At 33.0% G+C, this 117,040-nt stretch overlaps 8 protein-coding genes and 1 long non-coding RNA gene across 11 annotated transcripts in view; 5 read left to right on the top strand and 4 right to left on the bottom strand.

Annotated features, from left to right (window-relative positions):
• LOC144853140 (uncharacterized) overlaps window positions 1-197 on the top strand; it is a 10,700-nt gene extending 10,503 nt beyond the window's left edge. Inside the window, exon 12 of the mRNA XM_078711105.1 lies at window positions 1-197. This exon is cut by the window's left edge and continues 658 nt beyond it. The gene's annotated coding sequence lies outside the window, so the exon portion shown is untranslated.
• Window positions 198-15,868: 15,671 nt separating this feature from the next.
• Window positions 15,869-20,492, top strand: LOC144849351 (uncharacterized). The gene is made up of 6 exons (XM_078706357.1): window positions 15,869-15,969; window positions 17,142-17,528; window positions 18,178-18,285; window positions 18,662-18,769; window positions 19,086-19,199; window positions 19,828-20,492. Exons 1-6 carry the CDS (start codon window positions 15,873-15,875, stop codon window positions 20,193-20,195), a joined length of 1,182 nt encoding a protein of 393 aa, XP_078562483.1. The 5' UTR covers window positions 15,869-15,872; the 3' UTR covers window positions 20,196-20,492.
• A 13,010-nt stretch (window positions 20,493-33,502) lies between these two features.
• Window positions 33,503-33,989, bottom strand: LOC144853092 (uncharacterized). Its single transcript, XM_078711102.1, has 2 exons — window positions 33,856-33,989; window positions 33,503-33,762 (listed from the first exon to the last, which is right to left on the bottom strand). Exons 1-2 carry the CDS (start codon window positions 33,977-33,979, stop codon window positions 33,503-33,505), a joined length of 384 nt encoding a protein of 127 aa, XP_078567228.1. The 5' UTR covers window positions 33,980-33,989.
• Window positions 33,990-43,516: 9,527 nt separating this feature from the next.
• On the top strand, window positions 43,517-50,949 carry LOC144845608 (uncharacterized). 3 transcript variants are annotated; one of them, XM_078703056.1, is made up of 7 exons: window positions 43,517-43,643; window positions 44,953-45,226; window positions 46,512-46,698; window positions 47,133-47,239; window positions 48,345-48,492; window positions 49,138-49,199; window positions 49,346-50,949. In XM_078703056.1, exons 2-7 carry the CDS (start codon window positions 45,205-45,207, stop codon window positions 50,713-50,715), a joined length of 1,896 nt encoding a protein of 631 aa, XP_078559182.1. In that variant the 5' UTR covers window positions 43,517-43,643; window positions 44,953-45,204; the 3' UTR covers window positions 50,716-50,949. The 3 variants fall into 3 exon arrangements, with proteins under 3 accessions (XP_078559182.1, XP_078559167.1, XP_078559175.1); XM_078703041.1 differs by having other exon boundaries at window positions 47,127-47,239; XM_078703049.1 differs by lacking the exon at window positions 43,517-43,643 and having other exon boundaries at window positions 44,903-45,226; window positions 47,127-47,239.
• Window positions 50,950-59,175: 8,226 nt separating this feature from the next.
• LOC144852960 (uncharacterized) lies at window positions 59,176-79,919 on the bottom strand. The gene is made up of 13 exons (XM_078711018.1): window positions 79,770-79,919; window positions 77,575-77,651; window positions 73,974-74,806; window positions 69,743-70,053; window positions 68,813-68,951; window positions 68,130-68,284; window positions 65,104-65,178; window positions 64,734-64,848; window positions 63,697-64,381; window positions 61,576-61,765; window positions 60,277-60,478; window positions 59,688-59,899; window positions 59,176-59,409 (listed from the first exon to the last, which is right to left on the bottom strand). Exons 1-13 carry the CDS (start codon window positions 79,917-79,919, stop codon window positions 59,176-59,178), a joined length of 3,378 nt encoding a protein of 1,125 aa, XP_078567144.1.
• A 12,503-nt stretch (window positions 79,920-92,422) lies between these two features.
• LOC144845922 (uncharacterized) lies at window positions 92,423-95,897 on the top strand. The gene is made up of 3 exons (XM_078703442.1): window positions 92,423-92,828; window positions 94,784-94,940; window positions 95,104-95,897. Exons 1-3 carry the CDS (start codon window positions 92,675-92,677, stop codon window positions 95,432-95,434), a joined length of 642 nt encoding a protein of 213 aa, XP_078559568.1. The 5' UTR covers window positions 92,423-92,674; the 3' UTR covers window positions 95,435-95,897.
• A 609-nt stretch (window positions 95,898-96,506) lies between these two features.
• LOC144845930 (uncharacterized) lies at window positions 96,507-100,805 on the top strand. Its single transcript, XM_078703454.1, has 3 exons — window positions 96,507-96,914; window positions 99,930-100,086; window positions 100,250-100,805. The coding sequence occupies exons 1-3, from the start codon at window positions 96,761-96,763 to the stop codon at window positions 100,578-100,580; spliced, it is 642 nt and encodes a 213-aa protein (XP_078559580.1). The 5' UTR covers window positions 96,507-96,760; the 3' UTR covers window positions 100,581-100,805.
• A 2,923-nt stretch (window positions 100,806-103,728) lies between these two features.
• Window positions 103,729-107,199, bottom strand: LOC144845273 (uncharacterized). Its single transcript, XM_078702468.1, has 3 exons — window positions 106,792-107,199; window positions 104,680-104,836; window positions 103,729-104,516 (listed from the first exon to the last, which is right to left on the bottom strand). Exons 1-3 carry the CDS (start codon window positions 106,943-106,945, stop codon window positions 104,186-104,188), a joined length of 642 nt encoding a protein of 213 aa, XP_078558594.1. The 5' UTR covers window positions 106,946-107,199; the 3' UTR covers window positions 103,729-104,185.
• Window positions 107,200-108,146: 947 nt separating this feature from the next.
• LOC144845959 (uncharacterized) lies at window positions 108,147-110,954 on the bottom strand. Its single transcript, XR_013612611.1, has 3 exons — window positions 110,940-110,954; window positions 108,799-108,955; window positions 108,147-108,634 (listed from the first exon to the last, which is right to left on the bottom strand). It is a non-coding gene; the product is annotated as an uncharacterized LOC144845959 (long non-coding RNA).
• Between the last annotated feature and the right edge of the window lie 6,086 nt (window positions 110,955-117,040).

Here is a 117,040-nt window from a genome sequence, read left to right as displayed (position 1 = left end):
AGAGCCGCGCAGCTTAACTTACGCGCGGTTTTATTAAAAAAAAAATTTTAAACGAACCAACATTTCTAAATAAAAGTTGACACTAGTCTGTTTTGTATTAAGCGTTTACGCACGATTGAAAATAATGCTAAAATAAATTTAGAGCATGTGTTAGGTTTTTTTTTTGCGACGCGCGAGCAGCACTCGATACCGTATAATTTTACCATTTTCACCTGATTTTTGTTCTTCACTCCCTACGTATAATATTTTATATTTTTAGTTTTTAAGCAAATCGTTTGGTCACCATTGAGGGATAATTTTTTTTTCATGTAAAATTTTGCCTATCGGATATTGTGTCGTCACATAAACATTGTGTTTTATTCCTCGCTCTTTGTTCAAACATCATTTCTTTCACTTATGCTACTTCCCATGACATTTTCCAGAACAAAGTAGGCCTAAAACACCGTGACAATTAATTCCACAGTATCTGATAAATGTCCGACCATTTGCACTACATAGGTTTAAGGTATTTAACCGTTCTTTATTATCTTATCACGCGACGAGAATACCCTGCCAATAAATAAAAGTAGGACAATTATTTCCACTGGGGACGTGACAGATTGTATATGAACCTACGTAACTGGATAGTTTTGCTTGGCTTACTTCCAATGAGAATGTCTTCAACTTGTATACCTTTAAAGTGGAGCTCCACCCAGAAAATTGCTATTTTTCATACATTTCAACTATTCTTTAAAAATATCATCCCTTATAATTCATATTTTTTGAAAATTTTTTCAATGAGTATGATTTTCTTGAAAATCACGCCTTTTTGGGTTTTGGGGGGATACCTTGTAATTTCCTATTCTTTTACATGCAAAAGGGGGGTATATTTGAATATTCCTAAAAAATTAATTTCTTCACTAAAAAAAAAAAGTAAAATGTTTTTATATGTAATTTTTCCAGATCTTTTTATTTCTGGTATTGTTATTGCGTATACATTGCGCAATTTCGCGTAAATAGACACTTTCCCCCGTTGGGTCCAATTGGGTTTTTTACTTAGCTAGGGAGTATGATCACGTGACATTTCTCACGACATTTTTCACACTGCAGCTGGCGATCTGTTATTGTCGCGATGTAATATTTTTGACGGGCGAAAAGTATATTAAAACATTCTGGATGTGACCCTATCATGTTTCACAGTGTAATAAGTGTTTTTAAGATTATTACTAAAATGTCAAATTTAACGAGATTTGAGAAAGACGTGGCTATATATTCAATAATGCTAGGCCTAGGCCTACTAGAGTCTAGGTATGTAACGATGTTGCTTGGCCTCTAGCTGGCTGCCTGATAGCCTACAGCAGTGAAGTTTGTTCTGGCACCCAATCTCGGCCTACCCATGGGCCATGATAGGGTGCCTGAATAGTTGCTTTTCAGTCAGACATAAGCTTCCACATCCGTTACTATTCTTTACTATTCTGAGCAATACCAGTCTTGTTTTGTAGAGAATTTTGTGTTTCACAATTCTTAATGTGCGAGAAAACCCAGGAACGATAAATGGGACGAAACGACCAAGCATTTTCGACTCCATGACTACAGTCCTACCTAGACATGAATTCAAGCCTAGCTAGCTAGGCTGAGCAGACGATTTAGCTAGGCCTAGCTTAAAATTAATAAGCAATTTGATTAAGATTATTATGCTGTTGTTGTACAGTGCAAATCATGATGTTACATGTAAATTATGCTGACATTTTTATCGGAAATATTACTTGGGCCTAAACAAATCGTATTAATTGTGTGTATAAACAGGGAGTTGTAAAAATTATTTTACAACTCCCTGGTATAAAATTGATTCGCCATTTTCCAACACATAATTTACCAAAGGGGAGACATTTCACCAACGCGTTCACCTGCGACTAAAACGCGTCAGTCGCTAAGTGTAACGCGTTTTGCGACGTATTGTAAACTAATAACCCCTAAGTTACTGAAAAAGTGTAATGTAGTAAAAAACACTATTTTCTGACCGATTTTTTAGAAATTAGTTTTTGGAAAATATTGCCATATCTTCCCTGTTTTTTGTATGTAATCACTTTCAATTAAACATACTTAAACATAATATAAGCTGAGAAAGTCTGAGTGTAGCTCCACTTTAAATCTTAAAGTAATTTGATGTTACAGGTTTTCGCGCCGTGCCTTTGGGCAGTTATATTCAAGAGGACGAAAGAATTAGGAAACTGTATCACGCAAAAGTTTATAGTACTACGGCTGAAAAAATGGGTATTTGGAAACTCGAACTGGGCATGCGCAAACCCCAAAGCATGGGAGGAGAGTGTCTATGTGATATATGCAGACAGTAGTCTGTAAGACATGTTCAATCAGCAATGTTTTCGTTTTGGCTGTCAGTATCATTTTCAAAACAATCCTATAACAATATTTTTGGCGAATGGTGTGTATAGATGAACATTTTTTGGATTAGTGAGTACGTTTGTCGGCGGTTGGGAAATTAAAATGTTTGGGCATGTGGGTCACTAAGGCCTTAGGGAGTAACGCCTCTACCCCGGAATATATACAGTACTGTGGTTTATTTTAGGACTTTTTCATTTCAGACTATATGTACGTTACCCAAAATATTTACTCTTAATTGTTAAACAAAAATAATTAATAATAAATCATTATTCCTTAAAGTATTAAATAGAATATCAATAAAAAAGCATCATTGATGAAGAACAATAATTAAAAGTTTTACGTCAATAATTCGATCGGCGTTTTTTGTAAGAAATATTTCTTGTTATTTACTGGAATTAAATGTGTTACGTTTTAGTAAAATCCATTACATGTCTGTGAATATATGATGGGTAAATAAGCCCATCTATGGGTAAATAGGCCCATCTATGGGTAAATAGGGCCACCTATGGGTAAATAGGCCCATCTATTGGTAAATAAGCCCATCTATGAGTAAATAAGCTCATCTATGGGTAAATATATGGCCACCTATGGGTAAATAGGCCCATCTATGGGTAAATAGGGCCACCTATGGGTAAATAGGCCCATCTATGGGTAAATAAGCACATCTATGGGTAAATAAGCCCATCTATGGGTAAATAGGGCCACCTATGGTTTAATAGTACATGTCGGCAGGGTTGATAGCTGTAACTTAGGCAGGAAGCTTTTTTTTTTAATTCTCTGGCTTGTACAGCAAATTAATAGGCTGGCGGTTATCACACAAATTTACGGGGCAACCCCTATGCATTAACTGTCACGTTTATACGTTCCGTTGAAACAGGTTGATAGAGGTGTGTGTCTGCCCTAGGCAAGTATTCATTCACTTTTCAATGCCTAGGCGCTCAGCGTTCAAATGATTATTTTGACAGATTAATATTAATATTTCTCAGCGACTGGTAACTCGGGAGTCACTCGTTACTCGGCAAGGTTCGCGTGCAAGGAAGATTCGGCCGGGTCGACATTCTGCTACTTCCTCTTTAATAGTTTTAGGATGCTGGAATGTTCGGACTTTGAACATCCTGTCTGATAGAAACTCTAGTTTACCTAGAAAGTCTGTCGTTGTTGACCATGAACTCTCTCGTCTTGGAATTAATGTTGCAGGGGAAACGGCTTACGGAAAACGGCAAACTACACTTTCTACTGGTGTGGTTATTCTGATACCACGAGACCTAAGCACGGAGTTGGTTTTACTGTTCATAATCAGCTACTTTCTTGCATTCAGCAACCACCCCGTATCATGACTATACGTATGTGTCTGAAAAATGGTTACATCACCATAATATCTGCTTATGCTCCAACATTAATAGACAATGCTGAATCAAACGTGGAACCATTCTCAAAACTCCATCTGGTGACAACTAGCACTCATTGGCGATTTCAACTCTAGAATTGGCTCTTATTATAACTCTTGGTGTAATGTGATTGGACATCATTGGGTTGGTAGAATGAATGAGAACGGGCAACGTCTTCTTGAATTATGTGCTGACCTCAGCCTTTGCGTTGCCGACAACCAATTTTGAAGGTCCTTTTTGTACCCAAACAACCTGGATGCATCCTCGTTCTCGCTGCTGGCATCAACTCGACCATGTTATTGTGAGACGTCATAAGCTATGTAAGGTAATCTATAGCCGTAGCTTAAAGTCTGCTGACTGCAACTCTGACCATGCTCTTGTGAGATGTAAACTTACGATTTCCTCAAAGACACTTCAGCAACAACAAATCTCCTGGACCTGACGGTATTCCACCAGAGGTGGTTAAAATTTGTTGGCATTCAAGGTGTATTCCACAGGACAGGACTCCAATATTATACACTCTACAAAAACAAGGGCAGCCGTCACGATTGCAATAATTATAGGGGCATCTCCTTGCTTAACATAGCCGGTAAGATCCTTGCACGTACTTGTGCCTAGTAGTCCAAGAGCATTAGGGTTTGACCCGGAAATTTCTGGTAACAAGCTAATTTTTTCAGGAAAGGTCGAGAACTATGATTGGAACATCATACTAAAAGTCCTGAAAAATCCTCCTTGTGCTCTCCGAGAAATCCAAGATGGCGTCCAAAATGGCTGCCATTTTAAATTGGTCTATAACTTTGTAACCGCTTGTCGTAGAGTATCGATTTTGGTGTCAAATAGTTCACAATATATACATTCCTATTTGCTCTAACAGAAAATTTTGTCAAAAAATGGCCGCTACTACAGTTTCTGGCAGTTTGACCTTTGACCTGCTCTTATCATATCTCGGTAATGGCTTGTCATAGAGAATTAAGATTAGGCCCAAATTGTTCAGAACATGCATATTTTTATTTGGTTTAATGAAATATTTTATCCCAAAATGACCAGAAGTGAGGTTATTGACCTCTTATTGACCTATTCATATCTCTTTACCGTATCTCAAGAAATATTTGTCGTAGAGCATTACTTTTGGTGTCATATTGTTTGGAACATATACATTTCTATTTAGTCTAATACAACAGTTTGCCCTCAAATGCTCGAAAGTAAGTTAATTTATTGAAAACTTTAAAAATCAAAGAGCTACATAGGCAGAGGATATGAATACTGTAGAAAAAATCTAAATCTAAAAGTTTTATCTCTGCCTTAAAACATGTTTTGGGCATAGCACATCATCAGGTAAAGTTACAAAAAGAAAATATAAAGTCAATAACTTACAAAGAATAACTGTCATTGGCTAATCAAAGTTGGTTAAGTAAACAAAAAAATGGGTTATTCTGCAACATTTTATTGGGTAGTTGAAGAGTGTTTTGTTATTTTCAACAATAACCTTGAGGGTAAATTTTACTGTAATAAGGGTATGAACTATACAAGAAAAAACCAAAATAATTATTTATTTAACTTCGATAGAACAAAGGGACACGTTAATTGAAATTCTCATACTAGTTATGGTTGAAAAGTTATTGCTACAAAATGTCACCTATATGTAGATGTCATGAATACATTTTAAATGCGTTATTCGTCTGTAACTCGCATTACAGTACATACGCGAATTAGTGCTTTTGTTGAAATCATGTCGTTATTTTTATTATTTATTATAGAAATTATGATAATTATTTTTTTTCAGAAAAGTAGAAATTTTATGTAATTTAGGAAATGTATAGACTACTGTGAGTATGAGAATGAAATGTTCAGGTCATATACATTTCGCATGGAAATGCTCAATTGGCAGGGAAAACTATGTACATGGCATATATTATACTCCGGATTGTCAAAAACTTAATGTTAAAGACCATTTTATTTGTAGAAATAATGCATTTTGAAACATAAAACCAGGTCATTCCTTGTTTTAAAAGAGAATGCACTATTGAACGTTCTCTAACGTCATAACGTCATAACTTTTGGGCAAACATGCAACAACACCCATGCAGATGAACATGATGATAATGATGTGAAAGAAGCAACAAACACCAAAAAGTTGAAGATGCAACATCAGATGATGAATGACTGTAACAGAATGCTGCTGATCAATGTTGAAGTGATTTAAAGACCCTTATTTTGCATATTTTCAATATTTAATAAATCATATATAGGGCATATGGCGATACTTTTTCATCTTTAAACAGTTAATGTAACTGGGGGACTAGCTCAAATGGTAGAGCTCTCACTTAGCATGTGAGAGGTACCGGGATCATTGCCCGGGTATTCCAATCTATTTTTCATAGATTTCAGCAAGGACCAAATCAAATCTGAATCTGGAAAAGAAAGTCTATGCATGCCAAGTAAAGAGCGTTTGACGTGAAATACCTAGGGTATATTCTCTTTTTATCATAAATAAGCCATACAACAAACATTTAAATCAAGGAATGTTTCAAAATGCATTATTTTTACAAAGTCAACAAGGCCATATACATGGCTGCAGTCGCGTGCGTAAATTTGAGTTAATGTTTACTGACCGACCAACTTAAATTGCTGAAAATGTTTAAAAAAGTTCACATTTTTAAAAACATTTCCTCCAAGTATTAAATAATATATCCAGTGTCAAAATAACGAAAAAATATGAATATGGGTTAGTGTTTACCAACTGACCGAATAACCGAAATTGCTGAAAATGTAAAAAAATTTGTAAAAACATTTATATTTGCCTCCAAGTATTAATATCCAGTGTCAAAATAACAAAAAAATATGAATGTGAGTTAGTGTTTACCGACTGACCAACCAACTGAAATTGCTGAAAGGTAAAAAAATGTTGAAAAATGTTTAAAAACATTTATATTTGTAGTATTAATATCCAGTGTCAAAATAACGAAAAAATATGAATATGAGTACAGTTAGTGTTTACCGACCGACATAGTGAGCAATAGAGTCGCGTTTGCACGCAACTCAAAATTGCATATAAATGGTCGGATGTGCTGTGTACATAGGTATTTGCCAATTGTCTTTTGTTTACTTAACCAACTTTGATTAGCCACTGACAGTTATTCTTTGTAATTTATTGACTTTATATTTTCTTTTTGTAACAATTCACTTTACCTGATGATGTGCTATGCCCAAAACATGTTTTAAGACCTGAGTTAAAACTTTGATTTAGATTTTTTCTACAGTATTCATATCCTCTGCCTATGTAGCTCTTTGATTTTTTAAGTTTTCAATAAATTAACTTACTTCCGAGCATTTGAGGGCAAACTGTTGTATTAGACTAAATAGAAATGTATATGTTCCAAACAATATGACACCAAAAGTAATGCTCTACGACAAATATTTCTTGAGATACGGTAAAGAGATATGAATAGGTCAATAAGAGGTCAATAACCTCACTTCCGGTCATTTTGGGATAAAATATTTCATTAAACCAAATAAAAATATGCATGTTCTGAACAATTTGGGCCTAATCTTAATTCTCTATGACAAGCCATTACCGAGATATGATAAGACCAGGTCAAAGGTCAAACTGCCAGAAACTGTAGTAGCGGCCATTTTTTGACAAAATTTTCTGTTAGAGCAAATAGGAATGTATATATTGTGAACTATTTGACACCAAAATCGATACTCTACGACAAGCGGTTACAAAGTTATAGACCAATTTAAAATGGCAGCCATTTTGGACGCCATCTTGGATTTCTCGGAGAGCACAAGGAGGATTTTTCAGGACTTTTAGTATGATGTTCCAATCATAGTTCTCGACCTTTCCTGAAAAAATTAGCTTGTTACCAGAAATTTCCGGGTCTGCCTATACTTATGAACTAATGCTCTTGGACTATAGGCTTCTAGTTGGTTTCCGACCATCCCATTCGCATTGTTTTCTTCCTATTAGGTTAAGGCAGAAATTATAAAAGGCCTGAATCCATACATGAATATTCATGATGTGACGGAAAACCCTGGAAATAGTTTCACGCGGTAACCGATCTCTCGTCGCGCTGCTGCTACGGTAGCTGCTGCAAAAACAATCACCAACCATACACGTATAGAATTAAACATTGAGTGTAAATGAAATTGATTAAGAATTTGACACTAAAGCAACGCGACAACGTCATGCTAGGCCTATAGCTAGTGTACGATGTTCGTACGCTACCTCTCTTTACCAGCTAGGCCTACAAACTAGCTAGCCCAACTAAGCTAAGCCTAGAAACGTCTACGAGAGAACTTTCGACGCGATCTACTTATCTTAGGTAGTGCATTGTTTTTTCGCTTTTTAATATAATTAACCTTAATAGAACGTAAATTTAAGACCAGAAATTACCAGAAATATTTTTAAAGTTATATATATGCATTATTAATTGCAGGTCTAGTTTCTTTTAACAACAACATCGTGAAAAAAAGTACAGTAGTCAGTAGGTAGGTTAGTTGGTCTGGACTCTTCTCTATTTTAAAACATCTGAGCTGTCCCGATATTTTACTCTCATTATTGATTGGGTTTCACCAAGATATGAAAGCCACGGTTCAATTCAATGGCACCAGATCTGAGGCAATTTATATCATATGTTGCTGAATGTGAAAGTTTTCGTAGTATTCGTCACCAGCAGAAAGGGTTTATAAACCTAATTGCAGATGTTTATAAATTACTGTATAAAAATATTTCAACAAATAAATGAACCCAACAGAACTCATTTGAGAAGTACTTAGCTTAGGTAAATAATATTTTTTGTACTAAATCCAATAGCAAATTACTGAAAAAAAGACAATGCTGTGGGTATCAGTGGCTGGATATCAATGGAGGTACAAAAAATGAAGCGAAAAGCTAAATTAAAACGATAAAGTAAAACAGCCAGAAAAGTTAGCAGAGCTTTCGAGCAACACTAACCCTTCATCAGTACAAGTGAGCGTTCTTGGACAATATAGAATAATAAGCAGACAGGCGCTGCCCGAGTGAACTGGAATAAAAGAAATAAAGCAAAGGAGGCTAGTGAATAGAGGGTGGAGAGAGTAAGAGTAGAAAACAAAGAAGATAGCTTGGTAGATATAAACAATTTTGGAATAGAACTTTATGCAGATGTCCTAACCATTAGACCACTGGGGCTTTCAATATATAAATCAATTGTGTTGCGTAGCACTGTGTAAATTGTATATATATCATACAAATCTCATGTCAAATTATAGAAACAGTGATCAAATTCGGAACATGATCTCATAATCGCGTCGAGCATTGGCGAAAGTTCCGTATTTTTTAGTTGTATGAAAAAATGTCTCTGGCGGGATTCGAACCTGCGACCTCTCGCTTACAGGGCGAGTATCATACCACTAGACCACATAGCCAAATATGGTATTAGCACAGATTTTCACCCACCAGATACATTCTCTCATACAGCAAACGTCCTCACAATCAGTGGAGGCCTAACTAGTCCGAATAATTTCCAACTTTAATACGCAACTGTTTAAAAAATAATATTGTGTATATGTAAATCAATTGTGTTGCATAGCACTGTGTAAATTGTATATAAATCATACTGATATAAGCTTTTAACAAAAATGTTATCTAATATGGTAGGCCTAAACAGCTAATTAAACTATTTTCTATACTATCAACATACAGGTCAGCCATTTAGCCATTAATCTTTTAGATTTATATAACTGTACATCATAACTTTCTCGGAGGGCAGACACCAACCTTTCTGGAGGCGGATGGTTCAAGTCAATGAGAAATATTTAAGTTAGTCAGTATAGTCTACTCATCGCTTTAGGCCCACCATGAATGGGTCTGAGGTGAGGATATAAACATTTTAAGAATATAACCTCGTTGCCTAAAAATCGCGTAAACAATTTCAGCCATATGTACCATGGGGTGTGGTTAACAATATGGACGTTCAGCTTTCTGTAAACCTTAGTCTGACCATGAAGAGTTTCTTGAAAGCGTGAAACAATATACAAATAATTAATGTTTATGAATGAATGAATTGGATGGTGAGAATATTTCATGAGTTGAAAAATTGACTGTTCTATTTAATGAGGCGGAGCCGAACAAACGAAATATTCTCTCCATTCAACGTTGTTTTATACTTTTATTCAAGTTATTCATCGTAAATCATTGACGAATGCTAGGCCAACAACGTCGCGTGGCAAAAAATATCAAAATGTTTACAGAAAGCTAAACGTGCATTGGAGCCCTGTTACAACCACTAATGTAGAAAACGCCAGCTAATGTCGGAACAACCGTTAATGTAGAAACAGTCAACAGCTTATGTAGTAACGAAAATTGCCTCCCAGCTTATATAGTTACTATCGCCAGCTAATGTAGAAAATGTTATATATTTTACAAAAATGTCTAATTCATGTGCAAGCATCGATCTTTACTTAGCTATCAGTCTTTCCACCTCTCGTAAGCAACCTTTCTAAAACGACCACACATCGTAATAAGCTACCATCTCTGTTAAGGGACCGCTTCTCATAATCGATCACCTCTCGTAAGGGATCACCTCCTCTCATAAGGGATCGCTTCTCATAATCGACCACCTCTCTTAACGACCACACCTCTCGTAAATGACCACCTCTTTTAAGGGACCACGACCTCTTTCTCTCTATTAAAGGACCGCTTCTCATAATCGACTATCGTCCGTCACAACGACCTCTGGTAAGTGACCACCTCTATTGAACGTCCACCGTCTCTTTTAAGGGATCATTTATCATAATCGACCACCTCTCGGAAGTGGTCAATGATGAGAAGTGGTCCCTTAACAGTGGTCGTTTAATAGAGGTGGTCACTTTCGAGAGGTCATTGTGATTGGAGATGGTCGATTATGAGATGCAGTCCCTTAATAGAGGTGGTGGTCCTTTAAAAGAGGTCGTCACTTACGAGAGGTGGGGTCGTTAAGAGAGGTGGTCCTTTAAAAGAGTCGTCACTGACGATTATGAGAAGCGGTCCTTTAATAGAGAGAAAGAGGTCGTGGTCCCTTAAAAGAGGTGTGGTCCTTAAGAGAGGTGGCCGCTTACGAGAGGTGGTCGATTATGAGAAGTGGTCCCTTATGAGAGGAGGTGATCCCTTACGAGAGGTGGTCGATTATGAGAAGCGGTCCCGTAACAAAGATGGTTGCTTACGATGTGTGGTCGTTTTAGAAAGTTGGTTGCTTACGAGAGGTGGAACTAAGTAAAGATCGATGCATTTGCACATGAATGAGACATTTTTGTAAAATATATAACATGTTCTACATTAGCTGGCGGTAGTAACTACATAAGCTGGGAGGCATTTTTCGTTACTACATAAGCTGTTGACTGTTTCTACATTAGCTGGTGTTGATTTTTATTTACTACATAAGCTGTTGGTGTTTCTACATAAGCTGGAGGTTTTACTACATAAGCGGTGGGTTGTTCTACATTAACGGTTGTAACAAGCCCGTTCATATCACCATTAGATACCACTTTTCCAGGAAATAGGGCTAATTCCAAATGACACGTGATGTCTATTTGACAAATCAAATTGCAAATTAATACAATCAGGTGTGTTATAAAACACCATACCATGCCTTTGCAAAAGAGTTCATAAAGCTGAAAAAAAGAAGCTTTGCTTGAATGAAGAAGTCTGTGGCTTACAAAAAATACAATGACTTGTATGGCCACTAATCTTTCTTACACCGGAAGGTGAAAACCTTCTGTAAATTATTCTAATGATGTTTATGTTTTGTTTACTTTTTCAACTATTATTACATACAAATATTTTGTTTAGTATATAAGTGGTTTATTAACGACGTGTTTTTGTAAAATTCAGATCAGGATGTTTACAATGGTTGATATTCAATTTTGATTTATGTGTTCTGCTGCCTTAGTGTGATTTCTAGAAAAGGGTTGTAGGATGCGCAGATGGTGGTAAGATGGTTGCGTCATTTCCAACATATTCAGTACAACAAAAATATTGTTGGCAATCGTTTGGTATTATTTATTAACTTTGGATTCAAAATATAATTGGTTAATTTTTAAAGTAAACATTTTATGGCGTCAATTTGTCCAAACTGGCGTAAAATATGTTGCAACTGGAGAAATCTCTGTATCAAACAATTCAGTCAGTTGTTACGCTTACTTGCGACTTAATACAGTTGTATTGTATTTGTATTATTATTGTCAAGGCTGTTAAGTGTAGTTCCAATTTGAATATTAAAAAAAGATGTCCTTTATATTTCAAAAAATTACAACTATTACTCTAATATTTGCATTAGTTTTTATAAACCGTATGCGTAGTAAATAGGAATAAAGTCAACGTCTTTGTGTGTATGTGACATCAACTTTATACTTTTGGCTACAGGTTATTGTATAATATATTTTGAATATCTTCCAATTTTTTTAAGCAACGCTGGTTATTGAACTAAAGAAAGACATCTGGTCCAAAGCTAACGTCATTCAGCATTTTAAGATACAAATTGGGGCATTGAATCCAATTGACAGGAGAGCAATGAAACAATTGAACCATCAATCTAGGGTATTGAAGTTAATGAAGCAAATTATTCAACGGTTGTCAAGGCGTGTCCGTTCAATTGGCTGATGGCATGGGTCAAGTATTACACAGTCTGCTAACTCCAATACACGTCACCTTGGCAATACGTTGCATTGCATTTACATCGATTTCAAATTGAGATTCAGTATTACTACACCCAAACGATAAAGGAACTGAGGCCAGTCACCAATACTTTATTTAGGCATAGGCCTATACGAGATTTATTTATTTAAAATCTCAAAAATAAAATTAAAGAGAACCCAAAATCTCTTTAATAATAGTGGTTTCCCGCGCGTAAATTGGCGTTGGCCGAAGTGCTAAAGCATTGGTCCTTGCCCCGGAAAGATTCCATTTAATAAAGGTGTCACAAATGAGGGGTTCTATTGTAGGACTATACAAATAACTTTTATTTCATACGCATCCAACAGCTAGTGATTCGGTAATTACAGGATGGATAAACTATTTTTAAATAGTTTATCCATCCTGTAATTGGAAATTAATACCAAAAAAAAACATACTTTATGGTGCTTATAAACTCTCATTTGAAGCTTGTGAGTGAAGTTGAAAGAGTCGTGAGTTACAACCCTGTCACTAGGTCAGTATATTGAACCCCGAACCTTAGGATTGGAAGGCAAGCACGTTAACCACCAAGCTACAGCTCCACTACAATTTCATTAAAGCAACATTTATTTGTTTGAAATTATAAAATAATATACTTGTGAATGTAACTTTCATCCCTTCAGTGTTTTAGACTAATATTATTACTACTCTATGAAAGAAAGAAACTTTTAAAGATGCACATATGGACCGGACGTCATTTTAGAGTGATTCAATTTTGAATACTCTATGTATTATTTCCGTATTGTTTTGTTGTTACTTTGTTATTGTTATCGTAAAATCATCGACGTAATTTTGAATCGCACTGTTTAGTTATCAATAGTAAGTGTATATGAATGAAAATATTTGTATTTGTTAACACCTTTGCATAGGCCTATGCAACGACACATTTAGACTTGATAATTATGGTTGGTAAAGGATTTTAAAAAAAATTACTGAAACTTTTTTTCATCAGTAGAAATGAAAAGTCTCACTAAACGAATAAAGATTAAAATGAAATAGTGATATACATATTCCATTCAGACATGTACTGAATGTCTAATCTTAATAAGTAGGCTGGGTTAAAACGGTCTTTTTCATACACTTTCTGACTTATGATTCGGGTTAACTGAACACCACATAGGGTCTCGATTTAATTCATTAATATATGGAATGCGCTCAAAACTAGTACAGTGTAATAGTTAATATAGTGTAGGTTATACTAACTACTGATTTGGGATTCTTTAATACGTGAGTCCTATTCCAACATAAATCTGCTAAAAGTTATAAAACGCCGTCGATAAGATGTCATAGTTAAGTGAACATGCTCTTTCTATTCAATATAATATATTTTCGGATAAGTAGGTGTGTTTCCTTGATTTCATGTTGAATCTAATTATTGTTTATATTATATTATTTTATATTTGATCGATTTTTTAGTAATAGATAATACATTATTTTCTGCTAATGATAAACATACACACAAAATAATAAATTCAGTTGTGTTTACCAGGGGAAAAACAATGATTATACATAACGGTCCATGACTTTTTACTTTTTTTACTTTATTTTTTAAAAATTGTTTATCCTTTCTGTTAAACCCTTTTTAACTGGTGGTCACGACTTAAAGTTGTCCGCAACTTATTTTGACCTCCATCTGCACATTTGTGATGTTTGTATGTTTATTGTAATTTTTAAGTTATGTGTCTATCTTATTCGTAATTTGTAATTTTTTAAAAATTTTAAAATGTGTGGAAAAACCAATAAAACAAACAAACAAACAAACTGTATTTATTTCATTGAATAATGTTTTATATAATATATACAGTAAATAATTATTATAGGAGTTCAAATACCCTTTATTTAAATTATCAGGAAAACAGAAAATCAGTCCTAATTTTCAGAACAACTAAGTGGTGATACCATTAACTGATATAAATATTATATTGCATTTGTAAATATATAAATTATTAATTTGAAATACGGTAGGCTACCTGTTATATTAAGCCATACATCTAGAAAATTATTACGACACCACGTGGTATCGTAAACGATGTAGGAGCTGGTTTCTACGAATTTGTGGGCCAACTAAATCCACCGTATAAAACAACTATCGACACTGTGGATTAATATTTATGAGTTAGAAAATTGAGGTACACAGTCAGTTCACGTTAAAATCTTCATAGCTTCCGACCTATTTATCAAATATAATATGTTCATAATCATATCCAGAATGATTACATCAAAGTAAAGTAGATATATTTTCTAGAAGAAATTTGCAGTGCTGTGCTACTAACATTAAGCCTATGAATGTAACGAACGTTCCAAAACCATCACCAAGCAGCCACTATGGCTTATGTAATAGATATTTCCTTCCATAGAAAAGGAGAGGAGAATTTAAAACGAAGTTAGGGTGAATTTTGTTTCAAAAGAAACTCTCCCTATAATTAGAAAGGGAAGTATTATTGCACTAATTGTGCTGTAAATTGTTTGATCATTTTGTATTAACAGATAATAAGAAATATTGAGCTTAAAAACTGAATTAATTAATCAATCTTAATTCTAGAAATTGTCCAGAAACATTTGCTTATATTACGGTACATCAGATAAAGAGTTCATCCGGTTCTCGTTACTGTAGCTGGATTTCTCAAGTATCATTATTTACTATTATTAATTACACTAAAATAATACATACTTTTACAACAGTAGGCTACTTTAACAGTATTAAACTATTACATTATACTACCTAATATTAGGATCTAACATAATATTTTTAATAATGCCGATGGACTTTTTGAAAAGAAGATTAAATAGATATATTGTATTGAATCGAATTAAAAATTTAATTACTAAACGGCCAAGGGATCGTGTAACTATTCATTAAAAGCTGAATTAATTAATCAATCTTAATTCTAGAAATTGTCCAGAAATATTTGCTTATATTACGGTACATCAGATAAAGAGTTCATCCGGTTCTCGGTACTGTAGCTGGATTTCTCAAGTATCATTATTTACTATTATTAATTACACTAAAATAATACATACTTTTACAACAGTAGGCTACTTTAACAGTATTAAACTATTACATTATACTACCTAATATTAGGATCTAACATAATATTTTTAATAATGCCGATGGACTTTTTGAAAAGAAGATTAAATAGATATATTGTATTGAATCGAATTAAAAATTTAATTACTAAACGTCCAAGGGATCGTGTAACTATTCATTGTTTTTTTAAACCACTGCACAGGGTGTAATTTAGAGGTATAAACTGTAATGTAATAGTATTGCTGTAGTATTCCTCGATGCGCCCTCTAAAAACGGTTTAAACCAATCAAATAACCAGACGGATCTACTACGAACTTTTATAACAATAATAAACTTGTCTTCACAAAGAACTTCGTTCACTTACAGTAACCAGTCTACTAGGATGAAGACAATCATGTTGAATACTAGATGTTTAAAGCAATCTGCAATATTCATGTTAATTCACTTATATTTCTTTATCAGCTTCGTATCTTCTAAAGGTAGGCATAATTATGTATTAATATTATTTTGTCAAAACATGTTTTATTTTTGCATTTTCAATAGTCAATTTTAATAGCTGTAAAATTATGTATAACTAAGTTATAGAATTATTTGCTCGTATTGTCTTAGGTACAATACCATGACATAGTATTTATTAGACATTACAACCATCATACATTCGTTGAAATTAGTAAGTTTGTATTGATAATTAGATAATTAATTAAGATAATGATACTATATAGACACACAAACATAATCAATTAATTAATTAATTATAACAATGACATTGCTATTGATAGTCTCAAATACTAACAAATCATGATTGTTTTTTATGAAACGTTTTCTGAAGGAAAAAAAGAGCTAGTGCATGTTACTAATAATTGTATACACAGATATATTAACTGTCAATTGACGATACATTATTGATTCATTTCAAAAGAAAATTTAAATGATTGTAATAAGCGGATGTCATTGTCACATGTATTCATTCATGCTACTAAGCAGCTTGCAGACAATTTACGATACAAATACTCGAATTTCATGTACTCTTGGCATGCGACATTAAATGTTCGGTCCCAGGTGCACTTCAACAAGTGAACACAATTTATAGACTTTCCACACAATAAAAGAATTAGTAATCGTAAGCGATATTTCTTACTATCCTGGGACAAAGTGGTTTACCCTTGACGGTCTGTCTACCTTACAGATATTGGAATGCTGACATTGAGGTCAATATTAGTCGAATATTTAGCCCTGACTGGTTCTCAATAAAATAAATTGATTAATATAAATACACCACATATAAAATAAAGTAAAGTAAATAACTATTTAAAATTATTATTTTTAAATTGTAATAATATAGGCCTAATTATTTCCTCCAAAATATATATAAATGAAGAAAAACTACATACAAACTGAGGAACATGTTCCTGTTACCTAAAAGGGTTTGACTGCACCTTTACTAGAAACTATGTTTGACCTATTGTATGCAATAAGAACACAAAACACCATACATAGATGATTCACGAATAAGAACACCATTTTAAAACTGTTTTATGATGCATTATTGTGACAATCACTACTAGTGTCAGTCGAAATAAAAATTGTGTATTTAATTTATTTCCACCAAATTTTACTTCATTTATTTACACCAGTCTGTGTGGATTTTCAGGTACTAAGTATCTCAATCAAATAGGAAATCGTCATGTGTATTACCAAACTAAATCATCATTACTTATCAATTCACAAGAGGACACATTCTACGCATCTGGTATCAACACTAAAGTAACTATCATTGTGCCTAGTGGACATCAGGTGCGTCTACTAATTGAAAAATTGGTACTGGAATCTGGTTCTGGAAGTCAATGCAACGATTTTGTTGAAATATTCGATGGAGCAGACGTCAACACGAAGACTTTGACGGAAGTCTCAGGATTATGTGGTAACAAACAAGGAATACTTTACACGTCAACTCGAAACATAATCACATTTTTCTTTAGTACTGATGCTAATGTTCAGAATAAAGGTTTTGTAATTCTAGCAACATCAATTTCTACAGGTAATAATACTACTGATTTCTCTTAACTTAAATCCAAACAAGTTTATTTTCTTTTTCTAGTGATCCCTATCTATTCTTTTGATAATTATGATTTTTTTAATATCGTAGTCTTTGGAATGTACAGAATCTAAAATAAATTAACCAGTTATTTATTTTTAGTTATTTATTATTACCAGTATTCAAACATTTTCCACCTTTTAAAATGGATATTCCGATTTATCAGCTCAGGTCTTAGATTGTAGAGGCGTATATTGTGTTCAATTTGTATTTTATACATGAAATAATGTTCTATTGATGATAAATTCAGATTTGACATACATTATGTGGGCGCAACATCAATCAGATATATTGCACATTGTAAAACGATGATACATTGATCTTTAACTTAACCTGCTAAACTACCTACCATATTCGTTTATTTTGATTGCAATGAGAGCAGTCAGTGAACCGTGCTCCGTTTGACATGTAACAACAGACATTGAACATAAATTAGATATTGATGGTGAAAAGCCCTAGCTATATCTTCACATTAATGTTATTTTCCCATATGTTTCTGTTCACTGTTATACAATCAAGATTGTTTTTAATTGTTAATGTCTTATATATATATATCGGTTTTCAACGAAAGACAAACATTTATATTCCTCAGATGAATGCAGTACACAAGAAGAGTTTCAATGTGGCAATGGGGTATGTGTCAATAGATTATTGATCATGGATGGACATGATAACTGTGCCGACAACTCTGACGAAATATGTAAGTTGGTATTGATTCTTGAATAATTCACTGATTTTCTAACCTTGAATGCCTCCTATAAATATACGGTAGTGTTACGATTACATCAGAAAAAAATATGTGTTGACATTAATTAATAATAAGAAACATTTTTATAGATTTGTACTATTCATTCGTTCGTTCGTTCATTCATTCAATCTTTACTGACTGACTTTATTAATTTTTGGCCTTTAATTCATATTTATGACAAACTACATGAATTTTGCAAAATTGAGCAATTCAGAATTATAATGCTAAACGGTTTAGTTACATCATTATTTTAAGGTACCTTCCATCACGAAGCTATAAGAATCTGTTTTAATAAATTACAAAATGTCTCTTTTCTATTGTACTTTAGTTGCTACAGTGGGTCATTTATTGTGCGAAAATGGTCAAACTGTTCCAGATCCCAATATATGTGATGGAAATGATGATTGTGGAGATTATTCTGACGAAACATCATGTGGTATGTGATTAATGTCAGTAATTAATAGCCTTCCTGACTATGAGACTCTAGAGTAACACTTTAATGTTCATGTAGTTCTACCTTGAAATTATGAAATTTTTTCTGTTTTATAGGCCTATTTTTATGGTTACAACATTATAATGGTGTTATTCAATTTACAAAATCTATGAAAACATTAACGAGATCACGTGAACATGAAACTATACTTTGTCATGTTATCAACCACATTACGTCCTACATAATATCGTCTTAATGCAAAAATATGTACATGCCGTTGGTCTAGATGGATAAATGAATTAACTTTATTTTACAATAGATTGTGTAGATTTACAATATGAGTGTCAAGAAGGTACATGCAAGACTGATGAAGTGAACTTGTGTTTAGGTGTTCCACAATCATTTAGTGATTTTGATAATGAATCGTATTCAGGTAAGAACATTTATTTAACACATCATACACGTAAAATGGTATTGCATCATAAACACCATAATCCTGGTAAGAAAGAATGTAATGAAAATGATTATAATTTAATTATTATAATAATAAAATGTACCTGTGAAATCCAAGGTTATTATATACTACTTAATCAATCATAATTAATCGTAAAATGGCCAATTACATATTGACCAATCATAAATTAATCTAAAAACGTATAATTTCAGAGATACATTTATCTAAAATAGAGAAAACTCTTGTGAAATCTGGGAAGTTTTTTAAAAATCAATGATTCAGGATCTTCGCTTTATTTTTAAATACCATCTTCATTAAATTGATTTACTCTAGTCACCATTAATATGTCTACACAGTTTCACAAAGTATTCCGATCCATAGTATGTGCCTTCTATGGTATATAAATCAATTATTTCTTTTTAAATTTTGGCGAATTCCATTCAACAAAATTAACATTTCTTTAAAAATTACCGATCTCTAAGTACAAAATAAAAGGAAGTAATCGATTTTCGTACTTGCTAACCTAAGCTCGTTACCGATGGTTGTTCACTTCAATGTATCATCTGTACTAATGCTAATATATACGTAATTTTAATATTACCTGCAGATTTTCCGTACGTCTATGGTGGAATTGCTCTAATTGTATTTTTAATGATAAGCTGCCCACTGTCATTTTTTATGAAACGAAGGAAAGCGAAATCGGATGATGAAATAACAGGTCCAAGGAGAGTGGTTGCCTCTGTGCGTTGCTCATTCTCTGGATGTCTACCTCAGCGACGAGATCAACAACATCCTCCCAACTACTTCGATATCATTAATGCTGAAGAGACACCACCGTCATATGATTCTGCAATGTCTTCAGGTGTCTATATACCTCCACCATCGTACGAAGCAATTGTAGGTCTTTGTCATCACATTTGCCGCGATAATAACATAGAAATGTTAAATCTTAATACACGATTTACCTACATTTAGATTTAAAATAAGTTAAGTTATAAAGTGATTAGATAATTCTATAATGTTAACATTTTGACTCTAATAGTTTCCAGAAATTATTCTATTGATTATATTCATCTTAATACTATCACTATAAAGTGTCACTGGTATTCTTGGTAACAATTTTCTTCGAACTGTATAATCCTTGTTTGGTACTCAATGTATATTTTTTAGCGACTTTGGGTTCATGTTTTCGTTCGTCTTTCTTAATATTTCTTTTGGAAATAATTTTTTTTACTGATGTACTATCACCGTGACTACTTGAGCTATAGCAATCAGATGGTATACTATAACAATTATATCGATAATAACAAAAATTCGGCATATTTTACTGCAAAATTGCATGTATTATACATAAAAAACATTGTAATATTATTACAATATACATATCATTGGAAACATATTACAAATAGTATACGTTGTTCTCAGAAAAGCTTAAATAAACTTAGCAATAATTGATTTACATACTTACTATTGTACCCTTAAATATATAAATACTTTTAATTTGATACGACATTTGAATAATTTATGTTAGAATGTTAATGTATAAAATGTATATTTATTTGTAAGTACTTTGTAATATAATTAGATTTTCATACTGTTATAAAATAGATTTATATATTAATTTAACGTTATACATGTTCAATGCAACATATTTGACATGACCTATAGAAACAACATTAATGAATATAACATTTACTTAATGTGTTTCTAAAACTAGGTTGAATGTAAAATGCTTTTAACAATGCAAAGCCATCATTATTGGTAACTTTGGTTTTGCTAGCATAAAGAGAATTGTATATTTTAATAAAACGGAATATTCATTAAAACCGTATGTCAAAACATTTTATTTTGTGTTCACATTACGTTGTTTGTGGAAAACTCCAATCCTGATGATAAACAATGGAACTAAAAGGACTATAACTTTTTTGAAAACTGCTTCTTGACTTCGAATGAAAGTTTCTTGACTATTTTGACGACGAGTTTAGTTCAGGTTTACTGCGTGACTAAAGTTCTCCATGAATTATTAGTAGTCCTAGACCAAAGACAGATTTAGTTTAAATTTAGTCCAGGAATAAATGAGTTCTTTTTCTTAAACTTCATGGTTGAAAGAGTTCACTTTTCTCGACGGAGTTCTGATTACTAATCTGATCCAAATGTTAGATATAGTCCACAAAGTCAGTCATTTCTCTAGGATTAATCCGGTAGCACGACCTTAAGGGGGACAAATTGCCATCCAACTGTTATAGTAAGAATGTTCCGTATACGAAAGAAATCAGGATATGATGGCGTTTTTTAGGTGTAAGGGGTCAAAGTTTAAAATTGAAGTTATGTATTATATATTATTGTTGAAACGGCAAATAGCGTTGTAAATAAACTATTGAACTTACGGTACTTTCTGTATTTATAAAATGTGTTTACAAAAGAATATAGATAAACGCAAACATGATGTAAATTTGATTTGGAAGTTATTCTCGCTTGAAGCCAAAGAGGAGGTGTACTCACTTTTCTGTAATTTAATTCAGTACTGTATATTAATATTAGTAGATACAAACAAGAAATAAGAAAAATAAAAAATTGTTCGAAACTATCGTTGTTTTAAGCAGTTATGTGCGATGTCGTTTAGAAATTCTTTTGTGCCAAACTCTATCGTTTTCAACCCTTTTAAAGATTTGTTATGTTTATTGTTTTATACTTTGATATTGTTTTTGTCATTTTTAGTCCGTTTATATATTTATTTATTTATTTAAAACATATTTATACAGGATAAAAACATATCAGGTATAGATGTATCACCTGTTTTACATATGGTCCTGTTTATAGAAAATAAAAGGTTAAAACATACATATAGAATTCTTTAAAACATGTAAAAACAGAAAAATAACAAATTAAGTCAAAAATATATGTACTTTTATGGTAAAAGGAGTGAAAATATAAAAAGAATAAAACAAATTTGTAAAAGACCTAAGCACAGATAGGCATATAGTGTCTAAAACAGAGGCAATAAAATGTTTTAAAAATACAATTTCTAAAATGATTCCCAAATACAATAATTATCAATAAATGTCTCTTGCGTAGTGTATGTACCGTCTGTAACCCTTGTTTGTCTCTGTCTATGAACATTGATCCAACTTTTTTTTATAACAACTTTTTTCCTGGTGGAACCTGTCTTAAAGCTCTTTGAGCTTATTTGAGTTTCTCCAGATACAAGGCAGTAACTATTAATTTGATTCATATTTTGTCAACATACTTTGAATTTTGCTTTGTGTAAATAAAATGAATGAATGAATGAATGAATAAAACTGTTTGCAAAATGTTAAAATAGTAAGGATTTTTTACAATTTGTTACAAGACCATATTAAGAGTATCGGATTGCCTAGTATTATATCCATGTCTGTCGAACACCATTTCTATATCATTAGCCTACATAGTCTTGAAGGTGCAGTGCCATTAAAACATTTGAACATTAAACATGATATCGCATAATTTCTTCTTCTTTGATGTTTTATAATTAAAATTGTTTGTAACAATGCGTGCAGCTCTTTTTGGTAATTTTTGTATTTTCATTTGATTCTCTATGCTACAATTACCCCAAACTGAGATACCATAGTCCATACATGGTTGTATTGTGGCTAGGTACCGTATAATTTTATCAATACATTTTTATTTAAATTGTATGAAAGCCTAGATATTTTAATTTTGCACTGACAGCTTTTGTTACCGTTGTAATATGGTGCTTCCAGGATAGATTGTCATCAATTAATTTATTCTTTGTGTACCATATTTGAATTTCATCAACTGTCCCGATTTGTAGGTTATAGTTAATATTATCAATGGGTTTTTCCGAAACATATATAACAACATCATCAGCATATATACAGCAAGAAAAGTTTGTTACAGATTGTGATATGTCGTTAATGAAGATCAAAAAGAGAACTGGGCCGAGACCACTTCCTTGTGGTATTCCGATTTCAATGTTTCTTTTTTCTGATATCTTATTATCATATTTAACTACTTGTTTTCTTTCACTGAAGTAATTTTCAAGTTTTCAGTATCGAAGCATTTGGAGATATCTAAAAAACATGTTCCGATCATTTCGTGCTCATTTAAAGATTCAATCCATTCACCCTATGCAAGCAAGTAATTGTTTCTAAATGCGTATTGGTCTATATTTATTAAGTTGAATTTGTTTGAATAATCTGTTAATTGATTTTATATGAGTCTTTCCAGAATTCTGGAAACATGATAAACTACCGAAATTGGTCTATAGTTACTTAAAATATTTTTGTCACCTTTTCCTTTATATATAGGGGTGGTTTTTGCAATTTTCCAATCCTCTGGAATCTCTCCTTTCATTAACGACATATTATATATACATAATGCATAGGATATTTCTGAAGATTGTATTAATTTCTGTAAATGAAAATTTGTATCTACATTCTGGATTATGCCAACTTGAATTTGAATTAAGGTTTTCTAATGAATCCGAGATTTTCTTACCAATGTTTGTAAAATAATCATTAAATGTATTGCATTCTAGATTTGGATTAGTAGTATTTTGTAATTTTGTTTAATTTGTATCATTTTTATGTTTGTGTTGAATAGTAGCAAAATAATCTATCTTTGATTTTCTTATTTCACTTGTGACGTTATTTTTGTCTATATTCATTTAAGAGTTCTTTTGTTTTGTTCTTATCCGACAATTTCTTTATGTGATATATGTTTCTTTTAATTGGATTTGCTGACAACCGACATTTCTTAGTTGTACGAAGACAAATATAGTTTCTTGTATCAATAATATATTTTAACCTAAATACAGGCCTATATTCAATTGAAAAAAATTGTTATTATCCAGTACTAATATCTACGATGTCTGTCAACTTTATTTTAATATAATTATAACATATTTCAAACATTTCAGATTCCAAAATTTATATTTATTTGATTTGCTTAGAATCCTCTTTATTTTAGATTAAATTCTGCAATAAATAAATGGTTTAGAAAAAGATACTTCCATGAGACAGCCATAATACTGCATTCTGATTGGCTAGCGCCTACATAATGGTACAGGCTTGTCCATACTTCTTTTGCCTTGGTTTTATTGTCAAAAAGCGGACATACTTCCTAATTATGATATTAATATCTCGCTTAATATAAGGTTTCTGGCAATGATTTTTAGTTTAAATGTGCAGAATGATCTCCTGAATCATGTACAAGCCATAACTCATTTTTGAAAAAAAATTCAATACTTTCCTTTGCCTTGGTGAGGCAGAATATATTACTAGGTATTCCCTGCCATGTGAGTATCTAATAATTAGACAATTCAAATAAAATAAAACGTCAATTATATTATTGCCAAAAGCATAACAAAGCAGATTAGATCAGATAGGTTATTGCCTCAAAATGAATATTGCATATAAACATTTAATAAAACACCAAAATATTCGTCAATAAATTGTTTATAATACATATACATTGATTGGGCAAGTTTGAACTTTTACTCCTTATATCTCGAAAATGTTTCCTATTCTGAACGATTCCAGATTCGTAATCTAAAGTTGGGTGGTAATTGATTTTAGTGATACCCCTCCCCCTCTTGTCATTGCCCCTTCATTGCGTTCGTCTTAACTTAAATCATCATTAATTCATCTATACAATTATAAAAAAGGTTGAACTATATATTGTTAGACAATATTGCAGATTAATTAAGGTATAGTATTAATTTTGTTTTAATGGTATAAATTGTGGTGCTCGATGTGTATAGACAAAGACAGTGGAATTTGCCTAACTTAGATGGCCCACGTTTCATCAGAATGCAGCTGTTTGAATTGTCTGGAAATATGGTAACGTTCAACGTTTAAATTATTGTAGTACCTATTTTAGGTGTGTTCAACTGTCCCACTTCTTCCATATTAATAGTTCTGTGGGACGTCTGTGGGATAAAATTTATTTATGTAGCATTGGGTTAGGTTGAACAATTAGGTACACTATACCTAATCATCCTCTCCAAGCTCTCCAAGCGTGATTTGTATACCCAATCCGCATTTAGAATTCAGATTGATGTTTTATTGATTCAAAGAGCGCCACCACTGTGCGATAAATTATTATAATAAATCATAATAACAAAGCTATTCTTTAAATTATTAATAGTAGTGGTGTACATTTTAATAGCTTAAACGTAACTCAGGTTCATATATTAAATGTTATACACATAATATAATTGTATAATTGAAACAAATCAAAACATTTGAGGCCCTGTTGATATATTAACTTATTTAAAAGTAGGTCTACTGCGTTAGAAAAAAAAACAAAGAAAGACATAATAAATCAACAAACAATGTGAATTAACTTCTTTAAACAATTTAGATGAATTAGGAAACAAGATCTTTCTATACTCTTCAGTCAAAGACTGGTCTCCCTGAGATGTTTAATGAGTGTAAAACCTGAATCAAAAGAAAAGAAACAATCAAGCAACATTATCATTAACATTTTGAGCGGTTGAAATCACCATAATCCTAAATTTTATCTATATTTTAAGTTACCAGTGGTAATGTCAAAATAGCGTTTGCTAATAATCGATTATATAATAGGCCTAGTTTTATAACTGGGAGTGCAGACATTTTATTGCATGTGAATAATGTGTTTGACGTATTTTACACCTGTCTGCTACCACAAGGGTAGATCAGTGAATTAGAATTGACCCAGAATTTGTAAATGGAACTTATAGTGTAAGTCAAGGCTAGCAAATTTCGTCTGGAATAATCCAATTTGATACGGGTGATGGTAAACTATATATACTGATATTAATTTATGCAAATTGCTGCAAATCATTTTAAAATATTTAAAAACATATTGTAGGTGTAATATACATAAAACACGAAGTTATACGATTTTGAAGTTCAAACCCCAGAATATATGCTGATAAAACATTCACTGTACACAACTGATGAAGATTAAACATTTCCGGACAAAAAGTTGTTTGGTACTTTTACAAATTTAACGAGTAAAACGTGGTGACAGAAACGACCCTAGATATGGCAGAAATCGACTCACGTACTTCTGTCCTCTTGTGAATAAGCAATAATGCTTGACATGCATACGACATTTTTGGTTTTACCGTTATTAAAACTTTTTTTGTAACCTCATAATGGCCAAGGAGATGAATTATGTACACGAATATATAAATATGTATATTATATGTGTATATATGAATAAATCGTAACAAATAAATGTTGAATTCTGTTATTGTTTATGTTGCCTATCTGGATATTGAAATATTTCTTCAAAAAACAGACTAAACATGTTGGCACATTTAAGCCTACATACAGGTCAAATTAGAAATTGAAATGACGGGTACCTATCTCTTATATCTTAACAACAGTGAAAACTCATGAAGTAGATTTTGCTATGCACACATTACGTCACTTACATAATAGTCATAAATACAATTATTAGATTTAGAATTAAATTTAGATTAAATGTTCAATTAATATATCATTTTTATACATGTTTGAAAATCCGTTAAATAATGAATGAAATAAGACAAGAGTAAGTGCCACAAAATAATAATATTAAAATATACAAAACATAATAATAATATAAAAAATATATTGATTGATTTATTTTTTTGGAATCTTTATAATAATAGGCCTATGAAATATAGGATCTTGGTAACGCAAATACAATTTTATTTAATACTCACTATGTTTAGTTAATATTAGAGTATTCATTTATTATGTTATGACAATTCGGAATTAAATCTTAAATCTACAGAATGAATATTCTCCCTCTTAAATTAATCCTTAAAACTAAAATTAAAACTACAAGAATCACGAACAACAAAAATATTTCATATTATGCTTCCCATATATTTAACTTATTTTTAGTCTATGTACGCACTACGATGTGACAGAAAAGTGGGGAATCTGATTGAGCAATACATTAAGATACGGTGTCAGACAAAAATAATGATAAATTAATATATCATGTATTAAAATATGTCATTATTTAAATAACATTTAATAATTATTCTTTTCATATTCTTCTAATAAAATAAAATATGGTTGATTGTAATAACAATAAATGCATTCACTATAAGCAAAATCCCAAATAGCAAAAATGCACAGGTAGATAACTGGGTTTGAGTGCCTTATTATGACGTAGAATTAATTGGCCTAGGAACATGACCTTATTTAAAAAATCAACATAGAACTTAGTATTTTATTATATTACCTTATTAGTCTTATAATTAATTAATATAAAATGTTTTTTTTTAATACTTATGTTACATTAATACATTTTTTAAATTCATTCTTTCATGTCGACAAATGCAGTTGAGTTACTCTTTCGTGATTTTCTTATATAATTGGCCAAGAACGTCACGAAAGAAGAGTAAAACTGATATATCTAATATTATAGTGATATAATTAAAAAGAAACTTTCTACACAACAAAGATTACATAAATAATATATACTACTAAAGGTGTGAAAATTAAAATTATATTAATTATCTACACACGAGAAGATCTAAAACAATTAAATAATTATTGTTAATTATATCAACACTTTGCTTTATGCAATTGAGAGGTTGTTTCATGACGGGGTCGGCGTGTAAATGCTTACTGGCGGTGTAAAAGAGATATTACACGTCATCACTGATCATTGAGCCATATACATACCTGAATAAAAGTTTAAGAAAGATTCCTTCAAGTATTTGCTATAGTAACCACTCTGAGGGCGATATTACGATTAATCTAGGACATTTACACGGGTTGGTATTTTGCAGTGTAAATACACGCAACCCGCGTCATTCCCAGGTTAGTGAATCAGTGTGGGTAGTTACAAATTTTAAGAGCTTGTTTGATATTTTTTCTTTGTTTTTTTGTCTTCCTCTATCTATTAGTGTGATAATAACAATTAGCTTATGTTCAAGTGGGTACGGGAAAGTTGAAATCTAGATATTGATTTGTTTGGGTGGACGGTCCGGTATGCGATATTTCTTTTCGTACATAAGTTGGGGATCCAAATATTTATACTAGTAGCTCTAAAAAATGTAATTATTATTATGATGATTTTAATGAAGTATTTTTAATTTAACGTAATGGAAGATCTTATAATGAAGGTGATTGATAGCATTAACATCAGTAAAAGCACCGGACCTGATGGTATTTCGGCCCGCTTTTTAAGAGATGCATGTGGAATTATTGCCTTTTCCCATGACCAGTATTAATAATTTATCTATTAAATCAGAAACGTTTCCGCAAACATGAAAACTGCAAGAGTTAAACCTATTTATAAAAGAAAAGTAAACTAGAAACCTGTAACTACAGGCCAGTAAGCATGTTATCAGTAGCTTCCAAATTTAGAGAGTGCATTCTAAATTAAATAACTTTTTAGTAAGAAACAAACTTTTATACCAGTATCAATCTGGGTTTACAAACTGTTGCCTTAACATTTAACAGACTACATTAAGAGACAGGCAGATATGGGAAAGATAACGTTAAAGTACATTACTCTTCGACATTCAAAGGCTGGTGTTAATTTTATATTTACTAAAAGCTGTTTTTGGTGTTTCTACATTAGCTGGAGGTTTTACTACATTAGCGGTGGATTGTTCTACATTAGCGATTAGCCCCTGAAATTTATGAATACCAAATTTAATTTAATTATGATAGCTGATTGTGAAGATAATTTTACAAACGTGATTTTATTAAATCGCGCGTACTTTTTGATTGTGCACCGTGAAAAGCTTATTATATGGTTCCTGTCCGCATTATTTTTTTCCTATTAGGTTAAGGCAGAAACTATAGAGGGCGTGCATATATCATGAAAATGCATGATGCATGCCTGAGCTCAGGGCAGATCGGCGTTACTGTACTTTTTTTCTCTCGATGTTGTCGTTAAAGACCTGCAAAAAATAATGCAAAATTATACATAACTTGAAAAAAATTAAACCAGGTTATTTCTTAAATGTGCGTTCTATAAGGTTAATTATGATAACTCTCGTAGACGTTTCAAGGCCTAGCTTAGTTGGGCTTAGTTTTGTAGGCCTACATCGTAGAACATCGTACGCTAGCCGGACGTTGTCGCGTTTCTGAATTAATTGTCTTTCCTTTTTTTGGCAGAATCCGTTAATATGTAGGAGGCCTAGCTATGATATAATTAAACCTGTATAATCACAATTGAGTTATACATGTGTGAGTTTTAATTAATTCATTTAATATGTACAGTGTAGCTGGAGGGGGGGGGGGGGGGTCCTCCGTTTTTATTTGCACACATACAAAAGTCTCGACTCTTGGTGAATTGTGTTATAAGTATTTAATAATTCTTCAAAAGGTGAAAACGTATTGGCGTGTGTGTCACCAAAACCCCAAGCTAAACTTCAATCTATAATACAATGAACAACCATGAAATAGTGAATAGTGTCATTATCATCAGAATTAAATTAAAATAGCAATACTGCCCTCTATAATGTACTATAATTACAGGCACATTGCATTCAACACAGCGAGGACTTTCTCGCTATACATATAGAATAGGCATATGGAAATAACGAAAAACTATCTAAAACAAAGCGTAGTCAACACACGATACATCGTAACAATACTACGCATATCATAATTACATCAGATGATCACATTTATCACGTAAAACTAATTAAAATAATGATATAAAACACGAACATAATAGACTGTAGCAACGGCAACAGTGCCCAGCTTACACAACGTGGACTGTATGTACCGACTATGTTGTCATGAGGTTCTATCAACATCTCATTTTATACATAGCTCCGACATTAATTCAAACTATTGTCTGTATCAATCATATCAGTAACACAACTATAACTTTACTACTTACACTATAATCTTTTAACTTCGTTAAGCATTACATTTCTTCGTTCGAAATCTGTAAACCTCTTAGGCCCTGTTCAGACCCATGGCGTTAGACCGTTTTAGCGTACGACGCTAAAAGAATGTGTGTCTGAACAGTTGGGGATTAGCGTACAACGCGTTGTACAACGGTTGTAGCGTTGTAGTGGAAAACGGTTGATAGTACCGTTTTAGCGTACGACGCTACTGTAAGTCAACGTTGTATCCAATCAGAACGTTTCCTGTTATGACGCGAAACAAGGTTTGACCTAGGCTGACATCTTGTATCGTCAATGTGTGAGAGATGGATTTCAACAACAAAAAGGCCAGAATAAATAAGGCCTGACTAGGCTACAAATACAACTGTTAAAAAAAACTAGGCTACAAACTACATGTATCAATTGATTACCATTATATTTTCTAACAAATGACATAAATAAATTCACCTTGTATTTAAACATAGTGACTACGACCCCGTCCCCTTTTAGGCCTAGGCCTAGCTAAGAGCCATTCACGCATTTCATTCAAGCTAAAAACTAGCTTGGTGGGACATCAAGTCACTCATTCATATATGAGGCAGACTAGACTGGACAAGTTTAATGCTGAAAACCCCCTAACTCCTAAAAAATTCAGTAAACAAACAAGGGGAGCTGTGTCATTTTTATTAGCAAGTTAAGAGGTTTTTTTAACTGACTGGTCTGGACTAATCACAATCAATTTTTTCCACCCATGTGATTAACACAATCTCTATCTTCATCATTTGGAGGCCTGCTTTATTTTCGTAACACAAGAGCCTGGGGAAAATGTTTTTTTACTACAAAATAAAACAATAGAAATATAAATTTGGCTTTACTATATTTTTCTTAAATAAATGCTGAGGTATGTTTTATTTACGGCAAATGTTGTCATAATTGTAGGGCTGAGATCTAGGCCTATATACAGTGGAAATAATGATGAAAACACGTGGGTAAGAGCACATGAATATGCAACTAGAACCAACCTAAATGACGCACTTCCGTTGTAACGATAATCGTACGCTATGGGTCTGAACACCTCATTTTTTTCTCTGCGGTTTGTAATGTGACCTTGCTAGTAACGTTGTACGCTAAAACGGTCTAACGCCATGGGTCTGAACATAGCCTTAGTAACAACTTCGTTACCGCGTAGCCACCCTGGCTTGCCAGGGCAATACAATTATTGGCCCAATATTATTTAACAAATTAATATAGCGTAACGCCAGTTACATACATTGTTAGGTGTCAAAAAAATAAATATTTCAGAAACATAAGCAACATAATAAATATATTATAACGTTTTTATTTATTTTGTTTTTGTATTAGCAAGGATTTTCCCATGTATTATTATACAGATATTGACTGCTTAGAGGTTAAATATCAGAGTTGGCATCCCCGAGGGAATGATTCCCAAGGGGTTGTTAAATCTTATATTTTACCGATATAAAAGGCGATATCTGTTATATTACATAGCCAACAACAAGTTGAATATCTACTGCTGGGTCGGATGTAGCTGCTAGGCCTCCTTTGTAATGTTAGATCAATTTCATTTACACTCAATGTTTAATACTATTACGTACGTGCATAGGTGCGGCTATATGATTGGTGAGTGTTTTTGCAGCAGCTACCCCCTAGCAGCGCGACGAGAGATCATTTGCGATTACCGCGTGAAAACTATTTCCAGGGTTTGCCGCCACATCATGAATATCCACGTGTGGATTCAGGCCCTCTATAGTTTCTGTCTAAATAGGAAAAAAAAGCTTCCTGGCCATATTAAAAAAATTGATGTTTCTAGGAGAAATTGATCTCAAGGTAATTGACGGACAAATAGTGCTAGGGAAAGAATAAAATAAATAAAGACAAAATCAATGAGGTTATATTGCATTATATTGCATATAACCTAATCAATATTAATACGAGTTATGGTCTTGATCAGGTTGGGGATAGAACGTTATTTTTTTGTACGCACCAACTATGTGGTGTTCTTCAACACCTCTTCCAGTCCTCGCTAAATTTATGCATGATACCGAAACTATGGAAACAATACACTATAATTCCAATACCCAAACACATATAGGTAAGTACTAATACTACTTACATCTACTAGTTATAAAGATTTTTGAACGGATAACCAAAGGATTTATTTCTTCGACTTTAGAACAATTGCTTGATCCTTTATTCGTGTATAGCACTAGCCTGGAAGAAGATGTCAAACTGTTTTTTTTTATCAAATACTATTTATAAGCATCTTGAGTTGCCAGGCTCACATGCCAGAATACTCTTTTGACAAGATCGCCTAAATTGTTTAGTATATTAACTTTACAATACTTAGTGTTGTATGTTCTGGTACAGCCGCTCCATAATCTCTTTGTTTTTCTTCCTTATATCTATATTTTTTTAATTTATACTAACAAATATCTTTTTATTAATATAATAATAATAATAATAATAATAATAATAATAATAATAATAATAATAATAATAATAATAATAATAATAATAATAATAATAATAATAATAATATAATAATAATATTGTATCCAACATTTATTAAATAATGTTTATTGCATAATATACAATATACGATAATTTAATTAATTGATATAAAAAATCATTATACCCAACTACTATCTCCATGTCCTTATGCAGAACATCATTTGAATAAAAGAACAAATCACACATCTACACATAATCAAACATCGTATACTCTATCTCTAACAATTTGTTCAATCTTCTATCGACTAAAGCCGAAGTATAGTCGTTATCTCGGGACCGTTCTATGGTTACCACCAGGTAGGCTTACTTCATCAAGGCTTCTATGAATGGATGTACTGGTTGGGAGCAGAAAAGCTAGTAGACCATACCCAGTACCGTTTTGATTACGATCAATCGGGAAATTACCTCACGACGTTTGTATACAATGCAGCTACATATTATACTGGTCAGGACAAGTTTTAATCTCGACAAGATGATTTAAAATTAATTTTAGATTTTTTAACAAATAGATGTCAGCAAGTTTTAGTTAATATATATTATGAGTGGTATGTTACAAATACAGGTTCACCTCAGGGCCGTGTCTTATCCCTATTACTTTACATTTTTTAAAACGACGATTGCCATAGTACGCAGGAAAATAGCTTTTTTGTTAAATTTGCAGACAATTCTGTTTTAACACTTCAGTTAAGGATGGAAATAATAACTTTCTGGTTATTATACAGAATGCTCATAGGTTGACATGTATTTACACAATGCTTTGTATTTTATATTTGCAAAATTATAATCAATATATAAACAAGTATCTTAAAAACCTTAAAATACAACAATCTATTTTATCTATATACAAAGATGCGACCAAAAAAAAGCAAACTAATGTATGCAATCAAAGAGAAGAGACGTTATTAAATTACGGCACATAGACTGGAGGTGGTGCAGAGTAGGTACTATTTACTGCTGGATCAGGTCTCTTGTACGGTTGGTGACATACACCTTCGTTGGTGGTGAAAGACATGACGGGATTTGTAGATGGTGTGGTAACCGGCATAGCAGTTCTTGCTTTTTTTCTTCCCTTGGCCTCTTTAACGCACATGAGAACCAGAAAGATGAATATCAGAACTCCAAATAATACTCCAAACACAATTCCTACTATCTCTCCAGCAGTTAAATCTGAAAAAAAAAATAAAACAATAAACAAACATTTTCAGCTTTTTAGAAATTAGATATATAGCAATGTAGGGCACAAAATTTGCTTTTACATACCTTCCTCGTCTGAATTATCTCCACAATTATTGTGATCATCTTCAACCAAGTCATGATCGATGCAATGATTGTTGTTGCATTTAAACTCAACGGTATGATCTACAATTAAACGTATCGGTTGCATTTAATACTGTAATTATTGTGTGTGTATATTAATAAACAATAAGTAATTTCTCGATTAATTGAATGCATTAGATTATATAAACCAAAACAACAACACTTGACTTACTTGAATTACAAATGCTAAAGGAAGTGAATGCAACCTTAAATCCTTTGTATCTTAACGTACTATCAGAATAGAATTCCACATAAATAGAATTGCCGGAAGAGTAGTATCGTTCTGGTAATCCAGAGCCACAAAGACCGTAGCTTGGGGTCATTAATCCCCCCACCTGACGACCTGGCCCATCATAGATTGTTATTCGATCATTACAACCTCCATACGGGTTTGTTTCTACGGCAAGCCGTTCAAAATTAAGTAAGATTCTCCTGGATGAGTCCGTTGTAATAGTCAGGGCGTCAAACGCATTGTTGTAGTAGTTTGATGATCTTTGGGAATATAGAATACCGGCTCCAGTGGTCATCTTATATTCTATTTTCTCAGGTTGACTGTAGTCACTGAGATACAAAATTTTATACTCTGAAATGTTAAAAAAATAATTTTGTCATCATTTTTAAATTTTGTTTTATTCATATCTTAACATATTCATTTCACATTCATATCTTAACGTATTTATTATATTTAACATATTCATTTCACATTCATGTCTTAACGTGTTCAAACCTTAACGTTCATTTCACATTCATATCTTAACATATTCATATCTTAGCGTTCATTTCACATTCATATCTTAACGTTCATTTCACATTCATATCTTAACGTATTCATATCTTAACATTCATTTCACATTCATATCTTAACGTATTCATATTTTAACTTATTCATATCCTAAGGTATTCATATTCCAACATATTTATATCTTAACATATATTCATATCTCAAGGTATTCATCTCAACATATTCATATCTTAACGTATTCATATTTTAACATATTCATTTCACATTCATATCTTAACGTATTCATATTCCAACATATTCATATCTTAACATATATTCATATCTCAAGGTATTCATATCTCAACATATTCATATCTTAAACGTATTCATATCTTAATATATTCATTTCACATTCATATCTTAACATATTCATTTCACAATCATATCTAAACGTATTCATATCTTAATTTAATTTTGTCATCATGTTAATAAGCTAATAAGTTACATGTGATGTAAACAATATTAATAAGGGTGGCAGTGATAAGGATGTTGATAGTGAATGACCTTTGAACACGACCCGCAAAGCCAATAATACCAATAGTGACGAATAGAAAGACATAACTAGTTAATTATGACGGTTGTATAATACACAAAATGTGATACTTAGACCTATTACTATTTACATACTGACAGATCGGTCTACAAATATTGAACAAAGTTCCGGATTTAATAATGATTTTAAAAGCATTTTATTTAGGTTGCATTGCAGCTATACGTTTAAACTGGCCTCAAATCAAGTTTACAACATACAATTATACAAGCGAGACAAGTAACGTTGTGTGAAAAGACAAAGTAATTCGTCGGCTTTAATTTTGATCGTCTAATACAATTATATAATAATTTGGTAATGAGTAAAAAAATATTCACAAACAAAACAATAAGAATAATACACTGTTGTTATTGTATAGAAAGAGAATAGTTTTTGTATTTTGTTTTAACAAATACTTTAGATCATCTTCTAATTATTTATGTATTATACTTTTTAACTAAATTTATTGATTAAGAAAACAGTATCAAAATACCTTTTTCGTTTTAGCCAAAATATGTACTATAAGAATGAAGACATATGAAAAAATACCGTATATATAACAACACTTACCGGCATTGGTTACTGACAAGACAATCGTATATAACACAAATGTAATACAAATGATGTTTAAGCCTGCCATAACTATATCGTATAGTTACACGTCCTTACTAAATACTGTATTTCACCACTAATGGCTATTTGAAAGAATACAAATCGGACTTTGTAATACAAAGTCCGATATGATGTAAATAGTACAGAAAGTACTTATCTAAATAATTGATAAATATGTGTGTTTAACTTTCAGAGTGTTCCAATTAATTTAAATCAGAAGGCTGAAATGTTTGCGGAGCTTGAATATTATCAATCATACGATATAATTAGTCCAGTGCCCTCAAAAGCACTATGAATGACGCTGCCAGAAAGGGCGATATCACATCTTCAGTTTATTATTATAATATACTTTACACCTATCGCTCTGATTATTAACTCCTTAATTTGCATATTTTGTTAGACTAACTATCGTGCCTAATCAAAATATTGATGTTTGTGATGTATGGTGAATTAACCAAATTAACACTGGATTTGAACACGTCACCAGGAATAGTTAGACACGTACACGTACATTAAAATTCTTGCGCGGAAATTGGAATACGCCATCTTAATTATAAATTATAAAGTATTTTGGAACGATTAATCATGTGCTAAAACATGCTCAATTCATTTCTGCAACCTTTACTATCAACAGGTGCCCAGTTTTAATGTTTTGATAATTTATAATACTAACTTAAAATGAATATAATTACGATTCTAATGTATTGTTATTGTATGAACGGCCTTCTATGTATTCCCATTCAGGGATTGCCTTTCGGTAGAGTGAATAACGAAAACAACATCCGTTGGTTGCTGGTTTGTGTTTGCCAGTACAGTACAGGATTGCCTTTTAATGACGTTATTCATTCATGACAATATTCATTAGTATACAGTATTGCATGAAGTTATCTGGTTCTTTCTTTTGGAAACGAAACTACTTGGTTTTGTATATATTTTCAATTCAGCTAGATGATGGGTGGGGTGCGATAGTCTGCAGTAGATTTATATAATAGGCGGTCGTGTAAACACGGTTTATTAAACCAATTCGTCATTTTGTTTGGTGGTCGTGGTACACCATTAATTAATAATTTATTTAAAAAATTGTGACTAATGTACGGGCATGTTGGAAGTGGTTGTGTTGTGGTGCTCTTGGACATGGGGATTTGAAGACAATGTCACGATGATTCCTGGCAGGGTTTATTAATCAGTTTCGGTAAATGATGTTTCTCATGTTCATGTTTGTTGTTGAAAATGAAAAACAGACATTAATTAGGTAGAAGTTTTAGAGTTAACCAATGGTGAAATATAATAATACATAAGTAATGTGTATGGGATCGATATATCTTCCGGTATGCTACACATAAATGTAAGGGTGTATGTGGTTGTTTCTGTACCATGAGGCCTATAGAAAATAAATAACCACATACAGTACATACAAGTGATGTCACACCCAAAACATTTTTAAATGGGGCCGAATTTTCTTTTGATTTCTGCGCATACGTCGTCTGAATGAACGTTGTGTCTAACAGAAAATAATACGCAAGCTTAAGTCGATTTATACGCTAATTTGGTATTTCTACTACAATAATATAGATTTGTTTCTTAGCAAACATTTTTAGTCTCTACTCTCACTATGTCGGTCAGTTGGTCGGTCGGTTGGTCGGTAAACACTAACTTGAGCACGCGACTGCAGCCATGTTAAAATCATAATACAGTAATCTCGAAACGCATTACCTTAAAATCGTGCGGCTTACTAAATGAGCTATAGGCCTAGGTGGTCAAACAAATTTGTATAGGCCTATGCTTCTTAAATCTACATTCAAATCTCGTTAGGTTTTGCTTTTTTTAATAATTGGGTGTTTATTGCGAGTAGATATGACTTATCGATTTGTACTTTCTTAGCTTAGCAGGAGGCTTGGGGGGTGGGGGGCTCTGAGGTTGAGAATTCCCTCCTAATCACCACCTCTTCCACTGAAAACCATCATCCACAGAGCCGGTGTATTTGAAATTTAATACAAATACAAATTAATTGTAATTGGTTGGTCCATCAAAGGCTTCCAAATTCGAACCCCTCTATAAAAACTAGTTTACGGGCCAGGAGTAGCTTACCGTATGGTGTGTGGGCAACGCGTTTCAATTTATCATGTGATACCTGAAAAGAAAGGCTCCACTTTTTCATAACTTGTTATTTCGTTTTTAAACATATTAATTCCTGGTATTTTGAGACCAAAACTATCACTTTGTTAACTGGTTGCTAAATATTTCTATGGCCATTTTCTTGATCAGTGGTCATGATATGTTTCGTTTCGTTTCGTAAGTGTGCTCCACGCAAAAATGTTTGTACCAGCAGCTATAGGTTAAATGTCAAAATAAGGTGTTTTTTAACATTTTGTGTATTTCTGTTGTATTAGAGCAAATAGGCCTAAATATATATTTCGCGAGTAATTTGAGACTAAAATTATAACTTTCTGTCTAGTGGTTGCTGAGATATTAATATGGCCATTACGGTCATTTTTGGCAAAAGTTGTCCATTAAAGTGAAAATAAATAAATCTTCTGAGTATTGTGACACCAACTACGACCATATCCGCCCAACGCTCAGTTTTATGATTTTTATTACATTAGAACAAATATAAACATATACTTTGCGAGTAATTTGAGACCACAGTTATAACTTTTGCTAATTTTTGCCAGTGGTCAGAAAAGGGGTTTCCTTCCACTTTTTGCAACAGTTTCTCATTAGAGTGAATATAAATATGGGACTTCTGAGTAGTTTGGCACAAAAATATTCCAATACACCCATTAGTTACCAAGTTACACACAGTCTTAACTTTGACCATATTGACCTTTTGGCCCCTGTACTGACCAAGCATCCCAATTTTTTTTCGGCCAACAGCAAAAAATTGATTTGTATTGATATAAGGAAGCAAAAAACATTGTTAACATAGTTTGCTAGAGGGTGCAGGTAACCCCTTTCTGGCTCCCCAACTAATTGAGTTAAATTGTCCGATACTTTTTGTATCTTGTATCTTGTATCAAAGTATTGAAATTCGATTGATATAGTAACACGGAAGTTAAATTCGGTGATTGTGATTCATCGGTTTTTTTAATCCGGTAATGAATATCTTTAAATTTAGCACCAAAGCACTAAACCTGGAAAAAAATTATTTACAATGCGATTTTTTTCTTCTCAAAACCAAGTCTCTGTGATTGATGGGTGCCAAGATACAAGCATATCAAGTTGTAAGCGGCCATTTTGAAAATGCCGCCATAAAAAAGTTTCCCATGGGCCAAATCCTTAGAACTTTTTTTGGTGGTTCATATGAAGAGTTTCCCGCAAAAATCACTATGTAAATATTTTTGTAAAAAAAATGTTGTTTTGTTCACAGTCTAAAAACGCCGGTTCTGTTCACAGTAAATTAAAAATATTGAATTGAAATGATTCTAATGATCGTCGCTATGTAAACAAACAAAATATAGGGCGGTATTTACGATTTATTTTTAAAAAACCCGTAGTTTCGACGTTTTGAATGGTCACATCCGGGGTGTCTCCGGAGATACTGCGGAGTTTTGGTGTGAAAGGGGTATATCATTACATATAAATGATTTTATGATTTTATCTTTCACACCAACACAAGGATGCGAAGTGTTCATGGAAATTTGCATACCGCTCGCACTCTCAATACAATACTAATGCGGCCTCTATTGTCCGTTTATTGACTTCTGACAGAATCTTCTTTTACTAGCCATACAGCCTGCAATGAACAAAAACGTCAGTACAGCCATCACATCTGCCTAAACATAAGCAAATGAACTCAATACAATCTATACAATTGGTGGCAGAAGACTAATTAAGTACAGATAAGTATAGGCCTAAGTATAATGTGAATAGAACTGTGGGAAGTTAAATAATAATATAAATCCAACATTCCCGCCAACTTAAAGCCTACTCAATCAGCCAAAATCACTTAATCATCTAAGAACCATTCTTACTTTACAATATTTATTTTTCGTTCTCTATTAATTGTGAAAGGAGTTTCACATAGTGTCAGGCTGTCTGATGGCAAGTCCGCCATTTTTGTTATCGGTTTCCATGCCTTTCCATGCATTATACACAGTTTTTATTATGGTACGGGCTACTGAATTTGCGGCAGTGATCCAACATCAAAAGACAGACAACATTATATTTCTTCCACTATGTGCGCATATTTACTTTCTTCGAATTTCCGTTGGCTAGAAGGACATTTGTTTCCCGTGACATTTTCCCCCGGACCCCTATGCCATTGCCCACCAGATATTCCCCACCAGATATCCCCCATCCGAATCAAATTATACAAGAAGAGGTATCTTTGATGTTTCTTTTATTATCTATCTATCTAAACATACATTTATACAACGCAAGCTTTTCATTTCTCCTAGGACATCCTCCAGATACACGTACCCCATTAGTAGAGGCAATGCAGTAATGAAGAAGACATGTATCAAAATATACAACTTGAGAGGTATATTTTATGTTTCTTTCAGTTTCTAGCTATTACTAACAATAAACCACCTTGACCTGCATTTTTTAAATCCACACACGTTGTTTACAAAACAAGCTTTTCATGCCATGATTAGACTACCATTGTCAAAGCTGTCGCTTCCGTATTTTCGTTAAGGTTGTTGGCCCTTTAAACGTCATCAACCCACTGTACTACAGACGTCATAAATATTACAAAAACCCCGGTGTTTTACTTATGTAAATAAGAACAACGATTTTTGAAAAATATATAGACCTAATATACAAACTATCAGGCATGTCTGCGCACATCTAAATCGTTCTTATGGTGCACGAAAATGTAATGCGTAAAAGCCACGGCAACTTAAACAAGGCCAGATGGCTGCGGTCGCGTGCTTAAATTTGAGTTAGTGTTTACCGACCGACCAACCGACCAACATAGTAATCTGTTCTAAAAATCGCTATAGCAATTCAAAACAAGAAATATTTCTTACAAAAAATTACGCTCGACTTTTTGACGTAACAGTTTTAATTATTGTTCTTTCTTCATGAAATGATGCTTTTTTTAATTGATATTCTATTTAATAATTTTAGAAATAGTGATTAATGATTAATTATTTTAGTTTAATTATGTAGTTTGTTTGTTTATTTTTTATTTATTTTTTTTTATACTGGGTGACCTCTTCAGTCAAAGACTGGTCCAGTTGCTGAGTGTACTAATACACCGGGGTAACCCCCTACTCGTCTCGAAAGATGTACTAGGTTCTTTAAAGTGCACACGAGCTAGTTGTGTACATTGGACCTACGGTTTATAGTCCTTATCCGAGAAGACTCGTTCTACCACCAGAACCATAGAGTGAGTGAGCCTCGAACCCTGCCGATGTTATGGCTACGTAATTACGGTTCCACTGTCTTGACCGCTCGGCCACTCACTTACTCACTCACTCAGTAGTAGGCTACCGTAAACATTTTGTGTAACGTAACATGTAGTCTGATTTAATCACAAAGCAGGGCCTATCGGGTATTAAACACTGTTTAAAGGATGTATTTTGTAGTAGTTGATTTAGTTATCAATCGATTAATTATATCCGCAATCAAACCATCAACTTTTATTTCATAACAAAGTCCGTGGCCTACTGATGCACAGAACAAAAATATAATCTTAAAGTAAACTACTGTATAGTATTGCTCATAATATTCCGGGGACCCACATACCCCAAAATTCCAGTAAACAACATTTCTATTTTCGCAGAACCTTCGTCGTACAGCCGCAGACAATAATTAAACAATTCTTTATATATACACACCAGGGAAGCTTCTCTGATGTATACCATTCGCAAAAACTATTTACCATAGAGAAAGGATTTATTCAATGATAAATGCCTACGTTGACATCCAGACTACTTTCTGCATACATATCGTAGGCTCTCTTCTCCCAGACGTGATTTAGAGTTTAAGCATGCCGAGTCCAAGTTTCCAAATACCTATTTTTCAGCTGTAGTATGTATAAGCTTCTGCGTGATACAGTTTCCTAAAAAACATAAATATAGGCCTAGGCCTATATGAAGCGATTTTAAAGAGACTGATCGCAATGTATTTATGAAATTGTTTTATCTTCTCATTTCGACAGCATGTTAATATCACCATGATTTAGTTTTGTAGGTCTAATTGCTTGGAGAAATGTGGGCAACCTAATTGCATTTTTACATGATGTACTCTCCAGAGAGCAACCAGAGATTGTAAAATTATTCAATAGGAAATAAAATATGTGAGAGAGAGGATGATGTTATAATCTCAGTTTTCCTGGAAATACTATATAGACAATAAAAAAAAATGTTTTTAAGCCCGGAGAGCGCGACCCCATAGAAACAGCATAAGAACAATGCTTGCCGCATGTTTAAGCGAGGGCGCGGTGAAATACTATTTGTCAGTAGAAGACCGGAACTACGTGCCACCTCCCTTAACAACAACTTTCGATTTCTGTTTACAATTTTGCTCTGTCGCGAGTGACGATGAAATACAAATTACTTAATTACATGATCTCAAATCAAATATGCGATAGGTGATAGCGGTAAATACCTTCCTTTTCAATCTGAATCAAATGTAGCCTAGCCCACACTAGATCTAGTCGTAGGCCTACTTCCTTGTATTCAATCTGAATGAAATGAGAAGAATCTCATGTTATTTAAAACAAATAAGCAATGTTTTATATTCGTGCTATGGTACAAATATAACCTTTTTTCTTTCACCTCTTTAAATTATTTGTGCCATCACACTCATAAACATTTATTGTTTGTATACTATTGCAATGCGCGTGATCAGTCTGTAGTATCGCTATCTCTGCTCTACAAAAACCCAAGCCTGGACTTCAATTCAGATGCACACAAAATAAACAGTATATATATGTGTTTTAAATGAACTAATTAATGTTTCTCTCAGAACAACCAATATTTTAACTCCTTAAAATAATAGTGTTATAATATTAGAGAACCAAGCTGTAGTAGTTACGGTAGATGAGAGGTATCAGAACCAGCACACAACTTAATGAGTGAAAGTAGATTTGCTGATGAATGATGCGGTAAATTAATTACCGATGATGACAAAATATTAATGAATTACAGGTACCTGTATAGAGGTAGGCACACACTGGTATGTAAATATTTAAAAAATAAAAATCATAAAAAAAAATTATTATTGCTACAGTATAAAAATGGATTGGGGACACATTGAGGAAACCAAAATACAACATTAACAGAAACGCCCAGACATAAGAAGAAATAGATAGATGAAAACTATCTGTCAGAATACCAACGCAGTAATCAGCCAATAGATGACATTAAATAATTTACAATGGCTGGAAAATAAAGACGCTGTCGCTTTCACGTACTCAACTGAACCTCTTCTTGTAAGCAGCCACTTCCCGAAGATCTCACACCTATAGTCAAACCTTAATTTGCTTTGCTTTGTACTGATTGGAGGAGTTATCTTGCACAAATATCAAATTATTAAAGAAACACGTTGACCAGAAAAACATTTACTTGAACCATTATACTTCGTAAGCACAAGTTAAAATTTAAATTGTGGTCCAATTCGTTACCAAGGAGTTTTAATTATTGTTGTCTCATGAACATCTGTTTAACAATAATTCCCATTGATATTTAAGTATTTCCAGTACCGGAAATGAAGCACATGTTTGAGGTCCTACATAAAACGCCAGGACAAAGAAAGTTAATGCTTTGGAAGGAAATGAATTCATAACGTTGGTACGTACGTACACTACTAACAGACGAACAAAGTGTTTTTCGATATTGTTTTTAAAAGGTTATATAAAAGGTATGTTTATGTTTATTAATGTTTTACTAATATATGACTTACAAGGTTATTAGGATGAATCACATTTATTGTTTTCGTATTAATAATGTCCTGACTTGATTGTATTTGTATTTTTCCTCTTTTTATAGTGTCCAGTTTTTTCTTTCTCTGTACAACATTATTAGATTCCGAGTAAACTTGTTTAATATTAATTAAATCAAATTAAAACTAATGATGATTATTATTATCTGTCTAATTTCCGGCAAATGACAGAGTGATTAAGGCAGGGGCGTCGATTAAAAGAGCCAACAATGTTGACATGGGTTCGAGGCCGATTCGCGCTCCTAGATCTGGTGGCGGAACAAGTTTCCTCGGATAATGACTATACGCCGTAGGCCTAGTATACAGTAGGCCTACCCAGTTTACCCGTGTGCATTTTAAAGAACCTAGTTCATTATTCATTCATTCATTCATTCATCTTTTATTTCGGAAAAAAAAAATTCTCCATAGAGACGAGTAAGGTTGCCCCAGTGAACTGGTCCACTGGTCCCTATATCAGGGGGATTCCCACCTCTGATAGGGCAGTGATTAATTTACTATTGGTAATCTTTAGCCAACCTAATGAAAACAACTTGTAATCTCAAATGCAACATGGATATTATGGCCTTGGTAGAGTATTAAATTAAAATGCTCGAGTTAACGTATCCTGGTCTGGTATTAACAATAAAATCTACAATTTAGAAAGAAAATCATTACATTTTATGGACGAATTCAGTATTCTAATATAATACTGTAGCATACAACATAAAATATAATTGTTAACTAGTAAATTCAGTACCCGCATCCCAGTACGTAATATGTTATTAGTATCATGGAAGGTTAGTTTAAGGGTCGGATCATGATAAGGTCATGATAGAGGCGATACATGTGAAACAAGTGTTATTCTGTATTCCAGAATCTGAGACTGGAGAAAATGCGCCCCAACGGACCGAGAATACATATACATACATTGCTTTTTACTATTTATTGTAGGCCTATAGTGTAGTTTTATTTTTCATCCGAGGGGGATGTCAACACATTTTCCAGGCTCATGAATTTAGAATGGAATGTGAATGGTTGTGATAAATCATTTAAACATATGTCTGAGAAGGCATAATACATGCCTTTATCAGAGCAGATCATAAACATGAACGAATACAATTCGCGATACAAACTATCATTTTACGATGAAAAGGAATGATTGAATAAATATCTAGTCGGATTCGGATGGTAGACTGGTTAATCCTGTATTTTACCTGACAATTGACCTTGTTATACTGTTTTGTTGTAGGTTTCCCGTTTACCACGTCATCATCATCCATATTGAACCTCAGAGATTATTATATAGTTCAGTGATATGTGTGAGCGTATTATATTGTTATGCGTCGACCTTGCAGACACATTGAACTGTGATAGCGGTTTTGTTTGATACGCATATACATCTCACATTTTAGTAACTTTTACACGTGGAGGACGTCCTGAAATATTTAAACAAGAAAGCCATCAGGTCTCTGTATGTGGTCATTTTCTGGAAAATGTGAATATGTCAAATTCGAAACATGAAGGTAGGTAATTTTCCAAGTGTATTGTCAATTATGTTTAAAGTTTATGAACAACCTGATATGCCTAAACATGTCATTGATTATATATACTATATTATATACGACCGTTAAATTCAACTTTCATTGGGAAGAGTAGGCTACAATTACTGTGTAGGTCTGGCCTACTATTATTTTCAGCGGAAACATCTGCTTCCCCACCGAGAATGTTAACACAAAAAATCCTAGAACAATGATAATTGAATCCATAAGGGTAGGTCAATAGTAACCTTTTTATAAGTGTAGGCATGAATTCGTAGCGACATAATTTAACTGAAACCGAATAAGAAACCTTATAATAATGTACCAAACATAATTATGAGTTTTATCAAAGTTGATGATGATATAAATACAGTATATTGTCTACATATGAGGAAAAATATATAACGACAAAGCAATAATATGACGATAATGATAGTGGCACTAATAATGTTAATCGGCCTGAAAGCATACTGTAACTATGTATGAGGAAGATCAGTACCATAATCAAACTTTTGATAACAAAAACAAAATGTCGAGATTAAGGCATTCTGACCAGGAAGTATTGAAACAAATGCATTTTGAATGTGATGAATAGTTCTTATTGTATTTCTATATATTATGACCTATAGCTATTATAGTACAGATAGGTCGTTTCGTGGATGAAAAACTACAATGGCAAAAATAGCTCCATCATTCTGTTGGTTTAAAATAAATAGACAGGCAGTTTATTTTGTCAATATTAACAATTATGGAATATGGTGTAGTGTTATATATAAATTGCATAAAACTGCCATCCAGGCCATATTTTCCCTTATAAACACAGCGTCGAAATATCATCAGGGAGTATAACGTTATTCCACATAAGTACAGTACGTACGTACGTGGCTAATAATGAAATGCACTGTGCTCATTACCAAGGAAACAACATGTCTAGCTTTTTTATAATTAATGTTTTAAGTTTTTTACCCTAAAACATGCATTAATTAACACAATATTTACTACCGTGCACCACTTTCATCACCACTACCACCAATGCAAGAAAGCAAGTTCAGCACTTAATGTTTGCAATGTTTAGGACTTGGATCTGCCACTGTCAACACTACCCACATGTCAACTTATTAAAAACATTTCTGTATAATAAAACTAGATTAAAATATACTCACTTTAAAAAAAATCATTAAGAAATCTATGGATTGTTGTTATCATGCATAGTCTACAAATTATAGCCACACATGAAAAGAAACCAAAGCGTGTGTGTGTTTTTTTAAAGAATATTGTTCTGGGCGAGGTTACTGGGATACTGGAAAATGCAGATGTTATGCGGGTTGGAATGGCGATTCATGTAATTCAAAATGTCTAACCGGAACGTATGGTATAGGATGTATCAACCTGTGCACTTGTGGTGAAAATGCATCGTGTGATGTTTTCACAGGAAAGTGCACATGTAAAACTAACAGGTAAGCCGATGCTATATTTCAAATTTGCTAAACTGTCTCGGAGCTTTTAAAGTATTGTAGCATGTTGGCATGTTAGCTACCTTAATTTCTTTTTTGGTGTTAAGTTAATTCTGAAAAATCATAATCACCAAAATAGTTTTTGCTATAGACCTATATTAATACTATTCAAACGTACATAATAGTACTGTAGATTTTTGTTGGTGGAAATTGCCTTTTAATTCAAGTTTATTAAAAGATATCGCAGCAATTATTACAATATTTACATTCATGATGATTAAAAGAATATCATACAACATGTCTAACCTATAAACCAATATAATATAAACGCAAAAAAGGGAGTTTTACATAGGCCTAAATGTCACAGAATTTGTTTAAGCTCACATACATTTATAAATAACCTATTTATGTTGTTTTTTACTTGCTTGCAGTACCGTTACATGTATTCAGTGTAAATATGGACTCTATGGGCCATCATGTTCAATTCCATGTATTTGTGGAGATGAATCTTGTAAATCCGATACTGGTGACTGTATTTTAAAAGGTAAACACAATATCCGCATGTTATTTTTTTAATTAGTAATTCGTTCAGATACCAGTTGAATATCTTGTCAGAATTTAGACGACAACTTGGTCAATTTAAATATGTTGGCATGATGCCAACAAATTGACTAACAGATATATAATAAGTTTTTAATTTGTCCAAAACTATTATCATTGCACTCATTTAAACAGTAGTATAATTGAACGGTTTGATTGCACTCTTACATACCAGGAAATTTCACTTTTACATGTTGGATTTATTCTAACATTAGCTCAAATTTCCACAAACACATGGCAATTTCTAGACCATAACTTAGAGGAATGCTAATGAAGGGATGTTAATTAATTTTCTCTACAGCTCACTATGTCGGTCGGTTGGTCGGTTGGTCGATAAACACTAACTTGACCACGCGACTGCAGCCAGTATATGGCCTTGTTAAAGATGTATTGTCCCTTCGTCAAATTCCAAAAAAATAAAAGATTTCGAAAAAAAGTGTAAAATAGTTATTAACTTTCACCAAAAATTAGTCGAAAAAAAAATCATTTAACTGAAATACAGACGTTTTTTGGTTCAAAAAATAACTTTGACTTCCAGTTAAAGTTTTCAATCAAAACATACCTCATAATGCAACGCGCTTATTTGGCTACTCTGTATGCATACTCATAAAACTTCCTCGCGATCTGTGTGAAAACACCTTCTCAACCGTGAAGAGTTGTAAACAATCCTAATTAGCATCATGCATAATATATACTCGTGGTTTGAAATCTTTGTTTACTTTCGCTCGCGACGATTTTCCAGACGAAATGTAATTAATTAATTTAGCTTTTAATTACGTAAAATTGTTGTTTTTGACTCGAATTTTCGACTTAAAGTGAATAACTTTAATATTACTTTGATATGGTCAATTTAAATTTAGAATATTTTGACCTTCATTTTTTTGTGTTTCAAGGGACAATACATCTTTAAATAACAAAGCTAACGCCGTAACCAAAAGACGAGTAGTGATGACAACCAACATTTTCTTACTGTTTACCTTGTTGATTGCATTAAATGTCACTTAGGTATTAACTTTCATTTAATGATAAATCCTTTCTCTTTGACATAGGTTCAGACAATGTTGGTGCTGCGACAATTTCAGCTATTACGCTTGGAGTCCTTCTTGGTATTATTTTATTAATATTATGTCTTATTTTGATGTGGAATTTATGGAATCAAAAACATTTCTTGAAGAAATGCAGAACATTTAAACCTAGGTATTATAGTAACAATAATTTAATGAATAACTTGTAAAACGAGTAAATAAAATTAAGTGTAGGTAGACCTGAACATTATCCTTCCAAACGAATATAAAACAGTTAATTTGTAGTAAACTGAAGATAAACAAATTACTTCCCTGATTGTATTATGGCCTTTCAAAAAAATATTTTTGCTTATGTGTTTTGTGCTTTTGTAATGGTCTAATGGTTTCGTTTGATACATAATTTGTTTAAATGTAAAAGTTTATTGAGAAGATTGTTTGCGATTTAGTTGGGAAAATTAGCATTTAATTTAATGTTTTCTATATATATTCTGTTAAAGTTGCTTTGGCATTCGTCAGCTCAGATCGCGTCAATATTTATTTCTTGTTCTAATGTTGCCTTCGTTAAGTAAGCTCAATGAGGTTTATTCATCATGTAAATGGCGAAAAACATCAAGTGTTTACCTCTTATTGAATATGTATTAACTAGCATATTATCGACTTTCATATATCATCATAAATTTAGGAACAATTAACTAGAACTATAATTACATTAATTAATTAATTGCGTCCAACTTCGACGAATATATGTATTAAAAATAATAATATTAACAAATGTGTCCAGTCTTTTTAATCTTTCATATATTTTGTTTTATTTCAGGGAAGAAGAAGATATTGAAGACACGTTAAACGATTTTGATATCATTTATGAATTTGGATCTGGTGAGTTGTAACTGACCAGAGTACATAACCTTGTAATATATATTATATAGAGATGCAGTAGGTTAATGAATTACTTAATCAGCGGCAGTTTAAACTGTAATAGCTATTATCTGTGAACCTGAATAGATTTGAATTATTTGTTTCAGGTCGTAATAGTATTGATACTGACGTTGGTTCAATAACATCTAGTAATAAAATGTTTCCAACTCGAGTAGTGCAGGAACGAGAGCTTCCTGGAATACCAGAAGAAGACGAAGGAGTTAGTGGAGGTCAAGTTCAATCTGAAAATGTTGACGACAATGAACTAGATCGTGTAGAACATTGGCAATGTGAAAAGCCTCTAAATAGTTCAGGATCGATTAGTTTGTCCGTAAAAGCAGTACATGGTTCTGTGAGATCAAATGCTGACATACACACTGAGCCCAAAGCTACGAAAGCGTCACCACATAAACTTAACAGTAGTGAGATTCCGCGAAACATAAACGATGATTCTACTAGTTTTGAATATCATATCAATGGTGATTTGGAAAGAGCTTTGCTTTCAGAAGATTACATGGAACTCAGAAGATCAATCGAAAATTTGACTGCGGTTATTTCACAAATTCCATTAGCTGTTTCACAAGGATCTTCGTGTAGTGTATCACTTGTTGGAAGAAGTGATTCTTCAAGTGATCAAGACGGATACTTGTTTAGGAGTGTTCCAAGTATCAATGTAAGTGATCAATTTGATGAGATGAATATCAGTGGTTCTGAGGAAATAGAGAGTAAGCCAGGAAAAAGGAAAAGGAAACGAACCTCAGTTCATAATTATCTTTCTGTTAACACTGGAAATTTGTCTACGAGTTCAGATGAAGAACCTGCAACGGTATATGACAACACTTTAGACGTTGTTTTTAACATCGACACTTCTGGAAATGAAAGCGATTCAAAAGGCTATAACAAAGTCGATAGAACAAAGCGTTCATATAGTCGAGAAATAGCGGAAAGTGAAAATGAATACGATTCTTTACAAATTTCCGTTGGTCATAGTTCATCGCTTGATAAAGTGTATACACAACCACGTAATGAACAGCCAAAAGATGAATGCGATTCAAACTATCTAGAAACAAAAGTTGTAAATCTAAATAAACTCCATCTAGCAAATGACGTCAGTGGACAGAAAATAAACATAGATGACCAATATTTACAAGTGAGAATTACTGGAAATAACAAGGAAACCAATGCCGCCAAGTCTAATATTGAACTTGAATCAAAATATCTGGAAACAATTCCATTTATAAAGAAACAAGATCAATCTGGAAAGAAACTAGAAAAAAATGAAAACAAGGAATTCTTAAAAAGTCATTCTACTGAAGAAGTGCATTCCAGATCATCAGATTTTAACATCACGAATGAACCTGAATCAGCCTTTACATTGGAGAAGTTAGAAAATTCAAAAAAAGATCAGAAACAATCAATCAAAGTCGAGATGAAGTCTAAAATTCCAATCAGAGTCAACAAAAAGTATTCTATATAAGATCAAACTTATTATTTTATAATGAGTTTATAGAGTTTTTTCAATAGTCAGTTTAATAATAATTGGTCACGACAGTATTTAAAAGAAACGTTGAAATAATACTAATTTATGTATACAATGCTTATAGGTTACCTGTAAATAATGTGATTTTGATAATTAAAAAGTATTATGAAATAATATTAAATCGTTGTAAAATATAGATATGTAAGTTAAATAATAAAGTGAAAAATCATAAAGTGTTGAATTAGTTATTGTTGCATTAACCGTGCATACAACTAGGCCATAAGCAGTAAATTCTAACGTTTCATCTCGTTCCGATGTCATGGATCTACAATTTCTTTACATATTTAGAATAATAATTTTATAAATAACAACATATCAAAAGTTCTCCATAATCGTGTTAGACAATTTTGAGAAATTACTGTTTTATTTTGGTACTTTATTTTAATATACACCGCATGAGTGATTTGGTCGGGCCGAACGTTACACGTTCAAATTATCCGCAACGTCTTAAAAACTGTACCACGTGATCGTATTTCACCAATCATGCTCTGGTTACAGATGAGGGGAATCCCCAAAACTCACACACGGCAACGTCACACGTGGACAAAAATATTCAATCATAAATGGAGTAACTAGACGTGGAGGAAAATTTGTTTGATTTCCCCACCGAACAAATTCTACTGTAAACGAAGAAATGATGCATCTTATGATCATCCTATTGTATTGAAATAGTCTCCTGCTCATATATAGGAAATGGGATTTTTAGAATGTTACCACTTAAACCACTGTGCTATTAATAATATTCGTACAGAAAGGCTAGCCTAGCTACCTACGTCTTTAGGCTCTAGGCCTAGCCTAAAGGCTTAAGGTAGCACACTAGCCTAGGTCTTGGAGGTGTATACTAGCATAGGCTAGGTAGGTCCAGCAGCAGCACAGTATAGTTAGGACAAACTGAATACAAAGACACAGGTGAGGATAGCATAATTTTAGTACATTTTGAGCAAATACAATAAATACACATTCAAATTAATATATCAATTGTTTGAAATAATTAATTTGGTCTGGCCTAGTAAGCAGACTTTCCCTATACTGTACCTAGGCATAGGCTATCCTATTTAGTATTATGCATTCATTTTGATGGCCTGGTCTGGTCAGAGGACTAGGCCTAGGCCTAGTATTCATACATCAGCCCGGTATTATTTTTATTTATAAATTCTTAATTTTAATTTAAAATAATTTATTTCATTTCAACTGTATCTTTTCAATTCAATTTATCTTCAATTTATGTCTAGGTTGTCTGGTGGAAAGGAGGCACAAAAATGCTGAACACGTTCACTGATTCTGGTAAGTTTTGGATCCTTTTTTAATGTAGAGATGAGAAATGCCAAATGATTTATGTTTTGTTATAATTATGTACAATAGTAGTAAAATTAGTAATGAAAGTTAAAAATAGTAATGAATGCAAAAAATAGCTGAAAAACATCCATTACTTTAAAAATGTTTTATATATCAGGTTGCATTGTCAATAAACACTATATAGTAATGTAAAGTGTGTGGTAGAGTAAGTAAAGTTGAGAATGTTTTTAAATATAAAACCAAAAAGATTCATTGTAATTTAATAATATTCAGTTTAACTAAAATATTAAGTAATCGATATAAATTAGATAATCTATTCTTGATTATTTGTTACAGAAATGATACCAGCTTCAAAACAATTGTCGTCATCTTGAATTTTTCAAAAACTTCACAAACATCAACTGGCTGAATGTAAAATACTTACTGCAAATGTTGCTGAATCTCTGTTTAATTGTACCTACCTACAACGTAGTATGTACATACTGTATATGAAGGATATTGCACATAGTAATTATTACTTATTAATTAGTTAAAGTATATTTGGTATTTCCATTGTACACTGGCCATGCCGCACCTGAAATTGACAACTTTTCTAATTGACTACTAGTTTTGCTGGTACAACGTATCTAGAGAAGAGTAGGATTATATACATTGTATATTGGGCAACATGTAGGGTTGTAAAAAAACACAAATCCAAAAGAAACAAAAAAAAAATAAATGAAAATACATGTACCATGAGGTACATGTACACAAGGTATTTGTTGTATATTGTGTGTATATGTCCAGTTCATATTATTATTGTTGATAATCAACAATAATAATTCTCTCCACAAGAGTTACATTCATGTTATCAATATAACAACAGTAAAAATGGGCTGGCAGGCCTACTTATCTGATGTTTCAGAAAAAAATGGGTTGTTTTTATGGAAGCTCCTGGCCTAAATTGGCACTAAAAACTCCTAAAAAATGCAATATTTAAGTTCCAATAAATAAGTTATTGCATAATCATTTATTGTTTGTGTTGAAAATTTACTCGGGTGTCACTAACCTACTAGCATACCCATATTATTATGGCAAGTCACTTTCTAAGAAATCATGTAGGCTTACGACGTACTCCTCAAAAACAAATAAAACATCAAAATTATCTATAAAATTAGCAAATTCTCAGCTGGTGCAGTGCATCTTCCTATATAAAAAAAATCATCAAGCTGGTTTGAAAAGGTTGTTTATCAACCCTCTCGGGTAGTTGTACAGAAAAGGCATAGTATTTATGCAGGCGCCTTTTATGGTTTGAGTCGAGTTCACACAAAATTGGCACTAAAAACAAAAAAAATGCAATGTAAGTTACAATCATATTATTGCATAATAATTTCTTTTGCGTTGAAACTTCACTTGTGTGTCACTAACTCACTAGGATACCCATTGCATGAATATAAATACATAGTGAGAGTTGATTATTAAGATATAACTGCTCAAAAAACGACTAAAAGATATTAAAATTGGCCAAATCTCAGTTTTTGCATCTTCATAAATAAAAACTTCCTGAAGCTGACAAGTTGAAACTTTGAATCTTGTTTAACAACCCTCTCAAATAGTTGGGAAAAAAATATAAATATGGTATGTCAATTAGTTACGAAGATATTGTGTCTTAAAAATCTTGAAAAGTGCAATTACAACTAAATAATTGTAATTTTTCAGTTTTCCTCACATACAAAATACTTATTTTTAAAATTTTAAATTTTGGAAAAGTGTTCACAATATACTGGACTACTCACAGAGAAAAGACAATTGCATTTGGACAAAGACTTTTAAAGATATTGGCCCATAAAAGTACCTCCAGACCTCAAAAAGTGCCTTTTTTGCAGTAGTGGGGTACCTTTGAGAGGCCATTGCTCAAAAGTGTACAAGTATTTCATGGAGAACTTTTGATATAGTATGTGTAACATATTCATTTCACAATATCAACTTTCAAAATGTAGATCCAAGAGGTGGGAACGAAATCCATGTTCTAGGCATCTTTTGAGCTACTGCTTATGGCCTAAACGCTGCGATGTTCAAGAAAGAGTATGTATACTTAATGTGAATAGAATGATTTTTACCCAACCTTGTTAAACATAAACACCTGTTAGGGCCAGTGATTGGGAAAAATGATGGTTAGTATTTTAATTCTGTTTATGTGAGGGGACTACGATGTTTGTGGGTTTGTTAGACATACAAGTCACAGTTATTAACCGAATCTCACAAAATCGAACTCAATGATCTATGATCAAAATATTACGTAAAGGCTGGTAAAGGTCACAATCTACAACATACTAGTTTAGCCTAAATATTCGCCTACAGGCTACACGTTTTATCTGAATCTCGCCACAACATCTGGGGTGGTTACATTTCGAGGATGTACAGTATGTTTGGAAGTCAAGGTCGCAATCCAAAAACAAGTTATTGATTATACTTATAAAATCACATGCATGGAATAATGAAATCGAGTTGTTTAAGGAACTAGAGAAATGTAGTGGTGCGATGTACGCAAAATAACTATGTTATATAACATGGTTTATTAAATCAACGTTTTATTTATTAAGTAGAAACGCCTCCACTGGTTGATATTCTTTGATTTTCCTTTACATATAAAATTATATAACAATTCCGATGTAATGCTGCTGCACATGTCTTTTGGTACCACAAAGAGCTACTTACAGTAGTGCCAATGAGAGTCTTGAAAAAGTTGAAAATTTAAGCTTTAGGCCTATTAATAAATACAAATTGCAAGTAAAGTATCTAAAATCATTGGTGCTATAAACCTTCTAAAAAAAGTCTACTTTTTCTAAATGCCCCACTTTTCCTCTCTTAGGATGTCTGTTCGTTATACAATGTTTGTTTATAACGTCGTGGTGAGGTAATTTCCCGCATGATCGTAATCAAAACGGTACTGGGTTTGGTCTACTAGCGTTCCTGCTCCCAACTCGTCATCCATTCATTCCTTAATGAAGTAAGCCTACCTGGTGGTGACTATAGAATGGTCCCGAGGTATTTATTATCTAATATGACTTTTAATTAATTAATAAGACTGAAGGTTTAATTATCTATAAAATAAATCCATTTTCATTAAATCGGTTAAGTATTTAATAAGTTACAACCGAAAATAGAGTACCTGTATATTACTTAAATAGCGCCCTCAACTTCACAATTTTACTAAACATTATTAAATCCCTGCTACAAGTACCCAAAAGTAATACGTTAATAACTTATGTTTGCCTTTTCACAAGCACATGTAGTTTACACATTATTTCTAATATATATTGAGTCAGTTTTTTTGCATATCTGAAAAAAAAACAATTATGAGTTTTTGCCTTAATTAACACAATAAATATCGTATATCACAGATTTTGATGATTTTTTGGCTAAAATTCTACACTTTTGTTTAAAAAAAGTAATTTAATTTCAGTAAAGTTAAAATAAAAATATTTTATTGAATATGTAATGTAATTAGCTATTAATCAACATTAATGTCAACAAAATACATAAAATATTTATTAAGTTATGAACAATAAAGTGCATCACTATAAAATGGCGGCCATTTTTGCCGCCATCTTGGATTTCAAGGTGGCCGCAGTAGATTTGCAACGGCACGCGTATTTTTTTTCCCCAGGACGATTTCTCCAATTTATATATAGCAGATTTTGCTAAAAAAGATAATAATTCAGCAATGACAACGTCAGGCTAGGCCTAGCTTGCGTACGATGTTAGTAGCCTACTACTGCTCAGCTAGGCCTACAAAACTAAGCCTAAGCCTAGACCGTCTACGAGAGAAAATTCGAATCCGGGATGATTCGGCCCGAAGACGATTCGGCCCGAGACGATTCGGCCCACTCCCACTTTGTGGCCCGAAACGTCTCACTTTAGACTAAATTCATATTCATTTTTGTGAAAGGTGTTTAACAATCCGTATTTTATTGATATTGACAATGTTGATATAATATATAAAATAAATTACTTAAAAAACGTAATTTTATATTCAATTTATTACTTTGTTTATGTCGTGCATTCGCCAAGCGGCCAACAGAGGGCGTTTGGGGAAAAAGCTTATTTTACGCTTATAAAATGCATATCAAAGCCGATAAATTTAAGTGTTCCGAATCGTTTAATTATAGGTAGTGCATTGTTTTTAAAAATCGTACTTAACCATAAAACGTACATTTAAGACAAGGAATGGCCTGGTTTAATGTTTTTAAAGGTGTATATGCATTATTGTTACAAAATGTCAAAAATTGAAATTAAATCATTAACCTAGGTCGTTTAAGCCATTTTTCGGACCTAACAAGTAGCCTAATGAAGCGTGATGCGCACGGTAAGTCAAAATGCTGTTAAGAATAATATAAATAGTTCCAAACTTTGTCGATAATAGATGTATTATTGGAAAAATAGAAATTACGTAATTGAAATTACCATAAATATCGATTTAAAACAATCTAACATTTGAAAAAGATGATAATGCCTAGAAGGGGCGAGGCCACTAAAATGTCATAATTTAGCAGCAATCGTTTTTCATTTTCAAAACGTTGTTGTACTTTAGACCACTGTCATCATCTGTTGAAGAGATAGAAATTATAATATAATGATATAAAACCATACCTTATTATTTTAATAATGATTATGTTTGTAGATAATTGCGCATATGACCAATAAGAAAACAAAATCCATAGTGTACACAAGACCGGCAAACCAGAGACATTTGGTTAGATGAACTAGGTAGCAATATGTAACTATGTAGAGTGTCACCTAAAGTCAATAAAAATGGGGTACCTCCCGCTGCGTATAAACGCGGGGGACCCCTGAAAGGTGTTAAAAAATCGGTACCAGTTAGATGAGAGAAATACCACCTAATTTCACCACCATGAGATGCCCATTGACATCCTCATACCAAATTCACAAACGACAGACATTTTATCCGCTGCAATAGGCCCACCAGACCGCCCTATAGGGATAGCCTAAAAATACAAATACAGTAATTCCAAATGAAAAAGTTGAGTTCATACAATACAATAGATCTCACTCATCTACCCCTTTTTTAGGCTCTCCGTATATGGGGGTCTGGCCTATTGCGGCGGATAAAATGTCTGTCGTATGTGATTTTGGTATGAGGATGTCAATAGGCATCTCATGGTGGTGAAATTTAATACCTCCATGGGTCATCTAACCAAATGTCTCTGGGCTGTTTGTCTATTGCCCCAAGTGTCTTTTTTATGAAGGTGTTGCCCGTGATACACATATCGAACAATAAATTAAAATTAATTGTATTAAAATATCAAAAGATACTGTATGAAAATACACCGGGATAAAAATGTATTTGCAGCTAAATACCACGCAATAAACTGTCAGGAACCTTAATTCCATACTGAACACGGCAATATAAAGTAACAATTATCTCATGTCACTTATAAAACGCAGTGTCGGAAACACGTTTACAAGCGCTATTCGGTACTTGTGATTGGGCAAATTACTTACGAATAGGCTACTGTGTACCGAACCAATTGAAATTGATAAGTTCCTTACCCAGTCGTAGACTGATCTACCTACATTTTTAGTGAAAAAACCCCCAAATAACTCACACAGCCAGTTGTCCTCACTAGTTCCAACAGTCTTGAAGTCCGGCAAACTTTTTGTGATCGAGTCCCACGTATCTTTACTGATAAACTCCCACGATGCACCATAATCCTTACTACGCATGTAACTGCGCATGTCCATGTGAATGCCATAGATATGTCCGGTGGGTTGGTTGGAACCAAGGACATTGTGCAGGTACATTGGCAGAGCTAATTAAGAATATTGATACTTGCGGTATATGGTAATAATTGTATTGGGAAATGTATAGAAACATAGCACTTTTTAGAACTTGCAATCCTCTGTTAAAATAAACATGTGTGCTTTAACATAGGAAGATGAGTAATAATACAGAATCAAAACAAGTAGTTATACAGTAAGAGCGCGCTAGGCGTTCGGGCCAAAATGTATTGACAATAAAAAGAAATCTATATTTATACCATAGCTACTAACCCTGTATTATTCGTTTGTGTTATATTATATCGATTCACATGTCAGGTGTCCCTGTGAGCTTTAATGTAGGGGAAGTGATGTTTGAAGTACCATTATCCATTGCCTTACCTTTCCAATTTCCATCTGGTGGATCATCTTGTACATAGCAGGACGGAATAACAATGTCTGCTAGACGTCCGCTTGAAGGATTGCAAGCAAAGATCACGTAACTAATTGGATCGTCCAACTTCTTAGTTATGACAAAACCTCGATCGTAATAATCTGCAGAATTATATGCAATTCTTGTGTGGAAGATTTACTATTTCCCATGGGTGTTTTTACATTGTTTAATTAGGCCTAATAATAATAATTGTAATTAATTAATTTAAATATGTGTTACATTTGTAACATTTAATAATGTATTTACTTAGCATTGACGAGTAATTTAACCCAAGGGACGGATCGTTCTAAAATTCCAACTTACCTGTAACAGGACAGTTAGTAGGATTACGGACACACACACTATGTTTCCCGTCTTCACATTTATATGCGCCAGCTACGCAACAGTCGCATTGATTAGATCTCGAGTCGTAATGGCATACACACGTCTGAGTGTTCGCCCATTTGCTGTACCTCATCATGGGTTCTTTCGCAGGATTTGGCGGGCATACATTTTCATCTGAAGAAAAAATACCATTGTGATAAATAAAACCTTTTTTTGCCGAAATCTTGATTGTGTGACATATTCACAGTCGTTTACGATAGTAGAGCGTTGTAGCTACTTTGTTGGAAAAATGTTCATGAAGGCTAGTAGGCCTATAAACAATGGCAGGGTTCTATATTTTTTTTCTATATTATTGTTTTTATTCTTTTGCATGTTGTATAAGTATCACTTTTACTTAAGAATTGGCCACTAAGTTTTAATACGTACTCACAAAAAGAAAGAAATACATAAAGGTTTGGTAAGCGTGACTCAGAAACGTCGTAGATTTTCACATGAGTGTTTTAACAATTCAATTGTGGAAACATTAAAACGACCCAATTTGGCGCCTTCTCTGTGTTGAACAATTAAATAACCATGAAACTACCTTCTTGAATAGGATACTCGCAGATAGCTGGTAGGATAGCGGCACAATCCATAATGTCCCAGTCCCCTAGATCAGTACTGACATCCCTTGCATCATATACCTCTGTAAAAGCCGCAGCTGCACAGTCTTCAGTCACGCTGTTCCAGGGTCTGTTTGGTAGCCATTTTGTGTAAGACGCTGTTGAACCGTCTATCCACTTAAAAACATTATTACTCTAAAACAATGTACATAGTCATATCAATAAACCAGACTTATGTTAAACTGTACAATATCATATTTAAATTATTGTTACTGGTATCTTAAATTATATGGCAATAACTTTGCCGTGGGATATTTTTAACGACTACCATATCAGTGTTTACCAATGTGTACTTAATTCAGTTAGTTTAGTTAATTTCTGTAAGGTAATTATTTCTTTATTAGTCTTTAATCATGTTTATGACTAACACTATGACGCATGAAAGTAAAACACAATATCCATGTCATACTCACTCCAACGTCTTTCAGGCCAATCCAGTATTTGTAAGGAGATAGTATTGGAACAAGACCGCGAAGGAATTGTTGTTCAAAAGCATCTTCAATCATGACTAATTGCGCAAAGTCTTCTTCACACACCGTTTTTGCTGCATCCCAAGTTTCTAGCGTGCTGTTGAACACTTGGTAACACGTTTTCATGTAAGGTGTATAACCTGACCGACATAAATCTAAGTCGAAGTATAAGAAGTATTATATTATTACTAGAGTAAATATCCAATGATTTTGTTGTTGTTGTTAGTCCACTCAGTATCACAGATAATTTCTCTAATAAAACTTAATGTCTGGGTGTATAAGACACATGTGACGCTGTATCTATAATTTGTTTACTAGATACCGTAGCGCCATGAGCTCCACATGGGTGTGGGACACGGCGCTATACAAGTTTTCTTTTTATATTATTATTATTTATTATTATTACAATCAATGTGCCGCAGAATGTTACCACATCCAGTCTCCATGCCGGCCTGGCGTATTTTTTTTACGAGGTTTCCACATTTTGTTTAACCTATACAAACTCTTAATAATGTGTACAACATAAACTTACCACCTCCAGCATCTGGCCTATCCGAATACTTAAATTGAAAATGACTTGTGGAACTTAAAACTTTAGCACTATTTATAGTTGAGAACCACAGCAAATCAGCCAGCCCAGCAAAGCGATGAGTGCCTGCAGCACTGTTTCCATTTTTGTCTATTCCTAGACGTACACGGAAGGTTGGTTTTGCAGCAATCTGAATAGTTCCAAGCTGCAAAATACATATGAAATATTACTACACTGTTATTTACGTTTATCTTTTATTTTTTAGAAAACCTCTGCCTACTTACATTATAATTCATTTAAGACTTTTACAGAAATATAAACCACCCAACAATCTGATATAGATCTGATATCCACTTTTTATTCCATTACGCCAATGGGAATAAGCATATATATATATCGTTTCAAATTAATTAATTAAATTTCAGTATATCACCGGGCGGTTTAGAATTAATGTTCTTTGCCTGTTGTGTTTTCTACTCTTATTCAGTCTCCACCTACCAATCACCACCCTGTCTCTTTTGTTATATTTCTTTTATTCCTGTCCACCCAGGCAGCACTTGCCAGTTCTTATGCTATGGCTTTATCCAAATTCCTTCACTTGCAATGATGAAGGGGTATAGTGTTGCCCGAAAGCTCTGCTCATTTTTTCAGTAATTTGCTTTTGGATTTATATAAATCTGTGGGTATCAGTGGCTGGATCTCAATGGAGATACAAAAAAAAAGCGAAAAGCTAAATCAAAACGATAAAGTAAAACAGCCAGAAAAGTTATCAGAGCTTTCGGGCAACACTACCCCTTCATCAGTGCAAGTGAAGATACTTGGACAAGATAGATAGATATATATCAGGCAAGCGCTGCCTGAGTGGACAGGAATAAAAGAAATAAAACAAAAGAGGCATATATACATATATCGAGAGAGAGAGAGAGAGATAAAACTAATTTCAGTGATTAAATACAATTATTGTAGATAGAAATAGATAAAGTAAATTAATTCTTGTGTTATAGTGTGCGGGTATAAACCATAACTCTTGTGTACCATATTTGAAAAACACTCCTATTCAGTTGTAACCTAAATTCATTTTAATGGGGATGTATAATTTTAATGGGGATGTATAATTTAGATGGGGACAACTTTTCATATGAAGAACAGTATACAAATTGTTTATTCCATTGAGTAAAAACTCAAGACGTTACGTCGATTTACTGAATTTTGCTTTTACGTAAATTAATAATTATTAATAATAATTAATGGCAGAGACATGATATGTCTGATGTCACTGTAACAATCAGGAGAACAACTTACATCAAATCGAACAGGAGTTGGGCCAGGCATATTTGCATTTACCGCTGGCGGCTGAAACAATTCGGTGTATTCTGATTCCAGGCTAATATATTTAACGTTCCTCGACGTAAGCAATGTGAAAGTTGTGTCTACTGCTTTTCCCGTTGAAATATCATCATGCCAAATTGTAATCAGTAGTATTACATCATCACTAGAACATAGACCAACATACACTATTATTCTATTCTGTAGCACATCAATAAAATATTATTATTATTCTTTGATTTATAGTGCGTTCAGTGGACAAAACAACTATGTAGCTCAAATGTTTAGTACAGTATGTAGTTAGGCCTACGTTTGATAGCAACTGAAGTCATAAAGTCGTCAACGATCAATAAATACGATTATTGCAATGTGTCAATGATTAAATAATGCATCAAAATGTTAAGTTAGACGTTATAAAGACACCATTGTTTCTTAATTAATTTATTGGGAAAAAAGTAATTAGATCACTTTCTCATACTTATATTTTCTAATTTTGTTCACCAGTGTCAGTCTCTAATTCTTCTGATGTACCTTACTTGTATCATGGATTAAAGAATAGAAGGATATGCATCGACGGTGACATCAAACGATTTTCCAACGCATTTGTCTATACTAAAGCACTGCTGCCAATGAAACAAACACGCTCATTGAACTCCGTGTCTCTAATCGCGGCCCTCTGTAGAACGCTGCGAATCAACTGTTACATTTTTTGAGAACAAAACGTAGCCCTGTAGAAATCGTATGCGCAGTCTGAATGTTCTATTGACATGTCTGCGTCGATGATTAATTGACAACAACAATATACCGCTGAACAATTCTGTTTTAGTTTCATCACAATCGGACTACGACAAGTTCACTTTCTTACGACTGTTAATTTTAAGTAGTTAGTAATATTAATAAAATATGCAATTTCTATATTTGAATTATCATATTGGCCCTGCCATCGTCTGTCATTAAAAATTGCGTTAATCTATAGAATATTAAATTATGCATTTGACCATGTATGATGTTACCGTGTCCTGTGTCCTCACGTACAACAAACGTGTTTTTATTATATGGCTAAGCAGTGGTTTCTTCATAAATCTCCTCAATTATCGATGTGATTATATTTAAATTGTAGTTCCTGGTGATTGGCTAGTGGTTATGTCATCCACATAACATCCAATCACAGGGCGTAATCGAATGAAAACTGCGATCCCTGATCCGGAATTGGCTGGCTATGCATAGTTGCGATACGTTACCTAGCGGTCGTTTTGAAAAGTAGACGCAACACGAACAAACCATGGAGGTATAAAATAATTTATTTTATACCTCCATGAACAAACGAAGTACCTTGTCTATTACCTATATTATTATTCACACAAGAAGTAGACAACGGTGAGTATATAGATCATGATTACACGTTGTAGCTACTACACTTAAGATTAGCCGAGGTCTACCTAGGCCTATATCAATGTTGGCAAATCATAGGGTTTACTAGTAAGCCTCGAAGGCCTGGGTCTAGTATCCTTGCTGATTTTGTAATTTTACATGTAGGCTGAGACAACAAATAGTTATTGTCTCAGATGTAGGGCTACTACAGGTCATAAAATACTACTTTAAGGTCATAAAAATTAAAATTAGCGTAGATCAATCGCGGCAGATTTCGAACATTGGCAAATTAATGTTTTTTTAAACCAAAAGGATAAGCCTACAATGTATTTAATCGTGTAATCACATTTAGTAATGATCTTGTAATATTTCTGAGAGATCGTTTAATTTGAATTCAGAAAAGTTATATTAAATTCGTCGCTTTGTTCGTCGCCATAGCAGCTAGCGCTAAAAATATAAAATATTAATCATGCCATTAAGATAAGAGCGCGCGAAAGCATAGCAAACAAGGTTAAAGGTTGTTGAGCATGTCAGTAAACAATATTAGGCACGCGACCGTTTCGTTGTTAACGACGGTGGTTGATTAAACTGTGTTTATTTTGTAACATTGTGGGCGGTCCGCGCTCTGTCGGTTAGAGTCATGGAAGCTTTAATCTCAAACTGATGCATATCCTTCTATTCCTTAATCTATGCTTGTATTCAATAAAATTAAATTAAAAAAATTACTTTTTATAAAATGAATTAGTTTCGTATGATATCTTGAACGACATCTTAGGTGCTGGAACTACATGAATTAGTGTATGAACTGGCACTTCTCCAACCCAGATGTGTGCTCCGTCGCCAATCAGCACTCCAAATCCTAACCAGTACTCAGAACCATTGACCACCGCGTCTGTATCGTCAAGGACAACCTCTACTTCTAACGCTAAGACGTTAATTGAAGAGTCTTGGTCGGTTACCTCAATAAACCCGTCAAACTGTGTCACCGACCACCAGTCCTTAAGGATGCCGTAGTCATCATCATTAGCAACGTACTGCGTCTTAATAGCGTAGTAGCAGAACTCTGTCGAATATGTACAGAGTAAAGTGTTACTAACAAACGAAACCGACACTTTGTTAATACTCCACTGCTTGCTGCTTGTATTTGTTGAAAAGTTGTATGGCATCAAAACTTCCAGTGTAGGATCAGCGGTACCTTTTGGAAACTCAAAAATAAGGTTTATATGCACTTTTTGACCAACATTAACATAAACTCTTCCATCTGCAGACTGCTCAGTAACGTTCATCACAAAACGTGGTAGTTTACTGTAAACTGCTTTAGTAGCTCCTTCTGCTCTGATGAATCCTTTGAGTGAGTCATTGATTTCAGCCTTAATGGTAACTCGTAAAAGAACTCCAGGTTTTAAATAAGCTTTAAAAAACAATTTTAGAAACTTAACAACTTAAAACAAAACATTTTGTTTTTTAAAAATTCAGAAAAATATTATGTTCCCATTATTGAATCAGACTTTGCCATGTGATGTATGTTTAATACCCTAATTGATGTAAGCGGTGTATGCCTAATCTTTGCTCGATATATTATGTAGTAAGGTATGTAATACTGTATAAAAATCATTTTAAATATTATATGATTGGATAACAAAATTCGTTTAAACAGTATAATTTTAGTTTTGTAACGTATAGTAGACTAAAATACCAATCTATTAAATAGGTCACATGTTAAAATTAGTATTTTTTGGGGTTATAATATACAGTTTAAATACCATTAACAGTAGAATTGATGCTCCCTATGAATTCAATGTCACTCGTAAAATATTCATCGTTGCTAAAAGACAAAATAAGTTCTTCAGGAGAGCCAAAGCTGACTTGAAAGTCGTCCTAGAGAAAAACATTTACATACATTTATATCTAAATATTAAGGTATGCACAAATACAGTTAGTCTACAGGCAACGAATGGAAGCTTAAATTAAGTTAGTGTGAAATGGTAAAAGTGAGAAATCTACAAGAAGCGCTTTATTTGGAGATGCCAAACATATCATATTATTGCATCTTCTTACTTTGGTGCCAATCCAAATTATTATTTATTTTGCATACGCAAAGAGCAATATTTAGAAAACACCAGAATATCTTACCGTCATGGTTTGGTTGATTTCTCCTTCTTTTCCTGTTAGTTTCCACACGAAAAAAGGATCTGCAGACAAGTTGAACTGAAAAAAACTCTACTTATGATCTCCATTGATATAGAAACAGTCAATTTTTTCTTGAAAACATTCATTCAACTAATGTATGTATTCATTATTTGTATACAATTGAAATCAAAATCAAGAATATTTTTCCCAAAGACTTTCTCCGAAAATCCAAATATATAAAGAGTTACGACATTAAATTAAAGTCACGTGATATGCAGATCAAATTGTGTCAAACTTATCTCCATTAATGCATGTAAATTATAGGAGCAACAAAATACTTTCAACTTTTTCTTATATTTTTAAAAATGTAATTGCATATTTGACGGTGGAAGTACAGATTAAGTACTTGCGGCAAAGAATATTGCGCGCGCGTGCGCTTAATACATTATAAAGTTCGATTGATTGATTTTGGAATCCCATAACTACGTCTTATTAATGACAATTATGTAATATTTTAAATTCATAATGCATGCTTTGATGACTAAATAAAATAATTAAGTGTCGCGGATATGTTTGTTAATATACTGAAAAGGGTATTAACAATATTAAAATAATAATGGCAATTTATTACAAATGAAATGATGAACGAGTCTCTAAAATTTAATAACGTTGGCCGCGCAGTTTGTGTAAAAAACACACAGACAGCCATATACTGTACATGACAAAAAGAGGGGTGAATTTGTGTGTTTTTTTGTATTGGTTCATGCTATGATGTATCTTAACTTCATGTAGGGCCTAGCTTTTTTTGTTATTATAAAATATACATATATATATGTTACCAAATCAGTACCATTATTAAAATTAAGTACTAAGATAAAAACGGAATCTAAGCGTTATTTCATAGACAGGAAAATGCTATACAGCGTGCGAATTCTTTGACACAAAAATGGCTTCTAATCTTCAAAGTCGTAATTCTATATATATATATGGCTCTGGGGATCATTATTATGAATATGCATCATTTCATGTACTTTGCGCTCGCACTCTGAATTAACTTTTTAATACGCTTTCCGTCGAGCCATCTGTGTAGCCGAATGGATTAGACTATGGTTCGAATCCCATGACCGACTTCTTTTTACTCTATAGTGAGAGAGAATATTGAGAGGGTTAGGTTTAGTTATATTTAGGAAGTAGTTCGACTACTTTCAGAGAAAGTCTTTGGAAACAAAATTATACGCGTCTCAATGAAAAACACTAAAGTACCACACCTCTAAATAGTAGCTTTACATGTTTTTGGTAATAAAATAAATGAGTATTTAAACTAGATTTTAATTCGTAACGTTAACGAACTACTGATCTTTGTGATAGAAGATAATTTACCCGACATTTAATAATAATAATAAAAAACCACGCAAACGCAATAGGCCTATTAATGTAAGTTTCAACATGTGCATATGAAAGCATTGTTTAGTGCTGACTTGTTTCTGTCTTATTAGATTATATAGTACATACTGTACAGTGCAATATAGATGAAATTACGGGACCCACAAATATTCTAATTTGTTTTATATGATGACATCATCTAAATGAAACATGTAGTGACAAATTATGAGCAAGAAAATTGGACGCGTAGAAGCAAGATGCGGTCTCTTTTTAATGCGATGTGACTAATATTCTGAGAAGTTATTAGATTCAAATATACAGTAAATGTGCATGTATGCGATCCATGATTCTCATACATGATTTTGAAGAAAAAAAAGATTTGTTGATAAAAAGATAATTGTTTGAGTAAGAACGGATAAGTGCTCTGTTGAATATTTTACAAATAATGAATGTTCATGAGTGTAATAGTACAAATAATGGCATGAGGTGAATGATGAAAGGTTGTCAACGAGGCAAAGCCGAGTTGATATTTAACCTTTCATCATTCACCAAATGCCATTATAAAATTGTTTGTTTAAAATAACATCTAAATAGATTCATTTCATTTGAATTAAATAAAATGTAGCACTAGCCAAGGCCTACATTTGATTCACATTAATTAAAACAATAACATTTGGTTTTTAATAATATTATTTTATTTTATTTTTATTAAACCTTATTTAGTGAGGGTGACCTTAAACAACATATGCTGACAATCAACGGGCCCTCATATAAACATTATAAGAAAACAGACAGACAACTGGAACTCATGCTAATTATGTTAACCCCCGATTCCACGTCTTGTAAAGATGTTCCCATTAATTAATCAAACTCCTACAAACGATCTAAAGCTAATTTAAATGCCTTTTTGATCTAAATTAGTACATATATCGCTCCAGAAATGTACAACCATCGCGATAAACCAGTCATAACATTAAAATCGCGACGAAAGTACAAATTAGGTGGCGCTGTTATATTTCAAAAGCAATAGTATAAAACAAAATATTTTCCAAATGCGAAAATATTTTGTTTTCGTACACAAAAAAGTACTATTAAACGATCGTTTAATAGTGCGTACTATTGCACGCCATGTGACTCACATTCGTCCAATCAAATCACAGGAATTTATTTAGGTGTTATATGGTCTATATGAGAGAAATGATTTTTTAGATAACCGACACACAATCTGTACAGGAGAAAGAAAGAAAGATGTAGGCAATAAAAATAGATGATCTTAGATCGCCTAATTAGTTAGAAAATAATCGATAACAGCAAAATAGTGAATAAAGTCAGTGTCACTAAATGATATGTACTAAAGTGTGCACTTGCGTCGCTCACTAAAGCCTGTTTTCTAGTCGAGGTTGAATTGCGTAAAATTAACTAGATTCAACGATTTTAGAGGAGAAAAATAATACGCTAGCAATTCAACGATTACAATAATTGATTTCGATACGATCGTTAAAACTGACCAATCAAATTACTTCATTACGCTGATAATTCATGAATATCACAACGCGACGTTTACGATTATGGAGTTCGTGGAATACCACTTATCCGAGATTACTTCTGTCCGTAATGCTTATTCATATTCTTTTCTGATCAAATACCTGCATATTTTCAGCTTTAAGGGTAACGTTAAAGCCTGTTCCGGATATCAATCCAGTAGTGTTTACCAATAAATCTGTCTTCACTTCATCTAAAACTCCATAATGTGATGGCGAATCTTCGACATTTGCACCCGCATCCATATCAGCGTCCATAACTGGAATAAAAAAATACCAATTATCACACAAAAAGAATAATTGCAATTGTATGTTGTGTAGGGGTAGTGGCGTATATGTGGGTCATATGTACCGTATGTATAAATATAAATACACAGATGTTAACTGTTCAACACAAGCTAGTGGATTTCGCCCAATATGTGATTTTTTATATTAAGTAAAACAAAATAGAGGTTCGAAATTGTTGATTAGTAGAATAAATTACCAAAAGCCATATTTACTGGAAATGGAGTTTGGTAAAACGAAACGCAAAATACAATATAAAATTTTCAATGATATGTGATGTGAATTGTTTATGACATAAATTTTAATTTTTTAAGTTAATTATAGTTGATTTGAAGGAAGAAGTTGTGAAAATCAAATTACAGCTATGGCAATAAGACCATTTTTGTAGAAACAAAATTAACATCAGGTACTGATGTTTTTTAGAAACTGTAGGCCTAACAACAGTTTATTTAAAATTTTCCAGATTTGACAATATAATTTAAATCAAAATGTTAACTATTTACCTGCACAGCCGTAAAGTTCCATTCTCAAACTTGGCCAATTACTCCAATCATATGGATAAATACGAATATATTGAGCATATACAGGAGAAGAAAAAGAATTGGTCACAACACCATCTCTATCAGTATTTCCTGGAAACCTCTAAAATTTGAAAAATCATTTTATTTAAATATATGGATATATTATCCCCCTAAAAAGTAATTTTTTAATTTTTCTTGCTGAATATGCCATTTAATGCCACATAATGGTTATTCACTTTGACAAAAAACTGAATCGAAAAAAATTCCCTGAACAAAATGTAATTTAAAGCAAAATACCTAACTGTCATACAATCTTTTTTTTTGTTAAACTGTTTCTTTTGTATTTTATAAGTGAAATAATTATTTTTGTTGATTTATTACAGAAGTTAATAACTTTATTAAAACTGCAAAATGGTGGTTGACATACTTGCTTATCGATGCAAGGGTCTTTGGTTCAAATTCTATCTAAATTCTTGTATGACGGCCAATACACTGTATCTAGTAGTATACATAGGAGTAGTACCCTACTTTACTTTTGATGTTTCGTGTTGAGCCAACAGACAGGAAATCTGATGGCAGCTCTCGTTGTTTAACTACTATATTAGATTTAATTTTGTTACAAGAATTTGAAATTCATTACTTCAACAATTAAACTGCATAGCAGTGTTAAACAATATTATGATTAATTCGATATTGTTTAATCTCATCATATTAAGAAATACCTGCTCGAGATAATCCAAGTTATATAATATGACATGACTTACTGCTTTTCAATTTGATGTCCCGTTTATTGTTCAGTTTTTCTTAAATATAATTGTTCAATTAAAACTTCTGTGTCATTCGCTTATAGTTTCTTCTTGGCCTATTTGCCAAATATTTAATAATAACACATTTTATGCCTAAAATACTTACTCCGCCACCTATAGCCGTTATTTCAATAAAGTTATTGCCATCAGTGCTGTATTTTACTTTGTACTCCTTTACTCTGTTTCCATTATATCCTCCTGCTCCTTGAGTAGCCACTTGAGATACTTGTGATAGGCTACCAAGATCAACTTGGATCCATTCAGCGCTATCTTTTGTTGCAGGTGACCAAAAATTACTTGCGTGAAGTCTTCCATTATACGGATACATATGTTGACTGCTAATGTAGAAACTTGATGCCGTCATTTGACTATTAGGAATTCTACCATCCTCAATTCCAAGATCATTATTGCAGGACTCTGAAAGTAGAGATTTAGTTTCAGTTTCAGTTTATAAGCCAACAGTAATGTCATTCTTTTTTTCAAATGAACTTGATCTAAATCGTTTAATCTCTGAAATCAAGAGTAAAACCGACTAAAACTGTTTAAATCTTATTATTGATATCATTATTATTATTATTGTTATTATTATTATTGTTATTATTATTATTGTTATATTATTATTATTATTATTATTATTAAAATAATTAGTGTAAAGTATTATGGATATTGTCCTTACGTAAATGTATATATAGATACAAATTCGGTCACCCTACTAATAACTTATCACTTAATATTACTGTATTCAGGATGATGCCTAAAATTAAATATTATTTCCTTTAATTGTTTTTTTTAATGTTGAGAGAAGAAGAAATACAACATGTCAACAAAGCATTGGAACTTAAGGGTTACAACAGGAAGGACAACAGCGATCCTGCAGAGTTCAGAAAATCTGTATGTTTACCATTGTTTTGGACAGCATCCAGCGAGTACTACAAAACGCCGACATAAAAGTATTTTATAGTGCAGTCAACAAGTTGTCACAGTGTCTTCAAACACACAAGGACAAACCATCTAAACACAACCAACCTGTATACTGTACTTCATGTGAATGTGGAGAGGTATACATTGGGGAAGCTAGACGTGACCTTCAATCCAGGCTCAAAGAACATCAAGGCCATGCCAGAAGAGGAGAGCAAGACAATTCATCAATAGTTATACATTCTCACAAACAACAACACCGAGTTAATTGGAAAGATGCTGAACTAATTGCTACCGTTCCTTCTTGGCATTCCAGACGAACCAGGGAAGCTATTGAAATCTACAAGCACAACACGGTTCATCAAGATATTGGATTTGTTATCAGCGACATTTGGCTATCTTAATTCAACAATAATCTTAATCGACAGTAAACCATGCCATAGTTTCTGGCCAGTTTACATTAAAATAAATAATTAAATAAAATAATAAACATTCATTCCTCACCGATCTATAATCATTTAGGTTACTGATAGTCTTACTATTCGGTACAGGGATAACGTGAGCTCTTTTCCATAACTGTGTGTTGATCGATGTCTGAAAAATCGTGGTAAATACCGGGGCTAGTTGATCAGCACAGAATTTAATTACTCTGTTACAGATCATGTCGGGACCAGCAGCTTTATTTGATTTAACCTTACAGAAGAGTTTCTTGACATCAGCTTTGTCTACAATTATATCATCACATTCTATTTGCTTCAGCTTCAATATTGGTCATTTCAATGCTAAAGTTATGCCTTTCGTAACGACAATAACATTCATTTAACTCATTTGTGAACTCTATGGCCGGTATTCATGAATACCATTTCGAGATAGTCCAGGACTAAATCCAGAGATAATCCAGGACTAAAGTGAGTCCCCTTTCATGAATACGGGCCTATAGTCTTATCTGCTACATTTGTCTTTACCTCATATTGTGTTAGATTCTTAAGTGCTTTCCATGCCTCTTGTGGTTTATTTTATTTAAAACTTAAAAAATTTGTTTCCTTAATTTAATTTTACTTTCTTGAATTTTGTTATTAGTCTCTTTACGTTTGTCTTTCACAATATACACATACAACCACTTCTCGAAGTTTTTCCACTACGAATCTCCTCGTAATAGATTTAATTGTAATTTGGTACTGCCAGACCATTATCGGGTATATTTTCATTTAAATGAGTCTCGATGAGCACTTATTACAAGAAACAAAAAGCATTTTGTACAATATGGTTAAAATGTAATCCTCTCTTTATTAATAGATAAAAAGTGATTTGTATTATTAGCTTTTTTTTTCTCTCTCTCTCGTGAGGGTCACCCACATTTATTCATTCCTTTTACAAATATATATTATATAACATACATACATTTTTATAAAAATATAAAACAATAAAATTCAATATAGTAGCTAAAAAGGCACTATATCTATACATGTACATAAAATCGATGGAGTAAAAGTATGCTTTAAAAACGTACATTTTATGTTTATTGCAAGTTATAGTAAAAGTACGACTATTTATCATTTAAATTTACTTTATATTAAGAAATGTATTAAAAAGTAGCTGTTTCTTTTATTATATCTTAAATCAGTAGTACAATTTGTTTCTTTATTTCTTTTGACCTTATATTACATTCATTACAAATATATACACCCATACACACATTAATAAACCTATTTACATTTACGAATCAGTTTAACATAGTTATTATAAACACATTATATGCTACTTTTTATGTTTTGGCCTTGTATAACATTTGTTTCATTCCACTATTTCTAAACGTTAAAGTTCTGTTCTTACTATGTTGGCCATTTACATTGTTTGTTTACTTATATGTTTGACCGTGTGTTTCAGTCTATGTTTTACCCTAATACATTTATTTCTATCATGTATTAGTTTTAGTATAGGCCTAGGTGTTTGTTAGTTTTATAATGTATTGCTTTATTATAGGTATGACCTTATGTTTAGCATTATTTCATATATAGAATATTATCATAGCAGATGTGTTACAATTATGTGTTCTGCCTAAACTTAATTCAATTGGTTTATTACATTCTTACATAACTTTATATTAACTACTAGTACAGTTTTGATTTTCCATTATATGAATGTTTATATAATATATACACTACAGCTTGTACTAGTTTTATATTTTTCTTATTTTATGAATTCTAATAATTTAATTTTAACATCATTCCATTTTATAACTGCTTTATACTGATTACATGCGTAATCATTTTCTATAAGATTTTTTAATTCAAACTTAAACATATTCAAGATACTTTTTGATTCGTTACCCATCATGTTATCTAATAAACAAAGCCTTATGCGGGATTTGTAGATACAAAACGTAAAGATAGATGTTAGTTCATTTACAAGTTTATCTTTGGAACCAGTAACTATATCAAACCAATGTATTGGCGTTTCATTAGGAAAGCATTCAACAATAAGATTATTGAATTTCCTCCAAACTGGCTTAATCACTTTACACTTAAGTAACATAGGCCTATGTTCTTCGTTTTCTATCACATTCTTACATCTATCGCAAATATTAGTTTTAGACAATTTCCAAATATGTAATCTTTTATTACAAACAGGTATGCGATGTAAAAGTTTAAAATTGAATTGCGCAACTTTTACCATATGTTTCATATCTTTGACTTTATTATTCCATATTTTGTTCCATACCATAGTCTTATTTAAAAACTCTGTTTCCCATTTTACTTGGGAGATTGGCACTGTCTTTAATTCAATTAAAAACTTATCATAAAAACCTGTTTTAACATTTGATTTGAATAATTCATTTTTAATATCAACAGTAACTTGTTCTTTCTCTATTCTATGTCGTGCCAATACTTTCTTCCATTCAATAGGAATAGCATTCATGAGATTGAAGTATTCTATTATCCCATTATGCTTTACTAATAACGTGGGAATTAAATCTCTAAGACTTACAATTGTGTTATTGACCAAAATGTCACCAATTGTTTTATAGCCCGACTTTAACCAATCTTTGAAGTATAAAGACTTTCCGCTTGCCTGGGTCTGGGCTAAGTAGTCTCTTAACCCAGTTTAGCTTTAACGAGTTCACAACTACATAAAAATCAATCATATTAACCCCTCCTTCTTCTATTTTATTTATAAGTGTTTTCCTCTTAATCTTTTCTTTTTTATTTCCCCATAGGAATCTATACAATAACTTCTCTACCATTAAAAATATATGTTTTGGTACATTGATAATACTAGCATTGTATATTAATTTTGAAATTGCTAGACTTTTAATTATTATCATTTTTCCAAAGAAGGTAAGGTGTCGTTTTTCCCATAGCCTTAAAGTATGTTCTAAATCCATAATTTTATCATCCCAGTTTTTTTTTCACAAATACCTTTTTTATAGCCTACATAAATTCCGAGGAATTTCACTGGCTCTTTCGTCCAAGTGATACCACAAGGGGTTGCTAGGTTATTCTGAATTGATCCAATCCAGGTTCCTTTACATTTTCCTTTATTTAGCTTCAACCCTGAAATATTACAAATTGCATTGATTTCAGTGAAAAAATATTTTAAGCTATTTTCACCTGTTGTAAAAATCACAGTGTCATCAGCGAGCTGAGCTATTTTCACAATATTATCAATATCTTTATTCTCAGGTAATTCAATTTCCTTACACAATGGATTATTTCTTATATTTATTGCCATTACCTCGACTACAACAGTAAATAATAGTGCAGACAATGGGCAACCTTGACGTACTCCACATTCCATATTAAAACTGTTTGAAACCCATCCGTTATTTTTAACCATACATCTAGTGCATGTGTATATTACATTTATCCAATGTACAAAAGATAAACCAAAACCAAATTTTCTTAAAACATTTAACATTAGTTTTCTATCTATTGAGTCGAATGCTTTAGCAAAGTCAAGAAAAATCATGGCTCCTGGTATTTGCTTTTCTTTCGTATAAGACAACACATCTTCAACTAGTCTAACATTTTCTCCTCCAAATCTCCCATTAGTATATCCTTTTAGATCATTACTGATAATAGACCCTAATACTTTTTTTAGTCTGTTTGAAAGAGCATGTGCCATTATTTTGTAATCTACATTTAGCAATGTAATTGGTCTCCAGTTTTCGAGACACTCTCTCTTTCCACTCTTAAGTAAAAGATTTATTACACCTAACCTCTGTGAGTTACTTAAACTATTATTGTTGTAACTGTAATTTAAAGAATTACACAAAATATCTTTTAGATATTCCCAAAAATGACGATAGAATTCGACACTTAGCCCATCAGAACCCGGACTTTTATTCAACTTCATGTTAGATATTGCTTTTGTTAGTTCTCCTTCTGTTAATATTCCCTCACATTCTATTTTATCTTTTTCCGATAGTTTTTTAACTGTAGTATTTCGTAAATATTTATTTATTTCATTTTCTGTTAGAATTTTATTTGAATACAGATGTTCATATAATCTAATTTGTTCCTCTAGTATCTCGTGAACATCCGTAGTATGTTTTCCATTCCTTTTTAAGAGCATGGTAATATGTTTTTTTTTTGCATTATTTTTCTCCAATCCTAAAAAAAAATTGTTATTTCTTTCTCCCGTTTCAAACCATTTAACTCTTGATCTGACTATGGCGCCTTTTGCTTCACAATGATAAATCTTGTCTAAGTCATTAGTTTTTTTTTTTTTTTCTTCTATATTTTGATCGTATGCGATATTAAGTTTGTTCGTTAATACGTTGACTTCCTTAGTTAGGTTTAACTTATTAACATTCATCTCTTTTTTTTACTTGCACAGAATTTAGCAGAAAATTCTTTTATTTTTATTTTAAGTAGTTCCCACAGCAAGTCTGGAGTAAGATTATTTTCATTTTTTTTTACATTTTCAATAATTCTTTTTATTTTTATGTTGTATTCTTCATGTTTAAGAATACTACAGTTAATTTTCCATATTCCTGAACCAGCTTTTTGTTGATTATTTAATATTTTTAATGAGATAGCCTGATGGTCAGAACATATTGATGGTCTAATGTCGGTAGACATCACATCACCATTTTTATAAAGGGCACTTGAGATGCACCACAGATCTAACCTCCTGTACGTGCTTTTTTCGTCTCCAAGTAAATTGGGTTTTTGTTTTGTGATATTGTCTCCATATATCTATTAATTTATTTTTTGTCATGCAATTCTTTAACACAGATGGTGACTTGTCGTATTGATTTACACTATTTTTTTGATCTAATTTTCTTTCTAAAATGCAATTCATATCACCTCCAATTATTGTATATTCTTCTTTTTTAAAACACATCAATTCAATTTTTTTTTCTAATTTTTTGAAGAAGTTTGCCCTTTCTTTGTAATTATTAGGTGCATATACATTAATAAAATTAAACACCTTCTCATTATATCTTACTTTAAGAAAAAGCATTCTACCTTCTTCGTCTGTATATTTACATTCAATATCACTTTGATCAAATCCTTATTTTTTTTTTTGACCATATTTAATGAGGGTGATCCATCCAGCAATTGCTGATCATTAAGGACCCTCAGAGGTTCACTAGACAAACATATACACAAGATGCTCTACATAAACAAAAAATAAAAAGTCTTATTACAAGTCTTTGGGAGTGGAGTTGTAATTTTGTCCTTAGAAAAAATCCTGACGGGACTAGAACCCAGGACCCTGGGAGTGGTAGCCAAGCATCATAACCACCAAGCCACAACTCCACTCCACACTAAGCCACAACTCCACTTTTCACTAATTACAAAGTAGCTCTACTGTTTATTTTAGTAGCTGAAGTCCTAGCTACGAAAATAAGACGAAAATGTGATATGGTCAAATGCCCGATTGTTCCTGCAAGCAATGGTATATTTAAAGATATTAAGATTGCACAGCTAGCAGATGACACTGTGCTTTTTCTAAAGGATATAAATAGTATAGATAACAGCATAAGTATTATTGAAAAGTTTGGAAAGTTTTCTGGATTAAAATTAAATAAAAATAAAACAAATGCTTTTGGCTTGGCAGTTTAAGAGACTGTAAGGACACACATGGTAACATTTCTTGGACATCCACACCAATTCGGATATTAGGTATCTATGTTGGACATGATAAGGAATATTGTTATCACAAGAATTGGAAAGAAAAAGTTGATGCATTAGAAAATACCCTAAAAACATGGGAGAAAAGACACCTCACTTTTTTTCGAAGAACTACTATTAGCGCTCTCAAAAATTATATACAATTCCAGCATTTTACTAGTACCAGAAAAAGTAATAAAAGAGGTGGACAAATTAATTTTTAAATTCATTTGGGAAACTAAGAAAGAGAAAATAAAAAGAAAAAACATGTGCGCCAATTACAGTCAAGGTGGTCTAAAAATGGTAGCTTTCAGATCTCGGGTAATATCTTTCCAAGTTAAATGGTACAGGCTACTTTATGAAAACGATGACGCCAAATGAAAATATTTACCTACATTTTATATAGAAAAAAAAAGCCTAAAATCATTAACCTCAAATATATCAAAAGTTCCGTTTAATATATCCGTACCACCATTTTATCTCCAAGTTATTAATTCTATAGCAGTAGCTAATGCTTGTAATAATAGATTAAATAAGGAACCAATAAGCTATGATGATATTATTAATCAATCATTATGACGTAATGCGTTTATATGTATTAAAAAGAAGCCGTTATATAACTGTAACTGGATTAGATCAGGATTTTTAAAAATAAATGATTTAATAAATAATGATATGTTTAAGCCTGCGATAGAGATAAAAAGAGGGTTAAGATGTACACAAAATTGGATCAGTGAATATTCTTGTATATTGAAAGCCATTCCAAAAGAATGGAAATGTATTTTAAAATCAACATGTGACATTAATGTAATTGATATACCTATTACAAACAATAAGGCCTTAAATATGACGTCTAGACAATTATATAGACTCATAATAGATGCTCAATATATTATACCAACGGCACGGGTTAAGTAGGAATCCATATTTGGTAATCTGCCATGGAACAAAATATGGGTTAAGAAAGTTTCTGGTCTTAAAGAAAAAAAAATGGCTTAAATTGTTACACAGATTATTGCCAACAAACGAAAGATTACATAAGTGGAGACTTGTAAATTCCCCAAATTGTGACACATGCAATGTTATTGAGAATGATAAACATAATGTTAGTAGAGTGCATAACAGTAAAATGTCAATGGAAAGAGATAAACAGAATAATTAGAGCAGTAAGCATACATATTCCTGTTTTTTCTTTCAAAAGGCTTTTATTCGAAACTGACAACAGTTACGTAAATAAATTATACACTTTAGGAGCAATCTGTATTTATAAAGTAAAGATATTAAGTTTAATAGAAAAATAAAAAAAATCAATCTCCTACTTTAATGTTTAAATCTGAAAAAAAGATAAGAAATATGTAAATCTGCAGGTATATATGCTCAATCAGATTAAGGAAGAGAATATGTTAATGAGATACCATGAATGATGAATCTATTATGTTTTTTTTTTGTTTTTTTTTGGCTACTATATTGTATGTTTTGTAAATATGTATTATACCTTGATGATTTGAATATAAAAATGTGAAAAGCTTTTTATAGATTGATGATAATAAAACAATGATGAAGGATAAGAAGGTTTATGTATAAGAAGTGAAGTGTATTGATTTCATGTTTGTATATATATGTAATATGCACATTCTTACTGCATGTGGAATTTTAAAATGATAAAATTGTTAAAAAGAACATTTTTAATGGAAAATTAAACATAAACGTGGTTAAATGATATTGTATGTATAAACAAAATAATATATGGAAATATTTTTTAAAGAAAATAAGTTTAAAAAAAAGTGGAATAAACCTACACAAGAAAAAAAAATGAAAATTTGAAGGTTATAGATGCAAAAAAGGATAATCTGTAGAAATAAATTTTGTAAACATTAAAGAACAAAAATATCAATGTTAAAGGATGAGAAAAATATTATGTTAACATTAACAAGTTAGTAGGCCCTAAGTAATTAGTATAACAGAGAATATGCATTGTTAAATGAAAATATGTTTGCATAGATAAATCCAAAGAAAAATAAAATGGGACAAACCCATAGGATGGATTTATTAAACATAAAAGTATTATAATTGTATGAAATAAATATGTATGTAGGCCTAGATGAAAAAACAAAAGCAACTATGTAAGAAAAAATAAGCTTCAATAGTATATATACCTTACCTTCTTTACTTATATGGAGCAAAGCTGAAAGAAAAATGCAGACGAATTTCCAACAGTCCATTATTATCAAAGAACAATCCAACTATGCAGGTAATCGACAATGTTCAATCCGTCGAATACTGAAAGCAATTGTTTAAAAGCATTACACAATACTAAATAACTGATGCATGCGAATCAAACCATATTGAGATTGATCGAATACTGACAAAGTCAGTCTGATTGTGGCAATAGAATGGATCCTGAAACCTGACTTTTAGTATAGAAGATAAGGATATGTACGTACAATAGAAAAGTGGCGTACCGTATTTAAGCATGAACTTCGATATGTCATGATTTGCTTAACAACAGCTTCCAGGAGGTAACATGTTGGCCGATAATTGCCTACGTCACTTATGCTGTTTTTTTCTCAAAACGTTTTTAAATCGTTTTTAGTCGCGTGGACGCGACTCTATAGTTCACTATGTCGGTCGGTCTGTCGGTCTGTCTGTCGGTCGGTCCGGTATCACTATGCGTTTTATCGCTTTCTGACCTTATCTTGATATCAGTTTAATCTAGCAATTTTTCACAGTATATTTCTTATGGCCAGGAATCGATGTGGTTATGTTTTCACGGTGCGCAATAAAAAATTACGCGGTCTACGCACGATTTAACGAAATCACGTTTGTAATCATATCTTCACAACCATGAATCACAATTAAATAAAATTTGGTACTCATAAATTTCAGGGCATAAATCATCATATGGCAATACAATTACGTGCGTAGTCGGTCTGTCTGTCGGTCCGGTATCACTATGCATTGTAGCACGCGACTTAATGGCTGTTGGCCTTGTTTTAGTTACATCTTGATTTTATACACATATTTATTACCTTAAATATTCTTTTTCATACAGTTAATTTAAAAAAAATTTACACCTTATTTACAGAATCTAACCTTTTTTCTTTTTTTTTCTGCATTTTTCTCTCCACTTTCTGTGAGTTTCTTTCTTTTACTAGCTGCAAAGTTTTGTCTGGCTACAACCACAGCGTCTGCACTGGCTAAATCAGCTTTTCCTGTAGTAGCAAAGTCTGTTATTGGTCGCATTCCCTTCACTGTTTTATTGCAGCTTCTTTCTCCTTTTTGTTCAACTGTCGACTTTTTTGTTGTTGTTTCTTTTGTTTTTCCTTTTCTTGTTTGGTTTTTTGAACTTCTTGTGAATCTTGTGGTGTCTTATCCTCTTGACTCAAATTTCCGTTTGGATAGTTCCAAGGAATCTCAACTTTACCAAATTATTCTTACCTCTTCAATTGATTGGTTGAATGTGTTATAGCATATTCGTCTGGTTAGTGCGCGTGCTTGAGAAATTAACGCGTTACATAAGTAGTGTACACGAAAAGTAACCTAACTTATTGGTTTTTTTTCTGGGAAATAGCCAGGGGTTTTATCTTGAACGTCTTTAATTTATACATCACTATTGTTATATTTTGCCCATTATACTAAGTTACATTGTTATCACATCTCATATAATTTTATTGAATTTTAATTGTATTTTCGAAGCCGAATAAATAATAATATATATTAAAACTACGAAATTGTGCATGCCCAGGGAATTAAAAATTTTCAGAACTAGGAACGGAAATTACTAATAATAATATATGCGTACCGGTGTTCATGTGTGTTATACAATTTTTGTTCTAGTGAAGAATTTTATGAAGAATCGAAGTACAATAAATGTATACATACTAGTAATTAATGAATATTACACAAAGCGTTTAAAACATCTCATTCTAGTTTACTGAGTTTCAATTTTATTAAGCATTAATAATTAAAACATAATCATCTAATAAAATAACCTATCTAACAACAGTAAAATGTCTAACGGTAACTATGCCAACTTCTTGTGAATCTTGTGGTGTCTTATCCTCTTGACTCAAATTTCCGTTTGGATAGTTCCAAGGAATCTCAACTTTACCAAATTATTCTTACCTCTTCAATTGATTGGTTGAATGTGTTATAGCATATTCGTCTGGTTAGTGCGCGTGCTTGAGAAATTAACGCGTTACATAAGTAGTGTACACGAAAAGTAACCTAACTTATTGGTTTTTTTTCTGGGAAATAGCCAGGGGTTTTATCTTGAACGTCTTTAATTTATACATCACTATTGTTATATTTTGCCCATTATACTAAGTTACATTGTTATCACATCTCATATAATTTTATTGAATTTTAATTGTATTTTCGAAGCCGAATAAATGTATACATACTAGTAATTAATGAATATTACACAAAGCGTTTAAAACATCTCATTCTAGTTTACTGAGTTTCAATTTTATTAAGCATTAATAATTAAAACATAATCATCTAATAAAATAACCTATCTAACAACAGTAAAATGTCTAACGGTAACTATGCCAATTTGTACTTTAAATATACAAAGATGTATTTTTTTTATCACAAAGAATATACTTGTCACTTGCTTTACTCTTTTAATTTAAAAGAGTGAAAAACCAACACTAAAAGAGTGAATGTTGTTTCTTTATAATTTTGGAATATGCTGGTTCAATTGAAGTTTAGCAATGTAACATTCGAATAGATATGGATAATAATTAGAATAGGTCTTTAAGTATTTAAAAATACTTAAAGACCCATTCCCTACCATTTTTGACGTTTGTAAAAATAATGCATATTATATACTTTAAAAATATTCAACCAGGTCATTCATATGTTTTATTGTTTTATGTTTTTAGTCGCGTGGACGCGACTCTATAGTTCACTATGTCGGTCGGTCTGTCGGTCTGTCGGTCTGTCGGTCTGTCGGTCTGTCTGTCGGTCTGTCGGTCTGTCTGTCGGTCCGGTATCAATATGCGTTTTATCGCTTTCTGACCTTATCTTGATATCGGTTTAATCTAGCTAAGTCAATTTTTCACAGTATATTCCTTATGGCCAGGAATCGATGTGATTATGTTTTCACGGTGCGCAATAAAAAATTACGCGGTGTACGCACGATGTAACGAAATCACGTTTGTAATCATATCTTCACAACCATGAATCACAATTAAATAACATTTGTTACTCATAAATTTCAGGGCATAAATCATCATATGACAATACAATTACGTGCGTAGCGCATGTAACGCATGCGTACGCGCGCTTAAAATTTTCAAAATTTATTTTCGATGAAATAAGAGAACGTTTCAGGCAATTTTATAGGTTTACAAAATTGCCATGAGTGCCGTTAAATGTTATTGCGCACTCTTTTTGCCCGATTTCTGTTTTCTTGACTTACTTTTCAACTCGAAATTACGTTATACGAGCACGTCAAAAGTGACAGGCTACGCACGTGGAAATTAAAAAAATATAAATGTTTTTAAACATTTCAACATTTTTAAACATGTTCAGTAATTTCGGTCAGTTGGTAGGTTGGTCGGTCGGTCGGTAAACACTAATGAGCACGCGACTGCAGCCATCTATATGGCCTTGTTTTATGTTAGGTTTTGTATTCAGAGTTTGTAGCAATGGATTTTCCCCTTAAAATGTATTTATATGTGATATTGAATGGACCCTGCAGACAACAGTGCAAATGACGATTCAGTTAAAATCACATGATGAAAGTTTTCAATTGAAATCGATGGTGATTTAATAAATTCTTGTAATGAAGGCTCAATATTAAATTACGATAGTCATATATAAGCACAAATCTAATTCACACATTGCTAATAGTAGAGCAGTTAATGACATGAGCTGTGCATTTTATTACCAAAGCATGAAACTTGGCACAAAATTTCTTTAATGTATATATATTCAAAATATCGGGGGGTGCCAAGTGTCCAACGTCCGGTATGGCGGCCATCTTGATTTCAAAATGGCCACCATAAAAACAAAAAATGTTCATATCTTGGCAACTATACACATTAGAGACTTAATTATGATCTCAAATTGTTCACAAACTATATATTTCTGTTTGCTCTAATGAAAATTTTCGTCCAAAAATTACCGGAAATGACGTTTCATTCAGTTTGACCTTTGACCTCGTAATTGTATATCTCTGTAACTACTGGTCATTTTCAATCAATTTTGGTGTCATTTTGTTCAGAATAAATACATTTATATTTGTAGTAATGAAACATTTTCACATAAAATGACCGGAAATACAATTTATGACCTTTGACATTTATTTATTGATTTTTAATTACGTGAATATACTGTATGTGGTTTTTGTTGGTCTTTGAACTTTGACCTGATAGGCGTAATTATATTAAATGATTAATGGACTTAAATGGTATATAGTACATAAAATTGGTAAACATTGTGCTTGGTGATACCATTAGTTCAATGATGTTGGCACCTTCTGATTCGCTAAAAGTTTTAATAGTTTGACAGAGAGGAAATAACATACATGTTATGGAATACCGTAAAACCTCGAAAAGGTGATAGTATGAGCTTCTTTTCGAGATAGACTGTATTTGAATTTCAAATGAATAGTATGATGATCGTGTTTATATCAATATATTAATAATGACCTTACAAAGAACCCTTTATATTTCAACAATCAAGCCTCAGTTATTCTACAATTTATTGTTTTCCAAGTGGTAGGCCTATATTTTGATTGTATCTTCTTTTTGTATGCTTCCTCGGTTAATATGGTCCTACCCCTCCTTCTTTGTCTGTAGATGGTCTTATACCTCCTTCTTTGTCTGTGGATGGTCTTGAACCCCTTTCTTTGTCTGTGGACGGTCTTTAACCCTTCTGTGTCTGTGGATGGTCTTATACTCCCTTCTTTGTCTGTTGATGGTATTACACCCCTTTCTTTGTCTGTTGATGGTATTACACCCCTTTCTTTGTGTGTGGATGGTCTTACACCCCTTTCTTTGTCTGTAGATGGTCTTACATCCCTTCTTTGTCTGTGGATGGTCCTACACCCCCTTCTTTGTCTGTGGATGGTCCTACACCCACTTCTTTGTCTGTAGATGGTCTTATAATCCCTTCTTTGTGTGTGCATAGTCTTACACCCCCTTCTTTGTCTGTGGATGGTCCGAAACCCCCTTCTTTGTCTGTGGATGGTCCTACACCCCCTTCTTTGTCCGTGGATGGTATTATACCCCCTTCTTTGTCTGTAAGTAGTCCTATACCCTTTCTTTGTCAGTGGATGGTCTTACACCCCCTTCTTTGTCTTGGACGGTCCTACACCCCCTTCTTTGTCTGTGGATGGTCCTACACCCCCTTCTTTGTCCGTGGATGGTCTTATACCCCCTTCTTTGTCTGTAAGTAGTCCTATACCCTTTCTTTGTCAGTGGATGGTCTTACACCCCCTTCTTTGTCTTAGACGGTCCTACACCCCCTTCTTTGTCCGTGGATGGTCTTATACCCCCTTCTTTGTCTGTAAGTAGTCCTATACCCTTTCTTTGTCAGTGGATGGTCTTACACCCCTTTCTTTGTCTGTGGACTGTATTATACCCCTTCTGTGCCTGTTGATGGTATTACACCCTTTTCTTTGTCTGTTGATGGTATTACACCCTTTTCTTTGTCTGTGGATTGTATTACACCCCTTTTTTGTGTGTGGATCGTCTTACACCTTTTTCTTTGTGTGTGGATGGTCTTACACCCCATCTTTGTCTGTGGATGGTCTTACACCCCCTTCTTTCTCTGTGGATGGTCTTTAATATATCCCCTTCTTGGTCTGTGGATGGTCTTATACCCCCTTCTTTGTCTGTGGATGGTCTTACATCAGTATATTGTAGGTCCATGTCACTAATTTGAGGATTACTTGAATAATTATATTGAGATGTCTTTTACGAATTGATTTGGTTCGGATTTTGCTAAAAAATCAATGACTAGAGAAAATCGAGGAAGGATTCAGATGGTTTACAGTAAAGGCCCATTACCATAAAAATTGAGTACATTTGTTTAGATGCAACGAAAATGAACAAGAATTATCTGAGTTTCTGACTAATGAAAGTAGGTCTACTGTAGTAAGTACTTTGAAAGACGGTGTTCTCTTAACTCATGAAAATGAGAACTTTCCGAACTTGTCTCATATGTAACATCAAAGAGGCCAACGAAAGAATGCTACTTTACATAAAAAATATTTCCAAATGGCATCTAACAATTCAATTCAACTTTTATTTCAGACAATTTTCCATATAATATAATACATTACAAACAAAAAAAAAAGATGAAGGAGAGAGGACCAAAACTTTTATCTAACGATTGACACATCACAGTTTAGCAAACAAGTCGGCATAGATGAGCTCAGTGATTGCTGTTTCTCAGTGATCTGTCATACTTTACGCCTATCCTATCACATCAAAAGTCAAAAATTCAGAATAATAATTCCTGGTCATTTTTGCATTAAGTGTCATTTATTTCGGTAAAAAAAATTAGGTGCATTTATATCAATGTAAACCACATACTGTACAGTATGTTCACATAATAATATATGTCAAAGGTTATAAATTGTATTTCCAGTCATTTTATGTAAAAATGTTTCATTACTACAAATATAAATGTCTCTATTCTGAACAAAATGACACCAAAATCGATTGAAAATGATCAGTAGTTACTGAGATATACAGATAAGAGGTCAAAGGTCAAACTGGAAGAAACGTCATTTCCGGTCATTTTTTGACGAAACTTTTCATTAGAGCAAATAGAAATATGTGGTTTGTGAACAATTTAACACCAGAATCAAGTCTCTACTGTTTATAGTTGCCAAGATATGAACACTTTTTGTTTTTATGGTGGCCATTTTGAAATCAAGATGGCCGCCATACCGGACGTTGGACACTTGGCACCCCCCGATATTTTGAATCTATATACATCAAAGAAACTTTGTGGCAAGTTTCATGCTTTGGTAATAAAGTGCACAACTTGGCTATTTTTATGGCCTTAACTGCTCTACTATAAATAAGACTTACACATCAACGTTTCAAATTGTCCAAGTCGAAGTGGATACAACATTTCATCAGCAATGTTGGCAATGTCAGATAATACTGCCTTTCATTTTATGTTTGTTGTGAAAACAGGCGTAGGCGTTTTAGTTGTAGAGAATTTCTATTTCTATGATAACATCAGTATGTGCCGCATGCAAATCAATCGCAATCAAGTGGACCAATCACAAGGCCACATATTTTATGCGCGGTATTTGAATTGTTTAGCGTGGGAAGAGGAGGCAGGACTCGCTCACGGTTTATGTATCACATTTCATGTAATATATGTAACAGAATGTAAACCATCAGGTTATTTTAATAGTAATGTATGACAGCTAATGAGCCATTGATTAACTGTCACATAGGACGACATACGACAGTACTGTACATAAATTCTAGTCTATCCAATACTTTTCTATCTAAAATATACCTCTTATCTTATGTGAATTAAAACAAATGTATTATATAATAGTATTTTATACTGTAAATACTGACAATATGTGACCAGCTCTGACAAAGTGAAACATAACTCATTGATTTCTATTCACTGTACTACCACGTTAAATCACTATCTTGGTGAAAATAGGATTTTCTCCTTTTTGGAATGGCGATAGTTGTTTTTACAGCTTTTGTTTTTCCTCGGTGCTCCCTTTTAATGTTTATATTTCACTGAAAGGAATAAATAAATAAATCTACAATCATTCAAAAATCAAGATCAAGTTTCATTTTGTGTGAAATAAATTTATAAAAGGGTTTTAATGAGTACCTTTTTTCTTGATTTCACTTTGTTTCCAAAAAAATGAAATAAAATAATACTGTAATATTTGTATAGCTACCTTTGAAAACAAGTTAGAGTTTGAAATTATAAATATTCATAAGCCGTATTCAGTTGGTTTTTCCAGTAGTGTTTTCAATTTTGGCCTTTTGGGAATTAGATGGAGCGGGGTGTAAAAGGGTCTTGGACGTGTTTTTTAAAGAGGAGCTCCACCCAGAAAATTATATATTTTTCATACATTTTAACTGTTATTTTAAAATATCATCTCTCATACTTCATTTTTGTTTTATTGTTTTCAATATGTACGATTTTCTTGAAAATGCCTTTTCGTGATTTGGGGGGATACCTTGTAATTTTTTGTTCTTTTACATTAAAAAAGGAGGTATATTTGAATAATCCTAAAAAAATTAAAATGTTTTTATTTAATTTTTCCAGATCTTTCTTTTTTATGGTATTTTTATTGAGTATACATTGCGTAATTTTGCGTAAAGACACTTTCCCCCGTTAGGGTCTCAATTGAGAGTGCGATCATGTGAAATTTTTCACGATCACACTCTACTGGAATGGCGATCTGTTCTCATCGCGCGATGTTGTTTTTGACGGGTGCAACGAATATTTAAACATTCTTGATGTGAACCTATCATGTTTTCACAGTTTAATGATGTGATTGTGATATTATTAATAAAATTTCAAATTTAACGAGATCTGAGAAAGAGGTTACTGGTGGCTATGTATTTAATACGATTATTAATCTGCTTTACTGTCTCTTTTTAAATCTTTAATTTTACCCATTCTTGAATATGGACTTCCTGCTTGGTTGCCTCAAACCAAGTCCCAGTCAATCCGCATAGAGCGCATCCAACGAAATTTTACAAGAAGAGTTCTAAAATGTAAAAGAGGATAGATACCATACCTTACCAGGCATATACCTTTTAAAGAAGATATTAGTTAATATCACCAGGGGCGGTCGCAGGACTATTTTAAGGGGGTTGCCGAAGAGTCCAGGGCCATAATAGAAACCCCCATGGTGGGGCCTGTGGCGACGCGAATTTTGTTAAATGACACCTCTAGGTGGCCGGAAATGGTACACTCGCACGTAAAATTCACGAGAAAATGGCACCTCTAGTTCGCTGGAAATGACACTCTAATATCTATCAGCAGTATTTATCCCGCCTATTTCTTCCGCCGGTAAAACAAACGCGACTAAGGATAACATTTTTTGCGTTCAATACGAACGTCAGAGGAAGTCCCCGACGAAGGTACTTCCGGTAAGGTAATATTATTCTAGCAATTATAATCAATTAATACAAATTAATTACTAGGCCTATTATCAATTAATAATTTTAAAAACTTAGACAAAATATGTGAAGCTGCTGCTATAAATATATTGAGCAAAACGTTGAATTGTATTATTTTGAAATAAATGCTAAATAAGTCAGTAAAACCACAATTTCCAAATTCATTTTCATATATCCACTATACTGTACAACTGTTATTTCAAAGTTCGGAACGTTCGTAATTACTACGGAAATTCGGCCTAATTTTACGGACGTAGAGAAATGAAAATAAATCCACTGACCGCTGTTAAATTGTGCGCGGTTATTTTACTCTGCAGTCAGTCAGTTTACATAATATAGACTCTTCCAACCCTGGACTTCTATAACGACGTTAATGGTTAATATATATTATGATAAAATGGGATCTAATTTAAATTTTAATTTAGTGGTAGAAAAAAACATTTACTATGAAATTAAGGGGCAACACCCCTGCGTCCGCCCCTGATCACCGAATATTATTAACCGGAACATACCTTTTCGTTGATCTACTAAAGATCTTTTAAGATTTTGATAATTGTGTATCATATGAATAACTGTAATTATTAATATGTTTATTGTGAACAATAAATAATAAAACAAAACAAAGAAAGACACATGGGACATTTAGATTGGAAAAATATGTATAGAATTAAATTAAATTATGACCTTATAAACTTGTGGAAACATATTTATTGTTTATATGTTGAATATTGTTCTAAAATTATTTAATTTTAATTAATTAAAGACATGTAAAAACGAATAAAGAACTTGACTAAAACTATTCATAATGGAACTAGTACAACTAGTATTATCTATATGATAAAACTCCATCCCTCTCTAACCATTGTGCTGTTCTGCTTAAAGATGTATTGTCCCTTTGACTAATTCCCCAAAAAAATTTTATTTAAAAAAAAGTGTGTCATTTTGAAGTATCATAATAGTTATTAACTTTGACCAAAAACTTGTCAAAAATAAAATCAATTAGACTGAAATACAGACGTTTTTTTGTTCAAAAAATAACTTTGACTGGAAGTCAAAGTTTTCGATCAAAACGTATCTCATAATGCAACGCGCTTGTTTGGCTACTCTGTATGCATAATCATAAAATTTCCTCGAGATCTGTATGAAAACACCTTCTCAACTGTGACGAGTTGTAAACAATCCTAATTAGCATCATGCATAATGCATACTCGTGGTTTGAAATCTTTGTTTACATTCGCTCGCGACGATTTTCCAGAAGAAATGTAATTAAATTAAATTACCTGTTAATTTTCGACTTAAAGTGAATAACTTTAATATTACTTTGATATGGCCAATTTAAATTTAGAATATTTTGACCTTCATTTTTTTGTGTCTCAAGGGACAATACATCTTTAACAATACAAATTGATTCCTTTAAGGGTCTGTTTCTGCTGAAAAAAACAAAATAATCGATTTTTTCCAGTCACCGCAAACCACAAAAATAATCGCGTTGCAATTCAAAATTGCTACGACTTTAATCGGTTATTCAGGTAATCGGTTTTTAAAATCACGTCATCATTCCCCCACAGCGCATTCAAGTTATGAAAGGCCGATAAGAGTTGGTTTGTTTACATCCTATCGCTGCCTAAAACTCTCACATGTAGGATTAAAAATTACTCTTATGTAAAGCTATATTATTTGTAAAATAAACATCTAGGCCTACTACCGTACCACATCTAACAGAATAATGATGTTATATTAATAAAGACACTTCGGCGAGAAAAGTTCGTTCAGCCGTTTGTTGGCTCTACCTTCGGCCTGCTAGGCCTATAGGCTTTATATTTCTACCGAAACAAGTCAACAGACAACAGGCCTAAAAACGGACAAGTAAAACATCGTTAGCCTAGCTGGACTGGTGGGATGTAACGGTATACTTGTAACACAGAATCCTGGAGTCTCTCGGTATAATTCTCACCCACAAAATAATAAAAATAAAATGTTTAACATTTGATTGTTATTCGGTCTACATCGGGATCGTTGTTTTGCTGATCGTCGTCGATATCGCGCAAAAACAGCATGCTTTGTGACGTGAATGAGTTTGTCATACTCTAGAGGTCAAAGTGGGGTCAATAATCGCTATTTGTGTTGCAGCTCAAAACTGCTCCGCAATAATCGGTTAAAACAAGAAATAATCGATTAAATCACGCAATGGATTGAGTGTTTTTAATCGGTTATTTTTAATCGGTTATTTTATTTTGCGCCGTTTCTGCTGCCCAAAAATAATCGATTAAAAAAATAAACGGTTAATAATCGATTATTTCTGCTCAGCAGAAACAGGCCCTATAAGATTTATGAGGTCTGCATTAAAGATATATTGAGAAATAAACACTAACAATAATATAACAGTTACAATCATAACATTATTAAACATAATTACAATAATATTATTATAATTTTTATAGCATGTTATTCTAGATTGAAATTATTTTTCCGTTGGATTCTTGTTCGTAGACTAATAATTCAGAAAATTAAGGCGACTTAAAATGTGCAATTTAAATAAAAATGTATAAAAGTCAGTTCAAAGAATTGTATATTTTCCTTTCCAAATTATTACTAAGAACGTTGGAAGAACTTCAATTTTACCTTCCGGGGGGGCATTGTCGTTTTCAGAAACGAATAAATAGACACGATGATTAATGTCAACTAAAATTAGCACACTGGGAATTAGGCCTACTTCCGAAGGAGAAACTTGTCTTAAAATGAGTCCAAAAAACTAAAACTGTCCCTGTTATAGTCGATTGAAATAGTAAAGTACATGTAACGATACACCACTACGACGTTTATATTTTTTATAATTACCAATTAATACAATAAACAGTAACCACATTCACAGTAAGAAAATTTCAATTCAAATGGCGACCAAAAATGGTTATTACGTACAGTATTTACAATATTGTCAAAGTATTACAATGCTATATCTCAGTTTTACGTTTATTCTCAAAGGGCCCATAAATTTACCTACTTGTGTTAAACCATGGAGGGCTCATAAATTTACCTACAAACTGGGAGTCTGAGAGATTGGAATGTTCCTTTCATCGCAAATCAATACATTTGTATAAACGTATATTAAATCTATCAAAATAGTATTGTTTTAAGAAAATCGGCCTGTCTTCAACATTATGATACTGTACTCGAGCTGTTAAACCGGTTTTCAGCTATTAAAAACAATTATCGTAGGAGGAGATAGGAAAATGCGAAGCATCCTCGTATTATTGTTTTCAGGTATTTTTTAAGTGGACATCCATTAGACAGTGTATACTACGGTCGGAAAACACCCCTATTTGAGGCAAATCGTTCAACCTAAATTCGCTTTAATTGTCAATAACTAATTATCTAACTCAATTTAATTAGTAAACAGGGTTACATCTGGTGGTTTAAATCAGTACCGAGATTCTAACCAACTTTATATACCATCGAGTAAACATTCTAGAAATAACGCGCGATTTACCGAATTTTATATAGAAATATAGATTATGGTATTACTGTATAAGGTCCATGCTGATTTTTCTTTGACTAAATACATTTGAACTTGAATTAATAATTATTGGCGGGGCAGTACTAACATGTTTAGTTGTCAAATTATTACTGATCACAACATTGTGAAATATTAAGGTGAGTGCTCAGTTGCCAATGACTAGTAAATAGATCGTAGCATCGGTTGTGTTAAATCTTACATAATTATTTTGTTTTTAAAAGATGGTTAATCTTATATAGTAGGCCTAAGTGTGATTTCAGATACATTGAGAATCGGGTATTCTTCTCAAAAGCATGCAATATCTACCAGATATGGTAATATGATTTTGAAATAATGTCTAAATTTACTGAAACGTCAACAAATATAGCGATCGAACTCGAATGATAGTGCCCGACGCAATGCTACGGATACGAATCGCTTCAGACGACACACTAAATTAAATCCGTTAATGTAAATATAGAGACATGTATTAACAGAGATTGGAATCCAGTTTGTCTTGACCGCGTCGCGATAATCAGATTTTAGTCTTTGATTTATATTACAATTATGCGAGTTTATTAGAATTATGCCAAAGTACGGTATTATTTTCTTAACTCGTAGAAGATTGACTAGCGGCGTACTGTAGTGTCCCAGTATTTGTAAGTTAAGTCCTTCTACTTTATTGATGAATTTTAGTATGATATAATAACTATTTTTATGTACAATTTATTCAAAAAGTATAATTCCTAATATATGATTCATTATGCTTATTTTGTGAAGTAAACTACTGTAGATCTATCGTATTATGATATTTGTTCATTTATATAGCTTATAGTTTTAGTTAAATATGTAAATTGTGTTAAAAAAGTACCGGTCCTAGTACCGTTTTGATCGTTATACGATTATTCGAGAAAACACCTCACGATTGTCGTTATTGTCGTCGCATCGCCTCTGTAGCAATGTGTACTGTGCATTCATCGGTGCATTTTACGAGATTCTCTATCAAATTTTCTTCATGGATCACTGATTTTGACTAAACAATAAAACTACGCAAGCGCAAAGTCACCGATGAGTTTAAGCTTATTGCTGACGACTAAGCACATTTAAGGCCCGGTCACACCTTACCGATATTTTAGACCGATATCGATACAAAAATATCGGTATAGTGCATAACAGCGGGGGCGGTCACACTAGAGCGATAATCGAGACGGTCATCGGGAGCCAAATCGGTCGAATGGCTTCTATAGCGATTTTTTTTTTGTATCGCCCGATAATTTTGTTTTTAGCCAATCAGATGATGGTACGTCATACCTGTCATCAACAGTGAATTTCTCCACTCCTCCTCTCCTCTCCTCCTCTGTGGCGCGATGGCTGACACAACATCAGACGTTGTTTTGGAAACACTGATTTTGAACGTTCAACTAAACACAGTTCTGTATGACAAGGGACACGCCGAATACAAAAACAAAATTAAAAAAAATGATATATGGAACGAGATTGGCGAGAGGGTTGGAATGACTGGTAAGTGATTAACTAACAGCTATTATTCCAGGCTAGGCGCGCGTCTGTAATTTCTTCTAGGTCTAGCCTAGTGATGTAGAGTAGACAGTAGTCTGCAGATGTCAGTCAGCACGCGCGCACGTGTACGACTACGGCGGGCAGTGAACCAATTATCATTTGGTGGACCAACTTGGCCTAACTAGTAAGCGTAGGCCACAGAATATGGTTTATGAAATGAAAAATAATAAAAATACTAGTAGTAATATTGCATAATAATCTTCACAATAGATTTTTATTAAATTTACAACATTAACAAATATATTATAATCCTCTCGAATAATTAATAGAATATCAATACTACTAGGCCTAGGCTAGGCCTAGTACTATAGTAATATTGCATAATAATCTTCACAATAGATTTTATTAAATTTACAACATTAACAAATATATTATTACTCTCGAATAATTAATAGAATATCAATACTAGGCCTAGGCTAGTACTATAGTAATATTGCATAATAACCTTCACAATAGATTTTATTCAACAACAACATTAACAAATATATTCAAGTTTACCAAAGCCATATCATTATTTAAAATATATTAAAATAATAAAATGATGTTTTTTCCCAACTCTGAAATGTAATTTAAAACTAAAATATATTACTATGATATGAAATTATTTTAAACATAACATATTTAATGACAAAAAACTTTTTTACAACCGTCCCACAATGTTACAGCAAATAAACCATTTTTTGTTAGGCATTATTATAACATTATTAATTAATAATATTGAATGTTTCTCATTTTATCTACTTTTATTTCATTATGAATAATTAAACTGCTTTGCCAAAACAAGCATCCCTTTGCCATGGCACTTCACCCGCTGGTGACATAAAGTACTCTTTGAATGTGTGCCTGACTGCTATTGCGTCATTTGAGGCATGATTTCCTGTTAAACGCAGGTTCTGTATGACTTTATGATGTGCAGACCTTTGAGCATCTACTTGTGCATTGATATCACCCGTCTTCTGTAAAAATTTGTGCAGTACACATGTAGCCTTGATTATTTTGTCCACATTGTGTTGCTGTAATTGCATCCGCCTTTGGTAGACACGCCACCTTGCTGCCAAAATGCCAAATGCATTTTCCACTATCCTCCGGGCTCTAGAAAGTCTGTAGTTGTATATTCGTTTGCTGTCATCAAGTTCACTGCCAGGATAAGGTCTCATAATATTTGATTTCAGTGGAAATGCCTCATCCCCAACAATGACATAGGGAACTTTACCAAGCTCTGGTGCATTTGGCAATGCTTTATCAGCTGGAAAAGCCAATTGATGGGCTTGTATCGCTTTGCCCATTGCACTTTTTGCAAATATTCCAGCGTCACTTTGGGAACCATATGCTCCAACATCAATCAGTATGAAACGGTACATGGCATCTACCAGAGCCATCAGTACTACAGAAAAAGTACCTTTGTAATTGAAGAAGGTTGATCCTGTATTTGGTGGGGCTTGAATAACAACATGTTTCCCATCTATTGCCCCAACACAGTTTGGGAACTGCCACCTTGTTTCGAATGCAGCTGCTACTTCTTTCCATTCATTTTCTGTTGGAACAGGCATATATTGAGGGTGCATGCATTGCCAAATAGCATCACACACCTCAGGCACAATGTTGACAATGGTTGATTTTCCGACTCTGTAACTAAAAGAAATAGTTTTGTACGAGTCTCCAGTAGCCAAGTATCTGTAAAAAAAAAGATAAATGGTTTTAATTTATTACTTGACTTTAAAATGTAATGTGCAGTATGCAATGTGTTGACAGTTGATTTGTATAACGTTTCAACACAAAAAAAAATAGATAAATAATGTTTATTGTAACTATTAATTAGTTGTACTACAGTAGCTGTTTACATGATATTTATATTTTCAATGTTTATTTTAAAACTACACTTTTTTTTATATTTAAAGGAGACTTGGCACGCAAGAAATGGGCCAACATCAGGGATGCTTACAGCAGCAGTAAACGAAAAGCTGCATCTAAAAGTGGAGATGCCAAAAAGTACATAAAGAAGTACAAATTCGAAGACATCTTGTCCTTTTTAAAACCATTTATCCAACACAGAGAGTAAGTAAAATCTAATAATAATAATTAATTCAATTCTGTATAAATAGTAAACAACATAATATATTTACTAAACAAATGAACATTTTGCCTGTGGTTCAAATGTATATATCACATCAAAGGTAATATAAGTCTGTAGACCATTAACAATTGTTTTTCATTTCAGGACTTCAAGTAACCTCAATAGTCCGAGTGAACAATTAAGTAAAAGCAATATTATTATTAGTGATGAGGACATTCCAGACTTGCCACACACATCAACACAAAAACCCACACCAAAAAAAAGAAAGTTACCAGATGACAGTGACAGTGTTGACATTGACAAATCAATTTTGAAGTATCTGGAAGATCAGAAAGAAAACAAGAAGGACGACATTCATTGTTTTTTTTTGTCAATGGCTGAAATTTTAAGAAAACTGCCTGAAAGGGCCAGGGCTGACATCCGATTTAAAATTCACAAATTGGTTCATGAGGCTGAGATAGAGTATTTGTTTTAGGTTTTGAATTTTATTGTTAAATTTTACTTTATTTTATAAAAATAATTGTATATAAATTGATTATTATTATTGTTCCACAACACTTTCGGGTTGTTGAAAAATGTTGTTTTTGTACATTAACAACATTGACGAGAAAAATAAATTAACTTGTATTTTTCCGGGATGACACAATATCTTTAAAATTGCAGTATTTTAAATATTTTAATTTAGCTGGCAATACTTCAAAGAAGGCAATTAAAATAACCGTTTTTTAATTTTGAATTAACCAGTGTTGAGTCTCCTTTGTTTGAGTATTTATTACTTAACTTTTATTTCATTTTTTAAAAAAAATAACAAAATAATCTCACAGCAATATTAATGCCGAAAATGTGGGGTTACTGATCAGTAGTAGTCTAGGCCTAGGTCTATAATAATTAGTTGTACAGTAACTCACCCTAGTCTTGTAGTAGTAGTACTACTATTAGGCTTACTGCTACTACTAGGCCTAGGCTGTTACTAAAGTAGGTACTACTGTACCCTAGACGCTAGAGAGGCCTGCTCTAGCTAGGGGCCTGTAGTACTAACTAATTATGATTAGTGCTCAATTAATTTATTATATTTAAGAATTATATACTTACCTAAGACATATTGCTAGCCTTTCCTTTGCACTTACACTCTTTCTAAAGAAGGTGTCTTCCTTTTGTATTTTACCTCGTACCAAGTCTAAAATAGTATAGAACTGTTGCTCTGACATTCTGAAGTATTCATAAAATTTGTCTTCATGAGAAGACAATTCTCTGAACAATGTATGGAATTCCCCATACATTGGCCTAGATTCATTGATTGGGTGTACCCACAATCTACGTCTTTTTTGTCGACGTTTTTGTCTTCTTAATAACAAATACATCAGAAGTACTTCTTCGCTCTCGTCTGCCATCATGTAATTTTAACTTTAATTACGTACATACAACAACTTTTTCTAACCGTTGGGGGCGTCATCACAACGAAACGATTTCGGTTGAAGTGTGACCGCGATTGAGAACGATAAGTCACGACCGATATTTCACGTCCGATAGTTATCGGTAAAGGCCCGGTCACACCTTACCGATATTTTAGACCGATATCGATACAAAAATATCGGTATAGTGCATAACAGCGGGGGCGGTCACACTAGAGCGATAATCGAGACGGTCATCGGGAGCCAAATCGGTCGAATGGCTTCTATAGCGATTTTTTTTTTGTATCGCCCGATAATTTTGTTTTTAGCCAATCAGATGATGGTACGTCATACCTGTCATCAACAGTGAATTTCTCCACTCCTCCTCTCCTCTCCTCCTCTGTGGCGCGATGGCTGACACAACATCAGACGTTGTTTTGGAAACACTGATTTTGAACGTTCAACTAAACACAGTTCTGTATGACAAGGGACACGCCGAATACAAAAACAAAATTAAAAAAAATGATATATGGAACGAGATTGGCGAGAGGGTTGGAATGACTGGTAAGTGATTAACTAACAGCTATTATTCCAGGCTAGGCGCGCGTCTGTAATTTCTTCTAGGTCTAGCCTAGTGATGTAGAGTAGACAGTAGTCTGCAGATGTCAGTCAGCACGCGCGCACGTGTACGACTACGGCGGGCAGTGAACCAATTATCATTTGGTGGACCAACTTGGCCTAACTAGTAAGCGTAGGCCACAGAATATGGTTTATGAAATGAAAAATAATAAAAATACTAGTAGTAATATTGCATAATAATCTTCACAATAGATTTTTATTAAATTTACAACATTAACAAATATATTATAATCCTCTCGAATAATTAATAGAATATCAATACTACTAGGCCTAGGCTAGGCCTAGTACTATAGTAATATTGCATAATAATCTTCACAATAGATTTTATTAAATTTACAACATTAACAAATATATTATTACTCTCGAATAATTAATAGAATATCAATACTAGGCCTAGGCTAGTACTATAGTAATATTGCATAATAACCTTCACAATAGATTTTATTCAACAACAACATTAACAAATATATTCAAGTTTACCAAAGCCATATCATTATTTAAAATATATTAAAATAATAAAATGATGTTTTTTCCCAACTCTGAAATGTAATTTAAAACTAAAATATATTACTATGATATGAAATTATTTTAAACATAACATATTTAATGACAAAAAACTTTTTTACAACCGTCCCACAATGTTACAGCAAACATATGAATCTCTTGAGCAACGAAATAGCTAAATTGCCTCAACACACTCCACTGGGACATTAATACCACTGATTTCGCACCGTGATATTCTACAAAACACTTGATTTTCATGTTCCCACCTAAATATCTCGGCTATTATAAATCGGATTCTTTTGGTTAGTAGCTCAAAATAAACTGTAGACAATACTGAACATTGTTATATATGTTTGAAATTGTAAAGTTAAAAAAAGTATGTGTCATTTTACGTTTTAAAACTCACCATCCATTGCCCGCTGACAGTGTGAGGTCAATTTTTTACCTATTTTCTAAAGTACCACAGTGTTTTATTTGCAATTTAAGATCACTTGTATGTCATCAATCATTTTGGTTAGTTTTTTAAAAGAAAGCTGAATATTCATAGATTCCTTACATACTTTTCTTATGAGCATTGGCTTAAAATAGACTGTGTCAAAATAGCAAAATCTATTTTGAAAAAATCTAAAAAATCTAAAAAATCGCGGCAAAATTCAAATAGGGTTTGCCTGTGTTATCAAGCCTTCACTTGACAGACCGTTGGATTGTAGCTAAGTTTGGGGTTAATTTTTCATTATATAATTTGTAAGTAGCATTTTAATTTTTATATCATTCTAATGTTTGATATATAAGGAACAATTATTAGGTGTTATTTAGTTCTATATGTCGTTTTTATATTCACAATTGCAAAATTAAGATACCTATGTTTGAATGCCAGCGAGCTGGGATCTACCATTTATCACTCGGGTAATGGTTATGTTTATCTTGCTGTGACCTGTTTAATTAATAGATGGTAATTATTACGAAGTCTGGAAATGTTCATACTATACTAGTTTATGTCATTTTAATTTCTTTGGTTAAAACATGTAATCAATAATTGTGGAAATTAGTTGTAGTCATAATGGTTGACCCCCCTTCTATATAATGGACGATGACAAGACTTGGGTTGCATGAACTTGGTATGAACCTATAAGTAGATAAACAGCTCAATAGGTACATATTAAAAATCACTGTTTGGTTGCAAAATTTGCACCAAGAGATTCATATGTAAACCATTTTTTGTTAGGCATTATTATAACATTATTAATTAATAATATTGAATGTTTCTCATTTTATCTACTTTTATTTCATTATGAATAATTAAACTGCTTTGCCAAAACAAGCATCCCTTTGCCATGGCACTTCACCCGCTGGTGACATAAAGTACTCTTTGAATGTGTGCCTGACTGCTATTGCGTCATTTGAGGCATGATTTCCTGTTAAACGCAGGTTCTGTATGACTTTATGATGTGCAGACCTTTGAGCATCTACTTGTGCATTGATATCACCCGTCTTCTGTAAAAAATTGTGCAGTACACATGTAGCCTTGATTATTTTGTCCACATTGTGTTGCTGTAATTGCATCCGCCTTTGGTAGACACGCCACCTTGCTGCCAAAATGCCAAATGCATTTTCCACTATCCTCCGGGCTCTAGAAAGTCTGTAGTTGTATATTCGTTTGCTGTCATCAAGTTCACTGCCAGGATAAGGTCTCATAATATTTGATTTCAGTGGAAATGCCTCATCCCCAACAATGACATAGGGAACTTTACCAAGCTCTGGTGCATTTGGCAATGCTTTATCAGCTGGAAAAGCCAATTGATGGGCTTGTATCGCTTTGCCCATTGCACTTTTTGCAAATATTCCAGCGTCACTTTGGGAACCATATGCTCCAACATCAATCAGTATGAAACGGTACATGGCATCTACCAGAGCCATCAGTACTACAGAAAAAGTACCTTTGTAATTGAAGAAGGTTGATCCTGTATTTGGTGGGGCTTGAATAACAACATGTTTCCCATCTATTGCCCCAACACAGTTTGGGAACTGCCACCTTGTTTCGAATGCAGCTGCTACTTCTTTCCATTCATTTTCTGTTGGAACAGGCATATATTGAGGGTGCATGCATTGCCAAATAGCATCACACACCTCAGGCACAATGTTGACAATGGTTGATTTTCCGACTCTGTAACTAAAAGAAATAGTTTTGTACGAGTCTCCAGTAGCCAAGTATCTGTAAAAAAAAAGATAAATGGTTTTAATTTATTACTTGACTTTAAAATGTAATGTGCAGTATGCAATGTGTTGACAGTTGATTTGTATAACGTTTCAACACAAAAAAAAATAGATAAATAATGTTTATTGTAACTATTAATTAGTTGTACTACAGTAGCTGTTTACATGATATTTATATTTTCAATGTTTATTTTAAAACTACACTTTTTTTTATATTTAAAGGAGACTTGGCACGCAAGAAATGGGCCAACATCAGGGATGCTTACAGCAGCAGTAAACGAAAAGCTGCATCTAAAAGTGGAGATGCCAAAAAGTACATAAAGAAGTACAAATTCGAAGACATCTTGTCCTTTTTAAAACCATTTATCCAACACAGAGAGTAAGTAAAATCTAATAATAATAATTAATTCAATTCTGTATAAATAGTAAACAACATAATATATTTACTAAACAAATGAACATTTTGCCTGTGGTTCAAATGTATATATCACATCAAAGGTAATATAAGTCTGTAGACCATTAACAATTGTTTTTCATTTCAGGACTTCAAGTAACCTCAATAGTCCGAGTGAACAATTAAGTAAAAGCAATATTATTATTAGTGATGAGGACATTCCAGACTTGCCACACACATCAACACAAAAACCCACACCAAAAAAAAGAAAGTTACCAGATGACAGTGACAGTGTTGACATTGACAAATCAATTTTGAAGTATCTGGAAGATCAGAAAGAAAACAAGAAGGACGACATTCATTGTTTTTTTTTGTCAATGGCTGAAATTTTAAGAAAACTGCCTGAAAGGGCCAGGGCTGACATCCGATTTAAAATTCACAAATTGGTTCATGAGGCTGAGATAGAGTATTTGTTTTAGGTTTTGAATTTTATTGTTAAATTTTACTTTATTTTATAAAAATAATTGTATATAAATTGATTATTATTATTGTTCCACAACACTTTCGGGTTGTTGAAAAATGTTGTTTTTGTACATTAACAACATTGACGAGAAAAATAAATTAACTTGTATTTTTCCGGGATGACACAATATCTTTAAAATTGCAGTATTTTAAATATTTTAATTTAGCTGGCAATACTTCAAAGAAGGCAATTAAACCGTTTTTTAATTTTGAATTAACCAGTGTTGAGTCTCCTTTGTTTGAGTATTTATTACTTAACTTTTATTTCATTTTTTAAAAAAAATAACAAAATAATCTCACAGCAATATTAATGCCGAAAATGTGGGGTTACTGATCAGTAGTAGTCTAGGCCTAGGTCTATAATAATTAGTTGTACAGTAACTCACCCTAGTCTTGTAGTAGTAGTACTACTATTAGGCCTACTGCTACTACTAGGCCTAGGCTGTTACTAAAGTAGGTACTACTGTACCCTAGACGCTAGAGAGGCCTGCTCTAGCTAGGGGCCTGTAGTACTAACTAATTATGATTAGTGCTCAATTAATTTATTATATTTAAGAATTATATACTTACCTAAGACATATTGCTAGCCTTTCCTTTGCACTTACACTCTTTCTAAAGAAGGTGTCTTCCTTTTGTATTTTACCTCGTACCAAGTCTAAAATAGTATAGAACTGTTGCTCTGACATTCTGAAGTATTCATAAAATTTGTCTTCATGAGAAGACAATTCTCTGAACAATGTATGGAATTCCCCATACATTGGCCTAGATTCATTGATTGGGTGTACCCACAATCTACGTCTTTTTTGTCGACGTTTTTGTCTTCTTAATAACAAATACATCAGAAGTACTTCTTCGCTCTCGTCTGCCATCATGTAATTTTAACTTTAATTACGTACATACAACAACAACTTTTTCTAACCGTTGGGGGCGTCATCACAACGAAACGATTTCGGTTGAAGTGTGACCGCGATTGAGAACGATAAGTCACGACCGATATTTCACGTCCGATAGTTATCGGTTAGGTGTGACCGGGCCTTAAGGGGAGAAGAATGTTGTTGAAAAGGTGTAACATCTAAGTCCATGAAATAGCGCTATATAAATATCGCATTACATTACATTACATATTTATTAATTTCTATTAAACTGAAATAATCATGCCATTGTTTTGATCAGATCACGCCCTCATCGACTTGGTCACACCACGTCAGTCTATTGTGATTACCTAATCTTGACAGTTACTATTATATTGGATTCATTTTTAATTGCCCAAGCATTCTCAGAGGACAGCTGTTGTCAACCATACTTTATTTTCTTTTGGTATTGCAAAACTTATTCGTCATGCAAACATTTAAACAAGAAAATGTTTGTAAAAGGAAAAGAATAGTTTTTTTTTTAATGTTAAATTATGATTGTGTTGTGAAAAAAAATTACAAGTAGGTGTGTAAATAAAGTTAAATTGGAAAAAAATGTGTTATTTTGTGTTAAGGGATAATATGAAAACGGGATAATATATGAAAGAAATGAACACAAGTGAATGTATGTAAACAGAATATAAAAACAAGGTTGATAGGAAAAATATATAATATTAATGAACTATGTAAAGAAAATATGTATGTAAATAAGTGTGTAAAATAAAACTAACATTGTGTTAAGAGATAATATTTATAAAGAAATAATACAAGTAGAAAATATTATATGTAAACATATATGAGTGTTAAAGAATAAGTGTAAAGAGACAAATACAAGTATGTTTGTAAAATGTAAAAAGAGTGATGCAAGTAGGAAACTATGTATGTAAACGGAATGGGTATGTTAGTGATATAAAAAGAAAATATTTTAAGATTTAAGGAACTTATTTAGGTGTTAAAATGAATATACGTACTTGTGGCGGAAGAATATCCTTCGGCAATTTTAAAATATTATGGCGTTAGGGTGTTTAGTACTGTACTTAATAATATACCATTGACCATACTACTAGAGTTCTAGACTTTATTATTTGGCTAAAATGTTGTACGCATATATTATTGTGATGATAAGGAGATTGAGTGTTATGCGAGATGCAATACTAGGAGTTAGAATAAATTGTAATGTAAATAATAATACAGTAATTATACGTACGGATTTTATACGTTTGAGCATTCTGTGGCGTGTTCTGTCAGTGGTACGCTCCAACTGTTACTCCAGCTCTCTTAGTACGTCAACACAGGGAATGAGTAACGGGCAAACGTAATTCATAGCTCTTCTGTATATGGATGCCACTGTTAATGTCAAAAAGGAAGGGAAAATAGCTAAAGGAACACAATTTCGGTGTAAATATAACATTTAATGACCAGTGATAGAACATCTCCCATCCCTGCAATTTGATGCTTCGACAAGATATTTTTACCAGAGACATGTATTACCAGAGATTGGAATCCGGTAAGATTTCCCTTTGTGTCCACTTGTCGACAGTTTCTATGTCCTGTAACTCTTTGTTGTGTAAAGGCCCGGTCACACCTAACCGATAACTATCGGACGTGAAATATCGGTCGTGACTTATCGTTCTCAATCGCGGTCACACTTCAACCGAAATCGTTTCGTTGTGATGACGCCCCCAACGGTTAGAAAAAGTTGTTGTATGTACGTAATTAAAGTTAAAATTACATGATGGCAGACGAGAGCGAAGAAGTACTTCTGATGTATTTGTTATTAAGAAGACAAAAACGTCGACAAAAAAGACGTAGATTGTGGGTACACCCAATCAATGAATCTAGGCCAATGTATGGGGAATTCCATACATTGTTCAGAGAATTGTCTTCTCATGAAGACAAATTTTATGAATACTTCAGAATGTCAGAGCAACAGTTCTATACTATTTTAGACTTGGTACGAGGTAAAATACAAAAGGAAGACACCTTCTTTAGAAAGAGTGTAAGTGCAAAGGAAAGGCTAGCAATATGTCTTAGGTAAGTATATAATTCTTAAATATAATAAATTAATTGAGCACTAATCATAATTAGTTAGTACTACAGGCCCCTAGCTAGAGCAGGCCTCTCTAGCGTCTAGGGTACAGTAGTACCTACTTTAGTAACAGCCTAGGCCTAGTAGTAGCAGTAAGCCTAATAGTAGTACTACTACTACAAGACTAGGGTGAGTTACTGTACAACTAATTATTATAGACCTAGGCCTAGACTACTACTGATCAGTAACCCCACATTTTCGGCATTAATATTGCTGTGAGATTATTTTGTTATTTTTTTTAAAAAATGAAATAAAAGTTAAGTAATAAATACTCAAACAAAGGAGACTCAACACTGGTTAATTCAAAATTAAAAAACGGTTATTTTAATTGCCTTCTTTGAAGTATTGCCAGCTAAATTAAAATATTTAAAATACTGCAATTTTAAAGATATTGTGTCATCCCGGAAAAATACAAGTTAATTTATTTTTCTCGTCAATGTTGTTAATGTACAAAAACAACATTTTTCAACAACCCGAAAGTGTTGTGGAACAATAATAATAATCAATTTATATACAATTATTTTTATAAAATAAAGTAAAATTTAACAATAAAATTCAAAACCTAAAACAAATACTCTATCTCAGCCTCATGAACCAATTTGTGAATTTTAAATCGGATGTCAGCCCTGGCCCTTTCAGGCAGTTTTCTTAAAATTTCAGCCATTGACAAAAAAAAACAATGAATGTCGTCCTTCTTGTTTTCTTTCTGATCTTCCAGATACTTCAAAATTGATTTGTCAATGTCAACACTGTCACTGTCATCTGGTAACTTTCTTTTTTTTGGTGTGGGTTTTTGTGTTGATGTGTGTGGCAAGTCTGGAATGTCCTCATCACTAATAATAATATTGCTTTTACTTAATTGTTCACTCGGACTATTGAGGTTACTTGAAGTCCTGAAATGAAAAACAATTGTTAATGGTCTACAGACTTATATTACCTTTGATGTGATATATACATTTGAACCACAGGCAAAATGTTCATTTGTTTAGTAAATATATTATGTTGTTTACTATTTATACAGAATTGAATTAATTATTATTATTAGATTTTACTTACTCTCTGTGTTGGATAAATGGTTTTAAAAAGGACAAGATGTCTTCGAATTTGTACTTCTTTATGTACTTTTTGGCATCTCCACTTTTAGATGCAGCTTTTCGTTTACTGCTGCTGTAAGCATCCCTGATGTTGGCCCATTTCTTGCGTGCCAAGTCTCCTTTAAATATAAAAAAAAGTGTAGTTTTAAAATAAACATTGAAAATATAAATATCATGTAAACAGCTACTGTAGTACAACTAATTAATAGTTACAATAAACATTATTTATCTATTTTTTTTTGTGTTGAAACGTTATACAAATCAACTGTCAACACATTGCATACTGCACATTACATTTTAAAGTCAAGTAATAAATTAAAACCATTTATCTTTTTTTTTACAGATACTTGGCTACTGGAGACTCGTACAAAACTATTTCTTTTAGTTACAGAGTCGGAAAATCAACCATTGTCAACATTGTGCCTGAGGTGTGTGATGCTATTTGGCAATGCATGCACCCTCAATATATGCCTGTTCCAACAGAAAATGAATGGAAAGAAGTAGCAGCTGCATTCGAAACAAGGTGGCAGTTCCCAAACTGTGTTGGGGCAATAGATGGGAAACATGTTGTTATTCAAGCCCCACCAAATACAGGATCAACCTTCTTCAATTACAAAGGTACTTTTTCTGTAGTACTGATGGCTCTGGTAGATGCCATGTACCGTTTCATACTGATTGATGTTGGAGCATATGGTTCCCAAAGTGACGCTGGAATATTTGCAAAAAGTGCAATGGGCAAAGCGATACAAGCCCATCAATTGGCTTTTCCAGCTGATAAAGCATTGCCAAATGCACCAGAGCTTGGTAAAGTTCCCTATGTCATTGTTGGGGATGAGGCATTTCCACTGAAATCAAATATTATGAGACCTTATCCTGGCAGTGAACTTGATGACAGCAAACGAATATACAACTACAGACTTTCTAGAGCCCGGAGGATAGTGGAAAATGCATTTGGCATTTTGGCAGCAAGGTGGCGTGTCTACCAAAGGCGGATGCAATTACAGCAACACAATGTGGACAAAATAATCAAGGCTACATGTGTACTGCACAAATTTTTACAGAAGACGGGTGATATCAATGCACAAGTAGATGCTCAAAGGTCTGCACATCATAAAGTCATACAGAACCTGCGTTTAACAGGAAATCATGCCTCAAATGACGCAATAGCAGTCAGGCACACATTCAAAGAGTACTTTATGTCACCAGCGGGTGAAGTGCCATGGCAAAGGGATGCTTGTTTTGGCAAAGCAGTTTAATTATTCATAATGAAATAAAAGTAGATAAAATGAGAAACATTCAATATTATTAATTAATAATGTTATAATAATGCCTAACAAAAAATGGTTTATTTGCTGTAACATTGTGGGACGGTTGTAAAAAAGTTTTTTGTCATTAAATATGTTATGTTTAAAATAATTTCATATCATAGTAATATATTTTAGTTTTAAATTACATTTCAGAGTTGGGAAAAAACATCATTTTATTATTTTAATATATTTTAAATAATGATATGGCTTTGGTAAACTTGAATATATTTGTTAATGTTGTTGTTGAATAAAATCTATTGTGAAGGTTATTATGCAATATTACTATAGTACTAGCCTAGGCCTAGTATTGATATTCTATTAATTATTCGAGAGTAATAATATATTTGTTAATGTTGTAAATTTAATAAAATCTATTGTGAAGATTATTATGCAATATTACTATAGTACTAGGCCTAGCCTAGGCCTAGTAGTATTGATATTCTATTAATTATTCGAGAGGATTATAATATATTTGTTAATGTTGTAAATTTAATAAAAATCTATTGTGAAGATTATTATGCAATATTACTACTAGTATTTTTATTATTTTTCATTTCATAAACCATATTCTGTGGCCTACGCTTACTAGTTAGGCCAAGTTGGTCCACCAAATGATAATTGGTTCACTGCCCGCCGTAGTCGTACACGTGCGCGCGTGCTGACTGACATCTGCAGACTACTGTCTACTCTACATCACTAGGCTAGACCTAGAAGAAATTACAGACGCGCGCCTAGCCTGGAATAATAGCTGTTAGTTAATCACTTACCAGTCATTCCAACCCTCTCGCCAATCTCGTTCCATATATCATTTTTTTTAATTTTGTTTTTGTATTCGGCGTGTCCCTTGTCATACAGAACTGTGTTTAGTTGAACGTTCAAAATCAGTGTTTCCAAAACAACGTCTGATGTTGTGTCAGCCATCGCGCCACAGAGGAGGAGAGGAGAGGAGGAGTGGAGAAATTCACTGTTGATGACAGGTATGACGTACCATCATCTGATTGGCTAAAAACAAAATTATCGGGCGATACAAAAAAAAAATCGCTATAGAAGCCATTCGACCGATTTGGCTCCCGATGACCGTCTCGATTATCGCTCTAGTGTGACCGCCCCCGCTGTTATGCACTATACCGATATTTTTGTATCGATATCGGTCTAAAATATCGGTAAGGTGTGACCGGGCCTTAAAGGCCCGGTCACACCTAACCGATAACTATCGGGGGTGGAATATCGGTCGTGACTTATCGTTCTCAATCGCGGTCACACTTCAAACGAAATCGTTTCGTTGTGATGACGCCCCCAACGGTTAGAAAAAGTTGTTGTTGTATGTATCATAATTAAAGTTAAAATATACATGATGGCAGACGACAGCGAAGAAGTACTTATGATGTATTTGTTATTGTTTGACAAAAACGTCGACACAAAAGACGTAGATTGTGGGTACACCCAATCAATGAATCTAGGCCAATGTATGGGGAATTCCATACATTGTTCAGAGAATTGTCTTCTCATGAAGACAAATTTCATGAATACTTCAGAATGTCAGAGCAACAGTTCTATACTATTTTAGACTTGGTACGAGGTAAAATACAAAAGGAAGACACCTTTTTTAGAAAGAGTGTACGTGCAAAGGAAAGGCTAGCAATATGTCTTAGGTGAGTATATAATTCTTAAATATAATAAATTAATTGAGCACTAATCATAATTAGTTAGTACTACAGGCCCCTAACTAGAGCAGGCCTCGCTAGCGCCTAGTAGGGTACAGTAGTAGTAGCTAGTACCTACTACAGCCTAGGCCTAGTAGTAGCAGTAGGCCTACTAGGCCTAGTACTACTACAAGACTAGGGTGAGTTACAACTAATTACTATAGACCTAGGCCTAGACTACTACTGATCAGTAACCCCACATTTTCGGCATTATTATTGCTGTGAGATTATTTTGTTAAATTTTTAAAAAAATGAAATAAAAGTTAAGTAATAAATACCCAAACAAAGGAGACCCCAACACTGGTTAATTCAAAATTAAAAAACATTTATTTTAATTGCCTTCTTTGAAGTATTGCCAGCCAAATTAAAATATTTAAAATACTGCAATTTTAAAGATATAGTGACAAGTGTCATCCCGGAAAAATGCAAGTTAATTTATTTTTCTTGTCAATGTTGTTAATGTACAAAAACAACATTTTCAACAACCCGAAAGTGTTGTGGAACAATAATAATAATCAATTTATATACAATTATTTTTATAAAATAAAGTCAAATTTAACAATAAAATTCAAAACCTAAAACAAATACTCTATCTCAGCCTCATGGACCAATTTGTGAATTTTAAATCGGATGTCAGCCCTGGCCCTTTCAGGCAGTTTTCTTAAAATTTCGGCCATTGACAAAAAAAAACAATGAATGTCGTCTTTCTTGTTTTCTTTCTGATCTTCCAGATACTTCAAAATTGATTTGTCAATGTCAACACTGTCACTGTCATCTGGTAACTTTCTTTTTTTTTGGTGTGGGTTTTTGTGTAGATGTGTGTGGCAAGTCTGGAATGTCCTCATCACTAATAATAATATTGCTTTTACTTAATAGTTCACTTGGACAATTGAGGTTACTTGAGGTCCTGAAATGAAAAACAATTGTTAATGGTCTACAGACTTATATTACCTTTGATGTGATATACATTTGAACCGCAGGCAAAATGTTCATTTGTTTAGTAAATATATTATGTTGTTTACTATTTATACAGAATTGAATTAATTATTATTAACATTAGATTTTACTTACTCTCTGTGTTGGATAAATGGTTTTAAAAAGGACAAGATGTCTTCGAATTTGTACTTCTTTATGTACTTTTTGGCATCTTCACTTTTAGATGCAGCTTTTCGTTTACTGCTGCTGTAAGCATCCCTGATGTTGGCCCATTTCTTGTGTGCCAAGTCTCCTGTAAATATAAAAAAGTGTAGTTTTAAAAATAACATCGAAAATATAAATATCATGTAAACAACTACTGTAGTACAAATAATTAATAGTTACAATAAACGTTATTTATCTATTTTTTTGTTTTGAAACGTTATACAAATCAACACATTGCATACTGCACAGTACATTTTAAAGTAAAGGAATAAATTAAAACCATTTATCTTTTTTTTACAGATACTTGGCTACTGGAGACTCGTACAAAACTATTTCTTTTAGTTACAGAGTCGGAAAATCAACCATTGTCAACATTGTGCCTGAGGTGTGTGATGCTATTTGGCAATGCATGCACCCTCAATATATGCCTGTTCCAACAGAAAATGAATGGAAAGAAGTAGCAGCTGCATTCGAAACAAGGTGGCAGTTCCCAAACTGTGTTGGGGCCATAGATGGGAAACATGTTGTTATTCAAGCCCCACCAAATACAGGATCAACCTTCTTCAATTACAAAGGTACTTTTTCTGTAGTACTGATGGCTCTGGTAGATGCCATGTACCGTTTTATATTGATTGATGTTGGAGCATATGGTTCCCAAAGTGACGCTGGCATATTTGCAAAAAGTGCAATGGGCAAAGCGATACAAGCCCATCAATTGGCTTTTCCAGCTGATAAAGAATTGCCAAATGCACCAGAGCTTAGTAAAGTTCCCTATGTCATTATTGGGGATGAGGCATTTCCACTGAAATCAAATATAATGAGACCTTATCCTGGCAGTGAACTTGATGACAGCAAACGAATTTACAACTACAGACTTTCTAGAGCCCGGAGGATAGTGGAAAATGCATTTGGCATTTTGGCAGCAAGGTGGCGTGTCTACCAAAGGCGAATGCAATTACAGCAACACAATGTGGACAAAATAATCAAGGCTACATGTGTACTGCACAATTTTTTACAGAAGACGGGTGATATCAATGCACAAAGTAGATTCTCAAAGGTCTGCACATCATAAAATCATTCAGAACCTGCGTTTAACAGGAAATCATGCCTCAAATGACGCAATAGCAGTCAGGCACACATTCAAAGAGTACTTTATGTCACCAGCGGGTGAAGTGCCATGGCAAAGGGATGCTTGTTTTGGCAAAGCAGTTTAAATATTCATTATGAAATAAAATAGTAGATGAAATGAGATACATTTCATTATTATTAATTAATAATATTATAATAATGCCTAACAAAAAATGGTTTGTTTGCTGTAACATTGTGAAAATTATTGTGGAGGGGCGGGTGTAAAAATGTTTTTGTCATTAAATATGTTGTTTAAAATAATTTCATATCATAGTAATATATTTTAGTTTTAAATTACATTTCAGAGTTGGGAAAAACATCTTTTTATTATTTTAATATATTTTAAATGATATGACTTAAACTTGAATATATTTGTTAATGTTGTAATTGAATAAAATCTATTGTGAAGATTATTATGCAATATTACTATCTATAGTACTACTACTAGGCTTAGTATTGATATTCTATTAATTATTCAAGAGTAATAATATATTTGTTAATGTTGTAATTTAATAAAATCTATTGTGAAGATTATTATGCAATATTACTATAGTACTACTACTACTACTACTAGGCCCTAGGCCTATGCAGGCTAGTATTGATATTCTATTAATTATTTGAGAGTAATAATATATTTGCTAATGTTGTAAATTTAATAAAATCTATTGTGAAGATTATTATGTAATATTACTACTAGTTTTTTTTATATTATTTTTCATTCCATAAACCATATTCTGTGGCCTACGCTTACTAGTTAGGCCAAGCTGGTCCACCACATGATAATTGGTTCACTGCCCGCCGTAGTCATACCCGTGCGCGCGCTCTGACTGACATCTGCGGACTACTGTCTACTACTACATAGTACTACTACTAGCCTAGACCTAGGCCTAGAAATTACAGACGCCCGCCTAGCCTGGAATAATAGCTGTTAGTTAATCACTTACCAGTCATTCCAACCCTCTCGGATCGCCAATCTCGTTCCATATATCATTTGTTTTTAATTTTGTTTTTGTATTCGGCGTGTCCCTTGTCATACAGAACTGTGTTCAGTTGAACGTTCAAAATCAGTGTTTCCAAAACAACGTCTGATGTTGTGTCAGCCATCGCGCCACAGAGGAGGAGGAGGAGTGGAGAAATTCACTGTTGATGACAGGTATGACGTACCATCATCTGATTGGCTAAAAACAAAATTATCGGGCGATACAAAAAAAAAAGCTATAGAAGCCATTCGACCGATTTGGCTCCCGATGACCGTCTCGATTATCGCTCTAGTGTGACCACCCCCGCTGTTATGCACTATACCGATATTTTTGTATCGATATCGGTCTAAAATATCGGTAAGGTGTGACCGGGCCTGTAGAGTCGCGTTGCACGCGACTAAAAATAGGGCTGCTACGATGCAAATGGAACTGAATTTGAAATATGGAAAACAAATTCTCTAGGAGAAAATGCTTTTGGTTATCCGCACTTCGCGGATAACCCCTTGTTATTGTCAGGATCTTTTTTTTTCTTATCTTTTCTTATTCTTCTTTCTTTCCACGAATTTTGCTGTGCGTGTATCTCCCAATCTTCTCAGCATAACATTGTATAACTATATCAGAAGATTGACCTGTATCTGAAGATGTCGTAATAAGGTTTTCGGTGCTGTCCAAGTTGCGCAGCGTAACATACGCATGATTAATTTAAAAAAATTTATCTTAAATTCAGAACCAAAAGACATTTGTTATTGAAACTTAAAGATGTATTGTCCCTTGAAACACAAAAAATGAAGGTCAAAATATTCTAAATTTAAATTGGCCATATTAGTAATATTAAAGTTATTCACTTTAAGTCGAAAATTCGAGCCAAAAACAACAAGTTTACGTAATTAACAGGTAAATTAATTTGATTACATTTCGTCTGTAAAATCATCGCGAGCGAAAGTAAACAAAGATTTCAAACCACGAGTATGCATTATGCATGATGCTAATTAGGATTGTTTACAACTCGTCACGGTTGAGAAGGTGTTTTCACACAGATCTCGAGGAAATTTTATGATTATGCATACAGAGTAGCCAAACAAGCGCGTTGCATTATGAGATATGTTTTGATCGAAAACTTTGACTGGAAGTCAAAGTTATTTCTTGAACAAAAAAAACGTCTGTATTTCAGTTAAATGATTTTTTTTCGACTATTATGATACTTCAAAATGACTCACTTTTTTTCGAAATCTTTTTTTTTTTTTTTTTTTTTGAATTAGTCAAAGGAACAATACATCGTTAAGAAAATGATAATTCATATCAAGGGTAAAATTTCTATTTCTATTTCTGCACGCAAAATTACGCGCGCACGCGTGTTTAACATTTTAAAATGCGAACAATCAAATCAAAGCGCTCTAGTAACTATCGTTTGGATTCTCTCAGCTATACTAGCTGGGGTTCGAATCTGTATGCATTTTCAAAAATAAATATAAAATGTTTTTCTTTTATTTTTAAAGAGAGATATTTAGAGAGTCAAGTTAATTTAGGATAATAAATGTAAAAGATTAATAACATCAAAATTCAACAGTGTGGCGTGTTGACCGCCGCGAATGACTAACAATTTAATGTCAGAAAAAAAGGAATTATAACTCTCTTCGTTACGTGTTTAGAAAAGAATATATATCTCCTCATTGGTATGTCGTCGTTGTTATGCAAATGAGTTTGTGCAGGTGTAGTGGTCAACACGCCACACTGTTAAATTTTGATTTTTGTGCTAAACATAACATTTACAACATCAAAAATCGGGTGGCGAAAACCACAGAAAAATAAAAGATGTTATCGTGTGCTCTTCCCGCCTCAACACTAAGGCCAATTGAAGCCAAATGTGCTCCTTCATTTTTTAGTATTCTTTAGTCGGGCTTCTTTTCCAGATGGACTTCTTTTCGAGATTACTTTCAAACTAAATGAGGGGATCTGCCAGGTTCCCGCCTTGAGAAATTGTTTTTTTTTACATGATTTGAATTATCTTCTAATGTAAAGATTAAGAACATCACAATTCAACAGTGTGGCGTGTTGACCGCAATGACTAACAATACCATCTTCCCCACTACACCTGCACCAACTCATTTGCATAATAACGCACGGCATAGCAACTGGTCAATATTTGTATAGGGGTAGCAATCAATGGGTTGGTTGGATGGCAAGGCTTGTTCAGGCTGCTATTGTTCATCATTTAATTCATTGTATCAGTTGTTTTGATTTCTCATTATCAATTATTCACTTAATTCAATATCATTTATTCATGCTCAAACACAGTAAATTCATGTAGTACATGGTTTGAAATCCTTTTCGTTTGTTCAAAGTTAAAAAGTTCACAACAAATTGTGAAAATTATTTATTACAATAATGCATATGTATTTAAATAAATAGAGAGAATACCCTGGCCAGGCCAGGCATCGGCATCTTTACACATTTCTATTTATTTGTTCCTAATTTTCTGACATAACTTAGGTGTTCTTAAAATTGAGGGCGCCAAACATAAAATTTACGAGATCGGAAAGAGGCAGGTAGCCAAAAAAAAAATGATGGTGTGCTCCCTTGCCTCTAGCACGGTAAGGCTCTCTCACAGCCTTGGGGGTACCACACATCAGATGCTTTGATGTTATTGCCTCATGATGTGTGGTGGAAAGGGGGACGTTTAAATCTGTGAACCCCAAACACAGAAGCTCGCATAGCTTTAACTCTTTTCCACCGACCGGCATGGGGATTGAACCCACGATAATCGTGTTCCACGACGCTCTACCGACTGAGCTATCCGGCCCTCTGGTTTATAGCAACGTTAAAACTAGATTCGTTTCCTCAAAATTACGTCATGAATATGCAAATTTATGACGTAACGATTAGAATGACGTAATATGAAGCGCGTATAAGACTATACTATTGTCACCTTTCATTACTCGTGTACATTGTGGCATAACGGGTAGTGCTCTAGTAACTATCGTTTGGATTGGAATCTCCCAGCTCTACTAGCTGGGGTTCGAACCTCTACGGATTTTTTTTTGTAAATAAATATAAAATGTTTTTCTTTTATTTTGAAAAAGAGATATTTAGAGAGTCAAGTTAATTTAGGATAATGTAATTTAAAAGATTAACAACATCAACATTCAACAGTGTGGCGTGTTGACCGCCGTGAATGACTAACAATTTAATGTCAGAAAACATGGAATTATAACTCTTTTCGTTACGTGTTTAGAAAAGAATTGATATCTCATCGTTGGTATGTCGGCGTTGTTATGCAAATGAGTTTGTGCAGGTGTAGTGGGAAAGATGATATTGTTAACCATTCGCGGCCAACACGCCACAATGTTAAATTTAGATTTTTGTGCTAAACATAACATTTACAACATCAAAAATCGGGTGGCGAAAGGCACAGAAAAATAAAAGATGTTATTGTGTGCTCTCCCTGCCTCAGCACTAAGGCCAAGTGAAGCCAAATGTGCTCCTTCAATTAATGTACTCTTGGGTGGGCTTCTTTTCCAGATGGACTTCTTTTCGAGATTACTAATTGAGGGGATATGCTAGGTTCCCGCCCTGAGAAATTGTTTTTTTACATGATTTGAATAATCTTCTAATGTAAAGATTAAGAACATCACAATTAAACAGTGTGGCGTGTTGACCGCAATGACTAACAATACCATCTTCCCCACTACACCTGCACCAACTCATTTGCATAATAACGCAGGGCATACCAACTGTTCAATATTTGTATAGGGGTAGCAATCAATGGGTTGGTTGGATGGCCAGGCTTGTTCAGGCTGCTATTGTTCATCATTTAATTCATTGTATCAGTTGTTTTGATTTCTCATTATCAATTATTCACTTAATTCAATATCATTTATTCATGCTCAAACACAGTAAAATGTAGTACATGGTTTGAAATCCTTTTCGTTTGTTCAAAGTTAAAAATTCACAACAAATTGTGAAAATTATTTATTACAATAATGCATCTTTACACATTTCTATTTATTTGTTCCTAATTTTCTGACATAACTTATGTGTTCTTAAAATTGAGGGCGCCAAACATAAAATTTACGAGATCGGAAAGAGGCAGGTAGCCAAAAAAAAAATGATGGTGTGCTCCCTTGCCTCTAGCACGGTAAGGCTCTCTCACAGCCTTGGGGGTACCACACATCAGATGCTTTGATGTTATTGCCTCATGATGTGTGGTGGAAAGGGGGACGTTTAAATCTGTGAACCCCAAACACAGAAGCTCGCATAGCTTTAACTCTTTTCCACCGACCGGCATGGGGTTTGAACCCACGATAATCGTGTTCCACGACGCTCTACCGACTGAGCTATCCGGCCCTCTGGTTTATAGCAACGTTAAAACTAGATTCGTTTCCTCAAAATTACGTCATGAATATGCAAATTTATGACGTAACGATTAGAATGACGTAATATGAAGCGCGTATAAGACTATACTATTGTCACCTTTCATTCCTCGTGTACATTGTGGCATAACGGGTAGTGCTCTAGTAACTATCGTTTGGATTGGATTCTCCCAGCTCTACCAGCTGGGGTTCGAACCTCTACGGATTATTTTTTCAAAATAAATATAAGATGTTTTTCTTTTATTTTGAAAGAGAGATATTTAGAGAGTCAAGTTAATTTAGGATAATATAATTTAAAAGATTAACAACATCAACATTCAACAGTGTGGCGTGTTGACCGCCGTGAATGACTAACAATTTAATGTCAGAAAAAATGTAATTATGACTCTCTTCGTTACGTGTTTAGAAAAGAATTTATATCTCATCGTTGGTATGTCGGCGTTGTTATGCAAATGAGTTTGTGCAGGTGTAGTGGGAAAGATGATATTGTTAATCATTCGCAGCCAACACGCCACACTGTTAAATTTAGATTTTTGTGCTAAACATAACATTTACAACATCAAAAATCGGGTGGCGAGAGGCACAGAAAAATAAAAGATGTTATGGTGTGCTCTCCCTGCCTCAGCACTAAGGCCAAGTGAAGCCAAATGGGCTCCTTCAATTTTTGTACTCTTGGGTGGGCTTCTTTGCAGATGGACTTCTTTTCGAGATTACTAAATGAGGGGATCTACTAGGTTCCCGCCCTGAGAAATTGTTTTTTTTTACATGATTTGAATTATCTTCTAATGTAAAGATTAAGAACATAACAATTCAACAGTGTGGCGTGTTGACCGCAATGAATAACAATACCATCTTCCCCACTACACCTGCGCCAACTCATTTGCATAATAACGCACGGCATACCAACTGTTCAATATTTGTATAGGGGTAGCAATCAATGGGTTTGTTGGATGGCAAGGCTTGTTCAGGCTGCTATTGTTCATCATTTAATTCATTGTATCAGTTGTTTTGATTTCTCATTATCAATTATTCACTTAATTCAATATCATTTATTCATGTTCAAACACAGTAAAATGTAGTACATGGTTTGAAATCCTTTTCGTTTGTTCAAAGTTAAAAATTCACAACAAATTGTGAAAATTATTTATTACAATAGTGCATATGTATTTAAATAAATAGAGAGAATACCCTGGCCAGGCCAGGCATCGGCATCTTTACACATTTCTATTTATTTGTTCCTAATTTTCTGACATAACTTAGGTGTTCTTAAAATTGAGGGCGCCAAACATAACATTTACGAGATCGGAAAGAGGCAGGTAGCCAAAAAAAATGATGGTGTGCTCCCTTGCCTCTAGCACGGTAAGGCTCTCTCACAGCCTTGGGGATACCACACATCAGATGCTTTGATGTTATTGCCTCATGATGTGTGGTGGAAAGGGGGACGTTTATATCTGTGAACCCCAAACACAGAAGCTCGCATAGCTTTAACTCTTTTCCACCGACCGGCATGGGGTTTGAACCCACGATAATCGTGTTCCACGACGCTCTACCGACTGAGCTATCCGGCCCTCTGGTTTATAGCAACGTTAAAACTATATTCGTTTCCTCAAAATTACGTCATGAATATGCAAATTTATGACGTAACGATTAGAATGACGTAATATGAAGCGCGTATAAGACTATACTATTGTCACC

The sequence above is a fragment of the Antedon bifida genome, chromosome 1 (genome assembly GCF_963402885.1).
Source record: "Antedon bifida chromosome 1, ecAntBifi1.1, whole genome shotgun sequence".
Classification (NCBI taxonomy): Eukaryota; Metazoa; Echinodermata; class Crinoidea; order Comatulida; family Antedonidae; genus Antedon; species Antedon bifida.
Note: the sequence above shows the minus strand (reverse complement) of the source record. Positions and strands in the feature narration are given on the sequence as shown.

Bases quoted from the DNA above. Each gene is read 5' to 3' on its own strand.
- LOC144849351 (XM_078706357.1), top strand. From the start codon at position 15,873: ATGAAGACAATCATGTTGAATACTAGATGTTTAAAGCAATCTGCAATA. The intron at 17,529-18,177 runs GTAATAATACTA...TATATTCCTCAG, and splicing joins AGCAACATCAATTTCTACAG to ATGAATGCAGTACACAAGAA. The intron at 18,770-19,085 runs GTATGTGATTAA...ATTTTACAATAG, and splicing joins TTCTGACGAAACATCATGTG to ATTGTGTAGATTTACAATAT.
- LOC144853092 (XM_078711102.1), bottom strand. From the start codon at position 33,979: ATGCAACCGATACGTTTAATTGTAGATCATACCGTTGAGTTTAAATGC. The intron at 33,763-33,855 runs GTATGTAAAAGC...TTTTTTTTTCAG, and splicing joins AGATAATTCAGACGAGGAAG to ATTTAACTGCTGGAGAGATA.
- LOC144845608 (XM_078703041.1), top strand. From the start codon at position 45,205: ATGTCAAATTCGAAACATGAAG. The intron at 47,240-48,344 runs GTAAACACAATA...TCTTTGACATAG, and splicing joins TGGTGACTGTATTTTAAAAG to GTTCAGACAATGTTGGTGCT. The intron at 49,200-49,345 runs GTGAGTTGTAAC...TATTTGTTTCAG, and splicing joins CATTTATGAATTTGGATCTG to GTCGTAATAGTATTGATACT.
- LOC144852960 (XM_078711018.1), bottom strand. From the start codon at position 79,919: ATGCGACCAATAACAGACTTTGCTACTACAGGAAAAGCTGATTTAGCC. The intron at 64,382-64,733 runs GTATTTAAACTG...TGTTTTTTAAAG, and splicing joins CATCAATTCTACTGTTAATG to CTTATTTAAAACCTGGAGTT. The intron at 60,479-61,575 runs GTAAGTTGTTCT...TGTATTTTGCAG, and splicing joins CAACTCCTGTTCGATTTGAT to CTTGGAACTATTCAGATTGC.
- LOC144845922 (XM_078703442.1), top strand. From the start codon at position 92,675: ATGGCTGACACAACATCAGACGTTGTTTTGGAAACACTGATTTTGAAC. The intron at 92,829-94,783 runs GTAAGTGATTAA...TTATATTTAAAG, and splicing joins CGAGAGGGTTGGAATGACTG to GAGACTTGGCACGCAAGAAA. The intron at 94,941-95,103 runs GTAAGTAAAATC...TTTTCATTTCAG, and splicing joins CCATTTATCCAACACAGAGA to GACTTCAAGTAACCTCAATA.
- LOC144845930 (XM_078703454.1), top strand. From the start codon at position 96,761: ATGGCTGACACAACATCAGACGTTGTTTTGGAAACACTGATTTTGAAC. The intron at 96,915-99,929 runs GTAAGTGATTAA...TTATATTTAAAG, and splicing joins CGAGAGGGTTGGAATGACTG to GAGACTTGGCACGCAAGAAA. The intron at 100,087-100,249 runs GTAAGTAAAATC...TTTTCATTTCAG, and splicing joins CCATTTATCCAACACAGAGA to GACTTCAAGTAACCTCAATA.
- LOC144845273 (XM_078702468.1), bottom strand. From the start codon at position 106,945: ATGGCTGACACAACATCAGACGTTGTTTTGGAAACACTGATTTTGAAC. The intron at 104,837-106,791 runs GTAAGTGATTAA...TTATATTTAAAG, and splicing joins CGAGAGGGTTGGAATGACTG to GAGACTTGGCACGCAAGAAA. The intron at 104,517-104,679 runs GTAAGTAAAATC...TTTTCATTTCAG, and splicing joins CCATTTATCCAACACAGAGA to GACTTCAAGTAACCTCAATA.